This window comes from Sardina pilchardus, chromosome 8 (assembly GCF_963854185.1).
Source record: "Sardina pilchardus chromosome 8, fSarPil1.1, whole genome shotgun sequence".
Taxonomy (NCBI): domain Eukaryota; kingdom Metazoa; phylum Chordata; class Actinopteri; order Clupeiformes; family Clupeidae; genus Sardina; species Sardina pilchardus.
The window spans coordinates 33,705,542-33,849,720 of NC_085001.1; the positions used below are offsets into that span (position 1 = coordinate 33,705,542).

Genomic DNA, 144,179 nt, shown 5'->3' on the forward strand with positions numbered 1-144,179 from the left:
TATTGGAGGTAACATGAAATGAAAGGCCTCTTTAAGAAATGGATGAGTTCAGAAATCTTTTTGACCCGCTGTATAAATCATGTTACTGTACATTTAGACTAACACAATTAGGTAGTGCCCTAAAGCTCTGTTAAAGCTCACATCAGTTTGGTCACTGGTTCCCAATCAGTCTGATTCAGAATTTTAAGAAAGCTTGTCCTTTACTGTGGCATTGGTTATCAATGTTGTAGGGGGTGGCATCATCCGAAATCTCAAGGCCTATAGCATGACTGCCCCACAGATAACGGCGCTCTGTAACAAACCAAAAGAAACCCAGCAATTGCATACCTCTCAAATAGCTGTTACAAAAAGAATAACAGAATAGGCCTTTGGTAACGCTAGTGGGAAACCTGCCAGCCTTGAACAACAACTGATTCCAACTTTTTGAAGAGGTGAAAAAAATAGATGACTTAAATAGAATGGAGGTTTCAATGACAATTATAGGTTGTGTGTGAAGGAGTGAAACATCTATTCAGCTTTGGAAAGGACATCTTCCACCGAGAACACTTATGCAAAATTTAACCCTTGTCATGGTTTTGAACATGGAATGTACATTATGGAAAACTAGATACAGACAAATGGGAGATGTTAAGATACTCCACTTGGGATAAAAGATGTACATACTCCGAGGTACTGTATACTCTGTCACTACATCAGTATTTATTCAGTAGAGAAAAGATGCATTAAAGAAAGCACTACATGGCATGGTACAGACAATGTCAGAAAAAAGATAGCAAATGGGACAAAATATGTATGTGTAGTATTGGTAGAGATGTTTTGTAGTATTTTCCTTTGTAAGTTTGACCTGATTTTGAAGTGTGATTTTAGTCTTTTAGGGGATTTTTTTTTTTTTTTAACCGTTGGCTTCTAGCTGCCTTCTCTGTGGTTCCGTCTTTCTCTGCTGATTGTATAGCGGGGAGATGTGGTCTCAGTAAACACTTTAAGGCGCGGACTCCACACCCACAAACCTGCAGATTTCATGGGAACTTGCAGGGGATTCTTTAGTTGTGCTGAAGGATTGGAATGACCCACAATCTGGTCGCTAAGCAAACAGTTAGACAGAGTATGGGCCGCTATAGCCGTTACGTGACAAAGCATGTCTGGTGTATGAGTGAGCAAAACAGAGACTGTACTGCAATAACTCTTCATATGACCTGTTTACACGTCTATGCTGGCCAATGAGATCATGTACCTGTGAGCATTATAACCTGAGTAATATACAGTAACCTGGTACAGCAGGCCGGTCTGCTAATGAAGTGAATAGCTACAGAACAGCATTCATGATGACAGGGAGGTGATTCGGAGCTGAGGTTAGGGCGATCACAGCGATCACAGAGATCAGCACAGCAGTTCTAGTGCTTTGGCCACATCCGCCTGCTCAGGGATGGGAGTGAAATTTGTTATGTTGCTAAGTGGTCACCCCTGTTATAGAAGAGAACAAAGCTCTATTTTCTTCACAAAGATATGATGAGAATAGGATTGATTTCATAGTTTCATATTTTGCATAGGGGTGAGAATGCAGTGACTTTAACCAATATTCACCACTGACTTACACTGAAATGAAGAAATTGTCATCTTTTGGATACTTACTTAACTGGACTTGACTTGAGGTTGCATGGTCATTATATGACTGTAGCCCTCAGATTTCTGTGCTTGGCGGCTCTGAGCTGAGGGCAGGAAGTCAGCCAGTGGCCTCCTGGTGATTCTGGGTCGTCCGGGGAAGATCAACAGCCCTTTGGAGGTGGACAGGATGAGCACTCACTTTGCATCTCTCTCTCTCTCTCTCCCTCTCTCTGCATCGAAGAGATTCCGGATTTATCAAATTTATATTAAAAAAAAATACCCAGTGGACAAGGCAAAGTTGTGCAAAGCCTATGATAGATAACAGTGCTTTAATATGAATCTACTGATGTTATAGACAGAACGGGGAAAAATGCATATCTAGGAACCATGTTGGTTGAGTATTTTTATCTAATATCTGGCATGACAGGAATATCAGAATGAAATGAAAAGGTTTATGAGTAAGCCAAATCCTGTCAAACTGGCCAAGATGTGTGAGTCATTGAGTGGGCTCTCACAGCTCCTGCTCCTCCTGTTCCTCTCACATCATTTGCCAAACCAGGTGGTGGCCTTCCATGTTCTACCTTACAGGACTGTCGCGAGGCACCAGCCCACCTCCTCCAGCTGACTTACCTGTGCCTAATCTTTATGTAAAAAACACATTTAATGGCAACATAAATGTAACTAAAGGGAAGACAAATATACAAGACAATACATTGTATTTCTGGCATTTTCACTGATATAGCTTTGCATTTTTTTGGTATATATTTTATATTTTCCTTTGGTTGCAAACTGAATTGGAGAAGTGTGCCTGTGGAGATGCTGATGAGAGGGCTTTGACTCTGTGTCTCCATCTGCTGGCCACAATATGTCATAGTAACACAGAGTGGTGAGGACTGAGGCAGAGGTCAGCAGGCCCTACTCACAGAGCTATGACCACTAATGGGGATTGTGTATTATGTTGTGGATTCTTTTCTCTTCACTTAGTCTAGTCACTTAGGCACTTAGTAAAGCACATGTATACTCTAGCTGTATAGTTTTGCGGTCAGTGATAAACATTGGTCTCAACACTCAACACTGGTCAATAAGCAGTGAAAATATATGAACCAGGTGTTAAGATTGACAAACTCACAAAGGTTTGGTACACACATGATACAGATATGTTCTCCTTTCAGGTTGAGGCTCATGCATGTGTCAAACATAAGGTTTAACATATGAATTATGCAGCTCATACATACTGCCGGTCTGAATTATTAACAAAACAATCTGTACTGTCTTCATCTTTGTAGCTAATATCTATTCCAGCAACAGGTGTAACATGAGGCATTTGGCTTTATCCTTTGATGTGTCCCAGTGTCAGGTCTGGACCGATTTATACAATCGTATGAATCGCTTGAACACTTCAGTGTGGAGAGCCCCAGGTGGACCACGCACTTGTGTGCAGAAGCCTACTGTGGGACTGTCTCATGCAGTCACTTCCCCCATGCAGCCGCTAATTAAAAAGGAATGAGTGAATTATGCATGACCTCCTTCCTCTGGCTATGTGTCAAATACAAACACGGTCAGACACAGGAGGCTGGCCTGGCGTTGAGAAGACCGCTGTCATCTGGACATGACTTTGCTTTGTGCATCACCCAAACACCTGTCCATACTGATGACACCTCTTTAGCAAACCCGGCAGGCAACACAACAGAGAATAGATTCTTGTATCATTAAGGGTTAACTGTTTATCAACAAGAACAGTTACCCTTTGCTTTGTATGCAATACTCCTTGTTCAAAATATTGCTTAATATGTTGCCCAAAATATGGCCCATATAATACCAGTCAAAAGTTTTCACCCATCACAAGGAACCATTTTAACTTTCCCTTTTCCAAAGGGCCCATAGTAACCGCATAATAGACCATTAAAATACCAGATGAAAATCTCCATAAAAATACGCCTACATAGATTACATACAGTATATTATGCACCCAGCCTTCTACTTTTTCAGACTAGTCATAACACACACACACACACACACTTTGAAAGAAAGATAGGACACAAAGGAAAAGATGTAAATGTACTCTGTATTTCACATATTAAAGGGAACAAATACCCCCATTGTATAAAGAATAAATTTTACAGTGCAAAGTGCAATGATTCACAAGGTCTGGTAGAAACTCATGTCTCTCTGACATTCCTCTACTGACATCAAACTGACCTGCCATGGCCAGCATCTGGCCAACCACTGACCCGCCATGGCCAGCATCTAGCCTAACCATTGGAAGTGTGTGTGCGGGGGGAGATAGGGAGGAAGGGGAAAGAACGACAGAATGGGGGGAGGGGCTTAGTGGAGGAATAGAGAAGATAGCAGCTGGGAAACAAGGTAGGCAGGAGACAAAGAGAGGAGCAGCCCAGACTGAGCTACTGGATAAGACACAGGGATTGACAGGAGGGACAGAAAACAGTCACAGCGTTTCCAGAGCGCATCTCTAGTTTAATGCATAGGAGACCACAGCGATGAATGATGTGGAGGAGTCCATCATGCTCTCTACCTGTGGCTCATGCCTTGTCTCACAAAACATGTATTTGGCATCATTATTCTTTTTTTATTTCATATTTTGTTCACACCACTTTTTCAGTTTTTCTTACGTAAGAAGCATATAAATATTTTTTTCTTTAACTGTACTTTTTAATAATACATAAATAAATTATCCATATATGCCCTGCTGAGATTACTGTACTGCAAAAAAGTAGTGAGCAATCTTTAAAATCATCTTGTGAAATATCAAAAATATTTTCATTGTTCAAAATCTCTTTAGAAAAATCTCCCTATGTATACTATATTTATATATATATATATATATATATGTATATGTACTTAAAACATCTTTCTTCTGTCTCTGTTTTAGTCAAACCCTGCTGCTTTTGAAATTGCTGAGAAGAATTTGTCCTCTTTCCATCCAAAGCTTCTCGGTGTGTTTGAATAGAACGTCACTTCCTATCATATCTCTCACGCCCTCTAGTGGCCACAGGGAGAACTAACCCACTATGATGGCCACTGCAAGTGACCAGTGCTACGCTACGGAGAGAAATCTCCAGCTTTTACGCCACAGCTTTTCTGTGGCTGTCCTTCTGAACTGATCTATGTGAACACATCAGCAAAGAGGCGAGAAACACACTAACATCTCACTGCACCGCCTCAACCACCGATGCTGTGCCACTTCATGAAAGGTCATGATTCATGTTTCATTATTATTTCCTTAAGACAATTTTGTTGGCATCTTCTGTGGCCCGTTTCCCACCATGCAGGTCACGTTAAATTCCTCTGGGAGAACTTGCCGCTTCTTTGGAAGTGAATCACTCGGCTTGGCCATATGCGGAAGCCTTCCTCCCCCGAATGTGTGGTGTGCTGCACACGTGAGGGCTGCTTCTGCTGCATCTCTGCTGGCTGCGATGAGTGGTGGTTACCGGAAGGTTCCGCAGGGCTGGACAGGCAGGTGGCCCCTCGCCGTGCTGGTCAACGCCCCCAGTGCACAGGAGCAGATACCCAAACACTGGAACACAACCAGACCAGAACAACATCAAACCAGCACAGAGAACACAGAAGCACTATTATGCAGTCCTGCACAACAAAGGGACCCAACACACACACTTACACACACACACACACACACACACACACACACACACACACACAAAACACACGCACACACACAAACCACACAAACCACACACACACACACGCACATTCATGCCTGCATTTTTTCGCACAGAAATATAGGCCAACTGACTAAACTACAACTGACTGAATTACAATCCGTATAAACTGCCAGATCCCAATCCTCTGGACAGTTCTTGAGGTAGGAAGGCAGCACAAAGCAGGTCAGAGCTGTGAAAACATTCTCAGACAGAGGAGCACATGTGCACCAGAAACTGAGCCCATTTCCCCACGCTAGTCACACCTGAAAGGGTGGATCTGAAGCACTCCCTTATTATTACTTCTCTCCTAATTCACTGTCAGAGTTTCTCCTCCCAGTCACTGGAACTCAAGAGATCTCACTTGTTCTGAGTTGCTTCACCTACTTAATTCAAAGTTATAAAACACAGTTTTTTTTATTCCTTTGTTAGTCAGAGCTGAGAAATGTTGTGCCTCCTCCCTCAGTGTGATCAAATGCAGCAGTGATGGAAGCTAATGAGAATGGTGCCGCTGATGAATATCCATACTCAGTGGATGACTGTGCATGGAGAGGGAGAGGGGGCATGTGAAGGGGCAAAGCGGGTCAGTGTGTGGGAGGTCCGAGTGATGCACCATATTGATTTCTTACAGCCCACATGGAGGAAAAAGAACATCTACAGTAGAGCTGATCTCCAACTTCTCCTCCATCAGCCTGCAAGATGAGCAAACCGCTCCCAGAAACGCGCTGCAGCGTAAAAGTAAACATGCTGGAGATACTGTCAGCCTCAAAGAGATGTGACATTAAAACTAATCTCAAATTCAAATTCTCGTAAATCACAAGTCAGTCTTAAAATAAAAGTTGACATGAAAAATATATGCCTTTCAGTCATCTCCGCTCCCTATCCTTGAGATGTGGAGCTCAAGAGTCGCTCATTTCTGTGCTCCCTCTTTCTCAGGCAGACGAGAAGAGTGTGTTTGCAAAACACCATCCTGTGTTCATCTTCCTCTCTTCCCCCTCCACACACGCACTGCTCCTGCTCTACCTCGGCCTGTTTCTCCTGCTTTTCATAGCTTCTTGACCAATGTGATTCCATCTGACCGCCTCTTGACATGTTCACTGCCCACAGCTGTTCACCGCAGACTCCTGTCGTAAGCCTGTGCACCTTTGGAGGAGCAGCTGATGTCTGTGGACTCGACGGCCTGTGATGAGGGCGGACTTGCTTCTTTTCTCTGCCTGAGCCCTGACTTCCAGCTCACGCATCTGACCACCCTCCACAGAGCTGAGACGAGAGCACAGGCTCGCCACACACCTACACCAATGTACACAGGCACACAGAGGGACACACATACCCACACAGAGCAATGCACATTAAAGCACATCCACAACCATGCGTAGCAATGCATGCCACATACACAGAACACTGAGCCTCATTTACCAACAGTTCCTTAGAGGAACATTCAAAAACGTTCTTTTCAAACAGAAAAATGTCTATCCATGCATACCACATACACAAAACACTGAGCCTCATTAATTGCCAACTGTTCCTTAGAAGAACATTCCCAAACGTTCTTTTCAAACAGAACCATGTGTATCAATGCATACCACCTACACAGAACACTGAGCCTCACTTAGCAACTATTCCTTAGAAGAACATTCCAAAACGTCCTTTTCAAACAGAACAATGTATCAATCCATGCCACATACACCAGAACATTGAGCCTCATTTACCAACTGTTCCCTTTAACCTACTTAAGCAGTCTTCAAACAGAACAATGTGCATCAATGCACAGCACACTGGCATGCTGTTGTTTTGTGAACAGTAATAGGCTATGGAATCCAGGGCTTTCCTGCAGCACTCAAAAGGTCCACACACCAGTGCTCCTCGTTCCTCCCACCTTTCTTCCCTCCATGTGTGGGATATTTTAGGACTGTCATCTACACTACAAACCTTCCTACTACTTCCTATGACTCCTCCAAACACTCAGCCAGAGCTCTCACACAGACACGCTGAGCTGAGCCGAGGCTCACACAGGCAGGAGGATGAGAGCTCACGGCCCCTGACTGATGCGTGTTGTGTGGAAGTGCATCAGATCGTGAATACACAGATACTGCACCAATCAAGCTCTTTCCATTCTCACCCATGTGAAAATGCACACGTACTGAGTTAAACGCCACTGAGGAGATGGTGCTTTCATACAGATGTCCTGGTTCATCATGAGATGGGCTTTTGCATTACCATCTCCATACATTGAAATAATGTGTTGGGAGTATTTGAGTATTTGTAAAAGAAGTTCTTCACATTAAACCAAAGCCTTGATAATGCTGTGTGCACTGCACCATCTTAGCAGTCTTTCACTCTCTGTGTCGGGTTCTTCTGTTTATTTTGCTAATTTATACAGCACACACACAAACTTCATATCTTTTTCTTTTTCACACCCCCCCACCTCTCCCTCAATCTCTGTCTCTCTTACACACACACACACACACACACACACACACACACACACACACACACACACACACACGCACACACACACACACACACATACACACACACACGCACACACACACACACACCATATTTGGCAACAAAGCCCATTGGCAGAGCGTAGGAGCGGTGATCATCTCATCTGTACAAACAGCAAATCTAGTTCACACACTCCTTCACCAGGAGAAACAGGTTCGTTTGAACAAGCAGGCTGGCTTGGGCAACTCAGCATGCATGTTGGCACACTTCTCACCCAGCGCAGGCCACCACCAAGGCGCCCTATGAAGTCATTTCGTCTGATCTGCGTACATAAACAAGAATGCTGGCCCGAGGCAGGACGGATACGGCTATGTCTTCACCCCCTCCCCACCCCCATCTAACCCCCCCCCCTCCCATTTCATTTGAAGTTCATGTTTCAGTTTGCACACACTTGAGTAAGCAGCATTGCTTATCTAAATGATGAATGCAGTGGGAGCCATGCTCTGCATCAGCCCAGAGAGACGAGAGAGAGCGAGGCGAGCGAGTAGATAGGAGGCGAGGAGAACATGCAGCTCCTGGCCCTGACAGCACACAACACAACACAGCTCAGCTGTAGAAATGGAGCGCAGCATGAGGAGGGAGAGGAGCGCGCTCCTCCACGCTATGGCTACTCCGTGGCCACGTCTGGCCCTTATCCATATTTGGGCTGATGGAACGGCAGCTGGAGGAGCACAGAGACTCACAGCCTCTCATGACAGTTCTCCTCCATCGCTTTAACGCGTGTGTCAACTCGGACATCACATTTTACAACAATTAACATGCAGGTCTAAGCAAAAGCACTCGGGCCAAAAAGACACATTTTGCTCTTCTCTTGCTTACTCTCTCAAAACATTTAAAACATACAGCAAAACCAAATTCTGCCTTCAAACAACACAGTCAAATCACTGTGCGGTTTCAATCTGTTGTTACACACTGAACAACAACATGTGAAACATAGTGCCTTAGATCCATACTTGCAATACAGTAGCAACACAGAACAGACATGGTAGTCAGACAGGGAATCTCTACCACCTGTGAATAGATGCTATCCTTTTGCACAGGAAGCCAATAGAGTTTAGGGTCTTTGAATGACACCTGTGTTAACTGTTTTGCAAAAGAGTGTGAGAAATGTGTGAACTCAATGAAAATGTGTGAGCACATTTGCAAGAGATGACTTCTGCTGTGCAAAGAAGGTGTTAATGAAGACAAAGTCAAGCAATCAAGAGAAACTGTAAATAGACTGGTCAGCTGCAGGACTGCTGTGTTAGGCCTGCCAGTGCTTTAGGAGCTCCTGGCCTTTCTCATGTCACTGTACATGCAAAATGAAGAACTGGCACTTTTTCCTTGAAAGGTTGGACAATCATGGATAAAAAAAAAAACAATTAGTGGTGAACTGTGGGATACAATTGAAAGAAATTATGGTACAACCACCACTCTTCGGAATCCAGTGTTGATACTTTGTCCAGGTGAAATGAGTGGCGAGTGTGGTAAAAATAAGAATTCTGTGCAGCCTAACACATTAAAAGTTAGTCTATTATCTGTGCTATTGCCAGTTGACAGATATGTCACTTTAAACGTTATCCAGTGTCTCTTTTCGAGATACGTCACAATGTTCATTTTAACATTTAAAGCGAAAAATTGGAATATCGTGCAAAAGTTCATTAATCTCAGTAATTCAACTTAAAAGGTGAAACTAATATATCATATAGACTCATTACATGCAAAGTAAGATATTTCAAGCCTTTATGTGTTATAATTTTGATGATTATGGCTTACAGCTTATGAAAACCCCAAATTCAAAATCTCAGGTCTCTCAGTCTGGTTTAGTATAGTTCAGATAGATGGACTTTTTCACAATAATCTAATTTTTCGAGTTTCCCCTGTATTTCTGAACGTGAGAATGACAGGTGAGAATGACACTCAGACAGGGCTATGTTCCCAAACAGCAGGAGAGTGTGCCTGCAAATGCGTGACGACCTGGGAGCCACTCTGAATTCCCATTTCCCTGAGTTTCTCATGGCCATCTGTCCATACTGTTAGGAGACGAGGTGACCGTGTCCAGGAGCACGAGAGGAGAGGTCAGCCTTGTTGGGAGTGCAGAGGGCAGATGAGTAGCACTCCCAAACCATTAGGAGCTCACAGCATGCTGTTAGGCACGGACTGTTCTGCGGCTAAATGGCCCGGCGTAATTGTGGCGGGCTGTTGGTGGAAGCTTGTTTGTTTTGCTCTCACACACTAATCTGTGCACAGCGTTTCATACTCACTGTTGTCTCCCTTAAATGGGAAATGATGAGTGAATGCTGCTTAAGTTCCTGTAATTGTAATCAGTCAAGGTGATTATGTAATGATAAGCTAAGTTGGTGCTGTGATCATCGCTCTAGTACGACATCATGAGTAATAGAGTGACTCTTGATTATGTTTGCAGTGATTATCATTACATCATTGTTATATATGATTTAAATACAACCATTAGTCCAAATGTGCTGACCACATTACAATGAGCCCATTGCTTGAGGCTATAGTGAGATAATCTCCAGTGGAGGCCTGAGGCCCAAACAGAGGCCTTTAACATGAACAAACGCATCTGAGTGGACAAATCCACAGACCAGAACTAATCCTCTGCCACGTTATTGATTGTTCATGCTCCACCTAAGAACTCCATCCAGTATCATACAATAGACACTCAGACATCGCTGATGGAAGTTCCTCACTCGTTTTAACAAACTGATACATTCCCCTGGTTGTTCATGTTATTTCATCTTTTGAACAACAATGCACTTAGTCTTCAATGGCTACTACAGACAATTGCTGTGTATTCGTCGTCCTCATATCGCTACAGTGAAATAGCACAAATATCATTAAAGAAATTCACCAGGTTCACATTGACAAAAATCTAACCAAGAACATAATATGACAAATCCCTCGTTTTATATGAAATCTATTCTCTCCCATCTCCCACTCCTGCAGTGACTTGAGGTCGAGCTTAATGGACTGACTCAATCCCATTCCCTCCACCAACCCACACCAACACTGTGCTCTTGAGTCAACCACAAGCCAAGAAGTGGCATCACGTGCTCACATTCTCACTGGAGCCTCGTCTACACAAGAAATCCTCTAAAGTGTACAGGGAGTCTTCAGAACTGTGCGTGCTAAACTCCTAACAAGTGCTATAGTCTGAACCGCCAAATCATTGTCAAAGGGGAGTCTATGAAACTGGCCTCACCAGGGAAAACATTCAGGTCTGTTCTTTGGCAACACGCGTACGAGCCCTTATGAATCAAAGCCATATATCACCACTACTAGTGAACTTGCTACTTACTGTTTCACAAGAGAAGCCGTTGACGTGCCACTCACCATCCAGATGAAGTGCACGCCCAGTGTTGCGAGATGCGTCTCCAAGTTCCAAGTTGATAATCAATTCCTTCCTCCCATTGTTAGACCGTACTTGTAAAAATAGAGCACTATTTCATAAAAGAAAAATAGATGCATGTTTAGAACTATATCCATCTCAATGCACACTAAATGGAAGCTGGCCGGAGGTCAAACGGTGGTGGTGGTGGACTTGCGGAGGATGGTCTTGGCCGGTTTGAGGGTGGAGGAGTGGGGTGTGCAGGGCGGGGGCGGGCCACTCGGGGGGAAGCTGTGGCTGGTGGTCAGGCCCCCGTTCTCCAGGGGCAGCGGCGGGGGGGAGGGGGAGGGGGAGGAGCAGCAGCGGTGCGTGGGGCTGGGCTGCTCCTCCAGCAGCTCGTCGTGCAGGTGCAGCTCCGTGTGCTCTAGCTCGTACTGCAGGTCACAGTCTGGGCAATAGCCGTGGTACTGCACCGTCTCGCTGAAGCGCACCCGCTCGCGGGTTGTGGCTGCCGCGGCAACCACAGCGTTGGAAGCCACCGCCACCACCGCCGCCGACTGCAGACAGCGACTCTTGTCGTGGCGCGACGGCAGCATGGGCACGGGCGGGGGCGCGACGGGCACCAGCGCTTTGCTGTTGTCCACAGGGAGCGCTCTGGTCGGGAAGCAGGAGTCCAGGTTGTGGAGCGCCGTCGGTTTCCCAGGAAACACGCCGTTCCGCATCAGAGTGCCGTTGGGCTTTCGTCCGGGGCTGCGGCTGCGGGTGAGGGTGTGTGTCAGGGCGTGTGTGTGTGCGTGTGTGTGGGTGTGGTCGTCTGGGCGGAGGGGAGTGAGGCGCGGGGGTGGAGGTGGGGGGTGAGGCTTCCTCAGGACGGTGAGCACACCTGGGTTGAGCGACGGAGGCGGCGGGGGCCGGCACAGGCACTGGTCTGGGCGGGGATGGATCTTGTCGATGCTGGAGGCAGTGGTGGTGGTGGTGGTGCTGCTGGAGCTGCTGTTGAGCGTGTCTGTCTTGGAGCTGTCCGTCATCTCCTCCTCCAGACGCAGGCTGCTTGTCAACGTGTCTATCTCATCCACCACCTACAAAGACAAACACACACACACACACACACACGCACACACACACGTACACACACACAAGAGAGTACATTAAGAGATGAAGCGTTCCGTGACATGGAAACACAAATGCTTCACACTTAGCAACAGTTTTCATTATAGGTTGACTGCACTGCGGGAGTCTGCCAACCTGCAGCGAGAAAAACTCCCAAATAAACAGAGAGAGCCTAGCAAATAGTGGGCCAGAGAGCCAAATGGAATAATGTCATCTGTGTGGTGCGCTAAGCGCTATCTTGACACGCTTGCTCAGTGGAACTGACAGACATGACAGTCTGGATGATTAAATTGGGATGCTCTCTCTCTCTTTCTCCTGATCATTATCCTGCCAATGGACCTCTGGAACACCACAGGAAAAGGACTCTGTTAAAAAAAAACTAGACACTGACATACTGTAGAAAACCTTCAAGCAATGCAAATGGTTCCATAAAGAACTACAAAAGCTGTAGAAGTATCATAGAGCTAATGAACATCTGAACAGTAATGAATTAAGTAGACATTTCCATTTAAAACATTGTATTTGTAATATCTGGTGAAATCCTCCTCTCCTTTCAGAATCTATATACCCTGCAGGAAAAAGATCTGATCTCTCCAAGCGCCCCAGGCTCTCTAACAGCAGAATTAAAAGAGCCTTTAGAACAACCCCTGGAGGAAGTTGTGTAGCTTATTTGTCTGACTGTTAAGTTGCAAAATAGCTAACAATGCCACAGTCATCCATACTTTTAAGAGTTCCTACTTCCTTTATACCAGACCGTGACTGTTACACACAAATAACTGTATATCTCATTCCGTATACTTGAGCAAACAACTAGATTCCATGTCTATTCATTTACAGTTTTCACCTCAGAGAAACTGGCTTAAAAGCAGCTGTTTCCTGAGTCATGGCTTGACTTCAAAGAGGGAGCCTATCTCACTCACAAGCCTCGCCAACACCAGAGGAAACTCAAGCAAAATGGAACAGCGGTGACCTGTGAAGCATACGCTTACAGTGATCAGTGCTTTTGGCACTCGCTTTGCCTCTGACAATAACTAGTCAGGGCAATTGACTGGGGGTCTGTGTGCAATCAGCACTAACATGCATGCACTGGGGTAGTGGGCAGGGAGTGGGATGCTGAGAGTTTCAGACATTATACTAAAGGCTCAAATATTCCACTTTCATATCATGTCAGGTTTGGTTACACAGAGCAAAGCTCACGACTTATGATCATTATCAATGTTGTGATCATGAGAAATTCTTAAAATCCATTACGTTGCTTACAAATATTTAGAAATGTTTTTACAGTAGGGTGACATCATATAAACACACTACTGTGCAATCCAAGGATGATTTCTTTTTTTGAAATCCCCACTGTCACCCTGACTTTCATGGTTGAGGTGAGAAGGATACCTGCAGGCTGTGAGACCAGCATCAACATCCCTTTGTGCTGAACATCCTCCGCTGCCTTGAGCATTCTCTTCCTATTTTATGAGTACATCAACAAGTAATGTACATGTCCACATAGTCCTATTGGCTTTCATCAAAAGGGATATCAAATGTTTACTTTATTTATTAGACACCATATGAAATCAAATGTGTACTTATTCTCACTGTAAAAGGAGCACATGTTTTTTTTTATTGGACCACTAACTCATCATCCTTCCCTCTAACCAGCAAGCAGAAAGAAACAGGGCCTTGCACAATATTATATTAGACATTAGTAAATCAAAAGATAGCAATTGCCATTCTATGTCATATATTCACGGACGCCTTTGCATTAAATGCCTCCAACTTTTGTCGTTACGCACAATCAGCCTGTGCGTAAAATTCGGAAAGGTAAAGATCGACACCAATCATTTCTAAATCACGCCAAGCACCAAGCAGTCGGGTTGCTCAGACGCGCACTACTGTCCACCGAACATAGCCTGGGATGACAGAGCTGTGCATCCTGAGGATTTTTTGTGCCAATGAGAATTGTAGGATCTGCTGTCACAGTCACTAAGGTGGAACAGCCATGTGGGGCGATGAAAACACTTGCAAAAACGGTCATATTTGTAACCTTGTGGAGACGGTGTAGGCTACCTACACCATCAGCCCGATATCGCTCACACGCGTAGCATACTGAAGGTGATGTGCTAAGCTTCTCGGCTCGTCCAAGCATGCATGATGGGCTATTGGTATGGGTTTAAATGAAGCTACCTGGAGACCATAAGATTGGAAGGGAAAGCCGAGTCATCCTGGTCTGTCAGAAATGCTTGCCAATAAATGGTTCGGAAAGAATGATTGTAACAAAATGTTGAAATAAAGTCTGCAAAACGACTAGTGCTCTGTGTGGGAAATAGCAAGAAGACTGGCCATATTTGCGAAGAGCTTAGAGCCCATAAGCCCAAGAACATATCGTCATATTTTGATCTGGTTGGCATAGCCTTGGCAAAGCGTTCTTTTTTGGACAAATAACAACATGATTAGAACCAATATTTCTCACCCGGATCTTTCAGGGAAAACTCTGTGGCCCCGTTACAGAATGGGCTAGCCTACTGTTTTGCATTGCTAAGGCTGTAATTGCGTCAGTATTTCCAGATAAAATGGTAGATGATTTCAGTGGCCGTCGCAGGGCATAGTATCCTAACTGGTAGGCTCTCTGACTAACCAGCGGTCAATTCTTAAATCACATTTTTAAAATATGACCCCAATGCTTCCCAGACACAAATCAAAGGCACAGCATCCCCTTCATTAGTAAGGCGCAAATGCCATATTATTTATTTACTTCAAAATTGTCACTCTCACCAGAAGATAAATGAAGCACCAACCTCTTTCAGCTCTTTTGCCACATCTTTCAAATTTCCCAAGACGTTTTCTAAATCCTGCACGATTGTCTTGATCTGTTTTTTGACTTTTACCTTGGAGACAACTCCCTCCGACTCCGGGTTTGCTGCCCCTGACATTCTTTGTTATGAAAAAAAATATCAAGGATCTCGAATGAATCCTTTGAATTCAGCGTAAGCACTTTGTTCATGCATTTTAATTTTATGTTCTTTCCTCTTCCCCGATATACATTGCAGAAAAATGAGGGGAAGCGCGTCCAAGCTGTCGCGCATGCGCATGCGCATTTCAAATAAGACGGCAATAATATATATATATATATATTTTTTTAAGAAGTAAAGTTGCGTTGGTGGACACTGACTGCACATAGCAAATGCAGTATATAATTTCATTGTCCGATAGAGAGGATTTGGCCAATTTTTCGAAATATAGGCCATCCAGCCTATAATGCTGTCACTGTATTTCTATAAACATTTGTTCTTGAATATTTAATGCGTTCATTTCATCCGATCTAATTTACATAGGATATTTTGCGTAGCAGACCCTTAATCCTTATAAGGGACCATCCTATCATTACAGCACAAGCATCACTGCACTGACTACATGCCTTGAGCGGAAGAGGGGGAGATAGCCAACGTCACTGCAAGTGAGCGTGTGACATACACTGGAATAAAGGCTCTAAACATACCATGACGGGCACCGGTCTGTGATGAGAACGAACGCGCATGGTTCGTCGAAGCTGAATTGACGGCTTTCACAACCTCGTCCTTAGACCGAAATGACTGTAGCCTATATAGAAGTCTGGTCAGATTTAACAGTGAAGTTATGCATAGTTGCTTACTGTAATGGTGCATTGGTCCCTTTCCTGACAGTGCTACACAAAAACAGCCTTACACAATAGCAATGAGTCGACTGAAAGATAAACCATAATAATTGGGCCTAGGGCCTATTTTGCTGGAGAGTTTCCCCTATTCGAAGTTCTCTTCAGTGCTAAAAAGTTATAATTTCCGTGTTCAAGATCCAAGTGTATAGTTGATCAGTTCTAGTGTATTGTGAGTTGCAATTTGCAGTAGCCAGCCATGAAGAAATAAAGACATGGATTATTTTTCCTTAATCATTAAGGTTACAGTCGTCTGTGACTAATCAATACACTTGTTGTCAAAATCAGGGAATTGCTCCTCACAGCGCTCAAGCTGCCAGTTTTGGGTGCACCTGACTTGTACACTGTCCTGGGTCTGTACATTGAAATATAGTTTTGGTTCAGACTGAGCTAGGCCTAATCTAGCCTATCAACAGTTTACAGGAGTACAAGCAGCGAAGTATTTTTGTCTTATGAGTTTAAATGTCAAACAACCAGAATCGCAGCCTTCACTGAACAGATGAAATGTGGAGCCGAATCAAAGACATTCTTTTTGTGTTAATTAATATGCCATATTGGCATGCATTATCTGAGAATAAGAGTCATACTAACCACCATTCTATCCTCCAGTTCAACTTCAACTTCAACTTCAACTTTATTTATTTGTCTCCCAATGGGGCAATTAATTTGCAGGAATGAGGAGCATAACACAACATACAACACAAACCACTCACATAAACAAGGTACAGATCACAGATGACAGTCAGGATAACATAACTGATAAGATGTATAAAATAACACACTGTGCTGTGCCTATAGACCAAGCTGGCCAAGTGCTATCAAGCTAAAGTGCACCGTGCAATAAGCTACCCCCTTCTCTTAGAGTTGAGGAGGGAGACAGCAGAGGGCATAAAAGATGGTTTATATCTGTTGGTTGATATTCTGATTGATCTTTTGATTGGTGGAAGTCTGAAAAGGGAACCAGAAGGAAGTAGCTCAAATTGTTGGTATGGTCTGCAACTTAATAAAAAATGACAGCAATCTTCTTGAAGAAGGGTTATTACATTGTTCAAATGATACCCAAACTGCTTTGTTCAGGTCCTCACACAAGGTTCAGGTCCGCACCTTCAGGTTGCAGTACGCACACTGAACAAGGCATCCCCTCACGCATTGTGTGAGAGCGCATGGAGCCAATCAAATGAACGAATTTATCTCTCAATGTGTAAGAACTGGCAGCTATCCGTGACTTTAGACTGCAGAGCTCTATTATGAGGAAAAACTGCATTGAAAACGGCAGGCCTACTCCATAGTGTTGGGGTGTTGAGCATGCACTCTGAGTATAGCCTGGCTCTTTTGCATTGTGATCAAGCTGCAGGTTTGGTGCCCCATAGACCCACAGATGTATATGGCTTGACAGCATAATTGCAAATACATCATGCTCAGGAGAACAGGCAGGAAAAGAAGAAGCAAGAAAGCTCTGAATTTTAATCCCATGGAAGCTCTTTGGTCCTGTAAAGCATGCCACAGCACTGAAATAGCTTTGCTGAAAGTTTCAAATGACTTGTTCCTCACACTTGACACAGCTGAATCCTAGTCCTCCTACTAGACCTCAGTGCTGCATTTGACACCATAGACCACCCCACTTCTCTTGGTATTAGGGGCTCGGATCTGCAGCGGTTCTCCTCCTATACCTCACCCATAGATCCTTTTCAGTTTCCATAGGTCAGTATTCTTCATCCTCTGCCCCTCTTTCCTGTGGTGTCCCCCAGGGGTCCAACCTGGGTCCAGCCCTATTCTGTTTATTCCCATTAGGAAATGTAATTAGAAAATACAACCTTTCATTACACTTGCTGACGACTCCCAACTATATCTCCCATTGATTTGGGGCAGCCGTGGCCTACTGGTTAGGGCTTGGGGCTTGTAACTGGAGGGTTGCTGGTTCGCTCCCCAACCAGTCCACGGCTGAAGTGCTCTTGAGCAAGGCACCTAACCCCTCACTGTTCCCACCACTGGTTGGGCAGGCAGCTCACTGCTCTGGGTTAGTATGTGATTCACCTCACTGTGTGTTCACTGTGTGCTGTGTGTGTGTTCACTAATTTGGTTAAATTGGGTTAAATGCAGAGAAACTAATTTCCCTCACGGGATCAAAAAGTATATATTCTATTCTAAATCCAGACTCCCTTCCCTGAAGGAGATTAATGGATGGGATATACTTTTCTCCAGTTAAACAATTACAATAACAGAGGTAATCATTTTTAACCCCTCCCAATCCAAAAAACCCACAGTAACTGACTTGGATAGTCTTCATAAAGCCATCTGCTAGAAATCTGGGTGTCATTTTTGATTCTGAGCTCTGCTTTCATAAGCAAATCTCTTCTGTGGTGAAAAACAGCTTCACCAGCTCAGAATTATATCTAAAATAAAAGTTATAAAACACATCCTGTGTTATCACAATCTAGAAAAAACAATGCCTTGTTTGCTGACTGTTATAACTCCCTCTTCCTTGGTCACCCCCAGTCCCTCATACAACACAAATGGTCCAGAAAGCAGCAGCAAGTTAACTGGGTCAAAAAAGTGGCATCATATCACACCTTGCATCCCTTCACTGGCTGCCAGTGACAGTGCATCAAAGGATCCACATTAGAATATTACTGATGGTGTTCAAAGCCCTCGACGGCCAGGCCCCATCTTACATTTCAGACCTCCTAATCCACCACTCAGCCATAGGTCCCTGAGATCTTGCAATCAGGATCTTCTACACATCCACCATTCCCGATTAAAACAAAAAGGTGACCAGGCCTTTGCTGTTGCGGCTCCTGCCCCCTCCATTTCTGCTTTTAAATCAAGGCCCAACCCCCACCTTCACACCATTGCGTTCTCTCCCCCTTAATGGGATGTTTTTGTGGTTTTTTTGTGTATAGGCTACTTTCATACACTATTGTTATTTTTACTTATTATTTTATTTCATTGCCTTTTTATTACACTACGTTCTGCACTTTGGTCAGTGTGAACGGTTGTAAATGCACTTTATAAATAGCTAGTTCACTTAGGCAACTTAGGCCTAGGATAGGCCTATGTTATGTCAATAAATTCACTGAGATTATATTAAGGTCAAGTTTTCATGTAAGAAAGAAAGAAAGAAAGATTTGTGTGAATGTAGGCTATGTGTGTGTGTGTGTGTGTGTGTGTGTGTGTGTGTGTGTGTGTGTGTGTGTGAGAGAGAGAGAGAGAGAGAGAGAGATTAGTGTCGCAACGTGTGTGTAGCCTATGTTTATTATTTGTGTACTAAGAATGAGAACACAGAGGGTTTGCTAAGTCATGTGATACGTGATGTAAAGACGTGCACGAAACGTAACACTCGAGTCCCTCCCTGGTCCCTCCTACCACGGAAGAGGGAAAAAACAGACTCAAGAAGAAAGTCCTAAGTACATGTGTGGTGATCACACAGCAGTTCGTACGGTCTGCACTGACTCTCCTTAGTCCAGAACCAGGGTCGAAAACTGCATTTCACCATGTCTGTGCCTTTATCATTTGACGGGAAAGTAGTCATAGTCACTGGAGCTGGCGGAGGTAATGTCCGAATAGTCTGCTAGCAAGCTAACGCGAACTGTATTTCATGTCGCAATTAATTGCTTCGTTCTGATTGTGGTATTTTGTTGGCCTCGTTCAGAAAACGGACGTTTTGTATAACTGATTGATCACTTTAGTTGATCAGTATGTCTTCAAAATAGCGGACGAGAGATGACGAGGCTTTCTGTCTGCCCTGTGCAATGTTAGCTAAGTCGGTCAAAGGTTATTTTGCAGTTTCAGGTCATCAACTTTGTGATACTACATTATAGCCTTTAATGCACGTTCGTATACTTCTGAATGTTGTCATTATTGAAATATAATGTCGAATTCCTGAAGTAAACACGTAATGTTTTAATACTGTCTGATTATTGAGTTGTTCATTCCCACTAATAAGGTCTTATCAGGCGAACTGTTAACAGAAGGCACCTTGGACTATCTCAGTGTGTCAAAGTTGTCACAGACCTGTCAGTTGACGTTGACAAAACGATTTAGTCCTACGATATTTGAGTGGGTGCCTGTATGAGATGCCACTGGCACTAAACGTTTATTTATGTAATTTTAAGGTCAGTCAAATAAGCGTCACATTTCGCACGTGATAAACAACTGTATACATTGCATTTGGATTCACTGTCAGCAAGTCAGGCAGTCAGAATAACAATATGTTCTCTCCCACCTGCTCCAGGGCTTGGCCGGGAATATGCATTGGCTTTTGCTGAAAGAGGAGCCTCTGTAGTGGGTAAGTTTGTTTTGATTTGTAAGCTACAGTCTATCTTTAGGTATGCTTTTAGATTTGCCCAGTTATTCATAGTTTGAACAAAGGACTATCTCAATTTGCCGACCTTGGAAGCTTTAACTCACAGATGATATTTGTAAACATTTGCCATTCATGATCATGTCTAATTACACCAGGTTGAGAAGCAACTTGTGGCTTACTTGTGGCTATTTCAGAATCATCATGCTGCTTTCTGAACCTCAAACTTCATTAGAGTACAACCTCTAAAAGGCTGAGTAGACTCAGGTGTATGTGCTTGTAGCAAGGTTATAATATTCTCCCTTCCCTACACTTCAGCAAAATATTCTTCATTACTATGGTTTCACTCTTCTCAATGAATTACCATTCAGCTATTAATGTCTTTTTTATTATTATTATTAAAAATAAGTGTTATACTTTCGAAACAAGTGTTTGCTTCTGTTATGAGCCAATATGATTTTCTGTTGAGTGGCATTCCTATTGTTTGTGCTAATTGGCTGTTCAGTACTAATGCAGCACAGAGATTAGGTTGAAAATGAGTTGATTGACAGGGCTGCTGAGCAGTGAGAATAGACGCATAATGTGTACTTGCGATGTGTGACTGGACGTGCTGATGCCTCTCTTTTTCTACCGTCTCCCCCCTCACAGTGAACGACCTTGGAGGGGACATCAAGGGAGGAGGGAAGAGCTCAGCTGCAGCTGATAGTGTAGTGGAAGAGATCAAGGCCAAAGGCGGGAAGGCTGTGGCCAACTATGGTGGGTGTGCCTACTTCTTTTTGCCTACAGTATGTGTGTTCAACTCCATTATGCAAGTATTAGTATTTACCCCGGGTAGGCACTTAAGTAGTCAAAAGCATTTTCTTGGAACTCTTCTGATACCTCTTCTAAAGTAAATGCCACTCTTATAATGTTGCATTTTTTTTATGTTAACTCATAATTCCATGAAAGTCTGACAGAATGCTCTGCATGTTGAAAAAATAGCCTACGTTAACGGGCACCGAGGTATGTTGAAAATTGACGACAAAGGTTACCTTTGCTACCCACTTCACCAAAGCTACCTAGTGTAGTACCCGGCATTCCAGGTGTGCCACAGAGATCATCCTATTATAAGCCAGTGAATCACCAACATGGGTGTCTGAAAGTCTTCTTTCTAGTCTGTTTTTCAGTCTCAAAGAAAAGTTTATGATGTAGGTACCTTCAGGGGGGAAGTCAAAAATCTTATTTGAATCCCCTAAATGTCAGATTGTTATTTCTGTAACTTCATTTTGAGGGCACCAGGTAGAGAAAAGGTTACCAGAAAAGGTTGTGGTGGAGGCTCTTTGTTCTGCAGCGTAGCAGAAAATCCATGAAGAAAATACTTGATGGGTGTAGTAGGAATGCAGGATCATGATAAAGCATCATGGTCTGTGGAACACTAGAACATCAGCAAAACCAGCTGGCCTGTCTCATTGTGTCCTCTGCTGAGTTTGTGCCCCATTGCTTTGCAGATTCAGTAGAAGAAGGAGAGAAGCTGATCCAGACAGCTTTGGATGCCTTTGGTCGAATAGGTGAGTTGGTCTTGGATGTTCATGTGTTCAGCATAGTTTTCTGTGGAGATATGCATACAAAGTCGTGGTAACAAATGTGATCGACTATTTTGATGTTGTGATAATTGTTTATTTGTTTCATCCACAGATGTTGTCATAAACAATGCAGGGTGAGTACCTTCCTGAAAAGGCTGTTTTATTAATTTGTTTCCTACCGCTGAGTGTAGCAGAAGATCGTCCTTACTCACTACCTCAGAAATGAAAAATAATTTCTTTGTTCATGTCTGAAAATGCACACCAAACAACAAACTTTTATTTTCTCATCTGAATGGGGCTTTAAAGGGATATTCCGCCATTTTTGGAAATTCGCTCATTTTCCACCTCCCCTCGAGCAAAACAATCGATATTTACCTTGTTCCCGTTCATCCAGCCATTCTGCGAGTCTGGTGATACAACTTTTAGCTTCAGCCTAGCATAGATCATTGAATCGGATTAGACCATTAGCTTCTCGCCTGCTAGCTTCATGTTTAAAAGTGACTAAGATTTCTGGTAATTTTCCCATTTAAAACGTGTCTCCTCTCAAGTTAGAAAGTGCAATAAGACCAACTGAAAATGAAACCTGACGTTTTTCTAGGCTGATTTGACATGGAACTACACTCTCTTCTGGCGTAATAATCAAGGCAACTTGCAAACGTACCATAGGCGCAGTGATATCGTACGCAGCATCTGAAAATAGTCCCCATAGACAACAAGCAGTAGTAGTGCCAGTAGTCTGCAAGTTGCCTTGATTATTACGCCAGATGAGAGTGTAGTTCCATGTCAAATCAGCCTAGAAAAACGTCAGGTTTCATTTTCAGTTGGTCTTATTGCACTTTCTAACTTGAGAGGAGACACGTTTTAAATGGGAAAATTACCAGAAATCTTAGTCACTTTTAAACATGAAGCTAGCAGGCAAGAAGCTAATGGTCTAATCCGATTCAATGATCTACATGTATGCTAGGCTGAAGCTAAAGGGTGTATCGCCAGACTCACAGAATGGCTGGATGAACGGGAACAAGGTAAATATCGATTGTTTTGCTCGAGGGGAGGTGGAAAATGAGCGTATTTCCAAAAATGGCGGAATATCCCTTTAAGGTTAGTATCTCTGCTTGTTATTTTAGGATTCTCCGGGACAGATCATTTGGCAGAACCAGTGACTTGGATTGGGGTAGGTACAGAGTACGACTGCAGTGCTTTCACATCAAGTGGTTGTAATGGCATTACTCTGCTAGGCTCTTATTTCTTTCTTTCTCATAAAATGAATAGTTATGAGTTGTTGCCATCGTTTTCTCAATAAAGCCATGTACTTCAATGGAACACCTGTGACCACTTTCTGAGCTTTGTTGTGTGACAGTGTGATAGTGATGTTTACTCACCGTGAAGGAAATAATAGTTTCTGTATAAGTGTAGATAATTTTTTTACTTTTTCAACTGCTGAGCAGTGATTTGAAAATACTGGTTGACTTGCATTTTAATATGACAATTGAAAATGATCAGTCATTGGCTGAATGTGGAGCTATCACACAGCTAACAGAGATGTAGATGTGCTGTCCACTATAATGAGTCTCTGCTCCACAGACCTTATCCACAGAGTGCACCTCAGGGGTTCATTCCAGGTGACACGGGCTGCATGGGAACATATGAAGAAGCAGAAGTTTGGCAGGTAGGTTGGCTGTTTTGGTTGCCTCCCAGAGGGAGGGGGGTGGGGGAGGGGGGGGGGGGGGGGGGGGGGGGGTTGTTGATGGAGGAAGGATCTGTCTGAGAGTGTGCCTTCCTGTAAATTCTTTGTACTCATTGATTTATTTAAAGTCTTGCTCTACCAGCTAAGCAATAGTGCATCATGCCTTTATGTTTTTTAAGATTACATTTGGCCTTAATCAGCGCTTCATTATGTAAATTAGGACTAGGATGATTACCATGAATATTAGTAAAACTGTATATATATATATATATATATATATATATATATATAACTGAAAGACAGATTCCTTGAACTCCTTTCCATTTATGAAATGGCACCTCCTCATTGTTTATTGTTGACACTGAGCTCATCAGTGTCTAGTCTATCCTGCTCTCCTCACCATGCCCACTCACCCCTCCTAGGATTATCATGACGTCGTCCGCTGCTGGCATCTATGGCAACTTTGGCCAGGCCAACTACAGCGCCGCCAAGCTGGGCATGCTGGGGCTGGCCAACACGCTGGCCATCGAGGGCCACAAGTACAACATCCACTGCAACACCATCGCCCCCACGGCCGGCTCCCGCCTCACCCAGACCGTCATGCCCCCAGGTGAGCGCCCGGCTCTACAGGAGTCCACTTCCGCATGCCAACTGAGTCAATATTAGGGTTTGGTCTGGAGCAATTTTCTGTGGGGAAGAATATAATTCCATATTAGATTTTTTGAGGACAAGTGTTTGTTTGGCTCACGGGCAAAATAAATGAGTTGCGAAGTAAGTAAATAAATTAGCATCTAAATCAGGGTGAAGGTCTATTTAAAAATGGGATGTTGTCTGAATGTTGGTGTCTAAGTGTGCGTTTCAGTGGGAGCTCCTAATTGTGCAGAGAGACAGTTTTTCTCATTGCAGTTGTAATGTGTTAGCTGACATGAAAGGCTTTTCTGACTGACCCAATCAGCTTCTAGCACACACACAAACACACAAGCACATAAACACACACACACACACACACACACACACACACACACACACACACACACACACACAGCTGAACTCCGCTGTCCTCTCGCATAGGCAGCAGCTCTTCCAACCCATTTACATGCATGCACGGCCCCCCACCCCCAAGTGGCCGCTCATCTCTGGTCTTAGCACAGCAACTTCTTTTCTTTCATCAGCCTCATGAAGACAACACAGCCATGCTGCTGGTTTGCGTGGCCCTGTATTGAGTAGCACACATCCACGCTGTGTGTGCCAGAGCAGCGGGAGCCTCTGATAAACTAAAATGCCTCTAAGAGTGAGGCCGTGTGCCAGCTTGTCACTGTGTCTGCCAGCCCGCTCCCTCACAACTGCTCTCACACTTCTGTGCTCCTCTCTCTCTCTCCCTCTCTCTCTCTCTCTCTCTCTCTCATGGTTCCTCCTCCTCCTCTGCTGTGGGTCTTTTGCTCCCCCTGCTGCACTCTTTCTCTGCCTTGCCTTTGTATCTCCATTCCTCTCCTCCTCCCTCCCTGTGCTCTCCCAGATCTGCTGGAGTCTCTGAAGGCAGAGTATGTGGCGCCCCTCGTCCTGTGGCTGTGTCACCCCGACTGCCAAGAGAATGGGGGGCTGTTTGAGGTATGCACTGTATGCACCGTCAACACAGACATCAGCTCAACTATTTCTTTCGCTATGTCTCTATCACACACACTCAGTCAGACACAGACACGGACACACATGCACACCACACGCACACGCACACGCACACACACACACACAGACACGGACACACATGCACACCACACGCACACGCACATGCACACGCACACGCACACGCACACGCACACGCACACGCACACGCACACACACACACACACACACACACTTTTGACAACCTCCAAGTACAAATAGAGACACACACTTTTGACAACCACCAAGTACAAATAGACACACACACACACACACACACACACACACACACACACACACACACACACACACACACACACACACACACACACACACACACACACACACACACACACACACACACATCTAAACCACTAAATACACACATACCTTGCAATCTCACCAAACAAGCAGTATGTGCTTTTACCTAGTAAATACAGTACAATCCAGCCCCCTACACCTCTCTTCCCTGGAGCCCTCCATCTCTACAACACAACATAAGCCCCATCCTCACCTGTGTGGGAACGCTCCATCTCTACATCACAACATAAGCCCCATCCTCACCTGTGTGGGAACGCTCCATCTCTACATCACAACATAAGCCCCATCCTCACCTGTGTGGGAACGCTCCATCTCTACATCACAACATAAGCCCCATCCTCACCTGTGTGGGAACGCTCCATCTCTACATCACAACATAAGCCCCATCCTCACCTGTGTGGGAACGCTCCATCTCTACATCACATCAGCCTTATTCTCACCTGTGTGGGAACACTCCATCTCTACAACACAACATAAGCCCCATCCTCACCTGTGTGGGAACGCTCCATCTCTACAACACAACATAAGCCCCAAGCCCCAAGCCTCACTGAGTGTTTGTCGTGTTAGAACGGTTGTGACTGCCTTGCTTACTCACCAAACCTAACTGCTGTTGTGATTGGTCTCTGACAGGTGGGAGCTGGCTGGATCGGCAAATGTAAGTGCCACCCATCATGCATCTGTGACATACTGGCCAGAGCTGTATATGTCAGGTCTTAACCTTGTCTAGAAGACCCCTCATCTCAGGTCTTAACCTTGTCTAGAAGACCCCACATGTCAGGTCTTAACCTTGTCTAGAAGACCCCACATGTCAGGTCTTAACCTTGTCTAGAAGACCCCTCATCTCAGGTCTTAACCTTGTCTAGAAGACCCTGCAGATGGGCATCTCTCCTCTGTTGTATAAAGCAACACAGTCAGAAGGGGCACAGCAAGCAAGAGACGGAGAGGACTAAAGTTAATCAAGGAATATCTTAAAAGCAAATCAGTCAAGACAGCTTAAGCTTCTAAAGCATTGCTCAAGATGGCCTCTCACATGAGAAGCGAGGGAGCTAATGAATACTGGAGACGCATGAGGGGAGCGGAGAGCCTGATGTGTGGTGTGTGTTGCAGTGCGGTGGGAGCGCACCCAGGGGGAGATCCTGCGCAGGAAGAGCCAGGCCATGAGCCCCGAGGCCGTGCGCGACCACTGGGGGCAGATCTGTGACTTCTCCAACGCCACCAAGCCTGCCAACATCCAGGGTAAGCACACGCTAGCACATGCTAGCAGCTCACAGCACAGCCAGGGTAAGCACACGCTAGCACACGCTAGCAGCTCACAGCACAGCCAGGGTAAGCACACGCTAGCACACGCTAGCAGCTCACAGCACAGCCAGGGTAAGCACACGCTAGCACACGCTAGCAGCTCACAGCACAGCCAGGGTAAGCACACGCTAGCAGCTCACAGCACACCCATGCTTCAGCACAGCTGCCCCAGCCCAAACTTGCTTTAATACTGCGGCTCAAAGCTGCACGCTTCCAGAAGAAGCCATCAAAAGCACAAACGCGCCCTCACAACTGCATCAAATGTGTGGCACATCTGGATGTCAAGGGGACTCAGTTGTGTGATCTCAATCCATTCATAAGAGGAGTTGATTCTGGAGCAGTCTGAGCACGGTGCTGTGTATCCAGGTGTGACTGAACGGCGTGGTGCGCTCACACTCACAGGTGTTACTGCATGCCAAATGAGTACAACCAAGAGGCAGAAAATGCATCCCAACTGTTTAATCAACTTGCATTAGCTTAGAGACACAGGGAGAGAGAGGGAGCCTGAGGTAACATGACAAGAACAAATGATGGCACCCTTTCATCCCTATTCTCATCCTTCCTTTCCATTTTCTCCTCTCTGTCTCTCTGTCTTTCTCTCCCTCTCCCTCTCTCTCTCTCACATTGTCTCTCTCTCTCTCTCTCATTCTCGCTCTCACGTTGTCTCTCTCTCTCTGCCTCGGTCTCTCTTTCCTTCTCTCTCTCTCTCTGTCTCACATTGTTTCTCTCTCTGCCTCTGTCTCTCTCCCTTCCCCCATCAGCCCCCTGGTCATGTATCACATCAGAGAGACAAGGATAGAGCGAGGGAGCGAAAAGGAGGGCAAGAGAGCTAAACAGAGAGAGAGATGGAGTGTGTGTCTTGAGAAGAGAGGCTCTTCATTTGCATGCCTTTGTAGTGCTCATCATCCTCTGTGTTAAGGGGTGTGTGTGTGTGTGTGTGCTCAGGATGCTCTCCCCATCATCTGGTAAATTAACCAAGCAGCTAATTAGCCCCCTCCCATATCTCCCCCCCCCCCCCCTTAGAGTCTCTGCAGACGCTGGTGGAGGTGCTCTCCAGGGTAGAGACAGAGGACCGTGAACCCAGCGCTGTGAGTCAACACATACAAATACACACGCAATACACACTCACACACATATGACTACACACAGTCAAGCAAAGACTCACATACACAAAGTAATGGGTTTAGAAACTCCCTCATGATTCATACTTACAAAGCATTCAACTCCATTAAGTATTAAACTGACAGAAACGGCATCAGTATGAATCTGCAGATGGAGTGTAAACCTCAAAACTCTCGTAATGTTCCAATGATGTTATAACTTTTCTACAATGTAATCATTTTTCCATCAAAAATGTAATAAACCCAATAATATACTAAACTCACAACAATGTAATTAAGTGTTCTAAAGTGACAATTAAATCATCGTTATTTCATTACTGGGTTTACCTTCTCTGTAGAACTTTTTCCTCTTAACTCCATCAAAAATATAATATAGTGGACTCAAACATACCACCAATAATATAATTGCATTTTTCAATGGCTTATATGTAGGAGTTCTTTTTGAATCCTTGCATTTTTTAGTAGTCGATATAGTGAGTATAGTGTAGTGAGTTCTAATATATTATGTTCATATTTTGGTCTCTATTCTGCGTTTTTGTTTTTCAGAAATTGTGAATGCCATTTTCTTTGGTAGATGAAACGTGAGCTGAAGCTGCAGCCCAATTATTCATGGAGAGCTAGATCATGCCATCTCAACTGAGTCTATGAAGGGGTGCTCTTGCCCCCCTGTTGCACTTATAGTAACACATGCTTCAATTATGTGCTAGATGTACAGATGTACACAGTACAGTACAGTACAGTGACCTAAAGTGAGCTTCGTGTTTTGGCACGCAGAAAGAGACTATTTTATCTGTATGCAGCGCTGAATGAAGTCAAATGTGTTCATTCTATTTCAAGGAGTGCACTGCACTTCATTCTTGTCATATGCAGCTGCTCGAACAGTGAGGTAACTCATCTCAAACACTTTAACGTCATGAAATGAAGCACTTGTCTTTTATTTTCATTTGCATCTAAACACGTACACAAATGTCAATTTAACCTGTTTACTTGGAGTTTTCTGAGCTTCCATATACCTTAAAGCAGCGAGAGATTTTTTAGTAAAGAAAAATACTTTAATATTTCAAGATATCTCAAAATAAAAATCAGAGTAGAACTGAACACACTTGTCTGTGCTGTTTATTGTATCTGATTTCTCAATAGAAGCCAAAGTAAATCTCCAATTCCAACTGTTTTAAAAAAATATCATTAACTTGAATACTGTATTCCCAAAATAATATTTAATTTTGAGAGTTTCTTCAGTACATTATTGAACGTTTTGTCAGTTTTAATTGCATTTTTGATGGAATTAAAGGGGAAATCCTGTGTCAAATGGGTTTCAGATAAGCTAGAAGGAGTCATGGACAAGGGGCGACCTTTGCATTCTGAGCTTTACCAGCCAAGGCTAACAAGAGCTCCACAGTTATTACCTTATCAGGAATATAGTGTGATTATTGGATGTTGCAAACAAAATGATAATATAAGGTTTAATTCATGTTGGGCGTTTATATCATCATTGGGTTTTATTGTATCGTTTGATGGACTGTAGGGAGTTGTTACATTAGCTACAACTAAGTTACAACATTATAACACTCTTAGGTTGTACTGCACAAGAACAGTTGAGTTTCCATGATTATGAGGATGAATGGTTCATCTTTTGTTATAAATGGTAAATCAGCAGTAAACATGGTGAGAAGGTAGGTCGTTTTCATTTTTTGGCAGACACGGTGAGATTTCTTTACCGGGTCTCCGTGGGCACTTGGACCCATATGTGGTATGGCTGAAGCTTGTTGGCCACAGTACCCACTAGTTGGAGTTTTAGTCTACATTTCTGTCCAAAGCATCCTTGTTTGGTCAGGAGTCAAAAACCAGGGATGTGTTTCACAAAACCACAGTTGCTAACCTGTGCTAACCATTGCAACCAACAAAGTTGCTAACTTAGTTAGCCTTAGTTAGCAACTATGGTTTTGGGAAATGCACCACAGGTCTCCTGCTTAGATAGATATTAGGGGTCCAAGCAGAGGTTGCATATGTATTATTCACAATACGATATGTTTAACAATCTTGGAAATTATTTTTTGCTCCAAATGTGAATGCTTTTGTTAAGGTGTTCTGTTGAGGCAAGTGTATGTAAAAGTAGCTGTGTGAGGTGTCTACTGGGCCACACTACATAGCTGTGACCTTATATGTCCTTCATGTATAATTAAATTCAATACACACATGGTCTATAAAAACAACAAATTACATTAAAGTGTGAGTGTGCTTATACTTGACCACAATTGCTCACATTTCCTGGGGGTCAGCTGGCCCACTCAACAAAATGGCCACAAACAGACAATCAAATTTCAACTATCAATATTTGATGCGAATGATCTTGACTCACACATACTGTGCACTGCGTTTTAAACGGATTGACTATAGAAAAACGCAAAAAGTTTATTGATCTGAACTACAGTATACTGAACCAGACTGAGAGACCATCTAAAGTCTCAGGAACCCTTTGCAGGCAGTTTGGATTAATTAGCTGATTAGTGTGACACTTTGAGCCTACAATATTGAACTTTTACAATATTCTATTTTTTGGACATACTGAATTTGTGGTTTTCATAAGCTGTAAGCCATAATCATCAAAATATGATCAACACATAAAGGTTTGAAATATCTCGCTTTGCATGTAATAAGTTTATATAATATATAATAAGTTTCACAAATGAACTTTTGCACAATATTCTATTTTTTTGAGTTTCACCTGTAAAATGTGGTATTTCAAGCAGCCACAAAACATGTTCCTCTAGCATGGTTGAGTTCATCTTCAAAATTATTGTTTGCCTTTAAGTCCAATTGTCCTCTATCACTTGGTGAAACAGTGGAATCCTTCAAAGTTATTTTGGTCAGTCTGTCAGTTTGGTTCTGCTTGGACCCAGCTGACCACTGCTTGCAGTTCTATTTGTTTTTGTTATTGTCATTGCTAAATCCTGGCAAATCCTGACTGAGTTCTTCTCCTCTCAGATGGATGCAGTGGGGCAGACGCTTCCAGAGATGACCTTTACCTACTCCCACATCGAGTGCATTCTGTATGCCTTGGGGGTGGGCATGTCCACCAAGGAAGCGGACCACCTCAAGTTCCTGTATGAGAACAACGCAGACTTTAGTGTTCTGCCCACATTCGGGGTCATCCCCTCCCAGGCCTCCATGATGAGTGGAGGTCTCAGCTCCTTGCCTGGCCTCAATATAGACATGACCAGGGTGAGACTCACTCCACTCATGCTCTACAGCAGTGGTTCTCAAAGTGGGGTCCGGGAACCCCTTGGGGTCCGTGACCCATAGCCAAGGGGTCCGCGAAATAATTTGCTTGAAATTATAAAGTTAACATTTTAAAAAGATGATGCTCTTTTCACCCATAAAACAAGCAAATTGTGTCTATTTGGTCCTACCCACATTAACTTGGGATAGTGGACCCGGCCACAACTTCAGAGAATACAAATGGTTAACTGTTACAGTTATAAGGGGGTCCTCGGAAAATGTTATCCCCTAAAAGGGGTCCTTGGAACCAAAAACATTGAGAACCCCTGCTCTACAGCACCTCTGGCCTCAGCCCGCCTCACACAAGACCCCTCACACAATACACATCAGTCATACACATCATCCACACAAGACCCCTCACACAATACACATCAGTCATACACATCATACACACAAGACCCCTCACACAATACACATCAGTCCAGTAGAGCCCAGCAATAGCAACTCTAGGCACACAGAAAGCAGCTGCTTATCTATAGAGGCCATATACAGTGCCCTCCAAAAGTATTGGAACACATGCTTAAAGTTCAATATAAAATCTTTTGGAAATTGATCTTAATGCTAATTAGCTGGTTTCATTCTCATTGAGCTCAATGCAATTCAAACCAGCTAATTAGCTTACAGCTAATAACTGACATAAAGCATGCCAAACTCTTAGTATGGTGAAGGGTATAGTGTTGATGTGGGGTTATTTTAATTACAAAGGCCAAGGGGATTTTATCAGGGTGCATAGTGTCCTGGATCCATGAAATAACTGGCCTTTAAAAATAAAAATAAAAATCCTCTATGGTAATTTAGCATGGGCGTTCCAATACTGGTCTTGCACAGTCATCCACATTTTTAATTGATATATCACCTATTCCAGATACCTATTTATATTCTTCCTTGACATTCTTTCTGCCAGGTTGTTATTCATTGCACTATAAATCCTCCCTCTCCTCCTTATTGATGGTATACACAAGAGACCACACCACTGATACATAAGCTTTCAGAAATAATATGCTGTGAATGTTAAACAGCTTGGAGAAGGGAAGTAAAACTGTGTTGGCAGGATTTGTGCTGTGGTGAGCTGTCACCTCACATCTCACTTAACTGCCACTGAGGGCTCTAGGTATCATCTGCAAAGCGGCCATGACACCCTGTGGCACATACTGTATAGCCAGGAGCACATCTGTCTGGCTCTCAGTTCGGCTGCCTCTGCGGTCTGCATGCGGTAGAGGCTGCTTGTGACCACTTTCACAGGTGTTTTCTCAAGCTGTTTACCAACCTTTGTGTGTTTATTTGCTGGACACTGCAGTTGCTGCATGGGGAGCAGTATCTGGAGGTTTACAAACCACTCCCAGCTTCAGGTGGGGCTCCATGTCCGCTCCGTCTCTGTCTGATTCACCACTGTCCTCTCCTCTGCGCTCCCCTCTCCCTACTCCTGTATTCAGGGCCATCTCCTCCTTTCTTCCTTCCTCTCTTCTGTTCATTTCCTCTCTTCCACTCGTCTCCATTCTTCATCATTGCTCTTTGAATGGACTTGTAACTCATTTAATGGCTTTACAGGAACACTCACCTCCAAGGCATCGATCGCAGATGTTCTGGATAAAGGATCTGGATCTGTCATTCTGTTGGATGGTGAGTATCCATGTCTCAGATTTTGCCAAAAATGGAAGCATCTCAGAGCGGAGTAGAAGAGAGGGTTGGTGTAGCACACGGCTGCAGCCTGAGAGAGAGAGAGCGAGCACCTCACCTCAGATAACACCAATGCTCTTTTCATTACTTCAACACTGATGTCACAAACAGTAAAAGAATGTTCTGGATTGGTTTGGTGAGCCATGCCATGTGTTCTGGACAGTATTTGTGGTGCAGTAAGTCTGATGTGTGATGCATCACTGTATGTGTGTGTAATATGTGATCATTTCCTTGCAGTGCACACTTACAAAGAGCAGGAGCTGCTGTGCTATAACCAGTTCTCCCTCTTCGTCGTGGGAGCAGGAGGATTTGGAGGGAAGAGAACATCTGATAAGGCAAAGGTAGAGTCCTGCACCTCACTCTGTCTGTGTTCTTAGGGGGCTTACTTCTGTTTGGCTTCCTTTCACGTTTCCTCATTGGCTTTTGGCTCATTTGGTTACGTGTTCAAAGAGTGTTTACAAAGTGTCAGTAAAGAGGCTGTGCGCCGAACACTAAGCTCTATTTATTGGGACAGAGTCTGATTCAGATAGCCATGTGGCAGGTGGAGGTTGATGAGCAGAGGGATGACAAGTTGGTTGGAAATGAGACGCAGCACTGCGTTATGGCCCATTTGTACAGATCCACTGTGTAAACTGGGAGAGCCACTAGAGGGGCATAGCATAGCGGTAGTTGAATGGAGAGATAGCCAGGGCCTGTGCGGAGAGTTGGGGAACATGCTGAGTTTGCGGAGATCTTTTTTTGGAGAGAGCCCTAAGCCAGAGATGTGTTTTGAGCGGTTGGGCCTAGACCACAGAAAGATGTAAGGCATTCTCTGAGCTCTTGAGCTGTGTTGTTTGTGATGATGATGGTGATGATGAGTCTGCTCTTCCTCTCCAGAGCACTGTGGATATGCCCGACAGAGCTCCAGATGCGGTGGAGACTGATGAAACTTCCAGCAATCAGGCAAGCGCACACACACACACACACACACACACACACACATTCACACTCTTAGACCACAGACTCACACTTGCAGAGCATGCATTCCTTCTCCCCCACTTTCTCTCTCTCTCTCACACACACACACACACACACACACATACACACACGTTCCCTCTCCCTCTCTTCACAATCACACCTCTGGGAATCTGTGGCAGTAGATTTCCACCTCCTGGTGTAGGCGTGGTGACAGGCAGCAATGCAAACAGTGAGGCAGTGCAGGGTTCAGCCACTCACTTGTGATTAAGTTGAACAGCCTTTCCTGAAGAGACTCATTGGTGTGGGTGAGAGGTGTCCAGAGGTGGCTGATAGCATCTCTGCTGCAGTAGACAGAGCTTGCACACAAGCAGCAGCTGGTGTCATCATGAAAGCCCATCCAGCTGTGACCAGAGCCGGCGTCTGTGCTGTGAGTCCCTTAGTGAGTATGCTGCGATGAGGTAAAGTCTCCACTAGGAAACGTCACAAGACCTTGAATTTCCAGCCAGACAGCCACTGGCTAACGGAGTCTTGAGGAGGCTCTGCAAAACCGAGAGTTTGATCCTATGTGTCACACACCATCCCCCCCCCCCCCCCCCCACAAATGTTTCCTATAGCCTGCTAGGGCACTTGCATGTACGTTGTGCGTCATGTGAGTCATTATGGTTATGGTTATGGTTATGGTTATTTAGCAGACGCCTTTGTCCAAAGCGACATACAAATAAATAGCAATACAAATTAAATAACAGTGAACAATTACAAATAGGGAGAATAGCAATACTATCAATACAACAATCATTTAAGCACTAATCTAATGAGAAATAAAACAATGAAATGACAAAAGCAATCAAATAAGTCACTCAGTTAATTATATAATAATTATAATTATAATTATAATTATAATTATAATTATTATAATTATAATTATATGCAGCAGATCTCCCAATGGTGTCAGGGTGAAGCGCCTCACTGGCCTCAACTCAGTGTTATTAAAAGATCTTATATTAGCATCTCCATTTGGTCAACAGACTTGATGAGCTGTCAAATTAGCTTGTGGTTCATTTCAAATTGATTTATACATGAAAAACAATTATAACAATAAATCATAATGACAGAACATTGATGCTTAAAATGTGTTTGTTGTCATTGCTCAGTAAAATGGAAAATGATCTGTAGCAGTGATGATGATGATGATGATGATGATGATGATGATATGTCATTCTAAATAAAGGTAGTGATATTCAAAGTGAGATCGGGAGCACACGTGCTGCTGAAGAGCAAATGCGTGTTCCAAATGAATGAATGTGGATGTGAACTCTGCTCCTCCAGGCTGCTCTCTACAGGCTGAGTGGGGATTGGAACCCCCTCCACATTGACCCAGATTTCGCCGCCATGGGAGGTAAGACATCACACACGCACACTTAACACTCAACATTCACACACACACACCACACACACACACACACACACACACACACACACACACACACACACACACGTGTTAAAGGTGAAAGGTGGATGAATGTGGGTTTTTCGTGTCCCTCTGATTGATCATGTTATGATGGATCTGGAGCACTTTATGTACGTTATGTACGTCCATTCCTGAGCATAGGGCAATGACAGATAAAGGCCAGTGGTAGTTGCTTGGAATGGTGATTACATTAGATTTGATTAGATTCAACTGTATTGTCATTATGTAGAGTACAAGTACAAAGACAACGAAATGCACATGCACATAATGCACCTGTACTAGGCCTGAAATACAGATGTGTCAGATGTGGCTGTATTTCAGACTAGCTTGTCAAATAAATTGTTGTTCTTCGAATTGTGATTCAAATGTCTTGCCATCATTCACTTAGGGGTCTTGAGTGCTAAAGAGCGCTTGGTCCCAATCTGCCTGTGCAGTGCTGAAGCCCTCCTTGGCATGTTGTGTGGTGGCTGTGGCAGTACAGTACAGTACAGTAGGTGAGGAGCAGGCGTGCTGTGTGCTACTGTAGCTCACCAGCTGTGCTCCATTTCCCAGGGTTCAAAGCGCCCATTCTGCACGGCCTCTGCTCATTTGGCTTTGCTGCACGACACGTCTTGAAGCACTTCGCCAACAACGACGTCTCCAGATTCAAGGCCATCAAGGTGACCCATGTGCACACCTCGGTACCATACCGAAGTCCGTCACACAGTCCCACTCCTTTAATCGAGGTCACACACACACACACACACACACTCTTCACACTACCTTTAAAAGAGAGGCCATGAGGTTTAAAGTTTTCTGAGTTGTATGCTGTGTAGTTTTGACAGCTTTTACTCTCCTTTCTTGTCTCTGTCTTTCTTTCTCTCTCTCTCTCTCTCTCTCTCTGTCCCTCTCTCTCTCTCCCTCTCCCAGGTGCGCTTTGTTAAACCAGTACTTCCAGGACAGAGTCTGCAGACAGAAATGTGGAAGGAGGGCAACAGGATCCATCTGCAATGCAAGGTAGCATTTTCAGATTAGGCCACTCCATTCCATGCTGGCCAATAGGAAAACAGGCTGCTGAGTTTAGTAAAAAAAATAAACCAATATTGATCTATGTGTGTTACACTGATGGTTGGATATGCAACTTAGCATTGGTCCATTGAGGAGCAATCTAGTGCTGATGAGAGTGGAACTGACTGCTCTGTGTTTGCAGGTGAAAGAGACCGGAGCAGTGGTGTTAGCTGGGGCTTATGTGGATCTACACGGACCTCCAGAGGCCTCTCCTAGCACTGCTCCTGAGGTACACACACGCACGCACACACACACACAAACACATGCACACACTTACACTTACACACACACACACACACACACACACACACACACACACACACACACACACACACACACACACACACACACACACACACACACACACACACACACACACACACACACACACACTTATACACACACTCACACATCTTTACACACACATACACCTATAACACACGTTTACAATGCTGAGTGCTGTTGTGATGTTTGTAGACAGGGGAGCTTCAGAGTGATCTGGTATTTGCTGAGATTGGCCGCCGCCTTGAGACCATGGGTGCAGACCTGGTGAAGAAGGTCAACGCAGTGTTTGTGTGGGAGATTACCAAGGATGGACGCATCTGTTCACAATGGGGTGAGTCAACATGCACTCACCTATACACATGCACACTAACAGGGGAGCTACACCAGACGCGTAACTGAAGCGTTCCGTTCGCGACGCGTATGTTGCAGCCGGTCGCAGCAGTTAATTATCACTGTAGTCAATGGAAGTAGCTACACCAGACGCAACAGTGGCGTGTACATTCGAAAAAAATAGACCCATCTTCTAAAATGGATTTTATGCGTCACAAACGGAACGCTTCAGTTACGCGTCTGGTGTAGCTCCCCTGTAAGAAGGAGTATGGGCACTAACAGGTCATATGAGGGAGGACATAATGTATATACCATGAACTAAGTTAGTACACAGCAGCAGCACTATTTTTACATGTACAGGCATTAGAACATGAGTAAAACATGTACAGGCAGTAGAATACTAGAACGTGAGTAGAACATGTACAGGCAGTAGAACATGTACAAGCAATAGAACAGTAGAATGTGAGTGGAACATGTACTGTACAGGCAGTAGAACAGTAGAACATGAGTAGAACATTGCTATGAGAGCAGACATCTGAGCACCCCTCCCCTCTTCCCTGTGTGTCCCCCAGCCATCGATCTGAAGTCTGCACCCGGCTCCCTCCTCAAGGGCCCGTACAGCGGCAAAGCTGACGTCACCCTCACCGTGTCTGACCAGGACTTCATGGAGGTGGTGCAGGGCAAGCTCAACCCACAGAAGGTACAGTATGGCCTTTACCAGGAGGAGTGTGGGAGTCTTGATTTGGTGGAGTAGATGTTGCTCGAATTGCGACTCAAACTCCTGACAGTATGGGATGCATAACAAATGTCACGCTCTGGGACGCAAACACACAACAGGGCTCACCGCAAATGTCAACCATTCACACTCTCTGAGACACATGCACACAACAGAGCTCACTTTTTTTTGCTTGTGAAATTTCTCAAAGTGAATGTGATCACTGGTGACATTTGACAGACCAAGTTAGACACCCCCTGCCTCTGTGAGCACATTGTGCTCATTATAAATGAGATGTAAAACAGAGAGCTTGTCAGCCCCTGAAAGTGGAGCGATCAGTCAGGTGCCAGCTGTAGCACCTGAGCCCAGCCAGGAACTCTGGGAGGTGTTCTCTCTCTCTCTTTCTCTCTCTCTCTCTCTCTCTCTCTCTCTCTCTCTCTCTCTCTCTCTCTCTCTCTCTCTTTCTCTCTTTCTCTTCTCTTCTCTTCTCTTTTCTCTCTCTCTCTCTCTCTCTCTCTCTCTCTCGTCTCCCCTCTTGCTCTGTGTTCCTCTCGTGTCCTGTCCTCCCTACTGAGATCATGCTATTCTCCCTCCCTCTCTCTCTCTCTCTCTCCGACCCTCTGCAGGCATTTTTCGAGGGCAAGCTGAAGATGCGGGGGAACATCATGCTGAGCCAAAAGCTGGACAGCTTACTGAAGGACCACGCCAAGCTGTGAGGGCCCCCACGCCCATCACCTCAATCACCACCGTCCTGCTCTCCCACGCCTGCCCGAGGGCCAGGAGAGCACACTAACCCCGGTTGTCATGGAGTGGAATCACGGAATGCAATGAGATCTCTGATAATCAAACTACATGGACACAGTGGATGATTCAGCAGTGCTTTGAAAGTATCAGAAAGGGCATTAATTTATACTAATAAGGAAGTCATGGATTGGGATTCAGTTCCAGTGAGTGGAAAGATGTGAGAGGTGTATACAGCATTTCTGCAGAAAACCATTCACCCCCCACACTGATCTGTCTAATCGGGAACTAATCCTTGCTTTGCCTTGGTTAAATTAATATATCTCAATAAAATTGAAATGAAGACTAACACACTAAAATCAGTCTTCTATGTCCATTCATTTGATTCAGACATAAAGACAGGCTAATGCTTTGAACTAAATTAAGTGATTCAGTGCCTTGTTGTGGTCTTGAAAGTCATGCAAGGTGTTATTCTCAGTATCAATGTTTCTCTTTTCCATTTTTCAATAAATATACAGTATATTTTGAAATGATTGCATTGAATGGTACTGTGGCGGGTGTGGGAGAAGGTGTAGTTTTGCTGAAATGTGCTGCATCTGGCCGCCCCTCCTGAAGTAGGTTGGTGTGTGCAAAGGGCCTCCACCACTTGAAGGATTTGTAAATAAACAGGCTCTTCTCCAGCAAGGCCACACTCTTATGTGGGACTGAGGAGCACCTGAGAGCCCGGGAAGGAATGAATCAAACTAATAAAGTGCATCCTCTTTCTACTCATGTCATGTGCAAGTTATTTCCACTCTGCCGATCAGTGCTGTAGTTAGGTCACAAAAGCCACGTCACCAGAGTAAGAGTCTGAATCCAAGTCAAGCCTGCAGTACCTGTGTATGAGTCATCATGCTTGTCTCCAGTGCTCCACTCTGGCACAGTCAAAGAGCTAGTGTACAAATAGTGATGATATACATGTAGGTGAATCAGCATGTAGGTGAATGCACCTGCCTGCCATGAAATTGAATAATGATACAGTAGCCTATTAATATAGCCATCATTACCTGATGCCACCAGGGAGGTGTATCCCCCAGGTCACATTATAGAACAAGGTCATTTTGTTTAAAGATTTAGTTTCACTGATGACAAAGGCTTTCATGTTCACATCCTACTATCCACACCTAGGGTAAGAAAACACTCAACTCACCAATGAACAGCCCATGTTCTAAGTAGAACAAAAGTCATGTTTGCCCAAAGTTCCTCTCCAACAGTACAGGAACCAATCCACACAGGGCTTGTATGGCTGCAGGTGGAATGTGCTTGAACATGTCTGTGAGGACCATCAGGAGATTGTTGACAAGCGCTTCACTTGTATGCTGTTCTCCTCTCTGGCATAATAAATGATAAAGACACAACTTCATTTCTAGTCTGTGGCTGTAGTCAGTGCTTGTGTGGGTATCCCACCCTTACTACTGTATAGGCACAGGTACACATGGTAAGCTCTTGGTCTTTGTTGTTGCCGGTTGGATCAGTCTCACTCATACTAAATCATTCTCAGTCATCAAACTATCTTTGGACTTCTCAGTTGGCCACCCTTTGATACTACTTAAATAATGTACCCAGTCTTACAAAACAGACATCTTTTATGCCTGACGTTCTTTTCTTGCTTCGCATGTGTGACAGAGTGTGACAAATGATGTCCTACTCAGGTCTTTGTCCCCACTGTCAACATTTTAGTTAACAGACCAATCCAAGTGACTCAGTCCACTGCATTTCCAGCAGAGAAGATTCATACAACTCATTTACATTGACAGAGGCACAGCCTCACAGAAATAAGCAGCAGTTTGATGCTTCACTGGATAGGCCAATCATTATCTACAATACCCATTGAAAATCGCATTGCGTCATGCAGCCCAAGTATGTGCAGAATGGAATACAAGTAACCAGTTAAAGATAATCAGTACACTACATTCCCATCACCTCCTGCAACCATCTCTACTTCCCCCGTCTGTCTGTCTGTCTGTCTGTCTAAAAAAAAAAAAGTCAGTACAATAACACCACAATACTGCCATGAAAATCTCTTTTAACGTTGAATCAAGTTGATTTTATTATATCTTTACATTTTATGCATATTTTACAGACAGATTTACAATCATCTTTATACTTATAAAATTAGATTCTTCTGAGTATATTCACATTTGTAAGATTTGAGAGGGGGAGAGAGGCGCAGGAGAGGCTACAGGTGGAGAGGGAGTCACTTCCTGCTCTGTCCAAATGAGGACTATGGCTCCATTCTCCAGCTCATGTAGTAGTGTTGTGCTCACCATGGTAACAGAGACAGGGGCAGCGACAAGAAAGGGCAGTCCAATCTCACAGCAGTCTCACTCGCCGTCACAAAAAACTACAGTAAATGTCACAAAGGCGTTTTCAATATCTTCATCATTAAGCAGTATACCGTCTAAACTGGGCTTGGAAGCTGAGGGGAAGGGTTGATGTCATTTGTGTAATAAAATTGACAAAAAAACCTAAAAACAAAAAGCATGCCAGTCCTTTGTAAGGCGTATTGCTAATAAATATGACTCATTTTCAACAGAAAATGTTTTGTAAAGCATGTAAAGCACAAGCTGTCATTTGTTAATAGTTCTCAAGTCACATCATCAAGTCCTTACTTACTTCTATATTTACACAAAGAAATCATAATTACCATAAAATTAATCATTTACTTCCCTCCACGTGGGAAGCAAATGTACAGTTTTCTAGTAGCATCCTACTGATTGGCGCACATAAGCCATCTGTTTCACTTCATAAGCACGTTTGTGAGGCTGTTTTGTCCTTGACCCAGCTTCAGTAATATGATAAACACTGAAGGTCTGTAAGCCCTCCTCCTCCAAATAACGTGATTCTCTCAAGGCAATGAGGATGATTATTTAAGTTACATTTTTGGCAGCAAGAAAAATGCAGACCCAATTATATTATTTAACAGATTAAAAAAAAAAAAAAAACACGCACACACACAACCATCTGGTCTAGGTGCTAGCCACCTAGTAAAGCTAGAAAACTGATAGTTATACATGGATAAATCTTAAGAGAATATAGGATTTTCACATCACTGATTTTAGTTTTCATGACCATACAAGATAAACTGTGCACGAAATGCACACTACTTTGTCTAAAAGGTAATTAATATCCACAATGAGAAAGTGCTTTGTTTTTTTAGCCTTTAGCTTTTTTCATGAATGTTGAGAATGAGCTTCAGTATAGCGTGCATCGGTGTGCTTGATATTCACCCAGCACATCCACATGATTTATGTGGCTAGTCTGTACCATGTGATCCGACTAACATAGTAAAATACGCAGGTTATAAGGACACTTATCAGTTCGTTTCTAGGCTACACTCACAATATACCACTAGACAGCTTATATTGCAGATGACTTTAAGGCTCTGATGAAGGTAACTGAATCATAGCAGTTCAATGGTTCCTTATTGAGGTGGACATCTCATATCTTGTGCTTTAACAGCCTGTTACCATGATCTTGTCTTTACTTCTTACAGTGAACCTGCATGGGGGGAGAACCTCATAGATTATTCCTCCCACAATGCACTGTGTACACAAAGTCTGACCGTCTCCAACAGGTTTGGCTCAGGCAGCCATGTGCATGCCCCAGTGTGTGGGGGGCAGCTATGGCCCGCATGTTGGATTTGACCCCTCATGACATGCCAAGGGTCCAGACACTGATCAACTGGAGTGGACTCCACATTGAGTTTGATGAAGCATTAAGATGAGTGCAGTTTAGAGGAAGCTGATAGGCCTGCTCCAGGCGACCTGTGGAATGGTGCGGTTCTAGATGATGAACTTGATGTTGTTCCTGCTCCAGGCGACCTGTGGAATGGTGCGGTTCTAGATGATGAACTTGATGTTGTTCCTGCTCCAGGCGACCTGTGGAATGGTGCGGTTCTAGATGATGAACTTGATGTTGTTCCTGCTCCAGGCGACCTGTGGAATGGTGCGGTTCTAGATGATGAACTTGACGTTGTTCCTGGCTCGACTGGCCTGCACGCTGAGGCGGTCGGGGAGAACCCGCAGCTTCATGGTGCCGTCGGCTCCGCAGGAGAACACCTGGTTGGAGGGCGCAGCCTCGATCTGCATGACGCCCGTGCCCAGGTTGCGGAAGAGAGACTGGCGCGCGTGCTCGTTGGGAAAGGAATGGAGCAGGGTCTGAGTCAGCAAACTCCACACCTGGGCAAGGAGGATGGAGGGAGAGAAAGAGAGAGAGTGTGAAAAGAAAGACATTGTTAAAAAAGATAATGGGGGGTGGTTAAAGACATGCAATACTTCAATGAGAGGGGATTGATTCCACTTTGATTTGGGCCTTACATACAGCGTCCCTTAGCTGTTCAGACATTACTGTAAACCAGGGGTCTCAAACTCGCGGCCCGCGAGACGATATTTTGCGGCCCCCGGGCTGAAGTCGAAGCTTAATGTTAGTGCGGCCCGCACAGATGCATCTGGGCATTTTATATTTTGTAACAATCGTGGGCTGGGCTCTATGGCTGCGCTACCATAGCTCAGGTTCGTGACAGCATCACGAATTAGCAATTGTTTACTTGCAACATGTTCCAGCCCGCAACTTTCTGTCAAAATAATAATGTAGCCTAAGTCGCCCCTTGAGGGTATTTTTATGCGATAAACGACACGGGTTAAAACAGACGGCAGGTACGGTGACAAATCTCATTTGTAGCCTAGACTCCACCTGCTAGACATCAAGTGTTTCGATTCAAGCAACGTTTTCACGAACTAGCCCCCTCATTACAAACTACACGCAGGAGACGTCCGGTTTGTAATGACGCGGAAGCGATGCATGCAGGCCATAGTTTTGCACAAACTGAAGCAGAAATACACCAAATGTTGAAACAAAAAATCACGTTTGATGAGGTCTTGGGTCTGTTATTCACATATCTGATTCTGAAGTAGGCTATGTCTGCCTTTTGGAGATTATGATCGATCGTAATTGACAGTGATCTGGGTGCGTCTGTGAAGGTGCGTCTTTTGAGTGAACGACAGTGTTTTCTAACCGGCTACCATGCTTCGACCCTCTGCCCAACATAAATGGAGGTGCCAGTAGTAATTGAGATGATAGTGTCCTGGACCCGCTACAGACAGCTGAAAAACGACAAAGTCACTTGACAGGCACTGATTTGACCAGGCTACTTCATTGTATACAAAAGCTTTGTGTTAGTAGCCTAGTAGGCGTAGCCATAGTTTACTGTTGTTGGTTTGCATTTGACTGTTTTGCTGTTGATTTCTTATGTAGGGGAAATGACAAAAAAAAAGTAAAGTAAAACTGCTCAAATATGTTCAACTGCAACATTCAGTATTTACTGAGAGGTGCATAATTCGAGGTAGTTGTCATCCAGACATCATATGCTGATTAGATAGGTAGGCTATACAGTATTTACAACCTATGCGGCCCCCCAACCAGTTGATGTTGGTTACAGTGGCCCCCAGCTCATTTGAGTTTGAGACCCCTGCTGTAAACCATAACCTCTTAGCCTAGCAATGCCAAGATGCAGCAACTCTAACTTTTGCATCGATTTGTGGCACCGTAACAGAATAAGATGCGGTCAATGTGAATGGCTTTGGGCTTTAATAAAAATCAAACACCAGAGCTACGTTTTAGAATAGTTTCAGAACACTAAAATCTGGCCCACTCTTCAAAACTGATTCTGTGGGGCCCTGGGTGTAATAGGGGCTAAATGATGTCCTGAGCACTCTGAAGTGAGCCACTTCCTGCCCAATCCCTGGCGCACCTTGATGTTGCCCTCGGCGGAGCCGCTGATGAAGCAGGCCTCGGTGGGCTCCACGGCCAGCGCTTTGACGGGCGAGTCGTGGGCCTGGTAGCTCTGGCGCTGCTGCCGCTGGGTGAGGTCCAGCACGCTGATCCAGCCGCGCCGGCCGCCCGCCAACAGCAGCTGCTGCTTAGGGGCCATGGCCAGCACCGTCGCCCCCGTCTCATGGCAGCAGAAGGCTGAGCGGCGCACAGCAGAGAGGGGACAAGCAGAGGGGCAGACACACGTGCACAAGACAACAGGCTGGATTAACAAGCTGACATAAGAGGGAGAGTAAACCATAGATACACAAAGTCTGTTTCTGAGAGTCATTCAAAAAGACGAGCGCTTCTGTGTGTCTGTGTTTGTGTGTGTACTGTATGTGTGTGTAGGACTTACCGTGGACTAAACTGTTAGCTGGTGTGACCAGTGTGTCCCACAAGCACACGTTCCTATGGGGGAGAACAGACATTAGCACAGCCAGTTGGTGATGAGACAGACAGTAATGAGCACCAGTCTACTGGTGGGTTTACCTGGGTGGCACACAGAAATGACTTTCCTGCCATTTTGTATCAATTATGCATGAATGTATGTATGAGGAAAATAAATGTGTGTGTGTGTGTGTGTGTGTGTGTGTGTGTGTGTGTGTGTGTGTGTGTGTGTGTACCTGTTGTCTGTGGACAGCCCTGCTGTGGCGATGAGTGAGGATGAGCCCACGAAGACGAAGTCATGAGCAGTCTTATTATGGCACTGCAACGTCTACACATAACACACACATACACACAGCTGAGATACACACACTGCTATTCGCAGGTCAACATTCAAAGCATGAAGAACTTTGCCTGTGTGTGTGTGTGTGTTGTGGGACTCACCATGAAAGGTTTGGGGGTGTTCCCTGTTGTGTTGGTCTGCCACAAGCTCAAGGCTCCATCTGCATCCACAATGCCAAACTAGCCAACACAGAGTCAGAGGCTGTTAGACGCACATCTACGCACCTTTATGCCCTTGAACGCCACAGCGTCTCAAGCAATTGTGCCAGAATTGTTTTGAGGCTTCAAAGCGTCAGCGCTGTATATGGTGGAACAAAGCGGTCAGATGCTTCGTAGCAGAGAAGCAGTCCGTGGCTCGCTCTGTAACCTTTGCTCATGGTCTTAGTCGAAATCTAAGTAGCAATGTCCTTGGTCAGTAGCTGGATGGGAGACCACATCAAGCCACATTTAGGCCTAAGTGAAGCTTATTGCTGCCGCCAATGTTCTCTAAATCATTTTCTTCTCATAAAAACTCTCGATGTGTTTGTTTCCCTTTTGGGCATTCTGAGAGTAACTGTGTGGTTAATAATAAAGTAAGAAGCTGACCATATAAACAGATATTATTTGAAACTATACCTCACAAAGCAAACAGGGAGTGAACCACATTTGAGCAGCCTAGGCTCCTGTGCAGAAACATCCATGCTAACCACACCACCATCATGGCTATGGCTTAAGCAGAGTCTACACTATTCATTAAACACACGGCCACATAGCAGCAAGCTGCCCACACCGGTGAAATGCACTGAAGGTTCAGTTAGCCTTGGCTATATGACATGGGCGTTTTGAACCATGTTTCAAAGCAGTGGTCACATGACGGGGTTGTTTTGAACCACGTTTCAAAGCACTTGCGCTTCAAAAGCTCGACACTGATTCGAGACGTCGGTTTCGAGCGTCACATCCCTAGCATTCAGACACAACAGTTGTAAGAGCACCGTCCTACTGACTACTAACTGGAGAGGCTCAGGCTACCCCTAGAACTACAGTTGCAAGGGCTTAATTCTGCATTTGCACACAGTAATGAAACACACCGCATGGCTATATAGTACTAGCTTCTGAAGTTTACTGACAAACTAGAAGCTCATGGTATTTGGAAGCATTAATACAATTTCTTCTCATCTGTCCAGAAGGCATTTGTTGCTCGACAGTAATCAGTCTCGGCAGCCTTCTTATGTAGTTTGTGAAGACAAAAAGTCTCTACAGTGTAAAAGGGCCTACTGTGTTGCCCTTACTGTGTGTGTGTGTGTGTGTGTATTACCTTGTTTCCCTGGTAGTTGAAACGGATTCGTGTCACTCTCGAGTTGCCAGGGCTCCTGAAGCAGATGATCTGTTGTGAGTGACCCCATTCAAACATTCTCACACTGCCGTCCTGAGCCCCAGTGAGGTCTAACACACACACACACACACACACACACACACACACACACACACACACACACACACAGACACACACACAGACACACAGACACACAGACACACAGACACACAGACACACAGACACAGACACACACAGAGAGAGATAAAAGAAAATAAGCTGATATGTCTAATGCAATAGGTGTTTCCATCTACAGTATCTCCATGCTGGTCATTAGTAAAGGGTTAGGTGTTGTAGGTCTAGGGCAGGGTGCTGTGGCTCTTACAGTAGGGGAGTGTTGGGTGGGAGGCCATCCTCCTCACATTGTTGATGTTCCTCTTGATGAGCTGCAATTGGAGCATGATTGGACACAAGTTAGGACCCTAACAAGTCAGCACGCGTGGATACAGTATGTGTGGAAGTGCTGTATGAGACTCATCGGCGTGTTTAAGCATGCGTGAACATGTGCGTTCCTATGAGTGAAGTACCTGTCCATGTGTGCGTGTGTGCAAATTAGCCTGTGCTATGGGAGTGAGTGGATCTGTATCTCAGGGCCCTTGTGCACGAATGTGTATGTATAATTGAAAAATGTCAGTGCAAGAGCATGCATGTATTTGCATGAATGCTTATGTGGAAATAAAACTGAATGCATGATTATTGCCCTGGGTTAATCTAATGTGTGCAAATGTGGCCGTACTTGAATGAATGGCATTGTATAATTTGATGTGTAGTGTTTTTATGAATACATCTGCATAATAGAACGTGTGTGTGTGTGTGTGTGTGTGTGTGTGTGTGTGTGTGTGTGTGTGTGTGTGTGTGTGTGTGTGTGTGTTATTCACCACAGAGGCCCCTCGGCCAGTCTGCATGCTGCCCAGCCAGGGCAGGTTGATGGGCGTCCCGGGGCTGCTGTGTGTGTAGGGGGTGGTGCCATGGAGGGTGGCAAAGTCATCTCGTGCATGGACCACCAGAAACTCATCACCCCTGGAAACACACACAGGATACAACACACCCCCATTACACTATCAGCTCAGTACAAATCACCTCACATCACCTCACATCACATCACATCACTAACAATACCTCAAACACCAGAGGATCATGTGTCCACTTGAGAGTGTATGTAGGAGCGAGAAAAAAAAAGCCTGTCCTTGCTACCCGTGTGTGTGTGTGTGTGTGTGTGTGTGTGTGTGTGTGTGTGTGTGTGTGTGTGTGTGTGTGTGTGTGTGTGTGTGTGTGTGTGTGTGTGTGTGTGCGCGCGCGACGCGTGCGCGCATGTCTCACCCTTTGGCCTCCACTTCTGCCTCGTCGTCGATCCACGTCAGGATCTGCGTGGCCAGGATGGACGACACGTCCAGCTCCTGGATGTCATGTGTGGAGGCGATGACCAGGCAGTTCCGGTTGGCCTGGGACAAACAGACACCGAGCAGCGTTAACCCCCCAGAGAGCTCACTTCCTCCACAGTATGATCAGGGCTACGGAGGATAAGGGCACCAGGATAAGGTGGGAGTGAGCGTACCTTGTTGATGGCAAACGCCGTAATGATGTCTGATTCCTTGTGAATGATGCGGGCCTTCCCACCTGGGTATCCCAGATCTGCCTCAATCTGTACAGCAGAGACCTCCGCAGTGAGACACCAGACACACACACACACACATCCCCAACCCCCACATGAACACACGGCTGCATGCATCTGCACATGATATGAGTGAGCTGGTGAGGGGGTGTGTGCTGGGGGTTATTAGAGAGTGATTAGAACACTCTAGAGCATTACAGCACACGGACATTCCACACACTGTGTGTGTGTGTGTGTGTGTGTGTGTGTGTGTGTGTGTGTATCCACTAATCAGAGGCAGGTGCTAGAGATGGTTTGAGAGCATGGCTTGTTGTGATCTAAAGGATGCTGTAGGCCAGAACAGCCCATGTTAACTCCATCTTAATGCTGCTAGCTGTGTTGAGGGGAGGAAACTTGGTGTTAAGGTCTAAAACCACTGGCTCATTTGTTTGGGTACTAGTGCTCTTGCACCTCTGGTGACTAGAGTGCAAAGAGGGCTCCTAAAACTTAACACCAGGTTATCACCCACCCATGAGTTTGATGGCTGCTCTACAGAGAATGTCATCACTTCAAAGCCAGGTCGACATGTTGTATCAGGGCTCTTGAAAGAACTCACCAAACATCTCCCAGCTCCATGACATTCTTACATGTCTTCACAACTCACTGAATTCCAACATAGCCCATGCTCTGCCGTAGCCCAATGCCAAATAGAACACAGCCTGTGTGTTGACTGGGCACAGCAGGAGTTCAGTGAGGAGAACACACACTGCTACTAGCACCCCATTCCCCACTGCTGCTGGCGGCTGAGCGCCTCTCTCTCGCTCTCGCTCTCCCCCCGAGCTCCCAACACTGTTCCCGTGGTGGTCAGTAGGGCAGTACCTGGTTGAGGTTAGGCTCGTCCGCGCCTGAACATTTCCCATAATCCCTGCCGTCTTCCAACGACTTTAACCAAACGAGACATCAGACAAGAGACACAGGTGATGAGGCATGCAGGATCAACAGTACACACAAATTAAGACAATCGCACACACACACACAGATTAGGCAGTTAATCAGCGCACACATACAGTTACAACACATGCGACAGGTGAGTGACTGCAGCTTTGGGTTAGAGAGTGTGACGACCATGTGGCCAGACTACAGCTCAGCTGTGTGGTCCTCACACACATGGTCACACACACACACCTCAGACTGTAAGATTATTTTTCATATCTGTGTCCCAGTGGTCATTCCAACGCATGTTCCAACACAGCACTGTCATGCTCTGTGGCACTGCGTGGTCTACGTTACTCTCATTTCAAATCCTATTCACCAGCCATCTCGTCTAAGAATTGCAGAGCAGTCACACTGGTATCAGTCATCATGAGATTATTCACCAAAAAGGTCATGCAGACAATGACAAACAAGACAAATGATTGGAACAGATACAAGTCATACAAAAACAGCCAACAACTCGTCAATCATTCTTTCACCACCATTCCAATGCTAAAAAAATAATCAATATTTTCTGATTTCACAAGACATGCAAATCATTCATTCTGAGTCATATAGGAGAGTGACCCTTAATTTCACATTTAACACACGGGTGATCTCATCTAAGGCCTAAGTGTCTGTAGCCCAAACCCATGTGATCAAGCTAACTGTCTGTCTTTGTGTGTGTGGGGCAGAACTGACTTCATAGGCAACCAACAAACCACCTCAAGTAAGTGGGCGTGTCAGAAGGTACAGGTACAGTAAGTGAGTGTGAGAGAGAGAGCAGGTGAGTGGGTGAGTAGGCAGGTGAGTGGGTGTGGCCCTGGTACCTCGTTCTGGTCCCTCTTCTTGGTGAAGATGTTGCGGATGAAGGTCTCCTGCACCTCCTCCTGCTTGACCAGGTACTGCCACAGGCGCCGCACCGGCAGAGCAGCGTGCTGCTGGGACCTGCAGCACAACACCACAGAGCCATCAGCTGACCACCAGGAGAGCACAATACTCCTCTCCACCACACATCTTCACACACTCACACTCGCACTCGCACTCGCACTCGCACTCGCACTCGCACTCGCACTCGCACTCGCACTCGCACTCGCACTCGCACTCGCACTCGCACTCGCACTCACACTCACACTCACATTCACATTCGCTTCTAATCAAATAGCCCAAATCCAGAGAGCCTGGTCAAAGCAGAGACAGCTTAGGACAGGTGGAAAACAACTTCAACTGCAAACTTGAAGTAAAACTTTGAAGCAGCCACAAGGGTGATCACATGACTTGTAAACAAATGCGCCCCAACCCTGGGGAATGAGCGTGTGCATGGCATCTGCATCCTGTCACAGTGCCACAGGCCCCCACATGCGCTTCAGTGAGGCTTCAAACCCCCTCCCCCGGATACAGGCAGCTTACTAGACATATGCATTAGACTGATCAAGAATTCCTTCAAAGCATTCATCATTTAAAAGTCATTATGACGCACCTCAGCAACAAAGAGTTGTTTCATAATTCTGCTGAATAATGCAGGCGGTGGTAAGTAACAGGCGGTGTACCTGAACGGGGTGTTGGAGGGTTCATACAGAGCCTTGTGGCGGAGCAGAGCGGGCCCAGGGGCGCAGCTGTCCTCGTGGGGATGGGTGGAGATGTACTTGGGGGGAGGCCCTCCGAAGATCTCCAGCCTCTTGAGGAGCACCTGTTCCCAGCGCTGCAGGGTCTTCAGCACGGCATGGCACAGTGGAGAGCCCACGGGGAGGTCTGATGGCACACACACAGATAAACACACACTCCATAAATACATACACAGCAATACACTGTCTGACTGTGTACACTGTTTACACACATACACGAGGCAAACCATATACATAAACTATACCTTACCTATAAGACCATGGACACATGATATAAGGCGTTCATACCTTTCATACCAAAGTATACACACCCTCAAAAGAGAAAACACACACTTGTACATATATGAACATACACACACACACACACACACACCAAACAAATACAATTATATTACCAAAAACTTCCCAGGGACCAGCTTATCATACATACACTCTTGCACGCTCATAAATATTGTATAAGCACACAGACCACAAACAAACATCATTTAATGCCACATAAAGCCACACACACACACATAAACAAATGTATTCCATGACAACCCTACCACAAGGGAGCACCTCCATCCATAGATTCAAGCACACTCATGAATAATGTATGAGCCCTGTACATTAAAGCACATCTATCCTGCAGGGATGTGCTGTGATACAGAGGCAGCTGTTTACAGACAGTCTCTATGGTAACGCCACTCCACTCCACTCCCCACAGTTCATCTCCAGGAAAGATCATCCTCTCACAGCACAACATGAGCCACAGCCAGGTGTGTTACACTCATGGACTCAGGAAATCAGATGTCCACAAAACTAATTGCAAACGTGACCTCAACAAGACAGCACTGGTAGCACTGTGAGAACTTTTGGTTTGAGCTCCACCACCCTCCACCCGACAGACTAAGATCACCCCCTTGGGTCCTGGATGCTCACCCATGAGGTCGTGGCCTGCCATGGGGTAGAAGGACCTCAGGTTGGACAGGACCATCTGAACCATGGCCAGACGCATTAGACACCAGCTGTTAGGACAAGAGCATGTGGTAGCACATCCAACGTCATTCGACCAAACAGAGATTTAATGGAGTAAACAGAACACTATTATAGCGATTTCTTTTCACATTTTGTATTATTATTATTTTTGTACATTTTGCATCATTTATTCAATGATATCTAATATTTCTATTATATTAGGAGTTGAATAGTATACTCTAAGTGAGGGGCACCTGTAGGAGTTGTGGTTGGAATGTTCTCGTAGAGGTGAGCTGGAGTCGAAGGCGTCCGTGTAGTCATCTTCCTCCTCCTCATCCTCACTGCCCAGACTCTCCTCAGAGTCGTACTCCAGCCTGCTGTCTGAGGGGAGCAGGAACGGCTGTGGGAACAACAGCAAACAAATCACTCCCACATTAGATGACTAATTACATTTGGTCCACTTACTAACTCAATCAGCAGCTACCTAACAAGACGACTGACCACTTATGGTGGATCAGAGGACAATTCTCATTATCTTCACCAGACAGTTGATTCACTAAGAGAACGCCGACTGATGCCTATATGGCTGTGTGAGTGAGTAGGTGCATGTGAGGGAGGCGAGACCTTGGCGATGAAGTAGTCCCAGATGCTGAGCTCGGGCGGGACGAAGCGCTCGATGGCGCTGGAGGGGCGGGGCTCTGCGGGCGGGCTGTGTGGGCTGGGCGGGCTCTCGGCCGGCGCCTCCCTGGAGCTGCTGCGTGAGGAGCGCAGGCGGAAGCGCTTCTGCTTCCTGTCCGCCTCCTCATGGGCCACGGCCACTGAGCACCACAAGAGTTACACATCAGCATCAGCATCACCAGCCGCCAACATCTGCTCTTCTCATGCACTCCCATCCACTCCATCATGTCTCTAGCATTTACTTTAACACCATCACCAACATCAATAGGATCATTCCACTTCATGTAGCCATCTTACCACAGACCACTGCAGACGTGACTATTTCTGACATTCTGATACGTTTTCAACCATGACATATGTACTATTCCGGTTTGGAAGACACATCAGAATGTCAGAAATAGTCTCTTTTAGACATGAAGGGGACTGAGCCTACATGAAGGGGAATGAGCCTATTGACTCATCTTCATGACCCTACCTGCATCATGAACATCCCCCCCAGCTGACTTGCATGATTAATGACACACTCTTAATAATGAAAGGGCCAGAGCTGTGGAGAGAGGCTGCCCTGGCCCACTCACCTGGGGTTGTGTCCTTGGTGACGGAGGGCAGGCGCGCCCCTCCCCCGAACACGGCGACCCACAGCTTGCTGTTGAGGGGGTGCGCCAGCACGCGGAAGAGCTGGGCGCTGGAGTGGGTGGCCAGGCCATGCACGAACAGGCTGAGGAAGACGGCCGTCAGCACCTCGCACAGCAGCACGCCCAGCCCCGCCCGGCCCTCCTCCCCGCCGCACGCGCTCAGCACACGCACCAGCGCCGCCACGCCTGCAGGGGGCGCAACAGACACAGCAGCACATGTCTAGCCACTCACTACGTCAACCACAACCACCATGCAGGGCCTTTCCCAAACCCAGAGTTGCTAACTAAGTTAGTAGTAGTAATAGTTAGTGGTTAAGTTAAATGCAATGCCATTTCCTATTGCAAACCAACTAAGTTGCTAACAGGTTTTGGGACACGCACCCCAGGACAGTATGTATGTATCACACTGGCACACTGGGATGAGTATAGTGGATAGTTTGGACAGTAAGCACCCATTCAAAGCTAATGCTGGTTACCTGGCCACTGGGCTGGGGGGGTGTTGGGCAGGATGGTCTCCTCTGTGCTGAGGCCACGACCTGCTAGGTGCTGGGAATGCAGCGTGCTCTGGTACACTGGTCCCATGAAGCCATTCACCTGACTAACACACACAACCACACACACAAACACACACACACACGATTAGCCCTGATCATGGCTGAGGTGGCCTGTGGGACAACACATGAGTTGTGCCTTAAGAAAGGAGAAGCATCAGGGTGTGGGATCTAACAGCAGTAGAGGAGACTTCAGAAGATAAACAGCGCATACTGGGGAGTGCTTCATGTCTCCAGCAACTGATGCTTTAGAAGAGCTCAACACTGACATGGCAAACGGAAGAGAACAACGCCGCAGAATAAACAAGTAAGAACAGCCACACACTCTGAAATTGCTCATTACCTGCATTTCCCCAGAAAAGCTAGTGATTCATTTGCAACCCCGTTGAGACCATTTTTCAAAACGCAAACATGACAGAGCAGATTTGGATTTCTCACAAGACGCGGTGGAAAAGCGCTTTAATCAAAGCACACATTGTCTGCCGTCATCAAGCAGCCAGCCCACAGCCAGCGCGCACAGAGGAGCCTTTTCTGTGCAGAATCTCTCACTCTGAAATGTCACGGCAGGCCGTGGGCCATTCCGCAGTCACATGACTCCTGGGTCAGATGACGGTCACCCCCGAGAGTGATTGGGTCAAACGGCAGATTTGGGATCTAGCGTGAGGCCAGACAGAATTCCCAATCCCAACCCTAACAAGTGCACGGGTGGCACGAGTGTGAAGGCGGAGGTGAGAAGAACGCTGAGGCAATGTAGGTCACCAGAGGAGCGCTGGGGAGTGAACGCAGCACAGAGCACACGAGAGGAGAGTGACAGGAGGAAGAGACCAAAAGAACAGAGACAACAGATCAGCACGGAATGTAGGGCAGCCACAGCACCAGCAAGATCCGTGCCTGTGATGAGGAAGAGCAGTCAGTGGTCCATCGGTCAGCTGGATATAGTGGTCAGGTTGTGTGTGTGTGTGTGTGTGTGTGTGTGTGTGTGTGTGTGTGTGTACAGCGGGCAGGAGAGGTCAGCAGCAGCAGCGGTGTTGTCCCTGCAGCGGCCGCGCTCTCTCTCTCTCTGAGCCCACTCAAGTCAAGTCAGCTCCGCTCAGCACCGCGCTCTCTCAGCTCAACCCTCATAATGAGAAAATGGAATTGAAGGATTTTCCTCTTCAACTCACTTTAATGAATTATGCAGATTAAGCGGCTGGAGCACAAACAGGCTCCCTGGAGGTCCCTCTACGTCAGGATGAAGAAGCCCAGCGCTCAGGAGAAATGAGACTGACAAACCGAGAGGGGGGGGGGGGGGGGCAGAGAGACACACAGACAGAGATAGACAGCCAGACAAAGACGGGAAGGGACATGCCGATAAAAGAAAGTGTGTGTGTGTGTGTGCGCGAGAGCTGGAGAGGCTTGCGTAAGCTGCCGTGCCTGTGGGACCAGCTGCAGCTGTGTGAAGGTGCTCAGGTGTGGCCTAATGGGGCCTGGTGCTGAGGCAACACTCCACACTTTCTGACAAAGAGCCTTTCTGAGGGACTCTACGCTGCGTTTGGATTTACAGGCCAGACACACACACACACACACACACACACACACACACACACACACACACACACACACAAACACACACCTCCACTTTTGACACTCAATTCCGTTAGGTTCCATTGTTTTACACAAACACGCAAGGCAACATTGAACTCTGCCACTGCCACCATTCCAGTATGATTCACTTCTATTTCTGTAGCCACTCAATAAAACACATGGTTTATCCAACGCTGGTCGCTTAACAATGTCAGTGTGGGCCAGTGACAAAGTGTTGGCGCACTCATGTGGGAGCCTCTACGCCTTTCCAAACAGCATGAGCTAAACACTCTCTGTCCGTAACTGGCACAACATGCACCGAAGCACTCATTGCAAAAATGAGATGTCTGCAGTTCTGCAACCATAGGCGGTGGCCTTGAAGACAAACACCTGTTGGACGTTACTTGTGATTCTATGGGTACTGTAGGCATGTCCAGAAGAGTGGAGGGGCAGCTGGTCCACTGCAGACATAAGGGGCCAGTGAGAGGCGTCCATGACTCACCTGTACGGGTGTCCATCACACAGACACTGGTAGATACAGGCAGACAGCGAGGAAGCCAACGCATGCATCACATAGATCTGCAAAGACAAGACAAAACACAGGCTTATACAATCATCAATCATTAATCATGACTAACAATGATCAATCTTCTTTTAATGGATGTATTTACATATCTATGTACAATGTATTATCAATCTTCACACCTGTCTCACACAGACATATGCCAAGAGGAAACCAGTGACATCAGTTTTCATTTTGAGGAAAGTGAAAAACAAAAAGATTGCTACTCTGGAATAGTTTGTTCATTTCTTGTTGAAATTCAGCTATTTCCAGGCATGTAACTAAATTCAGACTAGATCAATACATTTAAAAAAGAATATTGGGGCAGCCAGAAAAATAGTAAAATGATTGGCTAGCTGGACACTGGACAGGCAGATGGATGAGCAGATGGACGGGGTGATTTCCCATCGGTCAAGTGCACAGAAGTGACCGTCAGGTTGCAGAGGAGAGAGTTGGGCATTTATTTTGGTCAATTACATGTGATGCTCTTGTAAGCAGGGACAGGAACACTGACCATTTGTGACAGTGACAAATGAACTAAATCAACCAGTCATAGTAAATATTGAGTGACAGAATGGCAGAAATCCTGCCACTTAGTGCATGTTTGTCAGGGCCATGGTGTTAGCAGAAATGCACAATGGGTCTGGGTACATCTGAAATGGTATTGTAAAAATCTGCATGGCCAGAAGCAGAACCACAGCAAAGGAAACAAGATCGTAGAGGTTGTGGGTATTGATAATTCATCATCTCCACAACGTTTGCAGACACATTCATTCAGTAACAGGTTTATGCTCAACCAGCCCAAAACCAAATGTTTTCACTTGTCCATGAGCACCTAACACCTCACTGAGGACAGGATCATATTTCCATCCTATGTCAGTTATTGGGATTGCTCCTTGTGCTAGAGCGCACTAATGTGGAGTGTAGAGCCGTCTCCAATAGAGGGCTGCAGGGGGAGCCAGAGCTGGCGGTGCCTACTGTAGAGCAGCAGCTCTGATTGGTGCCGAGAGGGCCAGACTCTATGGGCGTGGCCGTGGCGTGTCCTGGCTTTACCTTGCTGCTGACGGAGTCGGGGTGCGGGGGGGAGTCCAGGGCGTTGATGGTGCGCAGGATGTCGTGCGTCAGGCTGGTCAGGTGGGACACGGGGTTGGCCACCACGGTGCGCGAGCCGCCCATGCAGGACAGCAGCAGAGGAATGGTGGCAGGAGGAGGAGGGCTCATCACCGCTGAACACACACGGTCATCCTACAGGGCAAAACGCACAGCGGTCACACACAAGGGGCAAGCAAGTCACGGGGTTCATCTGGTCCCTTCCCACAGGTGCACAAAATCAAGCACAGAGATTAGGAATGCAGACTGCATGGTGCCTGATTAATACATCTGTGGAAAGGGACCTGATGAAACCCATGAATAGGGCTGTGTGTGTGTGTGTGTGCGGTCCAAATCCAGATATTCTCTCCTATTTTAGTATGCTCTCTGGTTTACATCTCACTCCACAAGTCTACTGAGCTCTAGTTTGAAGTGATCTCCACAGAAAGACTGACAAAAAGAATGTCAAAGAAACCAACAGACAGTTCCAGGTCACACTACCCTGCCATCTCTGAGAGAGAACATCATTTTATTCTTCAGCATTAAATGAAAGTGTGTGTGCGCGTTTGTGTGTGTGTGTATGAGAGAGAGAGAGAGAGAGAGAGAGAGTTTCTGAAATTGCTATTCTGAAGCAGTTGCTCACAAAGCTCACTGGCGCCCCCTCTCTGAAGATAATAGCAACTTCCTAAAGCACAAGGTCATATTTTTCCAAAACCTCCAAATGACTGCTTACGTGACTATATCAACTCATGTTGGAAAACACAGAACAAGAGAATCAGAGCTGGGGAGTTACCGGCACTCTTACAGCAGCTAAATGATTTTTATGGGTGCATAAACCATGTGGGCCTGTATCAATTCGTGGACTGACTCTGTGTGTGTGTGTGTGTGTGTGTGTGTGTGTGTGTGTGTGTGTGTGTGTGGTCACCTGCTGGGACTCCTGCAGCAGCAGGATGAGCTCCATGTGGACTGAGGCCAGTCCTCCCCCATGGGAGCCGTGCAGGCTGCAGTAGCTCAGGAAGATCCTCAGCAGCTGCTGGTTCCTCTGCAGCCACTGCCTCCTGCCCTGGGCTGGCACAGCATCCGCCCCGGCCCCGGCCCCGGCCCGGCCCGCCGCCGCTCCCCCAGACAGGGCCTCGGCCACAGGGGACAGGGAGAAGAGGCTCTCCCCGTGCGGCGCCGAGGCCTGTGGGGTGGGGGGGCAGGGGCTGTAGCCGCAGCAGCCCTCCAGGGCCTCCACCTCGCGCTGCAGCCACACGGCCAGCTGCTGCCGCAGACGGCCCCCGTCCAGAGGGCAGCCGGACGCCAGCGTGCGCAGCTCGGACGTCAGCAGCTTGAGGCAGGCGCGGAACTTGAGCTGCGCCGCCAGGATGTCCTCGCCGGCCAGCGCCAGCGGAGCGGGACTGGACACGGCCTCCGAGGGAGGGTGCGCCGGGCTGGACGCGGCCGACGGGTCGGGGAAGGCCCCCACGCCGGACGCATCCCGGGCCTCGTCCGCCTTAGCGGCCTCTGCCTGCCTCTTCTCACCGTCCTCTTCCTCCTCCTCCTCGTCCTCTTCGTCCTCGTCTTTGTCGCTGTCCCACTTGAGCTCCAGGGGCTCGTCCGCCATGCTGGCCGACGGCTGGCTCCAGTCCAGGCTGAGCGCCGAGTCCGAGCGGCTGGGGTCGAGCGAGGACGGCGAGTCGCAGGCCGAGCCGAAGCCGTTGAAGAGCGGCTGCGACCAGTCGGGCTCGGTGGCGGCGCTGGCCTGCTCGGCCGGCGGCTGGTGGTCAGAGGCGTCCAGCGGGGCGGGAGCGCTGGCCTTGATGGCGCGGGGCAGGCGTGACAGCACCTCCAGGGCCAGCAGGGGGCAGCCGGCCTGCAGGTGTGCGTAGGCGGCGGTGAAGAAGAGGCGGCGCTCCAGCAGCGTGACCGAGTCCTCCTCGCGGCCCTCGGCCGTCAGCCCGCCGCGCCTCTCCCGCGAGCCCAGGTGCCGCCGCAGCAGCAGGGGGTGAGTGCGCAGGTACGTGTAGAAGTTGAACACCTCAGGGTTACACTGAGACATGGCCACTGGCCCTGAGGACACAGCACAATATATTATGCACACTCTATTCCTCTTCCCTTTCCCCTATACATCACCTGTGAGGTAAACCATTACCAGTCATCAACCATCTTTGTGCCTGGCCCTCATCACACCTGAAGTCCCATCCCTCTGACTGCCCTACCATCGCCTGCTGTGGTTCATCCTAGCGACCCACTACTTTCCGAAAATTACTAATTACTAATGACAATTTATTCCCTACACTGGACTATTTTAACTTTCTGATACTACAAATGACTTTACTCTACTGTAACTGACCCTAGGCAGATGGGTTGGGCCCTTGAGTCGTGGATCTGTCCGAGGTTTCTTCCTATATGTGTCTCCAATTCTAGTTTAGGAGTTTTTCCTTGTCCCTGTTACTCATGGGCTCTCTTTGAATGTTTAACACTCTGTAAAGCGCCATGAGACATGTGTAATGTTTTGAAATTAAATTAAATTAGACCTTCTGGAACATTCTTTCCCCCAACCAGTCAGCATGAGTGAGCTTGACGCAAATTGTGAGACTGTACCTTGCTTGTGCTCAGTGGAATGTGATTGGTCCCCTGGTGAGGTGGGCGGCTCCAGGAGAGTGTCCAGGGCGCGGCTGTAGCGGTCCAGTACCCAGCAGGCCATGCTGCGCAGGAAGGGGTCGGCGTGGGGGGCCATGTGCTGCTCCTGCCCCAGCACGTGCCTCTGCAGGATGCGCTTGTACGTGGACGAGATCTCAAACTCCGACTCGTACAGACGCGTGATCACCAGCGCCAGCTGCAGGTCCTGGAGCTTCTCTATGCACACCTGAACACAGCAGCCACAACACAACACGCCGTTACACACTACTGAGCCAACACAGCTGTAGGTCCTGGAGCTTCTCTATGCACACCTGAACACAGCAGCCACAACACAACACGCCGTTACACACTACTGAGCCAACACAGCTGCAGGTCCTGGAGCTTCTCTATGCACACCTGAACACAGCAGCCACAACACAACACGCCGTTACACACTACTGAGACAACACAGCTGCAGGTCCTGGAGCTTCTCTATGCACACCTGAACACAGCAGCCACAACACAACACGCCGTTACACACTACTGAGCCAACACAGCTGCAGGTCCTGGAGCTTCTCTATGCACACCTGAACACAGCAGCCACAACACAACACGCCGTTACACACTACTGAGCCAACACAGCTGCAGGTCCTGGAGCTTCTCTATGCACACCTGAACACAGCAGCCACAACACAACACGCCGTTACACACTACTGAGACAACACAGCGGTGGCACATGACAATTCTGTACTCTTCTCAAGTTCAAAGATAAACGCTTTCCTGCAATGGGCTCAACAGGTGTCTGGCAGACCTTTCCTCTGTGTGATTATTAAACTCTGTGAGCACTCTCTGATCATCACTGAAGATCTCCTGGAACTTCTTGAATTGCCTCTGAATAGTGTGTGTGTGTGTGTGTGTAGGAGCAGTGGTAATGTCAACCCAGTGTTTGATTCCCCTCTGCTACGCTTCCCTGACTGTTTGAATGAAAGTATCTGCTAAATCCCACTCATGTTACTTTGAGTGGGTGAGTTCAGTCAGGAGTTCACACCGGTGTGTGTGTGTGTGTGTGTGTGTGTGTGTATGTGTGTATGTGTGCCGGTGTGTGTGTGTTTACCTCCACAGCATCCTTGAGGGAGCCTGCGAGGAGGAAGAAGGCAGCAGAGTGCTGGAAGCGTTGTTTTCCTAACAAGGAGAAGGCATTCTTCAGCGCTGCTTTCCTCCAGCGGTCCTCACTGAAGTTATGGCTGAAGAACTCCGTCATCTTGGCATTCTTCTGGGACCTGCACCACCAACGCAAAAAAATTTTTAGTGGCTCCATGAAACACACAAGGTATATATTTAAGTGTGTTACACATCTATGTGTTATATATATTCATATGGATATGGATATACCAGAGTGTGTGTGTGTGTGTGTGTGTGTGTGTTAGAGGTTAGATTCTCTGCCCGAGCCCGAGCCCGAGCCCGACCCGAGCCCGACCCGGCCCGCGGCCGATATTTCCCGCCACTATCCTCGGGCCGGGCCGGGTCGGGCCTTTGATCAAGCATTTGTGTTTTTTAAAAATATATATAATTTCTTTATTAGCCTAACTGGGTGGGGAGACTATGCCATTATCCGAAATATTAAATATATATTTTAGCAAAGTAGGCTTAAGTAACCAAATGTGTACAAAGTTGCAAGTTACAAAATGCAACACATCATGCGCACGGTCTCCTCCACTGGCACGCATCACACTGCTGCTCTGCTGTAGAACATTGTGTGGCCTAGCTTAAGCGCAACATGGAGATGGACGATATAAAGAAGAAAATTAAATCAGGAGAATTAACTTTGAGCAAGTCTGGAGGAAAGTCGGACGTATGGAAGAGTTTCGAACAAGTCGTGGACAGTGACAACATTTGCGTTGGCGTTTCGTTTTGGCATTTGCGTTTCTTCATTCGGATCCATTTGTGATCCATTTCAGAATAAACAAACAACGAAGTTTACATGCTTAGTCCTTGTTTCATTATTCATTAAGATAGGCCTAATTCAGATTTATGTAGTTCAAACAACTCGTAATTGTAGTTGAGAACGTCAGTTATAAGGCTCACGCATTTAAAAAAGTGTCGGGTTTAAATCGGGCTCGGGCTCATAATTACAGTTAATATGTCGGGCCGGGCCGGGCTCGGACACAACGTGCACGGGCTCGGGCCGGTTCGGGCTTGATTTTTTTGGGCCCGATCTAAGCTCTAGTGTGTGTGTGTGTGTGTGTGTGTGTGTGTGTGTACCTGTAGAGGCCCCACACCACGGCCTTCTTCTTCATGGCGAGATAAAAGAGTGCGGCGTCCAGGGGGTCGTTGTTCCTCTGGAACGCTGCTTTGGCCACCTGCAGGAGCACAGCGGGGGGGCACCGCGCAGGACGTGAGTCGGCACTCTCTATTCAGGGCAGCGTGATTAAAGCCCGCTACGCTACGCTACGCGCCCCACTTAGCCAGGCTCGTTACGCAGGAGATGAAGGCATTTGGGCGCTATCAAAGCGCTCTGTGTGTGTCTGGGAGGGTGCCAGGGGGGTTTGATCTAACACACATTTCATCTCAACAAATGAGTTTGCATTGCACAGCTTGTAAAAGGAGCAGAGGCGTATCATTTAGGAGGCCAGAGAGGCCCATGTCTTCCACACGCATGCACTCAGCACTCTAGCTCACTCCCCTTAACGCCCCACAGTGCTCCCAAGGGCTCAGCCATGGATGGGGGCTACACCATCAAACACTGCCACTGGTCCCAGAGGGTTAAAGGTAACATGGTGTGTGATGGAAGAAGAATACATACATTTGGAATGAAACAAATTATTCATCAGCACAGAACCCCTGACTGTGTGCTACATGTACATCTACTAAGCTATCTATTCACCATGAAACTTTACCGTAGAGCAAATGGTAATCTAGACTCTGCAGACAAGCACATTCCAACACTAAAGTAAAAATGACAATACTGAACACAAATCCACCTCTGAATTGGAGCACAACTTGTAGCGACAGCATTGAAATGGACTGAGACTAAGGCTACTACCCCTGCCAATGCGTGAGAAGAGAAGTGCTCCAGTCCTGGCCTCACCTTCTCTATGCAGCGGCGGAGGCGTGGGGTGCTGCGGAGCCACCAGCCCAGGCCCATGGCCCGCAGCTCTGCCCAGGCGGGGTCCCCCTTCTGCAGCGCCGGCAGCATGTTCAGCAGCTCCTCCTCCGCCTCCGAGTGGAAGGCCCAGGCGTAGTGGCACGTGGACAGCCCTGCACAGAGCAACGCTGCAGTCAGATCACACTCAGGGTGCACTACACACACACACACAGCCCTGCACAGAGCAACGCTGCAGTCAGATCACACTCAGGGTGCACTACACACGCACACACAGCCCTGCACAGAGCAACACTGCAGTCAGATCACACTCAGGGTGCACTACACACACACACACAGCCCTGCACAGAGCAACACTGCAGTCAGATCACACTCAGGGTGCACTACACACACACACACAGCCCTGCACAGAGCAACACTGCAGTCAGATCACACTCAGGGTGCACTACACACACACACACAGCCCTGCACAGAGCAGCGCAACACTGCAGTCAGATCACACTCAGGGTGCACTACACACACACACACACACACACACACACACATGCACAGCAGTCAGATGCCCACATGTACACTCTGGGTGCACTACACACCACCACACACACACACAGAATTGAGCTTTTTTAATTGAACTGCAATATCACCGCGAGACAGTCGGGAGTGTTTTGTGGAATAGTGAGCGTATAACTGTTCAGTAGAGAGTTGTGTGTGTGTGTGTGTGTGTATTTGTATCTGCCCTTAGGCAAGGTGATTGGGCAGTGTGTGGTGGGGTCAGTTGTGCGTACCCTGGTGCAGCAGCTGGGCGCGGTGAGCAGGGGGCAGCGAGGTCAGCAGGAAGGTGTGCAGACGCACCGCCAGCAGGAACCTCAGGCCACAGTCGTCCAGCGTCTCGCCACCTGTCACACACACACACACACACACACACACACACACGTCATTCACACATCCACAAGCTACAGTGCTCAGGACAGTTCAGCTCTTGACACAGAAACTGTGGAAAAGTGTTTTTGGCATATTGTGTCTAAGGGCACAAAAGCATGAAGTAAGCCAGAGAGTAGATATCAGAGAGAATAAAAAGAGCTTGGACGAGTGCCATTCATTCATCTGTACTTGTTCATCATGTCCCGTCACATTAGGGGAATAATAAAAGGCATGTGACTGTGCTGCTTACAGACTAAGAAACCTGCTGACCGCTGCTGAGCCTTACCCTGGCCCTTGGCCTGGCTCTCTCCGATGTCAGTGCGTGTGGAGGCCACGGTGTCGGCCAGAGCCATGAGGGACATCTGCTCCATGCGCGTGAGGCCCGGGAGGCTGGCCTGCAGCAGGTAGCTGGACAACACCTGGGCGTGCTCCGGTCCGAACGCCGTGGGCCCGTACTGCGACAGGTCGATCACTTTGGCCTTGTCGCCGTCCTCGTCCTCCTCGTCCAGGAAGGGGTCGGGCAGCTGCTCGCTGGAGGGCGTGGTGGACGACTGGAAGAGCTGCTCGTAGGCGCTGGGCGGGTTGCTGCGGGGGCTGGAGCCGCGTCCACTGTCTGGCCCCGCACTGACCGGCCCGTCTTTGGCACCACCGGACGAGTCGTGGTCGGCGGCCAGCAGCGCGTAGAGCGGGAGCGGCGGGATGGACTCGATCTCGGCGTAGTCGGACGCCGCCTCGGGCCGCTGGAACAGCTTGGCGTCCCGCGAGGTGCCCCCGCCCGCGCTGAAGGTCCGCGAGCGCTGACGAGCGCCCACGCCGGTTCCGCCCTCCTCCCCCTTCAGCAGCACCCCCTCACCCGCCACGCACCTGACCAGGTGGGACAGGATGGCCTTGGCCCTGCGCACGCGGCCCAGGTCCATGAGCTCCAGCAGCTGGACGGGGTGGTACTGGGGCAGCGTTGGGGACAGCTGGTGCGCCGCCTCGAACAGCCCGCTGTCCTCCAGCTGGGCGGGCAGCTCCATGCCACCGCGCTTGCCCCCGCCACTGTTCAGCTTCTGTGCCAGGCTGGTGAGGGAGCGCGCCAGCGGCTTCCTGGAGGCCACGGGGGAGGGCGTGTGGCTGTCCTGCTTGGTGCCCAGCAGCGAGCTGACGCTGCCCGAGTCCGTGCCCCTGGACACGCTGGCAGAGCGGGCGGGGGCGGGCGGCTGCCACTGGGAGTAGACGTGCATCTCGCAGTCCATGCCCACCACCAGGATGCCGTCGCGCACCCAGGACAGGGACACCGGGATGGGCAGAGAGCCCTCCACCGACGACACCAGGTCCACCGCCCGCAGGAGAACCAGCCGCGAGGCATCCCACGCCCCGTCTCTGCCCCCGTCAGAGAGGCCCAGCTCGGGCGGCTTGACCAGGAGTGGCCCGTACATGTGCAGCCTGGAGCCCACGCCGACGGTGAGGATGTGCGAGCCGTCCTCTCGGGAGACCCAGTCCAGGTGGACAGTGCTCCGGCCGCTGAACTGGCACTCGTCCCCGCCGCCGCCATGCTTGCCGTTGACCGGCCCCGCGGACAGCCTTCGGTCCCAGCTGGCCTCAGCGGGACTGTCCAGCTGCAGCGTCTGCTCCAGCACCCACTGGGAGCCTCCCGTGGACTCGCACTGGAAAATGCTGACGAGGAGTGGAGAGTCCTTGGCCTGGTCCCCCTGAGGGCCGGCGGGGTCGCGGTACGCCACCACCACCCGGCTAGTGTGGCAGCAGCACACGGCGATTGGTTGGCTGGAGATGCTGACCGCGCTGCTATTGGCTGAGCCCTCCTCCACCAGGAGAGGCCACTCCTCCCACACGTACTCCGACTGGCTCTCCATGAGGGGCTCGGGAGCGAGGCCGCACCTCCAGAAGCGCACCTGGCCGTCGGAGCAGGAGGTGGCCAGCAGGTAGGGCGCTCGGCCGGCAGGCTGAAGAGATGAGGAGCTCAAGTGACCTGGAAGGACAGAAACGCCGCACGAGTCAGGACTCAGTGCCAAGGTCAGTCAACTCACACATTACACCCCACACGAAATCTTCACACACTCATTCAATTATCTGGCACTCACACTGTCAAGCCATGACACACATCAATAGCACCATAACGATGGCTTGCTGTGCTATGGTTTGGCAGCTAAACTTGTCTTTCTTTGTATCTAACTAATTCATTCTCACAGTCACAAGTTGTATATTCATGGGTTTCATCAGGTCCCTTTCCACAGCTGTATCAATCAAGCACCATGCAGTCTGCATTGATAATCAAGGTGCTTGATTTTATACACCTGTGGAGAGGGACCTGATGAAACCCATGAATACATGTGGTTATTAGAGTGGATGGAATCCACTATCTTGAAATCTCCTGTCTTATTCTCATAACCTTTTCTTTTTACCTTTTCAAAAATTAATGCGGCTCTAACCGCTTAACGTACAGACATAGTGAAATAGCTGTTGTGTTGGCCTGGAATTGGGCAAGAGTTATCATTTCGGATTTATCAAAAGTTTATACTTTCTGAGAAAAAGGGGATTAAAAATGTTGAAATACGTATTTTTCCCCCATAGACTTAAATGGAGGCTGTGATGTCATAATGGAGCTAGAGCACAGCTGCGCCAAAGTAGTTCCCGCTCTAATCAGAACACTGGCACAGGTGTTACCTGTGACTCCAACTAAAGGCCTATTCGGACTGGATTAGTTTTATGGGGTGACATCAGGTAAAGTAATAATTACCAGGTAATGTAGTCCCGTCCGGACGCGCCATGTCAGTAAACATAACGGAGTATGTCGGTGACATTTACAGACACTTTTACCTTCCGTAAAACGGTCCGGAGAAATTACCTTAGGTAATATTAATCCCGTGCGAACGCGACCCTCTGTAAAGATGTCTGTAATATTTCGTCACATCCTGATTTGAAAACAATTCCACCATAGTCTGAATGAAAACATAACATGCTGTGCAGCTCCTAATAGGACGTTAGCTAGTTTGCCTACAGTAATTTCCCGCATATAAGCCGCATTGTGTATAAGCCGCAGGACAGTGTTTTATGCAAGTTAAAAGAAACAAAACCATATTAACACCATATTAACACCATATTAACTGCCCCCCTGTATTAACCTCATAGCTGAAGAAATTTTGCAAAATCAATGTATAAGCCGCGGCTAATAGTCGGGAAATTACGGGTAATAGCTTGATATTGTTAGCCATTTCAAACTACTTATGGCATAACATAAAGCTAATGTTTGCTAGTTTAACCAACTTGTGTAGTCTTTCAAATCTGAAAATGCCGCACGTACCTGACGCAAAGTATCACGTGCACGCCGACGAAGATGTGACGGCAGAACGTAAACGTAGTTACTCCTCCCATGTCAGGTAAAATGACAGATGTCTAGTCCCGTCCGAATTGGACATTTATATTACAGAGGTCATATGATAAACCTGCATTACTCTACGTCCCCCCATAAAACTAATCCCGTCCGAATAGGCCTTAAGCATACAATCTGGCTCTCCCTGAACTACACATCCTGTTGAAGTGTTTCCGGTCATATCTCATGCTTTGCGCATTATATCTCCAAAACGGCTTGACGCATATGCTTCAAATTTGGCTTGTAACAAAAGCGCCTGCTAAGAACTATAAACATAAAACAGCTGACACTGACACCACTGTGTGAGAGATTTGTCTATAACACCATCACACTGTAGGCAACATGCGACCCAAAGTAGGCAGCATGCAACCCAAAGTCCAGTAGATGTGAGCCCCATCATCTGTCAAGACAGTGCCCTCCACACAGTCCTGTCCAGGGTCATTCTCCTCAGTGGGTCTCATTTGTCAGGTTGCCAGGCTCAGCACCTTGACAGAGGACACTGCGTGCCAGCGGGTCGGCACAGATCATTAAAACAAACTGACCAATTAGGTCTGACCGGCAGGAGTCAAACCAGAAGGGCCTGCCGCTCACGCAGACGCTACACATCCACCACCCTCTCCGCGGGAGAGCAAACAGGTGCGTCCGGCAGCTCACCTGCCGCAGGTGTGACTCTGATGACCTCCACGCCGGCGGGGAGCTCCAGCTCCTGGCTGAAGACGCGGGCGCTGTGGAGGGCCAGACGGCAGGCACCGTGCAGGCCACAGGGGCTCCCTCCGCTCCGCTGGGGCCGCGCAGGAGAGCCCAGCGCATCAAAGATGGACCCAGAGCCACTCTGGTCTCGGCCAGCAGGAGTGGACGCTTCACCTGCAACAGACAATGAGCAACCACAGAAAAATGAACAATATAAGTGACAGAAAACAGCCAGTTAGGCAGGGGCAGTTTAGAACGCAGGTCTGTTCTAAGACCAAATGAGAACACGCACGGCATGGAGACAGTGTTGGCACAGGGGTAAGTTGGGGGTCATGGGGGCAGGTTGGGTGGGATTCCTACCTGATGAGACGGGTTCAGCTGAGAGCTGGAGGAGCCACATGTGCAGCAGGGACCTCCCGGTGGGTGTGGCCTCCATCACCACTAAGAAAAACCTTGCAGAAAACACAGACTGGCCACAGGCTGGAACACAGATCAAGGAGAAAATGAGGAAACAAAACAAAAACTAAAAACTAACAGCACAGAGCTCTGCCAGGGCCACATACTCTAGTCTAGTTCACAAAATTAAAGTAAATGAATGCTAATTTGTGTATTCATCACTAGGAAATATAATGGGTTCCTCCTTTTTTTTTTTTTTTTATTTATCCTTTATTTAACCAGGGGGGTCAAAACCAGGGTCAAAGCCAGTTCAAGCGCAACAAAAGGGCATATTTAATAGATTCAATGTGGACAAAGAGCGTTCAATGTAACACAAGAGTCGTTCGCTCGGATGCTGTTAGGACTAGGTGTATAACATCATGGTAGCACCAAAGGTTGCCCGAATTGTGCGTGTGTGTGAGTGTGTGTGTACACGTGTTTGCAGCCTGAAACTTGAAAGTTCTTTGTCAAGGAGGAATGAACAACATGGGGCTTTTAAATGATGTATGTGCTGAACTGAGCTTCTGATGGCATGCTACTGTTCTGACACAGGGACTTTCAAAGAGAATGTCACGGTAAGTTCCAGAAGGCCCCCTACCCGAGTCTGTAGGTGGCGCCTCCTGTGGTTCTCCATCGGGCCTCCGGTTCCCCAAGATCAGGTCCTCCTCGAACACGTGCAGCAGCTGGGTCTGCTTCCCCTGCTGAGGACAAGGCATGGCACAGGGCCCACAGCGCTCAATAAAACAGCAGGAACAAATCTGCCCTCTGTGTGCGTGTGTCTGTGTGTGTGGGTGTGTGTGTGTGTGTGTGTGTGTGTGTGGCACACGTTAGGGTTAACACCTAGCACCGTTTCCCCATTAATATCTTCATTGGGATTGCTGATTGTTTTTCCACAGTGGAAATCGCCCCATTAGTTCTAACTACCACGTTCTAATGCATTCTGCACGTTTTTTCCTGAGCCTAATAATAGAGTCAGAGTTGGTACATACAAAGTCTGTGATCACGTCCAGCTCAATGATGCAGCCTGGTCGGGCCGTGGACTGCTGACTGATGATGTTAAACGCTTCTCCTACAGATTTCTGGGGAGAGGAAGTCAAAAGGAATTGAGCGTCCCTCAGCAGAAAGCACAGCATAGAGAGTGGCCAAACAGCATTACATTGCACAGGTAGTAATATGTTCTGGATTGGCAATCAAAAGAAAAGACACTCACAGAATTTTCTGGATTGGAGACCTCACTAAGTAACTTCTTGGCCTCAATGACAGCTTGATACAAGCGCAGAGAATGACCATCATTTGCCACAAAACAGGCACTGGGGGAGCTGCCATACTCACCTGTAAAACAAGTCAGGTATCATTAGAATGCTTTACATGTTTATGATGGTTAGACTGGCACAAAGCATGGGCTAAGGGCTAACAGGGATGACAGCGCTACAGAGCTAAGCTATAATCATAGCTGCCTGCAACAAGAATAATAATCAGGGTTCCCAGACAGCAGTGTGGCAGAGGAAACACAAAACACTACAGCAGCAAAAGTCCATCCGTTAGAGCTGAGAACTAAATGTTAGAATAACGTAGATGTGATGACAAATAGGAAGGGGGGAGCAGGAACATTGGCCAGCAGCACTGCTCACACAGTGCACCGTTCATCAGCAGTCACGTCAGCTGCAGGCCCCACACATCCACACTCACTGCTGCGGGTACTTACCCAGGCAGTTGCTGGGGATGAGTGTGGGGAGCCAGGCCACGTTGGCGAAGGCCGAGGCGTGGAGCGAGTTGATCCTGGCCAGCTCCGACACGCCGCCGGAGAAGGAGAGCGGCCCCACGGGCTCCACGCGCCACAGGATCAGCTCGCTGTAGATGGCACTGGGCTCCTGGGGCGCGGCGCTGAGCGAGCCCTTGCTGTGGCGGCCGGCGTGGGGCGCGTGGGCCGGGCTGAGCGCGGCGGTGGCGGTGGCGGGCGCGTGGGAGCGCAGGGCGTTGTGGTGCGAGGTGGTCAGCAGCAGCGGCAGCAGCGAGTGGCAGGCCAGGTGGTTGAGGTGGAAGCGGTGGCCGCAGTAGCGCGAGCGGTGGGACACGCTCAGCACCGTGGAGAAGGCCGAGTCCTCGCCGAAGCTCACCGCCCACTGGTTGAGCGAGCCGTCGGCGTGCTTGGAGATCATCAGCACGCTGGGCGTGAAGATGCTGAGGCGCAGGCCGCCGCTGACCCCTGCTGACCCCGCCGAGCCCTTGCCCTGGTGGCCGAAGCAGGAGATGAGGGAGGAGGAGCGGGGCAGGCCCCCCCCGCCGGACGGACGCTGCTGCTGCTGCTGCCGGCCCTGCTGGATGGCCAGGTCCACGTTCTTGTTGCAGGCGTACATGACCACGCTGCGGCTCAGAGAGTTGGCGTCGCCCGTCGGGAATGCCACAGGGATGCGGGACACAAATGACACCTGTCAATCAAATGACACTTTCAAACCAAAATCAACAGAACAAGTCATGTCTGTGAATGTACTGTATGGGTGTGTCAAAATGTGGGGTCCAAGTATAACATCCAATTGACTTCCAGTACAGTTGATACAATATGCAAAATACATATAGAGGACGTGATGTGTGAAAAGTGAAAAATTTCACATTCCATGACGGCAGGGTCTGGATCAGTGTCTGGATCTAAACAAACGTTTGAAGTATCATTGAATGTAGACATGTGGCCTCATTTCTAGCTAATACAATGTTTCAAATGTAGGCTATAGCTATTTAAACACGTTTTTCCTGCTAGGCAGCAACTTAGCCACATAGCACAGATTCCCTGGCAGGTGCAATAGAAAGAAATAAAATTCCAGTGGATATTTTCACTGGCGTCTGTTAAGAGTGACGTTTTTGACCCATGCTAAAATAATAATAACTGTGTTAGTGTGTGCATCCTACAGTGTAAAAAAAAATACTAACATCTTGAAAATAGATTAATAAAGCTACTGCCATGGTGACTATGGTTAGTTCTGGATTCAATTTGTCTCTGGGCCTTTGCAGGACATTGAGTCTTGACCAAAAACCTGTCTGTGTCTGTGTCTGTGTCTGTGTCTGTGTCTGTGTCTGTGTCTGTGTCTGTGTCTGTGTCTGTGTCTGTGTCTGTGTCTGTGTCTGTGTCTGTGTCTGTGTCTGTGTCTGTGTCTGTGTCTGTGTCTGTGTCTGTGGTCCAGTCCCCACCTGAGCCTGGCGGAACATCCCAGGCTGGTACTCATCTAGCCAGTCGGTGTGCCAGACGAGCAGGGATCCGTCGGTGGGGTGGATGCTGAAGAGCATGTCTGCGCTCCTGTTCCAGTCCTCCAGCAGCAGCTCCACCTGCTGCTCCACCGCCGCCACGTCCATCCCCCCCTCCAGCGGCGCCGGAGACTGAGCACCACCCCCGGGGCTGTCCTCCACAAACATGGAGTCTGCACAGAGAGGGTCCCCAGTGAGTTGTGCACACATCAGCTGATGGATACCTTAATGGGGCATGTTCTGCTAAAGACAGCATCGTTCCTCAGTGCTCATCAACAATCTGAGCTTGCACTGGAGCACATGCTTGATTTACGGTCAGCGGTGGGAAATACTGACAGCAATCCCAACACAGACAGGCCTTGATTCATCAGCAGTGCGGCTGATGCTCCAGACAGCTGCAGTATATCTGGAACTCATTTGCAAGCGTCGTGACGGCACATGAAATAGAGGCGCCTGGTCAAGGCCGCTGTCAGAGGGCCAGTTAAACAGAACAGAGCTGTGGCCGAGGTGAGACATGACCTTCTCACACACCCAGAGGCAGCAGCTGAGACAGCAGCAAGATGTGGGGGGGAAGCAGGTGGGAGGGGGGGGTAGAGAGGAGAAGGGTGTTGGCGGTGAAGGAGAAGTGAGTCTAACGGGGCATATCTGGGGCTCTAGTTCTATGTGTGTGTGTGTGTGTGTGTGTTACCTGCGGTGTTGGCCCCACTGGGGCTCTAGTTCTCTGTGTGTGTGTGTGTGTGGTACCTGCGGTGTTGTCGGCGGTGTTGGCCCCACTGGGGCTCTCCTGAGCGCTGCGCAGCATCTGCAGCAGCACCTCCATGGCCAGAGTGAACTGCAGCTCCTTGTTGTTGAGCCAGTGCACTGTGAAGGGCCCCCCCGGCTCCTCCTCGTCTGTGCCATTCAGAGACGAGATGGAGGGCAGCAGCGGGATATCTGACACACACACACACACACACACACACACAGTATTTACATTAGTAAATACAAATGATTAGGACTCCTGTCAAGTAAATATTTGCCACAATACCAAAGCGCTTTCTCTCTCTCTCCATCTCCCCCTCCCTCCCTCCGGTTTAAAAACAAGGCTGATTAAATGGGCATTTTGGAGCATTTTAGCAATCAGACCTAAGGCAAACCTACATTTCTCACCACATATTAAAAAGAATCAAATCAGTACATGTTCTTCTCCTTTGTTCACTCGTGAGCAAGAGCGCAAGAGAGTGAAAGGGTGTCTGGGTGCAAATATATGCACATAAAACACTGCATATGTAGAGAACTGTTAAAGTGTACATGTGTGAAAATGATTTCTAACAAGTTGTACAAGTACATTGCCGTTCAAAAGTTTGGTGTCACTTATAGCCTTTTTCCACCGACAGAGAACCAGCTCCGTTCCCGTTGGCGAACCAACATTTGAGCTGTTGGTAGTGTTAGGACCAAACAAAAGCTGGTTCAGATCATGGCACATTGGTTTGGAAGTTGAACCAGAAAATAGTTGCGCTTTCCTGCAAACTGGAGTGGATGTTCATTCTGCCATTCAGTGGGGAGAAGACTACAAACATCAGTTTTCCGTCCATATCAACTGTTGCCATGAGTAAACAAAAACCAGTCGACTAGCATTTCACCGTAGACATTGACTAGCATTTCAAATGGCTAATTTCTGCTGTTTTTTCGGGACAACTGTTCGTATCATTGTCCAGTTTATGCATCTCACTAACTTATGTTTTTTCATGCAACACCCATTGTTCATGATGCATCACTAGTTCAGTTCAAAACTGATGGAAATGTTGGTTCACTAGATAGCACCACGGATCAAAGAATTCCGAATGGCACTGGTTCAAGAACGGGTTCACTGTTGGTGCAAAACCATCTTTAGAGATTTCCATTCCACTCCACCATAGACAGAATACCAGCTGAGATCAGTTGCATTGTAGCAGTTTTCAGACTACATTATGTGCTTACATAATTGCAAAAAGGTTCTCCAATGCTTTCTCAGATAGCCTTTTAAAATGATATCAGACTGGTAAACAAATTGGATGAATGGTTGCTGATAATGGGCAATGTAGATATCGGATAGAAGATCATCCATTTCCTTCTACAACAAGGTTTCCTTCTAATTGCTGTTGTACAACATTAATGATGAAAAGTGAGTTCCTAAGTGGATCCAAACGTTTGAACAATAGTGTATGCACACTATGCACGTCTATAGAGGCGCAGTGCTGTATTTCTGTACTGCTGAAGCTGGTGTGAACGGTGTATGTGCTAATGATTTGTGGAAGGTGTGTGCTGTGGTTAGTGCGTCACCTGTGGCAGGGTTGATGCTGGCGGCGATGTGGAAGTGGCAGAGTGCGTTGGCGCGCGGCTGGGTGGGCTTGTGGCTGTAGTGCTTCCCCTGCTGCTGGGGGAGCAGGCTGGTGTGGGCAAGAATGCCACGTTGAGAACCCCCCCACGACTCCTGCAGGTTGAGCTGACACACACACACACACACACACTTCCATTACTTCCTTTACAGTGATATAATGAGTACTTTATCATCTCAGCATGTGACGGTGATGAGATGGGCTCAACCTTTACCTCCAGTGGATTTGGTGATTTGCCATTGGTTGGGAGCTTCTTGTTGTCCCTGGCCAGCCGGTTGGGGTCACCGTAGTTCTGGTGGTTGCCAGGGTTATTGTGCTTGAGTCCAGAGAGCAGGCAGTCACTTGGCAACAGTGTCTCCGCCCAGAGACGACACACACTGTCCTTGCAGCAGGTCAAGAGCACATTGCACACCGCACCTCTGAGGGAAGATGAGAACATGCGCGCGCACACACACACACACAACATTTACTTGACAATCATACACACACAAAATAATGTTGCCATTCAAATATCAACATTTCATCTAGTAAATCAGCAACATAAAAGAGCATCTATTCACATCTCTGGCAAACTGAAAACTGGCAAACATGACTGCTGCTTCACTTCTGCTTCAGATATGAAAGAACTCACAAGACACATGTACACAACTTCCTGTTTACCATCATCCCAAATATGTGTGTGTGTGTGTGTGTGTGTGTGTGTGTGTGTGTGTGTGTGTTTTAAGCTGTACATAACTTGATGTGCTGTCTATTTGTCTGTAATACACACACCACAAATAACAATGCTTGACAAGAAGAGGCAAGAGAAACCTATTAAGAAAAAGTGACATTAGAAAAGACATCCGATCCTGAAGGAGAATGACTTGCTGTTTTGCTGCTCTGCTAAAGTCATGGTCATGCCCTGCGCTGGCCTCTGTACCTTGGCATGTACTTGCTGGTCTTCCTCCAGGAGAAGCCGGTGACTGAGCGGGGGTGGGCCAGGTAGATGAAGGAGAAGTCCAGGCCGCCCAGGGAGCTCTGCTCAGGTGGGGTGAACAGCTTGCCAGCGTCCCACTGCCAGCTGCTGGTGCCGTACCACACCTTCACTAAGCAGTCGTCCTGAAACACATGCCCTCACATCAGCATCTCTACCTGGAGCACGTACCACACCTTCACTAAGCAGTCGTCCTGAAACACATGCCCTCACATCAGCATCTCTACCTGGAGCATGTGCACAGGCTCCACTGTGCATACAACTCACTTTTTCATTAAAAAACGAACCTAAACAAATAGTTTTAATAGACACCGAATGCAAAATAAACTTTTATCACTTAGCTGGATTATAACATGGAGCAAACAGACATGTTCATTTAATCAAAAGGCGAATGCAAATTTCAGGTGACCAACGTGTATGAGCTTTTACCTGACCAGCAGTGGCAAAGAATTCTCCTCCAGGTGAGAACTTGAGGAAGTGAGTCGGGGAGGCCGTTCTGTCCAACACAAACACATAAGAATGAGACACATATTCATTCATGAATAAAGATGCATATTCAACTTTTCAGCTTTTCTAGACATCCCTAAATCCTCAACTAACAAAGTGACTTAGAACAGATGTTGAACAAGCACTGGAATTACAAGCACTCATTCTCACTAATTCAGAGCAATCCTTCTCACTTGTTTAGGAATAATTGCATTTATTCATAAACAATCCATATGAACAGCACACATTTTTGTTCTCCCCATCATTCCAACCACATGTAGGCCACTATGGGTACGGGTCCCTGGACAATGCATAGCACAGGAAATGGACCAGCAGATGATTAAAGTGAAGTAGCAGCAGAGCAACACCTACTTGCACTGCCAGATGCACCTCCATGTGTTGTGGCCTTCAGTGCTGGAGCTGGACGCCTCCTCGGCCGGCCCGCAGGTGGGGCTCTCATTGGACCACAGCTGGAGGCTGCTGGAGCCTGTGAGGAGCTGCATACCTGCACCCAGACAAGCACATGTTCACCACAGAGCACTAGATTCTAGCACGTGTCCAAAAGGGAAAACACCTGTTTTAGCCTCTAGGAAATGGAGCTTCTGAGGTGTGAGAGAAAATCGGTCCTGTGTTTTACCTGCAGGGTTCCATGCCAGGTTGTGTGCAATTGACTGCAATACAAACTGCCCGCTCTTCTGCCATTGGCAGCCAAATTTCTGCTGGTGGAACACACACGCACGCACGCACACACACACACACACACACACACACACACACACACACACACACACACACACACACACACACACACACACACACACACACACACACACACACACACACACACACACACACACACACACACACACACACACACACACACACACACACACACACACACACACACACACACACAAGTGATGCAAAGATATGTCACATAAGAGTACAAGCCTCAGAACATGTGCTTGATGGGTTTCATATATAGAAAGCAAGACACTCACAGTTTGCGTTTTCTCAGGATTCAGCAGGGGGACTGGCTCAAACACACATACGATGTTTCCATAAGAGGCTGCTATCTGTAGGCATCGGGAGAGTTCAAATATTTACTTGGAGGCAGAACATCAGTAACTACTCAGGGGAAATGCTTACCATCACACAGTACTGTAATGATTCACTTTGATCTTTCCCTCAGTCTAAAGGATCATGTTACACAAGCTTTTCCAGTTTAAGCTTCCATTTCTATTAGATAAAGAGACTACATCATTAAAGATCTTTCATTACAAGCGCACACACACACGCACGCTCGCACACACCCACCCCCCCCCCCCCCCCCCCCCCCCCCCAGGTACCAGTCACCATCTTTCCTTTCCTCCTTTAGCTACCTGTTCTCTCAGTAGCTTCATTGTCTGTACATAACAGTCATCCATCAGTACTTTGGCTTTTCTAGGATTTCTCTATTTGACTAAATTGAGATTTCTTTTGGTTTCAAATGGTTTCTGTTTAAAAAACTGCTAACTGAAAAATCTCATTCAAGGTCAATTCTCATTTCACCTACAGTACATCCGTAAATTAGATTTTCCCTCTGAGGTGATCATTATCAGTAAATTATACATTCCCAGAAGGAGGTACTTGGGCAGCACATATTGTCAAACTGGTCTCCCTCCCTCCCAAATGTTCGCTTATCCATTTTACTCACAAAGCATAATACTATGTAAAACATGCTAGGTTTTCTGCCCAACACTTGCCCAACACTTGCTTGTTTGACAGCTGTGAGACTTTTCTAGAGGCAGCTTCTTCGAGTGGTGTATACAGTCAAAGCCTCACTGCAACCTGAACAGGAACATTTGAAATCCATCAAAACAGCCGTTTCGTGCTGCACTACACAGCGTCATTGTGGAAAAAAGCATTCTGCAGTCACAGACAAGTGACTCACAATGACCACTCAGATACCAACACTCTGCTCCATAGTGAGCTTGTCTGACAGCTCATCTCGGTGACACAAAGGGAACACCACTTATTTTAAGAGAGACTGGTGATGGTCCAGCTGTCTGTTGGCTCCCGTTAACTCACACTGTGTCACCAATGCTCCCAGGGAAGAGGAACTGTGCTAACCTTGACTTCTTAGACTCACTGTGTAAGCTTGACAACGGTAGAAGGCTGGCAAAGCCTAAGTGGACAGAAAGGGCTTAGCACAATGCTAAGCCATATTTAACTGGAACAGAATGAGAAGGGACCTAGTAAAGGAAGAGGGCGGGAATGATCTTCACAGAAACAACCAGCAGCAGGCAAAGTCTCCTCGGGCATATGCCAGTACACACATAGGCACACGCCTCAGCGTTACCACGGTTTAGCTGTGAAACCTACAGGGGCTTCAGATTCAACAACATGAATCAGAGCATGCGCCTGAACACACACTCCCATGCATGCGCGCTCGCACACACACACACATGTGATTTATATCCTTAAAAACAGAAAGAGACTCTGTGCATTCTATCCTCAAACACAGATTACACCACACCATCATTGGTTCTGTGTAACCTTTACAAACATTATCTTACAATTAAAACGTACTGACATTTCATCTCAGTTGTAGCTCTTGCACTACTGTAGCAGGGCAATGCTGCCATATACACTATATGAGCAAGGATTTATAATTAATGCATGGAAGTCACATTCACCACTTTCCCATAAGGTTGCAATGGCTGCCTGAAACTACTATCAGCTGAAGCATAGAACAGGCTGCACACCTGACCTGTTCTACAGCCTCAGGGTCAGGGTGTGGCTGAGGCCCTAAAGGTCAGTCTTCCATGGCAGCATGCCAACGCAAAACAATAAAACCATGGGCACACACAGACACAGACACACACACACACACAGACAGACACACACACACAGACAGACACACAGACACACAGACACACACACACACACACACAGACACACACACACACACACAGACACACACACACACAGACACACACACACACACACACACCATCTGCCTGCTGTGGCCAGGAGGAGACTATGGGAGGAGGCCAAGGAGAGAGGGTTCTTACCTGCCCGCCCTGCTGAGAGCAGTCCACACAGCCCACCTGGATGTTCCCATGCTTGGCTCCTGGAATGATCTGAAGCCTCTCAAAGTCACTGCCCAGAATCACTATGTCACAGCCGGAGGCGTAGGCCTGTAAGTGCACAACAATGATTTGTCACAGTGACTGTCTAATTTATGGACAGAAGGCTTACAAGCATTACAGTACATTTCATCAGCATGTGTGCACCCTAACAGAGGAAGTCATGGTGTTCTTCTCATCTTGTTCTGCCAGCTCTGCTACATCCATGCATGGCTTGCTCTGTAGGCTAAGCTACACGACATGCAATAATCACTGTTCAGGCAGCTACAGTAAACACTCCCACAACACAGTAAGTGGTAATATAACGTAGACAACATGGAAATAGCACATACAATGAAAGTGTAAACGGCACCCTTCCCTCAAAGTAATCAAACGCTACTTTATTCAAACATTCCTCAGAGATGCAGGGAGGTGGGGACCGACACAGGAGTTGTGACAACAGGGATGTGTGACTGGGGATCTGAGACATGCTGAGTGAGCACGGGCTCACGCACAGCCCAACCCACCAGGCCAAGGGCACATGAACAAGCATTCACATTACTGATCTGGACCGGTGCTAAGCAATGCCCTTGAAATATGGCTGATCAAACTAGCTCTTGGATTGATTTGATATGACCAAAACAACGCAACCCAGTTCTTTATTTTACTATAGTCTCAGCGATGCATCGCAGCTTGTTCAACATAGTTTGTAGCAAATGACTATAACAGCTCTATTGCTTTATGTAGCTTATTTTTCTCACTCCTTCTAACATATGCAAGGGGAAAATATTGTGCATCACAACACGGCCTAAACAATTCCAATATCATTTAAAGGCCACAGTGGTCAGCCTCAGAGGTCTCCTGCTGCATGTCTTCAGCTCAACTGTCCAAACAGAAACTGGATCCCATTCAGAGAGCGCAGGACAGGGCAAGAGGCTGCTCTCTGATATGCTCTGGTCTGAGTAATCTAGAAACACTGCATTCGAAAACAGGGGCAGGGTGCACAGGGGACCAGCGCCCAAGCTCTCCGTCACTCTTCACCACATTCCCGCCTGTCTCAGCAAAAGTGGGCCGAGGCAGAGCTGTAGCTGTTCCTAAAGCATAACATTGCTGAAACAAGACTTACCGTGAAAGGCACATTGTTCAGGCTGCCCACAGAAAAGCAGTTGTCCCCTGGGTTCACTGCCCCAGTCAGTACCTGATGCAGATTCATGGTCCGTGCAGTACCCCTTTATTCCAAACTAGGCCTCGACCCTGGTATGATCAGGTGGAGAGGCATGGTCCGAGGAAAGTGTGAGTTAACACTGTCACAAACGCCTCAAGGCCTTCAACCTAAAACATCAAACAAGCACACTGGTTTAGCAAGCGAAACATGTACGGTAAGTAACGTTAGCTTGCAGAATTAACCTCGTTCTGTCAAATTAATTGTTTCAAATGACACCACTACGGGATGTTCCCGATGGATCATTACAAATATAGTCTCTGCTGCAGATGTGTGCAATCCTGTGTCTGTAGACATACTGACATTACCGTTTTAAAACTCAATATTAGTCGTCCATAACTCTCCTACGTTGGTAACCATCAAGCTCAACTTAGCCCACTAGCGTGGATGCTGTGCTATACACAGTACGTAGGCAGCGAGCTATTTGTCAAATGCAAAACGTGGGAAACGAAATGACAGTTGTCGCTATGTAAAGGCCCATATCGTTCTAAACTTGAACAACATATATCGTATATAACATGTCTGACCTAACCCCCCTTGCTTTAACAACCAAAAAATAAAATAGGTGAACAAGTTCCGTGTGTCACTCACGTGATGCGAATGGTCGGAAATAAGTTGCAGGCAAGTTAACGTTAGCTCGAAAGCTAGGCAACATATCGTTACACGTAGGCAGAGTAAACTTGCTCGAGCCATAGAAACTTTATCGTGCTGACAATTCCCATAACATGAAAAGTTGACGAATCTGGAGAACTACTAACCTCAATTAAAAGAACATACATTGAAACAGCTGAATTTGCTTGCTAACAGATATTGAGGGACGTTTGCAGCAAATGTAGTTGCCTCTCCAAACATTCCATCCATTTAGCTAGCTTTAGCCAAAATCCTCTCGGTTGCACAACCTCTAATTACATCTAAATGACATGTTCTGAGGACATTGAAGTCATAAGCTAACACAATGTCTATTTTATAATTTGCATGAAGTTACCTCAGCCACCTTCTCGATATTTAAAGGATAACGTTACAACACATGATAACGTGACATTCTGACAACCAGTTGGTTTCCTATGCTAGCTGGCTAACTAGCTAAACTTAGCTGACTAAACAGACAGCTGGCTAGCATTACACACCTACTCTGGTGTCTACCTGAAACAGGTTACTTTTCATTCTTACCTTTTAAATACGTCAGGTTTTGTATCGATCTTAGACCACATTTTTCAAAATAGCAATGACACAGACCTGCCGACAGATTCAGCTAACCAGTCAAGCTTTGGCTGTACTGCAACTGTATCTGGCTATGATAGCTGATGTTTTGCACTGTACGACAGTTCTACGCGCAATGCATCCTGGTTCTTGTGGTTTTGCTCATTTCAGCTCAGTCGCTTGTCTTTCAAGGTAGGCCAGGTAGGTCTTTTAGGTCTGACCTAAAACTAATCGCAACATAATTTGTTTTCACATTAGTATACCTCAATTTGTGATACATAACAGATATTATAACACCATCATAAAAGTCCATGAACATCCTGTTGATGGGTCTTTGCATGATCCTTCAGTAAATAGGCCTTCTGACAAAACTATAATTAGAATGTTGTAGATCTAATGAATATCTGAGGCCACACTGGGGCCTTTAAGCTTCTGCGTGAAGTCGCTATTATGTTCTCTATGCCTGACTGATATTTGATTGATATCAGTCAAATAACAAGGTTTGTTATTCACTCCTGGTACAGTAGGCTAGCTAGTCTATCTGAATGGAGCCCCTCAGTCAAATAACATGTTATTCACCCCTGATGGGTTCCCTCAGTCCAATAAGATAGGTGATGCTATGTGTGATATGTCAAAGGGTCCCTCAATCATATAGGCTACCATGGATTACGTTGTTCACCCCTCGTATCTGAGGGGGGCCCCTCAGTCCAATAACATGGCTATGTGTGTTATGTTATAAGGCCCCTCTTTAACTTGTGCCCAGGTAGTGACTCATATTCTGTCTGTGCAACGGTTTTAATTGCTGGTTTGTTAATTTTCCTGATCATCCCCATGTTATCAAAGAGCTAGAGAAAGCTATGGACCTCAGTCAGTGGGTTGGAGACTTTAAGCTCCTGGTTGTAAAACCAGCCTGACCCAGGGGCGCTACACCCGGAGAGACATAATCAGGTTTTAAAATCACTGGTGGGTTTTCTTGAAAACAAGAGAGTTGAGGTTGACTCTTTGCTGGAGAACAGGGACAGTACTTTTGTTTGGGCAAGAGGGACAGAAAAGTGGCCATCAGGCATATATGAGCAATGCAGGAGGATGGGGCAAAGCATCGTAAATTCTTATATGGTGATATTGGAAGGCAACTGCACATTTCACTGTGCAATGTTGTGATTGCTTTGAGATCAGACATGGTGAGCATATTGTCTATTTCCGTGGTCTCAATCTCTCGGCCCAGAGTATCCCTTTTTGAAGATGTGATGGAGGAAGTCTTTGATAGGAAGAAGCAGAGAATGTCTAATAGGGGGAGAACCATGGGGAGAACGACCATCGCTAAATACTTCCGCATACTGCAACTAGAGGGTGATTGCGAGCAAGTGGAGAATGAATGGAGGTGATTGGGGTTTCTCCTAAAAGCACTTTTTTTAGGGGCCAAGCAGCGAAGCTGCGGAGGCACCTATTGTGTTTCTATGATTTTTTTCTTCTGCCATGGAAGTCAATGGCAGCCCATAGAACCGACTGGTGAAAAGTTGTGAAATTTTGCACACTGATTGGGGTCGGTCTCTTGAGTCATGTGACCAAGTTTCATGTCGGCAGCTCAAGCGCTCTAGCGCCACCAACAGGTCAAAGTTGGACGTGCGTTCACGCACGTAACTTTTGAACCGTTGGTTCGATTTTCGGAAAACAGGTGCTGTTGGAATTCTTTGACTTGCCCGAGTTCAACGCATCCTATGACGTCATTTTCTGCCATTACTTTTTGTCTTCGGAACTATTACCGTTAGCCCATAGCCGCCAATCAAAGTTGGCGGCAAAGCCGCCAAACAGGAAGTGAGCTCATATCTCAGCAACCCTTGCATGTATCAAAAGCAAACTTAAAGGGATAATCCGGAGTGAAATGCACTTTAGATAAATTTTTCGGACTATTGGGAGTAAATACGTTGAGTTGACACCAAAATCATGTCATTCGGATGTATTTTGAGAAAGTTCGAGCTCACCGTTTTTAGCCAAAACTCGTTAGCCTGGAGGTGACTCGGACATGTCATTTCGCCGCTACAAAACGCTATTTTTATACCTCTTCTACTGTTCCAAACAACACTACACTTACGTGGTAGTGAGTAGAGGATCCCTAAAGCCAAACCGAAGTATCCCCACGCCTTTATGTGGTCGGATAGAGAGTCCAGAATGAATTTAATCGAGTCCGTACCTTTCCGGAAATGTTAATAAAGTGTTGTTATAGCGTTGGCAGCTGCAACAGCGACATTTCCGGAAAGGTACTGACTCGATTAAATTCATTCTGGACTCTCTATCCGACCACATAAAGACGTGGGGATACTTCGGTTTGGCTTTAGGGACCCTCTACTCACTACCACGTAAGTGTAGTGTTGTTTGGAACAGTAGAAGAGGTATAAAAATAGCGTTTTGTAGCGGCGAAATTACATGCCCGAGTCACCTCCAGGCTAACGAGTTTTGGCTAAAAACGGTGAGCTCGAACTTTCTCAAAATACATCCGAATGACATAATTTTGGTGTCAACTCAACGTATGTACTCCCAATAGTCCGAAAAATTGATCTAAATTGCATTTCACTCCGGATTATCCCTTTAAGTGACGGATCAGGAGGACGCTCAAGAAATTTGGTGACCTTTGACCTCTAGGGGGCGCTATAATTCAGAAACATGCCTTTTGGCCTGTAGCAGCTGTTGTGCTTAGAATTACAATGGACTAGTGGTGTCTGGTAATACTGCGGAAGATCCTTACGTTGAAAGATGGCAACTCATGACATCAACGTAATTGATTCGGCTGCCATATTGGATTTAATCAAAAACACTAATATTTTCGGAGGTCACAAATTTCATTTGATCCTCACCGAAATTGGCACAGACCATCTTCAGACCACGCCTTGACACTGCGTTGATTTCTGTAACAATTGACGGAAGCGTTTGCCTGTCGCAGTCAATCTAAATTGGTGGCGAAGCCGCCAAACAGGAAGTGAGCACATATCTCGGCAACCTTTGCGTCTATCAAAACCAAACTTGGTATATGGACTTGTGATCCCATCGGGAGGACGGCCAAGCAGTTTGGTGACCTTTGCATCCGATCTGCACGAAACCTCACACGGATGATCTTCAGCCCGACTGTAACATACACCTCGCTTTTCGGAACGATGTCTTAAACCGTTCGCCCGCAACAGCCAATCGAAATTGGCGGCAAAGCCGCCGAACAGGAAGTGAGCTCGCATCTCGGCCAATCTTGGGTTGATTGACATCAAAATTCTTGTGACTGCTCAAAACTACATACCTGACCGTAACGAGTTACCGTGGCAACTCTGGCCTTTTGACTTGCCTGCTTGGCCCCCACATTGCTGCTTGCAGCTATATTCTCTGTGTATATTTTTTTGTGTAGAAATCGGAATATTGTATGCGAAAGGGGAGTCAAAGAAAATACACACGGCCTCATTTGAAAAATACCTTTTCGAGTGCCTCAGACTCACTACCAGATTGAAACACACGGCTGAGTATTCGATTTTTTAAGTCCCTTATTTGTTCTAAAAAGCCTTTCAAACGTGTCAATGACGTCATTCATTAGCAGGATGCTAGTGTGTTATGGGCAACAACGACCAAGCCTGTGAGAAACCAAAGGGCCATAAGTAATTGTTCATTCAACTTTCAACCTATAACCCATATTGAGCTTGCAGAAACTAAAATCCAATCTTCGATTTTTCAATGACAATCAGGTGAAACAGACCAATTTAGCCATCTAGCCCCTGCTGACTAGTGCTGACTAGTGTTGACTAGTGCTGACTAGTGCTGACTAGTGTTGACTAGTGCTGACTAGTGTTGACTAGTGCTGAGTCTGACTAGTGCTGACTAGTGCTGACTAGTGTTGACTAGTGCTGACTAGTGTTGACTAGTGCTGACTAGTGCTGACTAGTGTTGACTAGTGCTGACTAGTGCTGAGTCTGACTAGTGCTGACTAGTGTTGACTAGTGCTGACTAGTGCTGACTAGTGTTGACTAGTGCTGATAGTGTTGACTAGTGCTGACTAGTGCTGACTAGTGTTGACTAGTGCTGAGTCTGACTAGTGTTGACTAGTGCTGACTAGTGCTGAGTCTGACTAGTGTTGACTAGTGCTGACTAGTGCTGAGTCTGACTAGTGCTGACTAGTGCTGACTAGTGTTGACTAGTGTTGACTAGTGCTGACTAGTGTTGACTAGTGCTGACTAGTGTTGACTAGTGCTGACTAGTGTTGAGTCTGACTAGTGTTGACTAGTGCTGACTAGTGTTGACTAGTGCTGACTAGTGTCGACTAGTGTTGACTAGTGCTGACTAGTGCTGACTAGTGCTGAGTCTGACTAGTGCTGACTATTGTTGACTAGTGCTGACTAGTGCTCACTAGTGCTGACTAGTGCTGACTAGTGTTGACTAGTGTTGACTAGTGCTGACTAGTGCTGACTAGTGTTGACTAGAGCTGACTAGTGTTGACTAGTGGTGACTAGTGCTGAGTCTGACTAGTGCTGACTAGTGTTGACTAGTGCTGACTAGTGTTGACTAGTGTTGACTAGTGTTGACTAGTGCTGAGTCTGACTAGTGCTGGTTTTACATTACAGGGTTATCTCGACACAAATACATAGACCCGCTAGCCGCTGTAGGCTTTGAGAAACACTGACGCAGCCTCAAACTTCTATTAGTTGAGGCCCAATCATGGCAGACTTTGGGGTCATGGGGCCCACCTACACATACCTCACCCCACCCCTCATCAAATCATCATTATGATTATCATATCACAATTAGCACTAGTCAGCACTAGTCAGACTCAGCACTAGTCAGCACGAGTCAGCACGAGTCAGCACTAGTCAACACTAGTCAGCACTAGTCAGACTCAGCACTAGTCAACACTAGTCAACACTAGTCAGCACTAGTCAGCACTAGTCAACACTAGTCAGACTCAGCATTAGTCAACACTAGTCAGACTCAGCACTAGTCAGCACTAGTCAGCACTAGTCAGACTCAGCACTAGTCAGCGCAAGTCAGCACTAGTCAGCACTAGTCAACACTAGTCAGACTCAGCACTAGTCAACACTAGTCAGCATTAGTCAGCACTAGTCAGTACTAGTCAGCACTAGTCAACACTAGTCAGACTCAGCACTAGTCAGACTCAGCACTAGTCAACACTAGTCAACACTAGTCAGCACTAGTCAGCACTAGTCAACACTAGTCAACACTAGTCAGCACTAGTCAACACTAGTCAGACTCAGCACTAGTCAGACTCAGCACTAGTCAACACTAGTCAGCACTAGTCAACACTAGTCAGACTCAGCACTAGTCAGACTCAGCACTAGCCAGACTCAGCACTAGTCAGCACTAGTCAACACTAGTCAGCACTAGTCAGCACTAGTCAACACTAGTCAACACTAGTCAGACTCAGCACTAGCCAGACTCAGCACTAGTCAGCACTAGTCAACACTAGTCAGACTCAGCACTAGCCAGACTCAGCACTAGTCAGCACTAGTCAACACTATTCAGCACTAGTCATCACTAGTCAACACTAGGGCTTTGACTTTTGGCCAAAAATCATATTCGAAGTTTGTTTGTTTATTAATATCAAACTTCGAATATATTCGAATATTTGTTAATAATATTTTGACCATTAGTTTTACGCTATTGAAAAACACGCAGCATTCATTAAGCTGAATTTCCTTTCCCTGCTCTCCCTCCGTCTCTCTATCACTCATGCGTCTGTGTCTCTCTCTCTCTCTCTCACTCTCACACAAACACACACACACACACGCGCGCGCGCGCACACAGCCCCTCCACTCCGTGCACATCGCGTCTGTCTCCATGAAAACAAGACCCCTTGAAGCTTTATTGCACCGACATAACTCTGCTCGGGTGGAGGCACTATGCATACAATTTTACCAGTATTTAAGTAGGCTAGTCTAAACTCATTCTCCATGGCCCGCTTTCTCTCGTCCTCCCTCGTGTGCGCTCAATGGACACCCGTCCCTCGACATGCATCCTAAACATTTACAATCGTGAAAGCAATGACGCATAGAAGACAACAAGCTAAATTATCCGGTTAACATGATTAGTATGCTGCACAGATTAAAACTCTTGCATTCAAGTTGACTGACCATCTCAATACCAATGTCTTCCAACTCCAAGACTTAAAAGGGCCTGTCCCAATGAGGAAGTTACTATTAGCTTACCTGAGACTTACACACACGTGGGGAAACTGAATAGGCTAGTCAAAAACCACTCGCTAACATCACCTACAGGAGCCCAGATGACCAGCCTTGCTGATGAGCTCATGATTCACGACTTTACCAGATGTGAGAAAGCTGCTGAATCTGAAAACAACGTTTGCATGCAAACACATGTACAAAAAAATAATGCTCATAACAGGTTCGAATATTAAGAGCGGCCTAAAATTCGTTCGAATATCATATCTTTTTCAAAAAGTCTAATTATATTCGAATAACGAAGTTCGTAGTCAAAGCCCCAGTCAACACTAGTCAACACAAGTCAGACTCAGCACTAGTCAACACTAGTCAGCACTAGTCAACACTAGTCAGACTCAGCACTAGCCAGACTCAGCACTAGCCAGACTCAGCACTAGTCAGCACTAGTCAACACTAGTCAACACTAGTCAGCACTAGTGAGCACTAGTCGGCACTAGTGAGCACTAGTGAGCACTAGTGGGCATTAGTCGGCACTAGTCAGCACTAGTCGGCACTAGTGAGCACTAGTCGGCACTAGTGAGCACTAGTGGGCACTAGTGGGCACTAGTCGGCACTAGTCGGCACTGGTCAGCACTAATTAGCACTAGTCGGCACTAGTCGGCACTAGTCTGCACTAGTGAGCACTAGTCCGCACTAGTCGGCACTAGTGGGCACTAGTCGGCAATAGTCAGCACTAGTGGGCACTAGTCGGCACTAGTCGGCACTAGTGAGCACTAGTCGGCACTAGTGAGCACTAGTCGGCACTAGTGCGCACTAGTGGGCACTAGTCGGCACTAGTGGGCACTAGTGGGCACTAGTGGGCACTAGTGAGCACTAGTCGGCACTAGTGGGCACTAGTGGGCACTAGTGAGCACTAGTCGGCACTAGTGGGCTATAGTCGGCACTAGTGAGCACTAGTCGGCACTAGTCGGCACTAGTGAGCACTAGTCGGCACTAGTCAGCACTAGTGAGCACTAGTCGGCACTAATGAGCACTAGTCGGCACTAGTCGGCACTAGTGAGCACTAGTCGGCACTAGTGAGGACTAGTCGGCACTAGTCGGCACTAGTGAGCACTAGTCGGCACTAGTCGGCACTAATGAGCACTAGTCGGCACTAGTGGGCACTAGTCGGCACTAGTGGGCACTAGTCGGCACTAGTGAGCACTAGTCGGCACTAGTGGGTACTAGTCGGCACTAGTGAGCACTAGTGGGCACTAGTGGGCACTAGTGGGCACTAGTCGGCACTAGTGGGCACTAGTCGGCACTAGTCGGCACTAGTGGGCACTAGTGAGCACTAGTCGGCACTAGTCAGCACTAGTGAGCACTATTGTGTACTAGTCGGCACTAGTCAGCACTAGTGAGCACTAGTCGGCACTAGTGAGGACTAGTCGGCACTAGTGGGCACTAGTGAGCACTAGTCGGCACTAGTGGGTACTAGTCGGCACTAGTCAGCACTAGTGAGCACTAGTGGGTACTAGTCGGCACTAGTCGGCACTAGTCGGCACTAGTGGGTACTAGTCGGCACTAGTCGGCACTAGTGAGCACTAGTCGGCACTAGTCGGCACTAGTGAGCACTAGTCGGCACTAGTCGGCACTAGTCGGCACTAGTGAGCACTAGTCGGCACTAGTCGGCACTAGTGGGCACTAGTCGGCACTAGTCAGCACTAGTCGGCACTAGTGGGCACTAGTGGGCACTAGTCGGAACTAGTGGGCACTAGTGAGCACTAGTCGGCACTAGTGGACACTAGTCGGCACTAGTGTTCACTAGTCGGCACTAGTGTTCACTAGTCGGCACTAGTGGGCACTAGTGGGCACTAGTGGGCACTAGTGGGCTAGTGGGCACTAGTCGGCACTAGTCGGCACTAGTGGGCACTAGTCGGCACTAGTGAGCACTAGTGGGCACTAGTGGGCACTAGTCGGCACTAGTGTTCACTAGTCGGCACTAGTGGGCACTAGTGGGCACTAGTGGGCTAGTGGGCACTAGTCGGCACTAGTCGGCACTAGTGGGCACTAGTCGGCACTAGTGAGCACTAGTGGGCACTAGTGGGCACTAGTCGGCACTAGTGAGCACTAGTCGGCACTAGTGAGTACTAGTCGGCACTAGTTAGCACTAGTGAGCACTAGTGGGTACTAGTCGGCACTAGTCGGCACTAGTCAGCACTAGTGAGCACTAGTCGGCACTAGTGAGCACTAGTCGGCACTAGTGAGGACTAGTCGGCACTAGTCGGCACTAGTGAGCACTAGTGGGCACTAGTCGGCACTAGTCGGCACTAGTGAGCACTAGTGAGCACTAGTGGGTACTAATCGGCACTAGTCGGCACTAGTCAGCACTAGTGAGCACTAGTTGGCACTAGTCGGCACTAGTCGGCACTAGTGGGCACTAGTGAGCACTAGTCGGCACTAGTCGGCACTAGTGGGTACTAGTCGGCACTAGTCAGCACTAGTGAGCACTAGTGGGTACTAGTCGGCACTAGTCGGCACTAGTGAGCACTAGTCGGCACTAGTGGGCTCTAGTGGGCACTAGTCGGCACTAGTCGGCACTAGTGAGCACTAGTCGGCACTAGTCGGCACTAGTGGGTACTAGTCGGCACTAGTCGGCACTAGTGAGCACTAGTCGGCACGAGTCGGCACTAGTCGGCACTAGTCGGCACTAGTCGGCACTAGTGAGCACTAGTCGGCACTAGTCAGCACTAGTGAGCATTAGTCGGCACTAGTCAGCACTAGTCGGCACTAGTGGGCACTAGTGGGCACTAGTGGGCACTAGTGGGTACTAGTCGGCAGTAGTCGGCACTATTGAGCACTAGTCGGCACTAGTGAGCACTAGTCGGCACTAGTCGGCACTAGTGAGCACTAGTCGGCACTAGTCAGCACTAGTCGGCACTAGTGGGCACTAGTGGGCACTAGTGGGCACTAGTGAGCACTAGTCGGCACTAGTGGACACTAGTCGGCACTAGTCGGCACTAGTGTTCACTAGTCGGCACTAGTGTTCACTAGTCGGCACTAGTCGGCACTAGTCGGCACTAGTGGGCACTAGTCGGCACTAGTCGGCACTAGTGAGCACTAGTGAGCACTAGTGGGTACTAATCGGCACTAGTCGGCACTAGTCAGCACTAGTGAGCACTAGTTGGCACTAGTCGGCACTAGTCGGCACTAGTGAGCACTAGTCGGCACTAGTCGGCACTAGTGGGTACTAGTCGGCACTAGTCAGCACTAGTGAGCACTAGTGGGTACTAGTCGGCACTAGTCAGCACTAGTGAGCACTAGTCGGCACTAGTGGGCACTAGTCAGCACTAGTGAGCACTAGTCGGCACTAGTGAGCACTAGTCGGCACTAGTGGGTACTAGTCGGCACTAGTCGGCACTAGTGAGCACTAGTCGGCACGAGTCGGCACTAGTCGGCACTAGTGAGCACTAGTCGGCACTAGTCGGCACTAGTGAGCACTAGTCGGCACTAGTCAGCACTAGTGAGCATTAGTGGGTACTAGTCGGCACTAGTCGGCACTAGTGGGCACTAGTGGGCACTAGTGGGTACTAGTCGGCACTAGTCGGCACTAGTGAGCACTAGTCGGCACTAGTCGGCACTAGTGAGCACTAGTCGGCACGAGTCGGCACTAGTCGGCACTAGTGAGCACTAGTCGGCACTAGTCGGCACTAGTGAGCACTAGTCGGCACTAGTCAGCACTAGTCGGCACTAGTGGGCACTAGTGGGCACTAGTCGGCACTAGTGGGCACTTGACTAGTGCTGACTAGTGCTCACTAGTGCTGACTAGTGCTGACTAGTGTTGACTAGTGCTGACTAGTGCTGACTAGTGTTGACTAGTGCTGACTAGTGTTGACTAGTGGTGACTAGTGCTGAGTCTGACTAGTGCTGACTAGTGTTGACTAGTGCTGACTAGTGTTGACTAGTGTTGACTAGTGTTGACTAGTGCTGAGTCTGACTAGTGCTGGTTTTACATTACAGGGTTATCTCGACACAAATACATAGACCCGCTAGCCGCTGTAGGCTTTGAGAAACACTGACGCAGCCTCAAACTTCTATTAGTTGAGGCCCAATCATGGCAGACTTTGGGGTCATGGGGCCCACCTACACATACCTCACCCCACCCCTCATCAAATCATCATTATGATTATCATATCACAATTAGCACTAGTCAGCACTAGTCAGACTCAGCACTAGTCAGCACGAGTCAGCACGAGTCAGCACTAGTCAACACTAGTCAGCACTAGTCAGACTCAGCACTAGTCAACACTAGTCAACACTAGTCAGCACTAGTCAGCACTAGTCAACACTAGTCAGACTCAGCATTAGTCAACACTAGTCAGACTCAGCACTAGTCAGCACTAGTCAGACTCAGCACTAGTCAGCGCAAGTCAGCACTAGTCAGCACTAGTCAACACTAGTCAGACTCAGCACTAGTCAGACTCAGCACTAGTCAACACTAGTCAGCATTAGTCAGCACTAGTCAGTACTAGTCAGCACTAGTCAACACTAGTCAGACTCAGCACTAGCCAGACTCAGCACTAGTCAACACTAGTCAACACTAGTCAGCACTAGTCAGCACTAGTCAACACTAGTCAACACTAGTCAGCACTAGTCAACACTAGTCAGACTCAGCACTAGTCAGACTCAGCACTAGTCAACACTAGTCAGCACTAGTCAACACTAGTCAGACTCAACACTAGTCAGACTCAGCACTAGTCAACACTAGTCAACACTAGTCAGCACTAGTCAACACTAGTCAGACTCAGCACTAGTCAGACTCAGCACTAGTCAACACTAGTCAGCACTAGTCAACACTAGTCAGACTCAGCACTAGTCAGACTCAGCACTAGCCAGACTCAGCACTAGTCAGCACTAGTCAACACTAGTCAGCACTAGTCAGCACTAGTCAACACTAGTCAACACTAGTCAACACTAGTCAGACTCAGCACTAGCCAGACTCAGCACTAGTCAACACTAGTCAGACTCAGCACTAGCCAGACTCAGCACTAGTCAGCACTAGTCAACACTAGTCAGCACTAGTCAACACTAGGGCTTTGACTTTTGGCCAAAAATCATATTCGAAGTTTGTTTGTTTATTAATATCAAACTTCGAATATATTCGAATATTTGTTAATAATATTTTGACCATTATTTTTACGCTATTGAAAAACACGCAGCATTCATTAAGCTGAATTTCCTTTCCCTGCTCTCCCTCCGTCTCTCTATCACTCATGCGTCTGTGTCTCTCTCTCTCTCTCTCACTCTCACACAAACACACACACACACACGCGCGCGCGCGCGCACACAGCCCCTCCACTCCGTGCACCTCGCGTCTGTCTCCATGAAAACAAGACCCCTTGAAGCTTTATTGCACCGACATAACTCTGCTCGGGTTGAGGCACTATGCATACAATTTTACCAGTATTTAAGTAGGCTAGTCTAAACTCATTCTCCATGGCCCGCTTTCTCTCGTCCTCCCTCGTGTGCGCTCAATGGACACCCGTCCCTCGACATGCATCCTAAACATTTACAATCGTGAAAGCAATGACGCATAGAAGACAACAAGCTAAATTATCCGGTTAACATGATTAGTATGCTGCACAGATTAAAACTCTTGCATTCAAGTTGACTGACCATCTCAATACCAATGTCTTCCAACTCCAAGACTTAAAAGGGCCTGTCCCAATGAGGAAGTTACTATTAGCTTACCTGAGACTTACACACACGTGGGGAAACTGAATAGGCTAGTCAAAAACCACTCGCTAACATCACCTACAGGAGCCCAGATGACTAGCCTTGCTGATGAGCTCATGATTCACGACTTTACCAGATGTGAGAAAGCTGCTGAATCTGAAAACAACGTTTGCATGCAAACACATGTACAAAAAAATAATGCTCATAACAGGTTCGAATATTAAGAGCGGCCTAAAATTCGTTCGAATATCATATATTTTTCAAAAAGTCTAATTATATTCGAATAACGAAGTTCGTAGTCAAAGCCCCAGTCAACACTAGTCAACACAAGTCAGACTCAGCACTAGTCAACACTAGTCAGCACTAGTCAACACTAGTCAGACTCAGCACTAGCCAGACTCAGCACTAGCCAGACTCAGCACTAGTCAGCACTAGTCAACACTAGTCAACACTAGTCAGCACTAGTGAGCACTAGTCGGCACTAGTGAGCACTAGTGAGCACTAGTGGGCATTAGTCGGCACTAGTCAGCACTAGTCGGCACTAGTGAGCACTAGTGGGCACTAGTGGGCACTAGTCGGCACTAGTCGGCACTGGTCAGCACTAATTAGCACTAGTCGGCACTAGTCGGCACTAGTCGGCACTAGTCTGCACTAGTGAGCACTAGTCCGCACTAGTCGGCACTAGTGGGCACTAGTCGGCAATAGTCAGCACTAGTGGGCACTAGTCGGCACTAGTCGGCACTAGTGAGCACTAGTCGGCACTAGTGAGCACTAGTCGGCACTAGTGGGCACTAGTGGGCACTAGTCGGCACTAGTGGGCACTAGTGGGCACTAGTGAGCACTAGTCGGTACTAGTCGGCACTAGTGGGCACTAGTGGGCACTAGTGAGCACTAGTCGGCACTAGTGAGCACTAGTCGGCACTAGTGGGCTATAGTCGGCACTAGTCGGCACTAGTCGGCACTAGTGAGCACTAGTCGGCACTAGTCAGCACTAGTCGGCACTAGTGGGCACTAGTGGGCACTAGTCGGCACTAGTGGGCACTAGTGGGCACTAGTGAGCACTAGTCGGCACTAGTGGACACTAGTCGGCTCTAGTCGGCACTAGTGTTCACTAGTCGGCACTAGTCGGCACTAGTGGGCACTAGTGGGCACTAGTGGGCTAGTGGGCTAGTGGGCACTAGTCGGCACTAGTCGGCACTAGTGGGCACTAGTCGGCACTAGTGAGCACTAGTCAAGGTCAAGGTCAAGGTCAAGGTTAAGTTTATTGCCATATAGTGAAGATACACAATAGGAATGTTTTACAGCCAATTCACGTATGCATATGGTTGACAGCAACAGACATATAATAGACATAGACATGACAATAATGACAATAGAAGCTGAGGTATTAATGTTGAAAGTGCTGATGATATGCAGGCAGAGAGCAGTTAAGTAAAGTGCAGTGGACAACAGTAAAGGTGCAAAACAGTGCGTCAGTGCATTCAGTCCTAGAGAGAGTTCGAACTGTGATTGAAAAGCCTGGCAGCTGTAGGGAAGAAGCTCAGGCGATGCCTGGACTTCACTGCTCTCGGGAGCCGTAGCCTTCTCCCAGAGGGGAGCATTTGGAAGAGGGCGGAGCCTGGATGTAAAGGGTCCTCCATGATCTTTTTTGCCCTCTTCAATGCCCTGGTGTTGTGGAGTAACTCCAGGCTGGGTAGGGTGGTGCCAATCACCCTCTCAGCTGTGCGGATCACACGCTGCAGTTTAGCCTTGTCCTTGGCTACTGCAGCAGGGAACCATGTGATGATGGACTGTGTGATGATGGATTCGATGATGGTTGTGTAGAACTGGGTTAGTATTGACTTGGGCAACCTGAATTTCTTTAGCTGTCGCAAGAAGAACAGCCGCTTATGTGCCTTTTTCAGAAGGGCCAAGGTGTTAAGGCCCCACTTCAGGTCACGGGAGATGGTTAGCCCTAGGAAGCGGCAGTGTTCTGCAGTGGCCACTGGGGTGTTCCCCAGCATGAGGGGTGGGGGCGGGGCTGCGCTTCTCCTGAAATCCACCACCATCTCCACTGTTTTTAGGGCATTCAGCTCCAGATTGTTCAGGCTACACCAGCTTTGCAGCCGCTCAATCTCCCTCCTGTAGGCAGACTCATCCCCCCTGGATATAAGACCCACCAGGGTGGTGTCGTCTGCAAATTTCAGGAGCTTGACTGATGGGTCAAGAGAGGTGCAGCTGTTGGTGTAGAGGGTGAAGAGGGCGGGGGAGAGGACACAGCCCTGAGGAGAGCCCGTACTGGTGGACCTGGAGCTAGAGATGCAAGACCCCAGCTTCACCCGCTGGGTCCTGTTGGTGAGGAAGTCGGTTATCCACTTGCATGTGGAGACCGGAACCCGCAGCTGGGATAGCTGGCGCTCCAGGATGTGAGGCAGGATTGTATTAAAAGCCGAGCTGAAGTCCACCAACAGGATCCTGGCATAGGTCGCTGCAGTGTCCAGGTGTTGTAAGATGTAATGCAGAGCCATATTCACAGCATCCTCTGTGGATCTGTTGGCTCTGTAGGCGAACTGCAGGGGATCCAGTGCAGGATCCGTGATGGACTTCAGGTGAGCCAGGACGAGGCGCTCCATCACCTTCATGGCCACTGAGGTCAGAGCGACGGGTCTGTAGTCATTCAGACCCGATACTTTGGCCTTCTTGGGGATGGGGATGATGGTCGCAGCCTTGAAGCATGCTGGAATGCGCTCCAGCTCCAGGGAGGTGTTGTAGATGTGAGTGAACACCGGGGCTAGCTGGTCCGCGCAATGCTTCAGGGCTGATGGTGATACAGAGTCCGGGCCCGGGGCTTTTCTGGGGTTCTGTCTCCTGAACAGGCGTCTCACCTGCTCCTCGGTGACAGAGAAGGGGGCGGGGTTGTGAGTGGTGGTGGGGGACTGGGGGGGGGGACTCTACCTCGAACCTGCAGTAGAACTCGTTGAGCTCGTTGGCAAGGGGGAGGCTGTCAGGCGTCGGTGGAGGCTTGGGTCTGTAGTTTGTTATTTTCTTCAGGCCTTTCCAGACGGAGGAGGGGTTGCCTTGAGACAGCTGTTGCTGTAGCTTCTCTGCGTACCGGTGTTTAGCCTCCTTCACTGCCTTAGTGAATCTGTACTTGGCCTGCTTGAACAGATGACAGCTCCCACTACGCCTGGCCGCCTCCTTCTCCTTCCTTAACTGCTTAAGCTGGGGGGAGAACCAGGGCTTGTCGTTGTTGTAGGTCTTCCTGGAGCGGAGAGGCACACAAACCTCCTCACAGAAGCCGATGAATGATGTTACGGTGTCAGTGTATTCATCTTGGTTGTTGTTAGCTTCTGGCCCTGCCCACTCAAAGGCCTGGTCGCAGCCAGCCCACTCCAGGCAGGCGCGGAGATGCTCCTGTTCCTCACCGGACCACACTCTGAACTGGCTCACTACAGGTTTCGAGAGTTTTAATTTCTGCCTATAGCGGGGTATCAGGTGGATGAGGTCATGGTCGCTATTTCCCAGTGCAGCACGCTGGACAGAGTGATAGGCCTGCCGGATAGTACAGTAGCAGTGGTCAAGAATATTGTCTCCCCGGGTGGTGCATGTGACTTGTTGCCTGAACCTAGGGAGCGCCCGGCTGAGATTTGCTTTGTTGAAGTCGCCCACAACTATGACAAAACTATCCGGGTGCTGGCGTTCCACACTCATTACATGCTCAGCCAGTGTGTCTACCGCTGTAGTGACGTCAGCGGACGGTGGAATGTAGACACACATGAGAGTAAATGAGCTGTACTCACGGGGGGAATAGAATGGACGGCAGAGGATACAGAGGGATTCCAACTCGGTAGAACAATGCCGGCTGATCACTGTGACATCACGACTCCATCGGTTGTTGACGAAGAGCAATAGTCCTCCACCCCTCGACTTGTTCACTGCCGCAAAGTCTCTGTCTGCCCGAAACGAGGAGAAGCCTTCCAACTCCACAGCCTCGTCAGGTGTAGCTGGTGACAGATGGGTCTCCACGAACGCAAACACAGCTGATGAGCGAAAGTCGTTGCTTCGTGCAACAAGGCACTGGAGTTCATCCATTTTATTGCAGATGGAGTTCACATTTGCGAGGAATATTCCCGGAAGAGGTGGTCTCGTTCCCCTCCGGCGTAGACGAACCAGGGAGCCGGCTCGCTTTCCCTGCCGTCTTTTGATCCACCTGAGAGCACCGGCGAAGAACGCGGTGCCTCTTACAAGAATATCCAAAACATCCGTGGAACGGGTGAGCAGATCGGGGTATAAGTCCGGCGGGGTTGAACCCCTAAAGTGCAGTAATTCCTCCATTGTGTAAGACGGCAAACAGGACACAGAGACGTTACTAAACAAGGAAAACAAACAGACCACAACATACGGAGAGGCTACGGCTGCCATGGACGGCGCCATCTTGGATCTCGCGAGACTGGGCACTAGTGGGCACTAGTCGGCACTAGTGAGCACTAGTCGGCACTAGTGAGCACTAGTCGGCACTAGTGAGCACTAGTCGGCACTAGTCGGCACTAGTGAGCACTAGTCGGCACTAGTGAGTACTAGTCGGCACTAGTTAGCACTAGTGAGCACTAGTGGGTACTAGTCGGCACTAGTCAGCACTAGTCGGCACTAGTCAGCACTAGTGAGCACTAGTCGGCACTAGTGAGGACTAGTCGGCACTAGTCGGCACTAGTCGGCACTAGTGAGCACTAGTGGGCACTAGTCGGCACTAGTCGGCACTAGTGAGCACTAGTGAGCACTAGTGGGTACTAATCGGCACTAGTCGGCACTAGTCAGCACTAGTGAGCACTAGTTGGCACTAGTCGGCACTAGTCGGCACTAGTGAGCACTAGTCGGCACTAGTCGGCACTAGTGGGTACTAGTCGGCACTAGTCAGCACTAGTGAGCACTAGTGGGTACTAGTCGGCACTAGTCAGCACTAGTGAGCACTAGTCGGCACTAGTCGGCACTAGTGGGTACTAGTCGGTACTAGTCAGCAGTAGTGAGCACTAGTGAGGACTAGTCAGCACTAGTCGGCACTAGTGAGCACTAGTGAGCACTAGTCGGCACTAGTCGGCACTAGTGAGCATTAGTCGGCACTAGTCGGCACTAGTGGGCACTAGTCGGCACTAGTGAGTACTAGTCGGCACTAGTCGGCACTAGTGAGCACTACTCGGCACTAGTCAGCACTAGTGAGCACTAGTCAGCACTAGTGGGCACTAGTCGGCATTAGTCAGCACTAGTCAGCACTATTGAGCACTAGTCGGCACTAGTGGGCACTAGTCGGCACTAGCCGGCACTAGTGGGCACTAGTGGGCACTAGTCGGCACTAGTGAGCACTAGTGGGCACTAGTCGGCACTAGTCGGCACTAGTGAGCACTAGTCGGCACTAGTGGGCACTAGTCGGCACTAGTCAGCACTAGTGAGCACTAGTGGGTACTAGTCGGCACTAGTCAGCACTAGTGAGCACTAGTCGGCACTAGTGGGCACTAGTCGGCACTAGTGGGCACTAGTCGGCACTAGTCGGCACTAGTGAGCACTAGTCGGCACTAGTCGGCACTAGTGAGCACTAGTCGGCACTAGTGAGCACTAGTCGGCACTAGTGAGCACTAGTCGGCACGAGTCGGCACTAGTCGGCACTAGTGAGCACTAGTCGGCACTAGTCAGCACTAGTGAGCATTAGTGGGTACTAGTCGGCACTAGTCGGCACTAGTGGGCACTAGTGGGCACTAGTCGGCACTAGTGGGTACTAGTCGGCACTAGTCGGCACTAGTGAGCACTAGTCGGCACTAGTCGGCACTAGTGAGCACTAGTCGGCACGAGTCGGCACTAGTCGGCACTAGTGAGCACTAGTCGGCACTAGTCGGCACTAGTGAGCACTAGTCGGCACTAGTCAGCACTAGTCGGCACTAGTGGACACTATTGGGCACTAGTCGGCACTAGTGGGCACTAGTGGGCACTAGTGAGCACTAGTGGGCACTAGTGGACACTAGTCGGCTCTAGTCGGCACTAGTGTTCACTAGTCGGCACTAGTCGGCACTAGTGGGCACTTGACTAGTGCTGACTAGTGCTCACTAGTGCTGACTAGTGCTGACTAGTGTTGACTAGTGCTGACTAGTGTTGACTAGTGGTGACTAGTGCTGAGTCTGACTAGTGCTGACTAGTGTTGACTAGTGCTGACTAGTGTTGACTAGTGTTGACTAGTGTTGACTAGTGCTGAGTCTGACTAGTGCTGGTTTTACATTACAGGGTTATCTCGACACAAATACATAGACCCGCTAGCCGCTGTAGGCTTTGAGAAACACTGACGCAGCCTCAAACTTCTATTAGTTGCGGCCCAATCATGGCAGACTTTGGGGTCATGGGGCCCACCTACACATACCTCACCCCACCCCTCATCAAATCATCATTATGATTATCATATCACAATTAGCACTAGTCAGCACTAGTCAGACTAAGCACTAGTCAGCACGAGTCAGCACGAGTCAGCACTAGTCAACACTAGTCAGCACTAGTCAGACTCAGCACTAGTCAACACTAGTCAACACTAGTCAGCACTAGTCAGCACTAGTCAACACTAGTCAGACTCAGCATTAGTCAGCACTAGTGAGCATTAGTGGGTACTAGTCGGCACTAGTCGGCACTAGTGGGCACTAGTGGGCACTAGTCGGCACTAGTGGGTACTAGTCGGCACTAGTCGGCACTAGTGAGCACTAGTCGGCACTAGTCGGCACTAGTGAGCACTAGTCGGCACGAGTCGGCACTAGTCGGCACTAGTGAGCACTAGTCGGCACTAGTCAGCACTAGTCGGCACTAGTGGGCACTAGTGGGCACTAGTGGGCACTAGTGAGCACTAGTCGGCACTAGAGGACACTAGTCGGCTCTAGTCGGCACTAGTGTTCACTAGTCGGCACTAGTCGGCACTAGTGGGCACTTGACTAGTGCTGACTAGTGCTCACTAGTGCTGACTAGTGCTTACTAGTGTTGACTAGTGTTGACTAGTGCTGACTAGTGCTGACTAGTGTTGACTAGTGCTGACTAGTGTTGACTAGTGGTGACTAGTGCTGAGTCTGACTAGTGCTGACTAGTGTTGACTAGTGCTGACTAGTGTTGACTAGTGGTGACTAGTGCTGAGTCTGACTAGTGCTGACTAGTGTTGACTAGTGCTGACTAGTGTTGACTAGTGTTGACTAGTGTTGACTAGTGCTGAGTCTGACTAGTGCTGGTTTTACATTACAGGGTTATCTCGACACAAATACATAGACCCGCTAGCCGCTGTAGGCTTTGAGAAACACTGACGCAGCCTCAAACTTCTATTAGTTGCGGCCCAATCATGGCAGACTTTGGGGTCATGGGGCCCACCTACACATACCTCACCCCACCCCTCATCAAATCATCATTATGATTATCATATCACAATTAGCACTAGTCAGCACTAGTCAGACTAAGCACTAGTCAGCACGAGTCAGCACGAGTCAGCACTAGTCAACACTAGTCAGCACTAGTCAGACTCAGCACTAGTCAACACTAGTCAACACTAGTCAGCACTAGTCAGCACTAGTCAACACTAGTAAGACTCAGCATTAGTCAACACTAGTCAGACTCAGCACTAGTCAGCACTAGTCAGCACTAGTCAGACTCAGCACTAGTCAGCGCAAGTCAGCACTAGTCAGCACTAGTCAACACTAGTCAGACTCAGCACTAGTCAGACTCAGCACTAGTCAACACTAGTCAGCATTAGTCAGCACTAGTCAGTACTAGTCAGCACTAGTCAACACTAGTCAGACTCAGCACTAGTCAGACTCAGCACTAGTCAACACTAGTCAACACTAGTCAGCACTAGTCAGCACTAGTCAACACTAGTCAACACTAGTCAGCACTAGTCAACACTAGTCAGACTCAGCACTAGTCAGACTCAGCACTAGTCAACACTAGTCAGCACTAGTCAACACTAGTCAGACTCAGCACTAGTCAGACTCAGCACTAGCCAGACTCAGCACTAGTCAGCACTAGTCAACACTAGTCAGCACTAGTCAGCACTAGTCAGCACTAGTCAACACTAGTCAACACTAGTCAGACTCAGCACTAGCCAGACTCAGCACTAGTCAGCACTAGTCAACACTAGTCAGACTCAGCACTAGCCAGACTCAGCACTAGTCAGCACTAGTCAACACTAGTCAGCACTAGTCATCACTAGTCAACACTAGGGCTTTGACTTTTGGCCAAAAATCATATTCGAAGTTTGTTTGTTTATTAATATCAAACTTCGAATATATTCGAATATTTGTTAATGATATTTTGACCATTATTTTTACGCTATTGAAAAACACGCAGCATTCATTAAGCTGAATTTCCTTTCCCTGCTCTCCCTCCGTCTCTCTATCACTCATGCGTCTGTGTCTCTCTCTCTCTCTCTCACTCTCACACAAACACACACACACGCGCGCGCGCGCGCACACAGCCCCTCCACTCCGTGCACATCGCGTCTGTCTCCATGAAAACAAGACCCCTTGAAGCTTTATTGCACCGACATAACTCTGCTCGGGTGGAGGCACTATGCATACAATTTTACCAGTATTTAAGTAGGCTAGTCTAAACTCATTCTCCATGGCCCGCTTTCTCTCGTCCTCCCTCGTGTGCGCTCAATGGACACCCGTCCCTCGACATGCATCCTAAACATTTACAATCGTGAAAGCAATGACGCATAGAAGACAACAAGCTAAATTATCCGGTTAACATGATTAGTATGCTGCACAGATTAAAACTCTTGCATTCAAGTTGACTGACCATCTCAATACCAATGTCTTCCAACTCCAAGACTTAAAAGGGCCTGTCCCAATGAGGAAGTTACTATTAGCTTACCTGAGACTTACACACACGTGGGGAAACTGAATAGGCTAGTCAAAAACCACTCGCTAACATCACCTACAGGAGCCCAGATGACTAGCCTTGCTGATGAGCTCATGATTCACGACTTTACCAGATGTGAGAAAGCTGCTGAATCTGAAAACAACGTTTGCATGCAAACACATGTACAAAAAAATAATGCTCATAACAGGTTCGAATATTAAGAGCGGCCTAAAATTCGTTCGAATATCATATATTTTTCAAAAAGTCTAATTATATTCGAATAACGAAGTTCGTAGTCAAAGCCCCAGTCAACACTAGTCAACACAAGTCAGACTCAGCACTAGTCAACACTAGTCAGCACTAGTCAACACTAGTCAGACTCAGCACTAGCCAGACTCAGCACTAGCCAGACTCAGCACTAGTCAGCACTAGTCAACACTAGTCAGCACTAGTGAGCACTAGTCGGCACTAGTGAGCACTAGTGAGCACTAGTGGGCATTAGTCGGCACTAGTCAGCACTAGTCGGCACTAGTGAGCACTAGTCGGCACTACTGAGCACTAGTGGGCACTAGTCGGCACTAGTCGGCACTGGTCAGCACTAATTAGCACTAGTCGGCACTAGTCGGCACTAGTCGGCACTAGTCTGCACTAGTGAGCACTAGTCCGCACTAGTCGGCACTAGTGGGCACTAGTCGGCACTAGTCGGCACTAGTGAGCACTAGTCGGCACTAGTCGGCACTAGTGAGCACTAGTCGGCACTAGTGGGCACTAGTAGGCACTAGTCGGCACTAGTGGGCACTAGTGAGCACTAGTCGGTACTAGTCGGCACTAGTGGGCACTAGTGGGCACTAGTGAGCACTAGTCGGCACTAGTGGGCTATAGTCGGCACTAGTCGGCACTAGTCGGCACTAGTGAGCACTAGTCGGCACTAGTCAGCACTAGTGGGCACTAGTGGGCACTAGTGGGCACTAGTCGGCACTAGTGGGCACTAGTGGGCACTAGTGAGCACTAGTCGGCACTAGTGGACACTAGTCGGCTCTAGTCGGCACTAGTGTTCACTAGTCGGCACTAGTCGGCACTAGTGGGCACTAGTGGGCACTAGTGGGCTAGTGGGCTAGTGGGCACTAGTCGGCACTAGTCGGCACTAGTGGGCACTAGTGAGCACTAGTGGGCACTAGTGGGCACTAGTGAGCACTAGTCGGCACTAGTGAGCACTAGTCGGCACTAGTGAGCACTAGTCGGCACTAGTGAGTACTAGTCGGCACTAGTTAGCACTAGTGAGCACTAGTGGGTACTAGTCGGCACTAGTCAGCACTAGTTGGCACTAGTCAGCACTAGTGAGCACTAGTCGGCACTAGTGAGGACTAGTCGGCACTAGTCGGCACTAGTCGGCACTAGTGAGCACTAGTCGGCACTAGTCGGCACTAGTGAGCACTAGTGAGCACTAGTGGGTACTAATCGGCACTAGTCGGCACTAGTCGGCACTAGTCAGCACTAGTGAGCACTAGTTGGCACTAGTCGGCACTAGTCGGCACTAGTGAGCACTAGTCGGCACTAGTCGGCACTAGTGGGTACTAGTCGGCACTAGTCAGCACTAGTGAGCACTAGTGGGTACTAGTCGGCACTAGTCAGCACTAGTGAGCACTAGTCGGCACTAGTCGGCACTAGTGGGTACTAGTCGGTACTAGTCAGCACTAGTGAGGACTAGTCGGCACTAGTCGGCACTAGTGAGCACTAGTGGGCACTAGTCGGCACTAGTGAGCATTAGTCGGCACTAGTCGGCACTAGTGGGCACTAGTCGGCACTAGTGATCACTAGTCGGCACTAGTCAGTACTAGTCGGCACTAGTCGGCACTAGTGAGCACTACTCGGCACTAGTCAGCACTAGTCAGCACTAGTGAGCACTAGTCGGCACTAGTGAGCACTAGTCGGCACTAGTGAGCACTAGTCGGCACTAGTCGGCACTAGTGAGCACTAGTCGGCACTAGTCGGCACTAGTCAACACTAGTCAACTAGTGTTGACTAGTGCTGAGTCTGACTAGTGCTGACTAATGTTGAGTCTGACTAGTGTTGACTAGTGCTGACTAGTGTTGACTAGTGTTGACTAGTGTTGACTAGTGCTGAGTCTGACTAGTGCTGACTAGTGTTGACTAGTGCTGACTAGTGTTGACTGGTGTTGACTAGTGCTGACCAATGCTGACTAGTGCTGACTAGTGTTGACTAGTGCTGACTAGTGCTTAGTCTGACTAGTGCTGACTAGTGTTGACTAGTGCTCACTAGTGCTGACTAGTGCTGACTAGTGTTGACTAGTGCTGACTAGTGCTGAGTCTGACTAGTGCTGACTAGTGTTGACTAGTGCTGACTAGTGTTGACTAGTGTTGACTAGTGCTGACTAGTGCTGACTAGTGTTGAGTCTGACTAGTGTTGACTAGTGCTGACTACTGCTGAGTCTGACTAGTGCCGACTAGTGTTGACTAGTGCTGACTAGTGTTGAGTCTGACTAGTGTTGACTAGTGCTGACTAGTGCTGAGTCTGACTAGTGCTGACTAGTGCTGACTAGTGTTGACTAGTGCTGACTAGTGTTGACTAACGTTGACTAGTGCTGACTAGTGTTGACTAGTGCTGACTAGTGCTGAGTCTGACTAGTGCTGACTAGTGCTGACTAGTGCTCACTAGTGCTGACTACTGCTGACTAGTGTTGACTAGTGCTGACTAGTGCTGAGTCTGACCAGTGCTGACTACTGCTGACTAGTGTTGACTAGTGCTGAGTAGTGCTGAGTCTGACTAGTGCTGACTAGTGCTGACTAGTGCTCACTAGTGCTGACTACTGCTGACTAGTGTTGACTAGTGCTGACTAGTGCTGAGTCTGACCAGTGCTGACTACTGCTGACTAGTGTTGACTAGTGCTGAGTAGTGCTGAGTCTGACTAGTGCTGACTAGTGCTCACTAGTGCTGACTAGTGCTGATTAGTGTTGACTAGTGCTGACTAGTGTTGACTAGTGCGGACTAGTGCTGAGTCTGACTAGTGCTGACTAGTGTTGACTAGTGCTGACTAGTGCTGAGTCTGACTAGTGCTGACTAGTGCTGACTCGTGTTGACTAGTGTTGACTAGTGCTGACTTAGTGCTGAGTCTGACTAGTGCTGACAAGTGTTGACTAGTGCTGACTAGTGCTGACTAGTGTTGACTAGTGCTGACTAGTGCTGACTAGTGCTAAGTCTGACTAGTGCTGACTAGTGTTGACTAGTGCTGACTAGTGCTGACTAGTGCTGACAAGTGCTGACTAGTGTTGACTAGTGCTCACTAGTGCTGACTAGTGCTGGCTAGTGCTCACTAGTGCTGACTAGTGCTGACTAGTGCTGAGTCTGACTAGTGCTGACTAGTGCTGACTAGTGCTGAGACTGACTAGTGCTGAGACTGACTAGTGCTGACTAGTGTTGACTAGTGCTGACTAGTGCTGACTCGTGTTGACTAGTGCTGACTAGTGTTGACTAGTGCTGACTAGTGCTGAGTCTGACTAGTGTTGACTAGTGCTGACTAGTGCTGACTAGTGTTGACTAGTGCTGACTAGTGTTGATAGACCCCCATTGTTTGATCACTTGCTCGTGATCGCCCCAAGCGGAACTGCAACAGGGACTGCAGGTACAATGGAGTTAATAGCGAGTGGACCGGCTCTCCCTAAATGGGCTCTGGAAGAAGGTGAGGGTGGAAGATACCATTCTCTGTCTATTACATAGGGTACACTCTCACCTGGAGAAAGGGAGCGGTGCTGTGAGAATCATGTCCTTTGATTTCTCCAGTGCTTTCAACACCATCCAACCCCTACTGAGAGACAAGCTGAAGATTAGGGTGGACTCACCCCCGGTGGATAACAGACTAGCTCACAGAGACACCACAGTTTCAGTTTGTCAGGCTGAGAGGGACCGCTCCCCTGAGACTGTGGTCAGCAGCACTGCATGCGCACCACAGGGGACTGTGCTCTCCCCTGCCCTGTCCACCCTTTCACACGTCTGACTTCAGTTACAACCTTGTGACATGCCACATGCAGAAATTCTCTGATGACACTGCAACTGTGGGGTGTATTAAGGAAGGACAGTGGGTATACAGGAGTCTGGTAGGGGACTTTGTGAAGGGTCTATCTGCAGCTGAACTCCAAGACGAGATGGTGGTGACCTCCAGATAGCCCCCTGCGCTATACATTCAATTCAATTCAATTCAAAAAACGTTATTTATCCCCGAGGGGCAATTTCTCCATGCAGGCATAGCGACACATAAGACGCACAACATATAAGACAAACAAGACAAGACAAGGGGAGAACAGGACAGACAAGGGTGTGTGTGTGTGGGTCCAGTCCCCTAGTCCCAGGAGAGAGAGGAGGAGGGGGTCCATCTGTCGAATGACGGCTGTAGAGCACCAGCGGTTGTTGACATAAAGACAGACTCGTCCTCCGTGTGCCTTTCCAGCGCTGCGTCCGTCTCCATTCAGCCCCAAAGGAGCTGATGAACGGAGCTCATACATGATGAGGGGGTCGATGTGGAAGTAGTCAGGGTATACAGTACATACAAGTATAGGGTAATGAACTGATCAGGTCAGCAGAGATACACCTTACAAAAATGAAAATCTATTTCCTGAGGAGCCTGGGGTCCATCAACATCTGTAGCAGACTCCTGCTCATGTTCTAGCAGTCAGTCAACTAGCATTTTCTACTGTCATGCTCAACGGACAGAGTGAGGAAGTCTTTTTTTGCCACGGGCTATTCAGCAACACAGAAGTGGCGGGGTGAACTGAACATGACACTTCTCTCCATATCTCTGTCTTTACTATGCCAAATCACATTCAGACAGACAGTTACTTACCCCACCTGTAAGCTTACATTAGCCTGCACTCTGCTTTGGTTTAGATAGATAGATAGATAGATAGATAGATAGATAGATAGATACTTTATTGATCCCCAAGGGGAAATTCAAGGTCCCAGCAGCTTAAGACACCACACACAACATACAATACAATGTAAACAGGAAAATACAAAGCAAATCAACAAATCAACATGACTAAAGGAGCAGTAAAATACTATAGATAAGATGTGCATGAATGTACTGAGGATTGGTACTGTGATCCAGTATGAGGTGTGTGTCAAGTTGGTAGTGCAAATAAGTCCAACAGTGCAACAGTGCAAGATTAAATTCTAGTGACCAGCAATAAATATGTACAGTACAAAATGTAAGCATAGTGATAATAATAACAGTCCTAGTATAAATATATGGACAATTAAATAAACCTAACATAGTAATATAAGAGTTATAGCAGCAGTGCAAGGATAGTTAGATAAGACATTAGTCATTGGTCAAATACTGTATATGGACAAAAAGAGGGTAGACATGTAAGCCATGCCGTGTAAGTGTATAAGAGGGTGGAGGTGCAGATATACTATGCATAGAAGTCCAACTCTCCTTTTCCCTTCAGTGAAGCATTGTACAGTTGTATGGCCCTGGGTACAAATGACTTCCTCAGTCTGTCTGTTGTGCATGTCATGGACCGTAGTCTCCAGCTGATCAAGCTCTTCTGCTGTATGATAGTGCTGTAGAGTGGATAACAGTCATTGTCCAGGATGCTGTGTAGCTTGTTCAGGGTCCTTTTGTCTGATACTGAAGTGATGCACTCCAGATCAGCTCCCACAACAGAGCCAGCCTTCCTTACCAGCCTGTCCAGTCGTCCAGCATCCCTCTTCTTAGTGCTTCCTCCCCAGCATGCCACAGCATAGAAGAGGACGCTGGCAACAACAGACTGGTAAAACATCCAGAGGAGCTTGCTGCAGACATTGAAGGACCGCAGCCTCCTCAGGAAGTACAGCCTGCTCTGCCCTTTCTTGTATATTGCTTCAGTGTTGACTGACCAGTCCAGTTTATCGTCCAGATGTACGCCCAGGTACTTGTATGTGTTCACCACCTCCACATTGACCCCCTCGATGGTGACTGGCAGCAGAGCAGGCTTAGACCTCCTGGAATCTACCACCATCTCCTTGGTCTTGGTCGTGTTGAGTTGTAGGTGATTGAGTCTGCACCATTGCAAAAAGTCCTCCACCAGGCTCCTGTATTCCTCCTCCTGCCCATCCCTGATACATCCCACAATTGCAGTATCCTTTGAGGCAAGTCTCTCCACTCTCTCTTGGGCACTTATCGGGCATATTTTGGGCGCTTATCGGACATTTATTTCAGCAGAACTGCATGTGCACAAGGCCCGAAGCCAGCGAGATCACAACACATGATTGGCGCAACGTATTCACAACATACCACATAATTGACATGATGTATTCACATGTTGGTGGCGGAAGGGGCGGAATACAGTATGAGACAATGTGCGCATTGTGCATTAATCGCCCCAATCCTCAGTTGTTCTGAACTACATCAAATGTCATGTGTATGACTACATCCTCTGGGGGTATACGCCAAGGTTTATGTGTGTTTTAAGGCTTACTTTCCATGTGTATGTGTGCATGTGGGTGTGCATGAGTGTGTTTATATGTGTGTGTGTGTGTGTGTGTGAGAGAGAGAGAGAGAGAGAGAGAGAGTCATGCTCCTCTCCTCCTCCTCCTTTACCAGCAACCCTTTGATCAACACACTACAGGCTGATGGGTTTACATTCACTAAATGTACACATGAAACATAACCACGAAACTTGGCGTATACCCCCAGAGGATGTAGTCATACACATGTAATTTGATGTAGTTCAGAACAACTGAGGATTGGGGCGATTAATGCACAATGCGCACATTGTCTCATATTCCGCCCCTTCCGCCACCAACATGTGAATACATCATGTCAATTATGTGGTATGTTGTGAATACGTCGCGCCAATCATGTGTTGTGATCTCGCTGGCTTCGGGCCTTGTGCACATGCAGTTCTGCTGAAATAAATGTCCGATAAGCGCCCAAAATATGCCCGATAAGTGCCCAAGAGAGAGTGGAGAGACTTGCCTCAAAGGACTTTGAAGAGGTGGGCCATAGGCCATAGCCTAATTGCAAACAGGTTTAGCGAAAACCTTGAAATTGTGTCCGAGATTGGAATTTATCACCTTATTATCACTTATCTACCCCTGTGTAGAGCATTACTATTTGCTTGCTGGCCATGGGGATTGGGAATATATTGTTCTTGTCTGGGACCTTTATCAATCTAGACTGATCCATGGGGTCAAAAAGTTCCATTTTATTGTCTCATCATCACTCCATAAAACCATATCCCAAACCCATATCCCAGAGTTCCAAAGGTCTACATTTTTGCATATTCAGTCACCTTTGTATGTGCTTTTTTAGTCAAGAAAATAATGCAGCAAGGTGCTTTATATCTTCGTCTACTGAGTCCTGCAATAGATATATTGTATCTGCATTGAATTGTTCTCACATCATTCGAATATCAACCTTAGTAGTTTAGGGAGTTTAAGTGATGAACTGTCATTAGTCTGTCTCATACAATTCATTCATTTTCAGATACCTACAGCCTCACGAGGGTGCTTTATAGCTTCATGAGGGAGCTGAGGAACTGGGCTACCTTATCTCAGCTCAAAGCAGTCTCAGATTATATGGCAACACTCAAGGCAATGCAGCCCCCTCAGTCCTCCGGATAAGAATGCATAAACAATCTGAAGACAAGATGTTCATGATAGATCAATAAGTGGAGAAGGGAAGTAATTGCGGCCATGCAGAGTTTCCACGCACGTTCAACTTTTGATAGAGTTGGTGCCATCAAATGTCATATCCTGGCAGCATCATGATGAGGAACTGGAAGAGAAACTGTGAGTATATTTCTTATCTTTACCACATTGGGCTTTGAGGTGTTGGCATGACTATGCATGGGATTATTTAAAGCTCCAGTCTGCCATTCCAATCCCATACATCTTTTGTGAAATTCAGCACTGCTTCTCATGGTCATCTCCTACCAGTGTTTTCACTGATGTGTGTGTACAGTCCTGCTGGCTCTGTAAGTCAAATCCAGTGTGGTTCAGAATGAACCGGAAACAATCCCATGCAGCCAATCCACTCAGTGCTTCAGGATCTCAGAGGGGAGGATGTCATTTGATTAGCACTATACAACCTTTCACAATACCAACATTGAATCATGGACTGCGTCTTTAATCAACGTCAATAGTAAAAGCAACATCGACAGCAACAAGCACCAGAGTGAGGTTTTAAACACCTCGTCTTGAGATATGTCTTCACTAAATGACATTGCATTCACCAGGTGACATCTCCATGACTTTGTGCCATGCAAAAATATCGTTTTTTACCATCCATAATTCATCTTCAGCCTGTCCCAGTATTTTGAGGCAAATTCCCGGGGGTCCAGGATTGAGCGTCTATAAATATTTTGTTTGGTGTTACAGTGTGAACCAGCAGGGACCTTTGGTTGACAACCTCTTCATTAAAAATGCTATGTTGTCTGACATTGGATGTGTAGTCTTTGTCAAACTTGACAGAGAAGCTGTGCAGAAAAGGGCATTTCAAGCACAATTAAGAGGTGCCAAGATAACTGGGACAGACAGGCAGCCACTGAATAATTAAAAGACATGTCACTGACATTAAGATGGTTTAAGGACATCTCTCCATGGCAGTTGGCGAAAACAGTTGACTATGCAGTAGAAGTAGGTCACACAGCTATTAAAGATGGAGGTTTTTTCCTCTGCACTAAATATTACATCTCAGTTAAAAAATAGTCCACATTGACGGGATCGCTAGCACATAGCCTTCACAAATGCACACACACACAATCATACACATTCAGTCAATTACACATGTGTTGTATGACACACGACACACATTCTTGTTCATAACCCTACAGACACAGACAAAGACATAGACACATACTGAATATGCACACACACACGCACGCACACACACACAAACACAACCTTCCTCTGTTCCTGTGGGACGTTGCCTCTTTTATTTGTGCTCTGCTGATTAATGTGGAGATGTGGAGCTCCAGGCCCTTGTGTGATATGGAGGCTAAGCTGCATTAGGGAATTGTTTTTCTGGATGAAATGTAAATTACTGAAGGCTTGGGAGCTGTTAATCCATTGTTTGTGTACCCCTATCAAAACTGCTAAAAATAATATACAACATGCAACAATTTTCACAAATAACTTCTTGGCAGGGACAGATACTTGTCCCGTAGGGAAATCTCTGCATGAACTTTTCTTGTCTGAGTCTCATTTCAATCAATTGTTTGGGTGTACAAGTACTGAACATTTACATGTGAATCATTGCTCTCTTCAGATTTTAGATCTTCTTGGAGAAGGCTAATAATGCTATCGATAAAACAGAATCTAATCAAGGACATGAATGAACTGAGATACGTCACTTTTAATCTAAAGAAGGCAATGCCAGTCCAGACTGTAACTCGTTGATTTAGCCTTGTACTCTAATTAAATCTATAGCCATTAACTGCCCACTGTCCATCACCTGATCATTTCAATAGTGACCTAATCTCTGTGGAAGTGGCCACTGTCACTGGTAAGGATTCAAGGTTACTCATCATGAGTGTGCTCACGAGTTGGCATGAAGCAGCTGTTTGGACTGGATGTTAAAAACATGGAACACGACGACAACTTCTGAGCACGCTCAGACACTGTCACTGTCAGGCACACAGTCAAAAGTACATAATGGCTTTATGATCCAATGTACATCTCTATCTGCATTAATGTGCTATGCCATTTATTTATTTATTTAGGCCTACATCAGGAGAATGTCTCTGTGTTGCACTAATTATGTGTATAACTGGAGCTCTCTTTTTGCCTTCTCTCTATCCCTTTTACACACACACACACACACACACACACACACACACACACACACACACACACACACACACACACAATAACTAACCAATGCCCAGAAGGTGTCTCAAACTCATGTAAGTTTACTTCAGTCACTCACAAGGGGGCAGTATTGAAGCATTGAACTATCTCTCCATGTTGCAAATCCCCAGTGAAATAACAAATGTGAGCCTTTTTGCAAGCGACAGATACATAAATAATGAGTGAAATTGGCACTTCTATGAAAAACGACCTTTTGTAATTGGAAGGGCACTTAGCATGGTGATGAGCTGAACCCAAAAGACTCCCAGCAAGTTCTGAAAACACACCGTTGATCAGTCTCAGTTGTTCCCCCACAAACCATACAAAATCACAGTAGAAAAAGCAGCATTACACAGTCGGTGGTTCTTTCAGATGAATTATACATGAAGTTTATATTTCCTTACTGAAATGTGAGATTCTCTTGAAGTGTGTGTGTGTGTGTGTGTGTGTGTGTGTGTGTGTGTGTGTGTGTGTGTGTGTGTGTGTGTGTGTCTGTGTGTCTGTGGTCTGTGTGCTTGTGATGTTATTGTATCCTGCCTTGATGAGTAATAATGTTGATGTCTTAGGCAAGCAGTAATTATGGGATCAAAAGTAGGTGGGCCATGCCAGAGCTCTATTGAAGTTCAAGTGTGACCACCCTCTGATGTTACCAGAGGGGGGAGAGGGGAGAGCGTGTCTGTGACTCTGTGTGTGTGTGTGTGTGTGTGTATGTGTGTGTGTGTGTGTGTGTGTGAGAGAGAGAGGTATAGGGAAACTTTCTCTCAAATGCACCCGCAGAGTAGCCATGAAAGGCATGCAGAACGTACAAAAACCACAATGATGCTTAATGAGACATAAGTCATTCTTTGTGGGAAAAGATCAAAAGTTTGGATAGAGTATCTGTAAGATGGTCAATGTGAGCTCATTTAAGTGTACTCAGGGTTACTTTACTGTAAGCTTGCTCTTGGGGCTTTTGGTTTATATTTGTGTGTCTCTGTTGCCAGAAACCTGTGGTATATCCTTTGTTGTGAGGAAAGGCTGGGCCGGCTCCCACACAGTGTAAACTCAGAGAGCAGTGCTCCAGCAGCTTCGTCGCAATATTCAACCCTTTCACGCTTGATGTGGGTGTTAATTCCTACAGTAGTTATGTGCTCACTGCTATATGCTTATTCAATCATTTTGCCTCACTGTGCTTTCTTTCTTTACACAACATGCTCCTCCCAAGCAGGGAGGTGTTTCTTGCTCTGTGCTCTGGTCAGTGCGGAGTGTGTGTGTGTGTGTGTGTGTGTGTGAGGGCCTCCTGGTGGGGTGATGAGGGTCTGTGGGAACAGGGGGAGCACAGGGTGCATCAGGATATCCCATCGCGTTGGAACTGCGCACACGCGCTTCCTGAAAGGCAGAGCATATCCCTCCAGGAAGGGGAGGGAGGAGGTCAGCTCACACACGTCACACACGCCCAGTTCAGCCGACCGCTCTGTGCACCTGCACCGGCTGTGCTGACCACAACATTTTCTGCACGGCTGCTCAGCCAAACTCACACTCACGAAAAACACCCTGGCGCGCGTCTCATGTGTGAGCTTCAGATGACCGCAGCTCATCTCTACGGCACAGTCCCGACCTGCGCACATGCAACTAGACTCACCTTCAGTGACCATGCAGTGGACAGGGGACTCACCAAGCTGCAGCATAACCCCAGCAACATTTAAGTACCTTGAGGGAGATGGGTGTTTGACTGTAGAAACTGCTTGAATGTAAATCATTTCAAACACATTTGATTGAGTATAAATCACCTGGATATTAAAAGGCATTAATACAACATTTAGTGTGGTAAACCAAAAGTGTCCAAGACGATACCCAATATACAGAACCACATTAAGCTACATACTCATATATTGTTTAATACTATCAGAGCAGTGTACAAGCCCTGGTACAGAATCACTACATTCCTTATGATGCTGAACTTAGAACTCAACTGTCATTTGGGTCGTCTTTCCACAAATACAATAAAAAACATCTTTGTTCTTCTGACACTGAGGCACTCAAGGGCTGTATGCAGGCAGTCATGGGTTGCCTCTCTGTTGGTGAGTCATTCACATTTGCCCCTGTCTATGGCTGACAGGCTGTTTCCCTGTTGTTGAAAGAAATGGCTTCACGGTCTCAGCGTAATGAGCAGAAGTGAATATTTTTACATAGTTTAAACACTGTGACGAGCTGTCACTCCAAGCTCCATGCGCTTGTGAGAGAATGTTCTTGTACTGATAAATTCACTGCTTGTTTTTCAATTGAATATGTCTAACTAACATATCTTATTCTTTACAGTGAGAAATAAATGTGTCCTTGAAATGGCATTTTGTCTTGGTTTACAATCCAAAGTCCCCCAAAATGTTCTATTTTCTAGGCATATGCTCCTCTTTGGATAAGTGATATATCTATTTCAATAGAATGTCAATATAGGGATATTTTGCTCCTCTACCTTAGGATGTTTTATGTGGTACATGCCGCTTTGTGTACTCTAGGTAGGCAGATGAATAGTGTCACTTCCTGTATGTGCTCTACTGTGAATAACATAGCATCACCCCAACATCAACCATGTTTGCTTGCAGAAAATAACAGAATAACAAGTCTTCTTAGAATCCTTAGCCATGTGACAGCCTTACAAAGAATTCTTCAGTCCACTTCAACAGTGCTAAGTTGAGTTACAGAGGATAGGTCTCCAGGGGAGGCCCAGGCACTCTTATGTAATGAAGTGACGCCCTCTCTCCTAAAGATCTCCGAGGTGACTCCATGATGTAGCGGTCAGCGATCCCTCCTCTGAAGTCATCCTCTAGAAATGGAGCAATTCCATCTCCCATCCGTCTCCATCTCCAGGAAAGGATGAATGACTCACGGAGCACAATGTGCTGTATGAAAAATGCAGGAGTTCAATGGAGAAGATACTGCTTCACAGGCAGAGTACGCATGCACACTCAGTGAGTAACTGAAAATGCACCAGCTTAAAAAATGGATGAAGCCTATATCGTGTGTTAGTGCTCACAACCAGATTATTTATTCACCAGGGGAAGCTGTGCAACTTGTTCCTAAATCACATGGTCTAGCCCACAGCCTGCCCCCTAGTGTATGCCTGTGAGAGCTTATGTGCGTGTGTGCACAATGGCCGTGTGTGTGTGTGTGTATGTGTGTGTGTGTGTGTGTGTGTGTGTGTGTGTGTGTGTGTGTGTGTGTGTGTGTGTGTGTGTGTATTTGTGTGTGTGAGAGAGGGAGGGTGTCTCTGGGTATGTACATCTGATTGCACACACCACAGCTGATCACAGATCTGGGTGTGGCCTAGCACATACCTCACTGATAAATAAAAGCAGGCTGCCCAGATAGCTCTGAGAACAGGGAGGGATAAATAATGGACCCGAAAAAGAAAATCGGATGTGAGGAATTTCTAACCAAAATATGCTATGAGCTCAGTCCTCATCTGAGAATTGAGCTCTTGAAGATATTTTAGGAGAGGAGGATGAATAATTCTGGAGAACATCTCAACACACATTGCATTTTTACAGAAGAAAACACACAGATATGTGGATACTACCACTGGCGTTATATTTACAGGTTATATTGAAATAAATAACCCTCCTTTTTAGGTTATAGGTCACCTGCAGATATGCCTATCTTAACCTCAACTGATGGCTTCTGTGGTTATTTTATTATTTGCGTGTCTGTGCACTTTATCAGATTTTGTTTTTGTATGACGTGTAGGATTCCAGATAATGCTTTTGGATAACGTGTAGATTTTTTCACATGCAAAAGTTTATCAAACTGCACTGCCAGCGTTGGCACATCTTGAATCCCATAAGTCAGGCCCAAGCAGAACTCGCGCAGAGCTGACTGATCCCAGCTAACACACAGAGTCCTGATGACAGCTCCACCCGCTCCTCCCCCACCCAGCAGGTGCCCAACTGCAGGCTCTTAAGATGACATTACCTATTACTTCCATGTAGTGCAGGCTGAGGCCCCTAACTTATTCATGCGTGACGCAAGACCCTCCTCCAAGCAGACACATACAGACACACCCATCCTGAATACAGGGACCTCGAGCTGAAGATATATACAGTATCTGGGTGAACTTTATTTTCTCCCCTCTCCACCAACCCCACCCCACCCTACCCCACCCCTCCCCAACCCCCACCTTCTGCCCTCTGTCTCGCCTTACAACATTTGGCCATTATGGGGCACCAGCCTGCTGTTCATTGAAAATGCTGACGTATGTGTCTGCAACTCCCCACTATATAATTAGTGCATGGAGCCAAAAGACATGTTTTTTTTCGGAAGGCAGCTGGAGTCATTCAATTTGAGGTCTCAATATTCAGTGACAAATAACAAATACTGTACATTAATATGTCAGATTGTGACTGTGTGTTTTATCGTTATTAAATTAAAAGATCGAAGTAATTGCAAAAAGAAAGAAGCAATATATAACATGTGGATTAAATTATGTTCCAGAAATGTACACAAAATATATCAAGGCAGGTCTGGAAATAATGTATAACTATAAAATAACTAAATCAATGCAGTGGGGACATATAGGCCTACACAATAAAATATTATTGTCTGTATCCTGCGGCAGGTTCTCTCATCGACTTTGTTTTGACAGGAGAGCAACGTCTCTGAGTGAAAATACGAGACAGGAGGTGTGGAGAGGAGGAGAATGTTGTGCTGAAATCCTTCCGAGCCCCAATTACACGGTGTGAAATGTACCGTTCCACATCAGCGCGGTGCTGATCAAAAATGTGCTAACTGCTCCGGTAGCAGCCAAGTAAACGCTTTTCCAAGTGCATGTCGCACATTCATTGTCATCCTGCACATCCTTGCACGTTTGAGTTTGAGGAATGTCATTGGCCCCATGGTGACAACTCCTCGATTTGGTTTTCTTTTTGGAAAACCGTATACGAAATTGCTCAACAGGTTACCAAACCGGGAAATACACTGAAAATTACCTTTACTTAATTTGGTTAATTGTGTGATTTTTTTTAATCGGCACATTTGTAGCCTTGTCATGTCATGTTGTGAGTGACATAATCACCTGAGGGATTGTCTCTCACGATTCCTTCTAAACTCACAAATATAGCAAAATCTATTTTTCCTATTACGCTCATATTAAACTTTCACACGTATATACAATGTGTGTGTGTGTGTGTGTGTGTGTGTGTGTGTGTGTGTGTGTGTGTGTGTGTGTGTGTGTGTGTGTGTGTGTGTGTGTGTGTGTGTGTGTGTGTGTGTGTTGAGGGGGTCCAATAAAAATAGCTTGTGCTGTGTCTTCGTTCTTTGCATACCATTTTACATAACCGAAATTAAATAAGGCGTGCGCAATATGGCACATCAATGCACATCACCAGGGCATCAATGCACAACAGTGATTAGGTAGCTGATGGTCCTCCAGATTGCCACGTGATACATATACACAGGTTCGGGCAAATCAAATTGCCCTTTAGCACTGAAATGGCAAGCTGCTCTGAAACCAGGTTTTTATTGTCTTGAGACTTAATTGTCATTTGTCTTAGAACTGCGGGCTGCAGCCAACAGGGAATCACTATAATAAAGGCAGTGGTTTTCCAACGGTACAGTCGTATGAACTGTATGGGGCCATTTGGGTAAGATGGGGAGGTGCGTGGCCAGTCTGCTCCAGTTCCAGCGCAAATGAGTAGTCTGAAGTTCCCTTATTGTTTTTTTCTTGGAGCTGATTGGTTATTATGGGGATCAGACAGGGGTGATTAAAAGAACCGTGCCAGGTTGATGACTGGACCACCGGAGGAGGAGGGTTTTCTCTCAGACAAAGACAGGGAGGCCTCGAGCCTCGCCTTCGGGGGTCGAAATATCAGCGCCGAGAGGGCCTGTTATTTAGGCTACCGTACCGGGTACGCCAACCGTTCCATGTCAACTTACAATGGTAGGTCTATTAAGTAGGCCTACCAGTGTGAAAAATAACAATAATTACTGACAATTATTAATGACTATGAATCAAATGATATAATGTGCTATTGGGTAGGCCTACCTATCAACATTATTCAATGATCCAATACAATGTCTTACATCCAATAATTTACATGGACCATATACGCAAAAAGGTTCCTCTTTCGGAGAAAAACATGCAGGGTACAATTGCTAGACTTAAGGAATATAGCAAAAAATATGAAATGCTACAGTAGCCAGGATTGCTACACCTCACGAAACAAAAGATCCCATTCCACATCACCCCGCTTCGATCTGCGCTTTGGCTCCTCCCTGTGTGGAGCGGGTGACAGCTGGGATGGCTGAGTGCTCGTAAGAAGCCTTCATCTCCAAATAGGATGACCAGCCAACACAGTGGAGAAACTGTGCCTCGTTGTCGCGTATGATTCGAACCACCCATTGTTAGTTCTTGGACGTCTGTTTGGTTCTGTTCAGTTATTTTCAAAGGATACGTTAAGAAGGAAAAGGGAAAAAACATCAACGGCATTTCAAGTGGATTTCCAATGGATATTCCGATCTGAGGAGGTGCGCGAGAGCACGGTATGTAGGCAACGCACCGTATGTTTAGGAAAGTAGCCTATATTTTGCTTATTTTTCAATCAGTCAAACGCATTTTTGTGGATCACACAGACGGGGAAAAGACATGTAAATGTCATGCTTTTATTTAGAATAACGTTTTCTTTGTTGTTTGTCTTCGATCTCTGTTTTTATCCATGCACTTTGCGTGCGCAAGGCTGATACCTCATAACGGCTATATTGGAGTACGCGGGGTATTATGACTAAAAGACAAGTGCACCGTTTGGCTGAGCACAAAGTCTTGGTAACAGTTGTAAAACTTTTCTTGCTGTTTTATGTGTGATTTTACTCTGCTTCTTTCTCTATGATGTTGAGATAAACTCTCCTTGTAACCTACCTGTGGTTATTTGGTTCTTTCGTCGATGTTCGCGCGTGCTGTTGGTTAACTGATTGATAGCTACGGGGTGTGTGAGCAGTGTAACAACAGTTCGCAGCGCTAATTACAGGGCGTATTAAGCTACAATTATCAGTGGAGTTACTGTTGTTTGTAAGCATGGGGACGTGTTATCGTTTCCTGACGGTCAATTGGTTGGCTATTTAAAGAAACTGTTCCCCCTCCCCTGTGTTGGAAATTATGTGAGTTATTTGTTAATGCATTTTCTATTAATATTTGTTTCAAATAATTGTAGGCCTAAGAAACTGCACTCTGGAGGGGACGCTGAGTTGGTCCCTGTATAGCCTAACAGTTCGTAATTGTAAACAGACTGTCCGTAACTGCATTCTAGGTAGGAATCAGAAATATATGCTACAAACATACTTTTTACGTCTTGGGCGTCCAGGACAGAACTGGTCCTTCATGTTGTAGGAAACGCACATGTAGACGAAAATGGCAGAGACAAATGGCAACTAACCCCCACCCCTGCCCTCTCTAACCCCCTCCACACCAAGCAAAATGGCTAAAGGTGGCAACTTGCACATAGGCTACGCACTTTTTTTTAGTTCCATACATTCCCTGTGATAGTGTGTAATTTATAGACCCAGAGCCACTGATAGAGAGACCTCTGTTATGCATAAATTAGAAGATGTACAAGACATTCTCTGAGGGGCTGTGGATGGGATATAGAGTGTCTGGCAGTTTTGCAGGAGGCAGCAGTGTCCAGTCACCTGCTCAAGGTCCCGAGGTCAGATGGGGTGGGACCCTTGTCAGTGAGGACGCTTCAACTCCCTCAACTTCACTTTTGTTGAGGCATCAGGGTGGTTGACAACTGAATGTCCGTGTGTGTGAGAGCTCCTCTGCTCCAAATAGGATGGCAGAAGGACAGAGGCTGCATGGCGTGCTGAGAAAACTCAAGTGTCTCCTCCTCACTGAACTATTCATACTGGGGAAGGCAGCCGAATGTGTGATCATTCGGAAAACAAGATGGTGCATATTTAAACGAACTTCCCACAATTCTCTGACCCTGGGTCGCCGGGCACCCAGCCATATCACCCCTGCACATGCCCAAATTCCAGCATTCCGGTTTTGTGTGGCAGACTAGATTTGTATTCATGAGGGTGTTGTTCTCCAGATTCTTCTAGTGTCAAAGGAAGAGAGCAGCTAGTGTTGGTGTGGCAGGTGATTGGTGGGTGGGAGGGAGCATGTTGTTTTCTCTGATGGATTACGTTTCTCCACTTGTAGATGTGCCCCTGAGTGCTCGTATGACTAGGTGTGACTGTGTATGTATCTGTGTCAAAGGCATTGCTCAAAGATGAATGCTTCTCCGTGAAACCATGTCTCTTCTCACGCAGTTGCTTCAGCCCAAGATCATATTTTCCCCTCCATTTCCGACTGGTTTCATGTTAGCCTTGTTGTGCTCCTGCAAAATATTTGTATCCCAACACATTCATTCACGATATTGTCACTTCCAGTATTATTCATTAAGCACCCAGTTATATGAAAGAAATGGCCCTGAACCCCAATGAATATAGCTTGTCTGTGCTTTTGTTTCTCACCAAGTGTGAATAAATAGTTGCCGAAAGCGCCTCATTGTTAAGTGCATTGTTGTTGCTTACTGCCCACATTGTTTGTGGTAAATTGGGACATGCTGGTGCAGACAGTTTATTCTTAATATAGCACAATGCCATTCAAAATGGCAGCTAAGAGAAATCAAGCTTTGGAAACAGGTGCAGAAATGTCAGTATCCTGGAGCTTCATCCCACGTTGGGGCTCAGTGGCAGGGCTTGTTATTTCAAAGGATGACAAAACAATTCTCTCCACTCCCATGGAACATGTCCATTCTGTAGACAGGGATAGAGAGACTCGTAAGAAACAGGGTGCTACTCTGACCCTTTGCTGTGGATGTCGCCTTTTTATTCTTATGTGAATTAGGAAGCCAGATTTGTGCCGTATTCCCAGAGGAGCCATCTCTTCCACCCATAATTGCTATTTTATAGCTATAGTTATCTTATGTTATGACAGCAAGGTTTTCATTCAGTAAAAACAGAGAAGGATTATACTCATTTTAGACTACTTATCGTTTAAGGTCCACATGACCCTTGGTCAAGAGATATCAGTGTCTGAGAAAGAAATGTAAATTATTCCTATTAACTTTGCATCCATAGTCTCTCAAAATATATTCAGATATGCCCTTAACAAGTCATTATGGCCCGACAACATCAGCTTGTAAGGCTGTAGACAAAATATATTTATATATTTGTATTTTCTGTATTTTTTTTCCTGCCCATTTATACTGTCAAAACATCCCCAAATCCTCACAGGCATTTGCATAAGTGAGACTCCCCAGCCCTGAGTGAATGCCTTGGGGACTGGCGCACTCTTTTGAAAAGAACACAGAGCACAAAACAGCAGCAAACGTGTCGTGGTATTTCTGATTGGGAGCGGCGCTCCGCAGCACCTCATCTGCACATTGGCCCCACAATAGCGATGAGGCTTGCATTGCGTGTGACTGATATGGATTTGTCACAGTGCCGCGGCCGTATTTACATTGCGCCAGCACACACAGACACATTTAGCTCAGGCTGAATAATTGATGAATGCCTGTGTTAAATGAATTGCAGTCAATTACTATAAAGGGTGTGGGGATGGTGTTAAGCACAAGCTCATTGCGCTGTCAATATCTGACAATACAGTAGTGCTCTCAAATGTTCAATACTGCGTGCGGCAGTACAAATCTGATCTATGGGAAATGGCAAAGATTGGATGATATAAACTTGTCGAGTGCATTTGTTTTCTCTGATGTTTGCAAGTGCATTCAGATGTTTGCGGAGGTGTGCACCTCATGATAAGTGTGTGTGTGTTGGTGTGCTCAGGCGTGCGGCACAACAGTTATTAGCATCAGCACTGGGCTGGCGCGTCGTCTTCATTATTTCCGCTCATTCGGAACCGTTCATCTGTTTGGCAGTGCTCAGTGTCATCTCCTCACCTGGATCCACCTCCTCTCTCCTCTCTCCCTCTTCCTCATTTGCAGCCTCCAGCTCCCAGATGGTTGCCAGTGGTTATTTTTCCCTCTGCGCTGTTGACAGTTGCGGCCCACCCACCCATCCATCCCCCCCTACTCCCTTCTGCTGTGAGGCTGTCTCATTCACTCGGCGGAGCCCTCAGCCCAGGCGGCGTTTGAAATCGATCGCGTCCGGATACTGTGGGGGTGCAAAGGTGTCAGAGTTGTCGCCCGCTCATCAATGGGGTACTTTAGTGCAATTGCTGCGATGAAATTGCCCTCTGAAGTGACTCATTGTTTGAGGGCTTCTCTGAGGGTGGGCTGTGTAATAAGGCAGGCCGACTCCCATGAAGGGAAATGTGCAAGTGACTTTACAATCGCCCCCGTCTCACAGAGGAAAAGCTCTCTTTCTTTTGAGGTCATTGTCAAGATGGTTCTCCTCATTGGAAGTCATGACTGTGTGTGCAGCATGTGGATGTAGAGCATATATTGGCAAATCTCAGACAATTATGCAGAGCCTGTTTTAGTCTCCATAAACACTTAACTATTTCAACTCTCCCCGACCACCCAAGTATAATGCAATTTCACACCACAGCTGCAATGAAATAATGAAGTTAGTTAGTCACTTCCTAGATTCCAGCATACTCTTGGTGGATTAAATTTGTCACTGTCCTATATATACGCAGTGTGACAGGAGCATAATTGCTGTAATGCCATCTTCTGGCTGAGTCCTGCACATTGGTGTTGATTGCGAGTGCTGCTGAACATTTGTAGATTAGCATAAGCACATGTTGGAGAGGCCAGGCAGCCCTGTGGCTCTGGAGCGCGGGCGCGGGCGTGGGCATGGGGTGCAGCGGGCGATGTCAGCGTGTGAGGGGGGCGCCGTGCTCACAGGAGGGGCCTGGCCAGGTGGCGCGTGTGCAAATGGAGTGAGCTGCTCGTCACTCAGAGGCGACGGGAGGAGAGGAGGGTGTGAGATTGTCTCAGACTCACCTGGGAGCCTGTCGTTTGCAGGTGGGCCGACATCGATCAGTGCTATATCCTCATCTACAAGGAATTGTGTTTTTTAAAGGATCAAAAATGTGCTTGCTTATGTATCATATTACTGTAACAACCAGCGATATATTGGATTTTAAGCATGCGTGTAATGTAAGCATCAAATTATAATCCAGACCTCCGTCGCTTCTTTAGCTCTGTCAGTACAGAGTGCCAGTATGGGATGGCTGAATGTGCTTCCCAGTCCTGATTTGGTTCACCTTCTAGCACATGGAGAGATGAGCAGGCCTGTAGGCGCCGTGTCCATGAGACTGTGTCTCACAAGGGGCTGTGTGTTGGGCTGTCTTCTGCACCATTTGCGCCTCCCAGGCCTGCAGGCAGCACACACTCATTTTCTACTGGCTCTAGCCGTCCAGTGTTCCTCAGCTGTTCAGCTGTGTGTGTGTGTGTGTGTGTGTGTGTGTGTGTGTGTGTGTGTGTGTGTGTGTGTGTGTGTGTGTGTGTGTGTGTGTGTGTGTGTGTGTGTGTGTGTGTGTGTGTGTGTGTGTCTGTCTGTGTGTCTGTGTGTCTGTGTGTGTATGTATGTGTGTGTGTGTGTGTGTGTGTGTGTGTGTGTGTGTGTGTGTGTGTGTGTGTGTGTGTGTGTTTTTCTCTATGTAGTTATGGTTGCATGCATGGTTCTATTCTGTGTCAATTTGCACCTTCAGCTGCGTTGGAGTGGGTGTATTGGTGTGCGTGTCTACACCGCTCTAGTATGTATGTCTCTGCATACATATCAGTGATTGTATGGCATTTGATTGTGTGTGTGTGTGTGTGTGTGTGTGTGTGTGTGTGTGTGTGTGTGTGTGTGTGTGTGTGTGTGTGTGTGTGACTGGTAGAGGAGAGTACATCTGTCCCATCCCCGGGCCCAGTGAGATTGGCACGGCGTTTCTCATCTATTAATCATGGCGCCTGCTTTCTTATTCCGTTGCCATAGTTGCAAGGCCTTCACTGGTGTTGGGGCGCCCAGAGGAAAGGGCCAGAAGGCTGGAGGGCAAGACAGACACACACACACACACACACACACACACACACACACACACACACACACACACACACAGACTTATATATTCACATATATGCACAAACACACACAGACTCAATGAAGACATTCAGGGGGCCTGCATTGGTTCTGAAGGAAACATGTTGGAGTGACTCAATCCTGATTTTTTTAAAAATGGCTTCATATGCCCTCGTATTTGCAGAAGGACCCAGCAGAATCATTTGATCATCAGCACTAAAAGTTCTACAGCATTTTGTCTTGTGTGCAATTATCTCATCATATTCGTCAGGTTTCCTCTAGGCTACTCTGGTTATGAGGAATCAGAGGACGACAGTAGTGTGTCAGGACGACTGTGTCTGTGGGATTAAAGTGCAGGAATGAGCAGCACCTTCCAACCCCCTCCTCCTCCCTTTCACAACCATCTCTTTCAGCATGTGGCTTAACATAGAGGGAAGCATCAGTCCACCCACACACAGCCAGAAACAGAGTTGCTCAGTCACCAGGGAGTTCTGTGGACTGATAACACAAATACAGATTATGTGAATTTGTTATGGTGTGCAAATACCTCCTGTAGAAGGCTTAAAGCGGAAGAAAAGCTTACTGGTACACAGCATATGGTGTGGTATGTGGGCATCATTTTCATGTGTTCCTGAGCTAAGCAGCTAAACTCTGCCATTTGGAAGACGTGGAAGCACTACTTACTGTAATACCTTTACATTTTGGCTGACATCTTAGCGTTTGGGTTGATAACTCTGCACTTAAGTTGATAGCTCAGCTTTTAGCATTTAGCTTGACAACTTTTTAGGGCTTTTAGGGAACCACATGGATACTATCTCTGTGTATGTTTATTTAAAGCGAGGAAATACCAGGTTAGGAACAGCCTCTGCACTTGCTGCAGTATAAAGTTCCTAAATATGTCCCGCTGTCTTTTTGCTCAGAAATGGCCCCATTGTTTGTTGGGCTCATCACTTGCGCTTTCTCTGGTGAGTATTTTTAGAGAGAGGAAGGGGTACAGCAGTCCACTCCGCAATCAGGGCCCTTCCCTGCTGCCCTTTGATGTGGCTGCATTAGGAACAAAAGGAGCATGTCATTGTTAGTGCCACTGGGCTGTAATCCAAGCCCTTGATGATTTACGCGCCACCATGCTCGCTTATCGCTGACCTTTCCTCGAGGTGCAGCGCTGCTGTGGCCAGGCCTGAGGGCACAGGGAGGGGCCACTCACAGGTCTCCAGGTCAACTGGGAAGCCACTGGATGACATCATCTTTTTCGCTTAGTTTTCCCACGTTTGTCTAACAGTGGGAGGTGTGTGTGTGTGTGTGTGTGTGTGTGTGTGTGTGTGTGTGTGTTTTCATGGAATAGTGTGCCGGTGGAGAGCAGGGATAAAGTTCTATGAGGCAGCCCTTGTGAGACCGACGTCTCCTCATTTCATGCAAAGCTCCTGTAACCGCCGTGTCTTTCTCTGGTTCAGAGAGCCTCTATAAAAAGGTCACTATATGCAGCCCTTTACACTGCTATTGATCCTGCTACGTTGAGGCCTACTACACAAACAATTGCTTACATAACTAGAATACAATCGTTTTCTTTTTAAAACAGTTCAAACAGAAGCTTCCGGTTGGTGTTAAAAGACCAGTTGTTTCTTTTCCTCCTGCACCTTGCGTATAGAGTCAGGTCTGGTCAGACCACAGAGCAGCTCATTGGGTGTTGCTAGCGCCAGCTCTGTGTAGTCTGTGGTTGCCCCAAGGGGAAGGTTTACTTTTCCTCGCCCTGTCGCACGGAGCTCAAGGAAGAATGGCTCTTTGTTGCCCATTTACGCCAGATCTAATGAACAAATTGCAGCCATGTGGCGTGGTCTGCCTCCGAGAGCAAGCGCCGCCACCACAATGCTCCCACTGTTGTATGTTTCAGGCGTGTCTGTCAGCTCTGGGAGGAGACGACCTGACACAGGCATTTCTCCAGACCTGACACAGGTGTCACCTTTCATCCCTAATGGAAGGAGAGGGATGTTCCTGGGTGTGATTGAGCAGACAGCAGGGTGTAAATGTGTGGTCTCTACCTGTGGATAGTTAACAGTCCTTTGAGTTGTTCTACTGTGCTGTGTTATGGAAGGCAAGTTTCCACTGGAAAACGATGGCCGGTGTTTCATGAGGGATGGTGCACTGAAATATATTGCTCAATATTAAAGGGTTGCTATTAATGTTATCCTCGGAGAGGAATGGGGCGCTTGTTTTATGACTGAGGCGAGATAAAGAATTTGAAACAGTAAATTTCAAGGTTGCAAACAAGTGCTTTGTGTCATAGGAACTCAATATCATTTTTATAGTATTTTTTTGAATGAATGAGCAGTTGCAGGCAGCAATAGCAAATACAAATGTCATGTTTCCTTACGGGCAAACAGCAGTTTTGTTTTATGAAAAGTCCCCTTCACGTTTCGCCTTGAAGTGATTCTAAGGATGAGGAGGTTCTGCAACAACTCTGCTCTATTCTACAGCCTTTACAGTAAAAGCACAAAACAATCCAGCTGTCTCGGCCTCTTGTTTTAGATAGTAGTGGGTAGGTTGCTTTTCTGATGTTGCTCCTTCTTGGGAAATCCACAAGGAGACTGGAGACATACTGTAGGAGGTGGGAGGCACATTATCAGGATATAGAACTCGGCTGTTCAACACCTGACCTACATATGAGCCAGATCCAGCCCTCTGGCTTGCCTCTGTACCCCCACCTGGCTTTGATCTCCCCGGCACCCGCCCGGCACCCCTCTTCCCCCCAGGCGGGATCTGGGTTTACACATCCCTCTGTCATGTCCTCCACGCTGGGTGTGCAGTGACTGGAGCTCTAAGGACTATCGAGAGCAATCTCAGCCAGTGGCGCGCCAGATAAGACCGGCCGCTGCTTGGCTGGTGTGTAATGCTGGTGGCGCCTCATTGAGTATCAGCATGTAGACATAAGTGTTGGTGTGTTTGAACACCGCGCACACTGTTGTTTTATCCTTTTGTGTGCATGGCAAACACTGTCTAGGTGCCTATAGCACTCAGAGCTACTTTGGCACTTCCTTCTCTTTTGATTGTTCCAGTGTTTGCTTATGTTTGTATTGTTCAGTTTAATCTCGTCCCCAATTGAGTCATTAATAGTTGATGTAAACAGATCCTGTGGCGAAGAAGGAACCAAAACATCCTTCAAAAGGGTGCCGGTTCCTTAGAGGTGAGAATCAGGCCTCGGACTTTGTTTGTGATGGCAAAGGTCAGAGGAGAGGCCTGTAGGCCCCGTGTGTGTGCGCACAGTGTGTCCATCCCCATCCTGATCTCACACACACCTCTCATCTCTCTCACAGCTGGAATGCTGTGCCCTTTCTTTTTCTTCTCTCCCTGCTCCAAATGTCATTCTCCAAGCTATCAGGCGGAGCCTCCCTTCCCCTAATGCACTGAAATTGAAAGAAATGTGGGGTTTTTGTACAGATATTGATTTTATTCGGCCACAGGAAAGTGAGTGAGACCTCCGGGCCTTTTTATAGCTGCCGTAGCGGTTATTCATGCACACAGATGCATTGTATTACACTTTGGAGGTTATGAAGTGGGAAATTAGATAATAATCAATGAAAGCGTTAATACTTTGTTTTGTCCCATGTTACAAACACAGTAGCTTTTATGTGCCACCCAGAGTGCACCAAACCAATCATATTAGGACATTAGGATGACCCTTGTTTTGGTCAATAGCTGATGATTTGTCATAGTGGAAGTAATTGGCATTTTCTGTTGCAATATTGATTTTTGTTTGTTAGAACACACTTGTATTGTAAGTCACATAAAATTATGTTTCCTCCCGTGGTCTTTTGTTACTGGTAGGAGCATGGCCTTAACATTGGCTATCTGGAGTTAGGCTGGCATAGGGAGCGCTTTTGAAGAGTGCAGGAGGGGTGATAGCATCAGATGATAGCAGCAGGGTGGTAGAAATCCAAGAGCCACACAATGGATGGACAGCTGTGGGTCTGTGCTGTGACACAAGTGGCTGAGGCTTACGTTGGTATGTGTGTGTGTGTGTGTGTGTGTGTGTGTGTGTGTGCGCGCGTGTGCATGCATGTGTGTGTGTGCCTTAGCTTGTTTGTGTGTGTGTATCTGTTTGTGTACATGTGCATGTGTATGTGTGTATGTGCATGTGTGTATGTGTGCGCGTGTAGGCGTGTGCATACATCTGTGTGTGTGTTTGTATGTGCACTGTGTTGAGGAGGCTTAGGGAGGTATGTGTGCCTGTCTGAGTATGCATACTATCTGGGATATATATATATATATATTTATATATATATAGCGTGTGTGTGTGTGCGTGTGTGCGTGTGTGCGTGTGTGCGTGTGTGTGTGTGTGTGTATGTGTGTGTGTGTGTGTGTGTGTGTGTGTGTGTGTGTGTGTGTCTGTTTTGCATATGGATGTGTGAGGCAGTGGTGTGGTATCCACTGCATATTTAAGGGCCATGAGATCTCAGGGGCCGGGTGGCCAGAGGGATAGGGTGACAGCCGGACATGTGCTCCGGGTCAGATGTCCGCGCGGGTCGGATGGGAGCTGGATCACCAGAGGATATCAGAGCGATTGCATTTCCCCGGCTGCCTCCGCTCACATGTCATGCAGGCCTCATGTGTTGTGCATTAGAACGCATGTGTTCCCCAAACAGTGGCCAGAGTCACATTCAGCCCTGCCAAAGTCAAATGTGGTGTGCTGGCCACAAAGCAAGCATTTGGGTTGCTGAGCTGAATAATTTATATTTTTAAAAAAATGATTCTAGAAAAAAAACGGTACGTGGCATATGTACAGTTTGGAGCCATATGTGGTGTCTCCACTTCATTTGCTCCAAAACAGACTACATCTGTTGAAGCTCCATGAAGTATGACGGAAGACGTCCATTCAATTCCGTTATTTATTTATTTAAAGCGGCAATAACAACTGACATTGTCTCATTGGGAGGCCATCTACCTAGTAGGCTATCCAGTCACATGTCTTTATATAAGAGCTGTCATTCAATTAAAGTAAGCCCAGGATTAAATATTTAGCAAGTATACCATGGACAACAACAACAAGCTCTTACAAGTCTCTCCAAACTGTTCTTTTTAGCTAATTGAATAGTCCCACAACTTTAAAACCATCAGACACACACAAACAATTCTATTTATTTTTTGAGAGTTAAATTCACTCCTCATTTGCATAAGAATTTCAGCCCTCATTTCCACAAGATTAAACTTTTCCCATCTAATATCGTTCTCCCACGCAGTTCTCTTCTCTACAGTATATTACATTGTTTGGCGCCAGTAGAAAATGATTGGAACACAGAACTTGCTTTCACTTCCCTTGTATGTGTTTCCTCCATGAATAGATCAGGGCCTGCACAGCACTGTGTATGAGATATGTTTGATTAAACTTGTCTTGTATGTGGTTTTTCAGAGCATCCCCAACTTCAGACATCCACAAAGAGCCCTCTGAAGGGACAGGACCGCAAACAAAGCCATTTCCCTTCTCTGCCCACTGTGGTCTCAATCGATTGGCTCCAATGAGACGGATCATTTTGTCTTAACCCCCACTGTTTAAACTGTGCTTATTGGAAACTGAGGCGGGAGGCCCGTGTGCTCAGGCCAGAGTGTTTAACGGAGTGCGGAGCAAAATGAAAAACTCCTGGGCCAGACCTGCTCTCTCTCTGAGCGCCAGATCGATGGGCTGTGGCATTTAGAAGGCGGAGGAAGAGTGTGCTGGGTGGAGGTGGGGGAGGGGGGGCTCCCCGCTGGCCCTCCCCCTGTAGAGGTGACCCGGAGTGGACCGCAGGCTGCACATTATGCCACTCAGGGGTGAGACGGTGGAGAGCAGACAGCGGTGTTCACATTCTTATTGTTTGGGTGAGTTGCTCTGAGCAGCCGTCCATAAGCTCCCTCCTGCTACGGAATGGGCCAGCGAGAGGTGTTTACGTGGCTTCATTAACCCTGCATAGAGGGAGAGGAAGGGAAGCCGGCGAGTGAGTGAGTGTGTTAGTGAGTGAGAGAGATGGACTTAAGGACAGAGAGAGAGACAGAGAGGGGGAGAGAAGAAAAGCAGGCTTCATTATGGCAGACCTGGTGCGCTTCACTGGCTTTTCCGGTTAATATACAAGCCATTGTCTTATGGAAAAGCAGATAACAAGAGTTGAATTCGTATTGAACCACCCCAGATTTTAATGAGAGCCATGTCAGAAACAATCTTTTCATACAATAGGTCATATTTTTCTAAAGCAAATTGAATGGGTCAGGAATTGAGGTTGGTAAATGAAGCCTGAGCTTGAATAGGATATGAAAGGCCTGATGTGATCCCACACTGAGCTTTGAAATGGCCCAGTGAAGGTGGAGCAGGAGGAGCCGTGGCTGTTGGAGAGAGGAGCTTTGAATATTGAATTAAAGGAGAGGCAGACTGCCTGACTCTGGCCTTGGCATTTATGAATGTGGCAGGGCATCTCCCTGGAGAAGGAGGCGTCTTCCATAGGCAAATTAATTAGATCGCTGCGACTTTTTATTGTTGCGCCGACTCTGCCTGCTCGTTTGTTACTGTCACCAGGCAGACAAAACCATGGAAGCCAAGGCCAGGGGGGCGTGCAGTGTTTGGACTGGTGCTTGTGTGAGCCACTTGTTTTGCCTTGACTCATGTCATCAGCGATAGCAAGGACTTGGCCGCCGTTAATGGAGAGATCTCCTGTCGTCTGTGTCCAGCCTGTGGAGCTGGACAGTGTTTGTAGATTTCGAAGTTCCTCTGGCGGGTACACAGAGTCTCAGATAGCAGAAGAGAGGAGACGGTATCACACTACCTGAGTAACACCACCAGATAGCTCACCTGTAACAAGAGCTCTCCCTGCCAGTGTGAGAACACCAAGCAAAGGCATTGTCCCAACTTTGTAACACTTGTAGTTCTCAGTAACACTAATACCAGGATGATCTTGTCAGGAATTGTCTTTATTCCATGTCATCAAGAAGACCCTGAAACATCTATAAACATGAACAGTCTCGTTGTTATTGTTATTTTGCATGTCTCTGTGCGTCTAAACAGACCTGAAAGTTTTAAGAAACAGAGTATTGTCCTAAAGGAGCAGGAACAGGAGCATTTGTGTGCAGACAAGAGCTCTTCAAGAGTCTTCTTTGTGGAATTCATTGGCATCCAAAAGGACTCTTGTGCGCGGCTGTGAGGAGCGGAGTGGCGGCCATTGGGGGCTGTGGGGGACTGTTGCTCCTGCACATGCAGCTCCAGCACAGGGGCTCTGCTCAGGAGGCTGCCATGAGAGAGCACAGTGCACAGGCTGAGATGTGCAGATCTGCCCTACATCAACTGCTCTCTGTAAACAATGATTAGCAATTCTGCTGCCTGCAGAAGTATAGGATAAGACACGAATCAAGGTCAAGCCTGCGCGCGTATGAATTTGCATGTCCGCTCGGCTCAAGTGTGCGTAATACGCCAGCGAGTGTTTTTCTGTGTTGTGTGTCTGTGTGTGTGTGTGTGTGTGTGTGTGTGTGTGTGTGTGTGTGTGTGTGTGTGTGTGTGTTTTAGTGAATGCAACCCTGCCGGCGCTGTGATTATGGAGGATGTAGGGGGATTATGTGAGTTGGCGAGAGCGTCACCTCTGTGGCGGCGAGGAGGCCACTGTGCTGCGCTGCGCTGTGAGAGGAGACAGGTCCCTGGAGCAGGTCCACGCCTCACGGCGCCCGCGTCCCGCTCACAAGCCTGGCACACACGCAGCGCTGCGGGCCTGCTCACACCGAGTCTGCTACCTTCCTCCAGGGTATACACAGATAAATCACAGACCTAATGCTTCGATTCGGCCGGATCAAGGTCCAGTTTCTCACACACACGGCCAAGAGTGACGTGATGCTGGCCGTGTGCTCTACAGAAAGCGTGTGTTAAGATGAATGTTTCTCAAATCAGCTCTGACTAGACAGATTAGCTGCAAAACTCCTGTTTAACAGTTGGGTTTGTTATTGTGTAACAATATAGTGAGGTCATTGGTAATGAGTGTAGAAGTACTATCGCTACAACCACCTTTGTTTCTCATGTGGTGGGGAAAAGTCTGCCTGGCTCATGGCATGTAGATGGAGATGTAGCACCAAAGCAGAAGGACATGACAGATCAGTCACGCTTGTCTTCACTTGTCTTCTAGAAGGTGTAGGGGGTTTCATAGCGATGCGTGCGCCTCAAGTGTGTGCAAATGTATTTCTTTCTCTCTGTTACGTGGAGGAATGATTGAATGTGAATCTTTTTGGAGGGTGTGGGTGGGTGTTTTCAGGAGGCTGGTTTAAGGTCCCTCTCTATTCAACCACCATGTCACCCCATGGGGCTTGGCTAATTGGTGGTCCTGGAGGGGCCTTTTGTATGTGTATATATATGTGCGTGCCTGTGTGTGTGTGTGTGTGTGTGTGTGTGTCTGCATTTGTATGTGGATCCTCACAAAGGCGTCATTCTCCATCACGTGGTTGCAGGCGCTCAAACAGGGGGCCAGGGGAGGAGGAGGAGGAGGAGGAGGAGGAGGAGGAGGAGGAGGAGGGAGGAGAGGTTGTGGAGTGGGGGCACTGGGAAAGAGTGCTCCTCTCTCCCCCAAACAAAGCTCTGGCTGGGAAGAGCCGGGGAGTCCTTTTGCAGACTGCGGGAGCGAATCCCCCCAGTCTCCGGCCCCCAACAAGTTAGCGCTGACCCACATGAGCAGCCGAGTGCGAAGCGGCCTTTCATGTCTCGCTCACCCCGTCCCTCTCGCTCGCACCGCTGAATCGGCCCGCTTGGCTTTGTACGCGGGGTGGCCGGTGTAGGCTTTTCTTCAGCTCCACTCCTTTCTGTTCTCCCCTTTTCTGTTACTTTGTTGTCGCTGCTTTGTCCGCGTGAAAGAAAGATGAGCCGTTGCTAAAAAGTCTCCCATGTGCGATGGCACCGCTCACCTCGACTGAAGGACAATAAAGCTCCTGCCTGCGCCAGGAAGACCAAGGCCCAGCGATGGGAACGCTCGACGGATTGGCCGTCTCTATCTTCAGCTGCTTCTTGGATGGGAGAGGTGAAAGACAGAGGTCGTTATTTCTCTTGAATCATGGATTCTTCGACAGTAGTGGGTCTTTAACACACTCGTCATTGATTTTCCTCCTATTAACATTTGATGTTTTTTGCGTGGGTAATGTTTTTGAAGTAATTAAAGAGACGCCATTCCAGAGCACTCAGAGAGGGAGCGGAGCAGCGCTGGGACATTACTGCTCTCAGGTCATGTGTGATTTATACCTGGCTAATTCCACCACACAAGAGTTTTATGAGCCAGAAAGCCTCATCCCTCTCTCTGGGAGGAGTGGTTTTCTAAAGGGGAAAAAGAATATCCTAAAATGCAAACTTCATCTTCAACCCCGTGAACGGCCATGAATCATCTCCAGTTGCGTCATTTTCCATTTTTTCCATCCAGATTTGGCGCTGGCCATTAGAGCTCCTATGAGATCAGGGCGTTTGCTGGCGTGTGAGGAGCGATTGCAGCTCTATTTGCGGTGGGTTGGGACTGGAGTGAGATGGCTCTGTGAAGATTTACAGGCTGTGTGCTCCCCTGGGCCTCACTGCATGGTGGCTAGATGCTAATGAGCTCATTTCAATTAACAAATGAAAAATGGAAGGAAGAGGAATAGGTGTTGTACAATGGCAGTATTCATTTGCCTGTTAGCATGTTTATGATGCGTGGCAGCTTCCTCAAGTAAGGGATGCATGCCCCAATGCAGATGAAGACCCAGGGTGCTATAAATTCAGCTCATGAGTTTGAGCTATCGTTTTATCAATGCCTTAATGAGGCCCAGGCATCTGAGGACCTTGAGCCTTGTATGTCTCCATCTATCATTTATCTTGCTTTTCAAATGTTACGCTTTGCTGATAGAAGGAGTTTGCTTTTAGCTTGAAAACCCACTTAGAGATAAAAGGGTCAAACAGAGGGAGGACAATTATGTAAGTATTTCTTTTTTTGTATGGAAATGTCCCAGGCCGCGGTGTGTCTGGTTTCAATGTGTGTTTTATGGTCCAATTGTGGAATCAGTGCACTTTGCCGTAGTTGGATCATCATCCCATGGCGAATCAGTGACCTCAGTATCAGGTGCTCCTGTTTCTAAATGCATTCTCGTATTTCAGCGAACTCGGGGTACATATGCTTTCCATTACGAGCGGCCGGCGCGGGCTACTGTGCACTGACCTTCCTGAGGCTCGTGCATATGTGAATGAGATGACTCCCATCAGGCAGCCAGCCTCTTACTGAATTCTCATTTATCAGAGAGGCCGTAAACATGCAAATGCCACAAACTGCTATAAAAGCGCTTACAAGGACATGTGGGTATTAATAGCCATGGGTCATCCACCGCCACAGCATGGCCACGGCTGTTGGTAGCATTTTTAAAAATAATTTGTTTAATAACTTTGGGACTGCTCCATAGCAGCTTTGTAAAGATGGTATTATGGGTCTGGGAAAAGCTGAAGTAATTGTTTTTCACTTTTGTTCATGAGGTGATGAGAAACTGTGAGGCAGTTTTTTTAATCTCTCAGCAGCTTCCTTCTTCTAACCACAAAATGCTAATGGTCCTCCTGTATTGGATATCTTAATGAAGACCTTATAAGGATATTGACTGAAATCCTTTTAATGACTGGAGCTTGCTCTTTCATCTACATTTCTGTGAGCAATGTCAAAGCCTGAATAACTGGAGTGAGCCTCTCTTTAATGTCTCGGATGATGAATTATCTCAAGATACACAGCATCGTTCATTCTGTCATGGGGAGATCCATCCATCATCATAATAACATTATGTGCAGTATAAGCTTAGGCTGTTGAGCATTTAACTTCTGCAATGAACCATACAGAACTGTTTAAAACAAATCCAGAAAACAAGTGTTTCAATTTGCCGTGAATTATGGCGCAGTTGATCTACAGATAAAGAGTGTGTATTCTGTGTGTCGCCGTTCCCCTGATTGGAATGAAGTAGATGTGGGGGATCTGTGCGGCCTCCATTGTAATTGGGTGCTGATTCATTTCCTGTTGGCGGACTGGTGCTGCCTACCCTACCCAGAGCACCATGGCAAAGAAGGCCCCAGAGAGCTGCTGAAATCAGCCACTCTGAGCAGGTCTGTAGATCTCATGGCACTCTGGGGGGTCCTCATCTTCTGGGGGAGCAGAGTCGGATGTGGGGAGTTCTTAGGCAGCGCCCCCCCCCCCCCCCCCCCCTCCAGCTCGTGGCTAGCCTGCACCCTGAGCTCCTTCCTGGAGTCAAAGAATTTATTCTGATACGGCCACAACCCGTAAGAGATGGCCCCCTGAGTGAATCCATTCCAAGGGAAGTGAAATTATCAGGACATGTTCCTTCCCCCTGTGGTGCGCTTTGAATTTGCAGTGAAAAAAAGAATTGTGCTGCCGCAGCCCATTGGGGAAATTGATGTAGAGTAGTCCCAGTGAGTAGGAGTGCGTGTGCGTGTGTGTGTGTGTGTGTGCGTTTGTGTGTTTGTGCGTCATGTGCATGGCATGTGTACTTTTGTGGGCTGGTGGTCTCCTTTGTTCTTCGGAGCTTTGTTTTTGTTGCTGTTGCGGCGGCGGTGTTCTGTGCTGTGCTGTGCTGTGCTGTGCTGTGCTGTGTTGTGCTGTGCTGTGCTGTGCTGCTGAGGGGCCGCCGGCTCCTGTGGGCCCTTCTGTGTCATCAGTGCGCCGCGGCACCACGGCTCCTAATCACATGAAGGAGGCGCTGCGCCGCGCTATGCTGTGCTGCGCTATGCTGTGCTGCGCTATGCTGTGCTGCGCTATGCTGTGCTGCGCTATGCTTATGCTGTGCTCCCCGTATTCCATTACAGTTTGGCTCCCTCGGCCCGCCAGTGTGAGTGCAGCGCGGAGCCGCCGCCAATGAGCTTATGGCAACCGCTGATTAGACAGAGCGGAGCAGAGCAGAGCAGCACGGGGTGCTGGAGGATGAGGAGGGCAGCCGCGCTAGCCGTGTGGACGTCACCTTTTTTAAATAGTTCATCTGGCCAGCCAGCACAATGACTCCTTTAACCCTCTCCCCACCCCCGCCTTCCACATGTGTATGTGCGCGCACACACACATGCAAGCACACACGCAAGCGCACACACACACACACACACACACACACACACACACACACACACGCAAGCACACACACACACTCTCACACACACACACACACACACATACACACACACACACACACACACACACACTCTCTCACACACACACACACACACACACACACACTCTCTCTCTCACACACACACACACACACACACACACACACACACACACACACACTCATTTCTCCCCTGTGTATGCATTGCCACAGAGTCTAAATATTCTCCCCAGCTTCTGCTGAATTTTCGTTTTGCATTTTGAGATGTAGCCTAGCCGCCCTGCTTGTGTACCGGCCGTGCCAGTGTTGTTTCAGTTGATGAGCTCTCAGTGGGACACTAGCGCCTGGCTCCATAGGATATTGCACGACCAGTGGCGTCATATGGTACCAGTTGAGCAAAACAGATAGGCTTCCTTCCTCCGTCCTACTGTGCTATACTGTGCTGCTGGCTGCTTTGCAGTGCAACAGAAAGCAGGTTGGAGCCTGGGGGTGCGGGGGGGGGGGGGGTTGCCACTTGCCAGTGAGTAACCCCCTACTTCCAGACCTTAGCAGGCTGTGGTTTGTTTTTCGAAGGAAGTGGCTTTCCGTGGGAGGGAAACATTGCGATCGGGAGGCTCTGAGAATTGGAGACAGTGGCACATCCCACCCTGCGATAAAGCTGGGATGTTGCTAGTGGTTGTAGCCGTTTCCTAAATTGAAAATGCTAATGCATTCAGCCTTTGTGGAGGTGGCCCTAATCGCATGGAGTCAAGCGGAGGGGAACTGCTTTGATTTGTAGTGCGTGCTGGAGGGGGGCTCTGCTCCATCCAGATAGAGCCATATCTGCAGTCCTCGGGAGCACAGCTCCCAGCTAATCCTCTCAATGAGCCACTCCAAGGAGGATTTACCTGAAATGTTGTATACTGTACACACTTTTGTATATTTATTTATTTCATCATTATTTATTTCATTTTGATATTCTTTATTCAAATTTGCCTGAAGACAGCACAGTGCTGGTAATGATGGTAATTTTTACGGTGTTCAGTCGTACTCAGACTGTGTACATTGCAGTTCACTAACATTTCTTGTAGCACAAGTGGGATCAGTTGCACTGTTTCTTCCCTTCTTTCTAGAAACACTGTACACAAAGCAGTCACTGGGAAACTGATTTACCTGCGTTTGGAGTGACAACAAACGGCCCATCTTGGCTCTCTGTCATATGGACCAAACAGCTATCAAACGATATGTATAGAGAGTGAGAGTATTCAAAGCCCAACTGTGCCTCAAGATAGGATATGAAAACTAGGCCAGATGCGATCCATTCCTGTGTGCCTGTCTGACTGCCTCTGTGCTCTCGCATTGTTGCCTTTGTTTTAGAAAAAATGCTGTTTAAATGCACAAACAGTTGAATGGGTTAAGAGTAGGATGAGCAGGCTTAGCTGCTTAAGTCGCACCGACTGACACCAACAGCAAAGCAGACAGATTTCATTGTTGCTCACTAGCTAGAGAGTAATTGCTCTATCTCCATTCCTGGATGCTGGAATCATCCGTGGATTAAGCTAGCTGGTGGTTTAGTGGGGAAAGATGGTGGGTTTTAGGGGGAGGGTGGGGAATTACCCCAGAGGCTCACAGAAAGACAGGGAGGGAAGAATAAAGGGAGGGATGCCGTCTTTTCCAATAGCAGAGAAGCAATGGATAGCAGCTGATGCTCCTTGGCCTCACTCATTAGTTGAGTGGATATCTGAAACCAATGAGCCTCAAAGAGATTGTCACTGACTCCTCAATTCCATTAAGTTGATTTACATTATTTAGCTAACTCGTTAATCAAATTTTCCTGAGGATTTAAGCTGCATGACAACCCTTAAAAACATGGCTAGTGAAAGAGAGGGAGAGAGAGAAAGAGAAACAAACAGATGGAAGCCATTTCGACTGTATTGACTTAAACGACGCGGCTCGGGCCTGGGGAGTTCACCAGGGTTGAACTCATCCGCGTGGATACAGTGTCTGAGTGAGACCAGTCAGCCCAGCCGCTTATCTCCAAGGCTGAGATAGAGGACTCTGCATTCAGACAGCAAAGATAAATTGCGACGACAGGCGGGAATTGAAATGAAATGTTAATGGCAAGGCCGCTCTTGCTTGCGCTCTATTCAGGGATGAGATGGTGAGTTTTCTACAGGCAAAAACAATTTATTCAGGAAATGAATTTCATGTTTCTTATCCCCAGCCCCACCATAATGCTGTTTTGTGACACATCCATGAGAGGGTGGGGTAGGAGGATGGCTGAAATTTAAGATGACTTCTCTGTTGCCAAGGAAACAGTTTAACACCTAAATGTTTTTAGAACAATGGCTGCTCTGCCAATATAACTATAACAGTGAGTAGTCATTTGACTTGGATGCTGTCAGCAAGTTTAAATGTAAATGCTCCGATAATGTATTTTCATTTATATTATCATATTTACTGGCAGAGAGGCATTTTACCATGAAATGTGGTAGCAATTTCAGATATATTTCAAGGAGGGGGAAAACCCCCTGTTAAGAATTATTTAGAGATAGCTCAAGGTGTAGACGGCTGAAGTCTAATACCTCTACCCGAGTAAACAGAATTTTAAGATGCTTATTGTTTCCTTCAGTGATATTTTCTGAGTGCTTTCCCCAAAGAAAAGTCAAAACTGCTACTAGCCGCAGCCTATCATGGTAGAGTTTACCGAGTCCTTCCTAAGCTCTTTATCCCTGATGTTTATTTTTCGGCAGGCACGTCTGTAATGGAAGAGAACTGTAATCTTCCTGGGAGGCAGTCAGTGTAGTGCCTAACTGACAGTTTTTTTTTAATAATTTCATTTGAATCCGATCATGGAAGGGCGCCATAGCCCTAAGCAACTACTGTATAGAAAGGCCTGTCCAGCCTGTTAAATTCTGAGATTTCTTTACTCTAAGCAAGGCAGTTATATTTAGAGTTTTCTGTGCCATAACTCGAGACTCATAATCTGTTTTCTATTCTGTTCATCTCAGAATGGTATGATGATATTTCGTTTTGAAATTGGAAAGTGACAAAAGTGACGAGGTTGTCGCTTCTGTGAGCGAGCTGAACAGCATATTTGTTTGTTTTTCTCAGTCTTAAGCGTCAGCCGCTCAAGTGAAGTAAGATTTGGTCATGTGTAAAATGAAATCACTGCTGTAGATAAATAAATTGCTAACTGGAAAAGATGCTTGTAATTAATCTGTAGCGACAAACAGGCTTCACACCGGCAGGCCCAGTCAAGTACACAGCAATAGCGCTGATGTGTTGCTTTGTTCTTGAATGAGTACAAGACAACAGGCACCCTGTTGCCACCAGGAAAATTTGATACAAGGTGATCTATGGGGCTGCTGACGAAATTAATGAAACATTTCCATTAGAGGAATTGCACGACATCAGTGATATAAGGGCACGGTAATCAAAAATGTCTTCTGACACAGGAGAGAAAATTAGATATTGAACAACCGTCATCTGTTCCTGCATGGAGCAGCCAAGGGGGAGGAGATATACGAGATGGGCCTCCAGAAAAAGAGGAGTCTATCTGGGTGGGACATCCAGGGCAGCCGGGGAGAATAGAACAAAACATTTAGTTAAGGCTGCAGGAACACGCTACTGGTTTGTTTCCATAGTGTCCCCCTAGGCACCAATAACAAATCCTTATTTCAATTCAGAGTTTTAGCTTTAGATGTGACATTCATATGTATATATACAGTATATATATATATATATACACTATATATAATTTGCACACTCAAAACTCTATTGTAAATTAGGCAGTTACACAATTTGATACTTGTACACTTCCATAGACCAGGCTTGATAACCAGTTGCCTGGCATGGTTTTGGAACTAGAATGCGCATTATTTCAATGGGGAGCTGAGCTGCTTATGTATTGAAGCTAGTGATGATACACAGCCTGAGCTTTCACAGGGGACAGAAGGGAGGGTTGTGTTGTGTGGTGTAACTCTAGTCAATAGCATGCATAATTAGCGTCATGCATAGTTACTTTTACAATTACCTTGTCGAGGAGGCCCTCTCAGTGCAATCATGCATGCTATTGTGCTGCCTGTGGAGCGGGAGTCACTTTTGCACAAGGGTATATCCTCATCAGCAGAACACAGGGGGACTTCATCAGGCCATGATTGGTTTTTTGGGAGGGTACGGGGTTAGTGAGACAGTGATTGAACCTGGGGAAGGTGGTTATTATGCCAAATATGAAATGGCAACCTGCTATAATGTTACTTGAAAATACAGGGTTCTTTTGCTTCTCTTTTGAGCAGAACTCTAGTGTTGAGTAATTCACAGAAACAGCACCCACCCTTTTCCTATTATGGTCTGTGCTGAGATCATCTTACTTCTTATGCTAAATGCACTTTAAAATTCTCTTTTAAAAACACAGGGTTGTGTAAATACCACAGGTGTGCATTTTAATGGAATATCTGAGACTGGTTCACTAAGAAAGCTTGCTGGGTCTTTCTTGTGTCCCAGCCCTCTCCTCTTTGAGTCCTAGAGACTCACACATGGCTTGATCTATAACAGGCGAAGGTGTGGCAAGACCTAGCCAAATGTTTCAAATAAACTGAGCTGGAATTTTAGCTTGTAAATGTAATACTATGTATCATCAGACGTCAATGTAAGTAAGTACTATTTTCTAATCTGAACTAAGCCACTGCTCTCCCCTTTTCCCACCTCTAAACTGAATGTATCTTGGAGCCTACACAGTGCTGTGTGTGTGTGTGTGTGCGTGTGCTTTTGCGTTTTTCTAATTCTCTTTGTGAATGGTGAAGTGTTTGTCATTCTCCGTCTCTGTCACTTGGCTGGCATGCCCTCACTCGTGGCGTTGGAAACAAAGGGCCCACAGCTGTCAGCTGAGAGCCGCAAGAATCTGCGGCATCTGAAGCTGTGCTCTGAGGTGACGCTGGGTCGGGATATATAGGAGTGTTGAACGTGCCTGACACCATGCTATACTGTGGCATACATGTAGCATACTGTGGCATACATGTAGCATACTGTCTCACTGCAAGCTCACGGTGCAGTGAAACGTTACAGTAGCAGGTATTAATGACACATAAACATATCAATGAAATGAAATAAAACGTGAATAAAAATCAATATCAATAAAAAACACACAAGTATGTCAAATCTGTGACATAGTTTGTAAATATATAAACATCTTCCTAGCTATCATCTTGCCAATGTTTAATATGCTAGTGAGATGCAGTGTATTAGTCAACAGTAATAATAGTGTTGGACAACGCTGCAACCCTGAAGAGAAACATTATGCTGAAGCAGAACATTTATTCCTTTGAAGAAAGCTTTTATGGAGGTATGGCTATTTTATGAAATTAGGCATCCCACTGGGTGTACCCTATTTGAAATGACAGTTGAATTGAGTGTGACAGCCTGCTGCCTTTTTCAGAGAGTGTGTATAGCTGTGCTTTAGAACCTGTGTACTTGACTAACCGCTACCAGAGGATGGTTGATGTTCTTTCTGTTTGTTCTATTTGTGGTTATTTGAGTGGCGTTTTTTCCCTAGCCTAGTGAATTGGTAATTGCCTAGAACGTGTACATGGATCATTTGCATTTGTGTGATCCAGGCATCCACTCAAAGGTCAGTCCACTCCTGCACGGCATGAGCGTTTTGAGAAGTAGTTGAAATTGGAAAATGTTTTGGTGTTGAATGGTGAAGTGCCCTACATCTCCACTCTTTGTATGACTATACAATGTTCAGTGGCCAAACCGTTTCCAAAATAAACCGTTTTTTTCCGCTCATGTGTGTTCCAAATAAGCTGCTGGTGCTATGGCAGATAAGTTAGCACCAATAAGGGTGTGAGCAGGGTGTGTTTCACTTCCTCCGTGGGGCTGGAAATTACACGTGTTTGTCTTGATGGCTCACTAAATGGAGAAATGTGCACGGCATACCTACGGATAACAATCAAATGTACGTATGAGACCAAACAACCATTTTATTTACACTATAGCATGTATGTAGGGTATGTTTTTACTCTCCTGCCACTGTTTATTTGTTTTCTAAAATATATTCACCGCACTGAATATACATCCTTCCACTCAAGAGATATCCCACTAAATATCATCTATTCCGCCGGTTCTTGCAGGCCACTCCAGAGTTTTGGTTCATGTTTTGTGTGCTGGAGGCGTCTGGAGCTGGTGGCAGAGGATGGAAGCTGCTGTGGCTGCTTAGCTCTGTCGTTTACGTCTCTGCAAATTTGGCCCTGAGTCCTATGAGCATGACATCCAATTAGGGCCAAGCTCCAGACCAGGCCACGTGGGCAAATGAGCGGGCCGCCTCTGGAGTTCTTTAAGCCTGTTCAGGCACTCCAGGACTCATGTTAGACCTTCAAACGCTGTTTGCCTCAGACGACACTTTACTACAATATTGGCTTTGAGATGCATTATTAATTTGCCTGGCAGGGAAGACGATTTTCATCTATTCGCTTGAGTTTCATTGCATTTATTTGGAGAGAAGGAGTCAGACTGCTAACGCGGTGGAAAAGAATTTGAACTTTCTTGCCGTGCTCATCGTGCCATATATGCAGTTCATGTGCACTCCAGACTGGTGATATGAAAATAAAAGCTAAGCATTGGATTTGGAGTGCATTTGCACTGTTGTATACATATTGTATTGCTGAAAGGGATGATGGCAGAGCCATTTTGTCTCTGTGCTGCTTAACCCAGGTCCATCAACAGATTAGTGCTATGCTCCTTTAGAGCAGATTGCCCCAGCCTTGGGCCGCACGCTGCCTCGTAGGCGTAGGTGTTGTGACTGCTGGTGTGCGTGTGTGTGTGTGTGTGTGTGTGTGCGTGTGTGTGTGAGGGCATTGCTGATTCCACTCATAAACATAGCCAAGTAAAAAAGCGCTTCCGCTCATATCAGGCAAAGTCATAGTGTACCGTATGAATTGCTGTCATGTTGACAAAGATTACCATGGACATTTCTATGACAAGATTTTTTTTATTAAATAATTTCCTCTTTTGATATGTAAAATGCTTTATTCTCTTAGGAGCTTTATAGAAGTAAGTGTGTGTGTCTGTGTGTGTGTGTGTGTGTGTGTGTGTGTGTGTGTGTGTGTGGGGGGGGGGTGTATTCTTGTAATGTAGACAGTAACATTAGAGGTGCTTTGGTTCACAAGCAGATAGTACTTCCTCAAACACTGCTTGGTTGCTGAGGATCAGATTACGTGCATGTTGACTCACACTGTAGTAAGATTAAAAAGTGCCAAGCTTGACAATGTAGCTCACTCACTGCCAAATCCAAAGGCACAGTGCTGGAATTACTACTATGACATTTAGCACTGCCGATTTTAATGTTCTTTTCAGCAGTTTGGCCAACATTATGAATGAGGTTCATTGGGTCTATAGTCAGGCTCTGTTTTGATCAGGCTCTTAAGTCGTCAAAGTCACGCCCCATTATGTGACTGAAGTAAGGAAAGGGTAGTTTTCTTTTCTGAGAACAGATGTAAGCTTTAACTGCAAGCAGCCGTGGTGAATAGTTGCTCCATATGGACGCTTTCACTCAATTAAGCAATTTGGTCATCAAGTGGCATTTAGGTCCCTTGGTATTTACATGTCAGAGAGACTGACGCCACAGTGCTAACCATTCTGATCAAAAGAGAATGATAGGCAAAATGGGTCCATAGTACAGCCATATCCCAGCCAACAATGTGGCATCTAAAAAGGTTATTGTAGCATTTCCATTAGTTATTGAAATATGGACTGCTGCCAGTTTTTGATAGGTTTGCAAATGCAACATTATTTTGAAGCAAATATATGCTGTAAACCCAGCATTTTTAGTTTAGGCCAACACAAATGTTGTAATCATTTTACTCAAGTTCCCCATTACATACTATTATATGTGAGTGTGAGTGTGAGTGTGAGTGTGTGTGTGTATACAGGTTCCCATGATATTTGACATCAAAACAATGTCACCATTTATTTTGTTTCATGGAATTTTTTTGAACATTTGTAGCATGAAAAAAACTGTGTGAATATCTAGGGAATTTGATGAACCGTAACATTGTAGAAATATTCCCCCTTTAGCTGCTATTGTGCATGATGGGCTCAGAGAAAGAGCAGGGTTGGATCTCATGAATGTACTGTAGTCAAGCTCCTGTTTTTGCACCTAAAACCACTTTAGTACAACACAACATTCAGACACTCCACTCAATTGAATGTCTGCTGTTAGTGTTGATGTTACATGTCAGTACAGCACCCATGTCAAGCTGGAGTGTTAGTCTTTGAAGTTCCCTTGCATATTTTTTGTTCATTTCATATCTTTGTCCCATCACTTGCATTTGAGAAACTGCCTCATAATTTAATACCCACTTGTTAAAGATGCATCAGGTTGAAATTCAGTGCTTGTAAGTGCTTTGTATGTGTGTGTGACCCTTATGCAGTTTTACAGACATAGCATCATTGGGCAATCCCACTTAGATAGCTGTAGTACCTCCTATATGTTTCTGGCTTTGTTTCAGCTTTAATCTGTCAGCGTTTTTATTTGAATGCATCCTTGGAGCTGTTCACTCCATAGGGAAGGTTTGGGTAGAACAGTGTTGTGGCAGTTTATTTTCACAGGTTTGCTGATATTTGTATTGCTCAAATTTGAGATGTATGAAGACAGAGGTCCATTTCATGTCTAATTATTTCTGTGCTAGCCATGTAAATGAATCTAGCGTTTTTAAAAAGTAACACTGTTTCATATAAGCGTATGACTGCTAATGCCCAGGGACTCAGATAATGGCGGTAATGGTTTTCTGGCTAGCAGAGGCCAGTGTCTGCCTGCAGATTTCATATTCCATTTTTAATTAAATATAGCAGATGATTGGTGGGGAGCAATTGGAATGCAAGATTGATATGCAGACCAAAGGGAGGCATGGCACAATGGCTGCCTGCTCTCCAGCTTATCATCAAGGATTGTAATGGCCGCTCCATCACAGTGCTACCCACCAGGACGGGCTGATTAAGATGTGTCGCTCGGTGATTGACAGCTCTGGGAAAGGTTCTGATATTTAAATGTGTGACCTCATTCTTTTTTTGGGGCCAATCTCTCGTGCGGCATTTGGAGGCCTTCAGAAGTGATTGTGCAGACAAAGACCATAAGCAGCACTTTCATCTCCCAGCGCACTGTACGCCTCTGTTATGGAAAACGGCTGGAAATAAAAGAGGAGGGCCTGGAGAAAAGAGGGAAGACGGAGAAACAGAAATGTTATTGTGAGATACAGCTGTTCAGAAGAAAGACGCAGCAGCAGTGACATTGAGAACAAGCATATTGTAATTGGATATAGTGTGCCATTGAAGTATTTCT

The 144,179-nt window shown here is 47.0% G+C and overlaps 4 protein-coding genes across 12 annotated transcripts in view; 2 read left to right on the forward strand and 2 right to left on the reverse strand.

Moving 5' to 3' along the window:
• Nucleotides 1-11,306: 11,306 nt before the first annotated feature.
• Nucleotides 11,307-11,880, reverse strand: prr16 (proline rich 16). The gene has a single exon (XM_062544202.1). The coding sequence runs from the start codon at nucleotides 11,835-11,837 to the stop codon at nucleotides 11,307-11,309; it is 531 nt and encodes a 176-aa protein (XP_062400186.1). The 5' UTR covers nucleotides 11,838-11,880.
• A 7,382-nt stretch (nucleotides 11,881-19,262) lies between these two features.
• hsd17b4 (hydroxysteroid (17-beta) dehydrogenase 4) lies at nucleotides 19,263-38,882 on the forward strand. The gene is made up of 24 exons (XM_062543706.1): nucleotides 19,263-19,456; nucleotides 20,139-20,192; nucleotides 20,856-20,963; nucleotides 21,695-21,754; nucleotides 21,882-21,903; nucleotides 22,894-22,940; nucleotides 23,351-23,435; nucleotides 23,876-24,063; nucleotides 24,970-25,061; nucleotides 26,064-26,088; nucleotides 26,541-26,669; nucleotides 27,756-27,820; nucleotides 30,839-31,075; nucleotides 32,430-32,481; nucleotides 32,681-32,752; nucleotides 33,047-33,150; nucleotides 33,686-33,751; nucleotides 35,093-35,162; nucleotides 35,787-35,893; nucleotides 36,144-36,230; nucleotides 36,424-36,510; nucleotides 36,759-36,897; nucleotides 37,469-37,596; nucleotides 38,238-38,882. Exons 1-24 carry the CDS (start codon nucleotides 19,399-19,401, stop codon nucleotides 38,325-38,327), a joined length of 2,172 nt encoding a protein of 723 aa, XP_062399690.1. The 5' UTR covers nucleotides 19,263-19,398; the 3' UTR covers nucleotides 38,328-38,882.
• Nucleotides 38,883-40,991: 2,109 nt separating this feature from the next.
• dmxl1 (Dmx-like 1) lies at nucleotides 40,992-80,325 on the reverse strand. 6 transcript variants are annotated; one of them, XR_009940038.1, is made up of 46 exons: nucleotides 80,187-80,325; nucleotides 78,921-79,126; nucleotides 77,741-77,866; nucleotides 75,686-75,760; nucleotides 75,322-75,403; nucleotides 75,057-75,189; nucleotides 74,628-74,694; nucleotides 74,145-74,323; nucleotides 73,440-73,644; nucleotides 73,170-73,332; nucleotides 71,613-71,801; nucleotides 70,815-71,041; nucleotides 69,337-70,060; nucleotides 68,842-68,963; nucleotides 68,621-68,710; nucleotides 68,230-68,332; nucleotides 67,557-67,676; nucleotides 67,161-67,370; nucleotides 63,420-65,105; nucleotides 62,998-63,108; nucleotides 62,198-62,367; nucleotides 61,372-61,469; nucleotides 60,224-60,389; nucleotides 59,092-59,356; nucleotides 57,431-58,557; nucleotides 56,470-56,661; nucleotides 55,357-55,433; nucleotides 53,217-53,338; nucleotides 52,684-52,926; nucleotides 52,052-52,245; nucleotides 51,682-51,827; nucleotides 51,392-51,477; nucleotides 50,396-50,597; nucleotides 49,676-49,793; nucleotides 48,753-48,815; nucleotides 47,838-47,924; nucleotides 47,603-47,724; nucleotides 47,161-47,302; nucleotides 46,608-46,668; nucleotides 46,226-46,353; nucleotides 45,034-45,111; nucleotides 44,829-44,920; nucleotides 44,561-44,613; nucleotides 44,144-44,361; nucleotides 42,273-42,572; nucleotides 40,992-42,158 (listed from the first exon to the last, which is right to left on the reverse strand). XR_009940038.1 is itself a non-coding variant. In XM_062543709.1 (45 exons), exons 2-45 carry the CDS (start codon nucleotides 79,005-79,007, stop codon nucleotides 42,348-42,350), a joined length of 9,171 nt encoding a protein of 3,056 aa, XP_062399693.1. In that variant the 5' UTR covers nucleotides 79,008-79,126; nucleotides 80,187-80,325; the 3' UTR covers nucleotides 40,992-42,347. The 6 variants fall into 6 exon arrangements, 5 of the variants coding, with proteins under 5 accessions (XP_062399693.1, XP_062399694.1, XP_062399692.1 ...); XM_062543709.1 differs by having other exon boundaries at nucleotides 40,992-42,572; nucleotides 75,322-75,400; XM_062543710.1 differs by having other exon boundaries at nucleotides 40,992-42,572; nucleotides 68,230-68,329.
• Nucleotides 80,326-117,111: 36,786 nt separating this feature from the next.
• Nucleotides 117,112-144,179, forward strand: part of sema6a (sema domain, transmembrane domain (TM), and cytoplasmic domain, (semaphorin) 6A) — a 71,449-nt gene continuing 44,381 nt past the window's right edge. For 3 of the 4 annotated variants that reach the window (XM_062543713.1, XM_062543715.1, XM_062543716.1), the window contains exon 1: nucleotides 117,112-117,301. The gene's annotated coding sequence lies outside the window, so the exon portion shown is untranslated. The remainder of the gene's footprint in view (nucleotides 117,302-144,179) is intronic. The other variant, XM_062543714.1, reaches the window with a different exon arrangement.

What these genes read in the sequence shown, in the direction of transcription:
- prr16 (XM_062544202.1), bottom strand. Translation starts at nt 11,837, where the DNA reads ATGCGGAACGGCGTGTTTCCTGGGAAACCGACGGCGCTCCACAACCTG.
- hsd17b4 (XM_062543706.1), top strand. Translation starts at nt 19,399, where the DNA reads ATGTCTGTGCCTTTATCATTTGACGGGAAAGTAGTCATAGTCACTGGA. An exon ending in CAAGCCTGCCAACATCCAGG is followed by an intron (nt 26,670 to 27,755) that starts GTAAGCACACGC and finishes CCCCCCCCTTAG; the next exon opens with AGTCTCTGCAGACGCTGGTG. An exon ending in TCAATATAGACATGACCAGG is followed by an intron (nt 31,076 to 32,429) that starts GTGAGACTCACT and finishes TGGACACTGCAG; the next exon opens with TTGCTGCATGGGGAGCAGTA.
- dmxl1 (XM_062543708.1), bottom strand. Translation starts at nt 79,007, where the DNA reads ATGAATCTGCATCAGGTACTGACTGGGGCAGTGAACCCAGGGGACAAC. An exon ending in GTGGTGTGGGGCCTCTACAG is followed by an intron (nt 60,390 to 61,371) that starts GTACACACACAC and finishes TTGGTGGTGCAG; the next exon opens with GTCCCAGAAGAATGCCAAGA. An exon ending in AGCTAACAGTTTAGTCCACG is followed by an intron (nt 44,362 to 44,560) that starts GTAAGTCCTACA and finishes TGCGCCGCTCAG; the next exon opens with CCTTCTGCTGCCATGAGACG.